The 120,930-nt window shown below is 40.8% G+C and overlaps 3 protein-coding genes across 4 annotated transcripts; all 3 read right to left on the reverse strand.

Annotated features, from left to right (window-relative positions):
- Window positions 1-3,256: 3,256 nt before the first annotated feature.
- dbpa (D site albumin promoter binding protein a) lies at window positions 3,257-40,205 on the reverse strand. Its single transcript, XM_026155803.1, has 5 exons — window positions 39,348-40,205; window positions 32,800-33,068; window positions 31,067-31,265; window positions 6,654-6,907; window positions 3,257-4,453 (listed from the first exon to the last, which is right to left on the reverse strand). The coding sequence occupies exons 1-5, from the start codon at window positions 39,541-39,543 to the stop codon at window positions 4,238-4,240; spliced, it is 1,134 nt and encodes a 377-aa protein (XP_026011588.1). The 5' UTR covers window positions 39,544-40,205; the 3' UTR covers window positions 3,257-4,237.
- Window positions 40,206-46,207: 6,002 nt separating this feature from the next.
- Window positions 46,208-59,574, reverse strand: LOC113014811 (uncharacterized). The gene is made up of 3 exons (XM_026156558.1): window positions 58,919-59,574; window positions 58,433-58,538; window positions 46,208-50,773 (listed from the first exon to the last, which is right to left on the reverse strand). Exon 3 carries the CDS (start codon window positions 50,380-50,382, stop codon window positions 46,237-46,239), a length of 4,146 nt encoding a protein of 1,381 aa, XP_026012343.1. The 5' UTR covers window positions 50,383-50,773; window positions 58,433-58,538; window positions 58,919-59,574; the 3' UTR covers window positions 46,208-46,236.
- A 2,617-nt stretch (window positions 59,575-62,191) lies between these two features.
- On the reverse strand, window positions 62,192-113,250 carry shisa7b (shisa family member 7). Of its 2 annotated transcripts, XM_026155901.1 has the most exons (10): window positions 112,847-113,250; window positions 112,390-112,468; window positions 88,926-92,006; window positions 85,468-85,707; window positions 84,709-84,825; window positions 83,582-83,724; window positions 80,211-80,279; window positions 76,541-76,762; window positions 67,935-68,316; window positions 62,192-67,150 (listed from the first exon to the last, which is right to left on the reverse strand). In XM_026155901.1, the coding sequence occupies exons 3-10, from the start codon at window positions 89,336-89,338 to the stop codon at window positions 66,715-66,717; spliced, it is 2,022 nt and encodes a 673-aa protein (XP_026011686.1). In that variant the 5' UTR covers window positions 89,339-92,006; window positions 112,390-112,468; window positions 112,847-113,250; the 3' UTR covers window positions 62,192-66,714. The 2 variants fall into 2 exon arrangements, with proteins under 2 accessions (XP_026011686.1, XP_026011688.1); XM_026155903.1 differs by lacking the exon at window positions 80,211-80,279.
- Window positions 113,251-120,930: the final 7,680 nt, after the last annotated feature.

Raw genomic sequence — 120,930 nt, forward strand, 5'->3', positions numbered from 1 at the left:
GGGAAAGGAAAACATACAGTACATACTGTATATCAAAGCTAGACCTACAACTCCCATTATACACCTGTGGCTTGATTAAGTCTTTGTGGATGAGGCCAGCAGCAAACAGGCTCATGGGATATGTGAAAGTCGGCCTTGGGAATGAAAATATAGTTATGTCAGGCTAAAATCACCTGAAGAAAAAAAGCTGTTGCATAAAACAACAAAAGAAATATCAAGAACAATCATAATACTTGCAAGTGTGACTGTATAGCAGGTAACAAGAGCTAAGGTTTCAGTGCTCTCTGTAAATTTAAACAGTTCTATATAACAGTCAGCTAAGCCCCTCCCCCATTCAGTCACTGTCCAATCACAGCCTAGCACATGTAGCGAATTCAGCCTGTCAAATTTTTGAGTTCTTAGTATAGTGAAACAAACATTTGAAGAGTTTTTAATTGCCTTTGAGGGATTAAATTAAATATGGAGGAAATTAGCAGATGCTGTGGGGGTTTTTTTTAGACACACTAAAATAGTCCAGACTGGCTGGGCTACTTGAATTTCAAGGGGTGTGTGCTCATATTTGGTCTAAACAGGAGGGAGGAACTAGAAACTAGAGTTCAACACATCCAGGGTTTGTTGCGTTATCTGGCTCAGCAAAACCTAAAGCTTCAGTCGGATATAACAGCCATCACAATAAGGTTATTGACTTCCTGCTCCAGGTTCAGAATGGGCATTTTGCAGGTCATATGATTTTTCATCTGCACAAAATGATCCCTTATGAGTCCTGCCCACTCTGATCAGATGTCATCAGATGATGAGAAAATGGTGATAAAATTCTATAAAAATATTTACGAATAAAACCAGAGTATAATCCTGCTAAAAATCATTAATCTTGGCATTTAGCTCATAAAGAAAGAAAAACATTTTAATTCAAGTTAATTACTTGGTGCTGTTGTCTATTTTTAAGGTGATGGCTGCACATTAGCGTCTCAAACTTTTCACTGGACACATTCCAGTATTACAACAGTAATCTTTTGTATAGTAGGAGGCGAACATTAAATCAGCTAATGTCACAGGCCTACACTTGGGTAAATTTGTATTGTTTTTAGTTTCAGTTAGTTTGACCTATTTTATAGTTAAAACTGTCAGACTGGGATTTTAGGTTTTCTTACCCCTGAAAAAGAAGTTTCCAGAAGTACCAGTTTCATTTCAGCTTCGTTTTAATGTTAACAAGCTGTTAGCTAGGTTGATAATAGCTACAGCTAATTAATCTCCCAGAATTTAAGTTTTTCTGCTTTAATTTTACAGGGAGGAAACATGGTGTTCAGAAATGTATTACATTTAATTAAATGGCATTCGAAACACAGTTTCAGAACTTCTTTTGCTGTGTGCATAGACATTATATAAGACGGATGTAGCTTCCATGTTGGAAAAAGTAGCTAATGCAGAATTATCCAAAATCCTGCATTCTATCTAAAGGCCACTAGATGGCAATAGCTTTGGTCCGATTAAAGTCTACAGGAAAACATCTCTCTAAAGTTTACCACTCAGTTATGGAGAATAAAATGTTTTTGTTTTTTTTAAATTCTGTTAATTTTAATCACAATGTGTTTTTGAAATGACTACATGGGGCACACTCATTGGCTACTGGCTTGTGACTGACCGGCAGTTTTAGACTGCAATCGGCATCTTGTCATCACACCTGGTTACAAAGCACCAAGATGGCGAAAACACTCATCAGGAGGCTTCACACAACAGTATATATTGATGATATCTGAGTAGCTACGTTACTCTTTTATACCGTCTATGACTGTGGAGGAAAAATAGTGTTTTTAACCCTATTTTGGGTGGTAGTCACCAGTCTTTTGAAGCAGTTCTTTTTGGATTGGACTGGAGTTTCTACCACTTACAGTTATGGACCTCTCATATGTATTTAGATGGTGGTGTCAAAATAACTCTATGAAACCAGAAGGTTTTATGCAAAACCCCCTCGGTTAAACTTTACTGTAGAATGCAAAGTGTGACAGGCGTAGCAACAGGGGAGCGAGGCTTAGCCAACTACAGTTAGTCTGTGGAGTTTCTATCCCATGCTGGTGACTTAGTAACAAAAACGGGCTAAAACGGAATCATAACAATAAATTCATACAGCAAATGTAAAATACAACCAAAAAAATAAAAATAATAATAACAAACCAATCCACAAATCCTGTGATCGGATCAAAGATTTTTTTAGTGTTTCTTATTTTTTAATATGCATATTTAATACCTCAGACAACACCTGAGAAAAAACTGACAAAATGATTCCAATGAGTTTTCTCTGAAATATATTCAATTATGTATATTACAACTATAATCACATAATTCAAGCATATATCATATACACATATATATCTAGTGAGAGAATAGTTTAATAGTCAATAGTACAGTTGTATGGTACAGTAGCAGTAGGGTGCATTTCTCTTTCTCATTGGGTAAAGTTTGAAGGAGAGGTATAGACAAGTATGTGTGTGAAAATCTAAATATATGATTCATCAATACAATATGCAACAAAAAGAGAGAAAAAATAAAGAATAAGGAATAAAGACAAAGAAAGGGTATAGGCAGTTCAGTACTGTGTTTGAGAAGGTGTGTGTGTGTGTGTGTGTGTGTGTGTGTGTGTGTGTGTGTGTGTGTGTGTGTGTGTGTGTGTGTGTGTGTGTGTGTGTGTCAGGTCGAGGATCAGATTAGATCAGCACCATAAAAGTCCTTAACAACATCAACAACAACAACAATAAGGGTTAAAACCTTGGTGAGGACTGTGTGTGTGTGTGTGTGTGTGTGTGTGTGTGTGTGTGTGTGTGTGTGTGTGTGTGTGTGTGTGGCTGAAGGTTTCAGTCACTGTTCGATCTGGGCAGATCAACCTTAAACCAGTTAGTATTCAATTTTTGCACCTAGACATGATTGATGAGTAAAGAAACCGAAAGCAATCATGTTGCGCGATGGTTAAAAGTGTTTGTCAGTGTGTGTGCGTTTACATGTGAGCAAGACACATTCACCGAAATAAAACGCAAACCCGCCAGCGAAAATCTCTCCTTTTACTTATCCTCGCACATCTGCTCATATCCAGCTGTTCGGATGGCTAATTATTATTTCCTCCTTCAGCTTCAAAAAGAAAAATAAAAGCCCCTCGATTTATGTCAGAATCAGACACGGAATCAAATAGAAGATAAAAACTGAAGTGCTTGAACGAGCTCACAGAGAAAACAAACACAAAGATTTTCTTTAAACTATACAATTTTTTTTGTTGTTTTGCCTTCTTCCTGCCTCCGCCCACCCTCCTCCTCCCCCCTTCAGCGCCGAAAACAGTCTAAAATACCTCGCCTTGTCTCACGCTGTGTGAAATACCTGATTCGACCGTGATACATTCTCTGTTACACCTCTTCCTCTGACTAACCAGCTCTGTAAATTTGAAAATAGATTATTTGTTGTTTAGCAATAAACAGCTGGGAGGAAAAGCGCTTTATGTGGCCCCGTGACTGTCCAGCTAACAGCCCCTCCCGCCCCATATATAAAATATACAAAAGATTATCTCCAAAATCCTCCTCCTAAATACCTCTGCTAATAGAAAAATATACAATAATCCTATGTCAAAATCTCTTTGCGTTATTGACGAAAGCCCTGCTCTTCTTCCTCCCCCCGTCCTCCTCTTTGCTGGACTAGTCTTGCTTTCCTGCCCAGTTCAAAAATATACATGTTTTCTTTTTTTCCTATTTATAGAAAACAAAAAATTACACATCTGACCTCTTCTGGCTTGTGTCCATGCCTTGAGCTTAAAAAGTGAGATTTCACTGGCATATTGTGAATTCAACACCCTGTTTGAACTGGCCAGAGCGGCGGATGGAAACGCACTACCTGCAAAAACGCCATGCGGCACCGGGCGTAAGCACAGCACCAAGGGTAAAGCTGCCAAGGTGTCACGAGGTGGTGATACAGTACGGTGTGTGGATTCAGCAAAGCAGCATTTACAGAGTCAAACTCGGAAAATAAACTGTGTCGCCGCTGTGCTTTCCTGTCATGACATCCTGAAGCACAGCGCGCGCGCTAAAAGACGCTTGTGGCGTTTGCGCCCGGTGTCGCACGGTGCTTACTGCAGATCTACGTCAGCCTCCCCCCACCCCCGACTCGCCACTTCAACTAAAGTGCTGCTGTTGCTGGGTTGCCTTGTACCCTTGTCTCATCTCCGATGCCCCTCCCGCCTTTTCCGCCTCCGTCCGTCTCCTCACAAGTCTCCGTGCCGGCTCTCGTACTTGTTGATGATGTTCCTGCAGCGGCCCAGCTCTTTCCTCATGTCAGCCACCTCCTGGCGAAGGGCGGCGTTCTCTCGCTCCAGGAAGGCCGCGCGCACTGAGATCTGGTTCTCCTTCAGTCGCCGGGCGTCCCGCGAGCGCTTCGCCGCCTCGTTGTTTTTCACTCGCCGGCTCCAGTATTTCTCATCCTGTCGGCGGCGGCGGTGTGGTATGTTGGGGTGTGTGGGGAGGAAGGTGGAGGGAGGAGAGAAGAAGAAAAAAAAACAAAAAAACAAAAGAAGAGGAGAGAGTGGGATGAGAAGGTTCAGTCATTTGATGAGGGTGTCAAAAATGGGAGAAAGGAACAAAAGGTGGAAACAGCTGAATAGTCACAGGTACAAAATAACAAAACTATGACTGCCATTTTTATAACGTCACCATGATGACACTCAGTTATGAGCAGCAGACTGTGGTTGGATTCAAAAGCATAAAACATCCCAAACACAGGTGTGACGTATACCACATAAAAAGTGCTATACTTCTTATCCTAAAGCTTGTAGCTGCACTAGATAAATTAAAATGTTTCAGGGGTTAGCATTTACTGCTTCTCAGCAGTAAATGTTTGCTATGGCAGCTTAGAGAAGATGAACATTCATTAAACAGATTTACAGAGTGAAGAAAGTAGTTTAGGATAGCTGTGGTTTATATACACACACATATATATATATATATGAAATACTCCTTTAAACTGCAGTTAGAATTACCAACAACAGCTTTTCTGTGCTTTTTATTGCCTGCAGGTCACGGTGTAAGATAAGCTACTCTAACTCTTAATTTCTTATATTAAAACACCTTTTCACACATAGACGCATAGACATCTAGCAATATACTGATCTGCATACACAAAAGACCAATAATATTCATCTTGCAATGACTACAAAAGGAATCAGTTTGACGGAAAACACCAGTAAGTGCTTGTGAAAACATTATCAATAACTTTTTATGAGGCATGTCATTCCTAATGCAGCTCTCTTCTGACCTGCCGAGCGCCTCAGCCGAATGAATAAATACGCCGCGGACATGACCTCCGGCCCCACAAAAGCCTGCAACGTTACTTTGGGGACTTTTTGCCAGGAAAGGAATTTGTTGGCCAATGAAAGTCTCACAAGAAGAAGACTGGAAGCAGCCCTGATGTTGTGTTAAACTTTGGGACCCATAGAGCAAAATAGGAGGTCAATCTGAGAATACAACCTCGTAGAGATATCTATCTGAAAGATTTATGCCGGGAAGCAAGCCCACATGCTTCACTGCCTTCATGGAGAGCTTTAATAAGGATCTTTAACATCTGGTTAAAGTTAGCATCATTCCACAATTAAACACAGCTATTATTGTATCCCTCTGCAACATTTTTAAAGAGATCTTGGGAATATTGCTGCTTTCTGATTTGTGTAAATATAAACACTAATTAGATCCTGGATTATTTCATAACTTTTAATCCAAGCCAGACTTTCCTGCTCATGAGAGCAGATAAATCTTAACCGTAGAGCGGAATATTAAAGCTCGTTTATGAGAAGCCGTTCTCAACTTCATCTTTAACTCTGGCCGGAGATCATTTTTCCAACCTTCCTATATATGATTTATAAAACCGGCAACGGCTGAACAGAGCAAGGTGAGCGCCTCCATCTCTCCATAAATTATAAACGCCTCGGGAGCTGCAGCTGCTCCGCACTGAACTATGAAAGCACGAGCCATTGATCAGAGACTTTCCTAGTGTGCAATGAGCTGAGTACAAAATATTTCAGGATTCCCGTCAGGAGGCATCAATACCAGTGGGCGTCACGCTCCCTTCGTTTTTTTTTTCCACTCCGCACAGGAGCTGTCAGAGCCGTGGCCTTTTGTTATGATGAAGTTTAGAGTTTAAAATGAAACAACGTGGCTGTGGCTTCTATTTAAGACAGATACTAAAGGAAAATGTGACCTTCTGCTGAGTTATATGTGAATCTTTATGCAGGTTTTATCTTTAGGTACCTTTACAACACCTGAGATTTACTAGTGGGCCTTATTTTTAATTTTTATTTTATTTTATTTTAAGTATTTAATTTGATTTTACTCATTTCATCTTATAAAATAATTTATCTCAAACTCTATTTTTGAATACAATTAAAATTGCGTTCTTGTGCTGCAAAAACAATTTTGAAATTGCAAGTAGATTTTTAAAAAGTAGACTCTACAACTAAATTTAAAACGGGAAACTGATCCATTATGGATATATATATATATTTTACTAGCCATTAAATTAGAAACACAGCAAGCAGCGGAGCATTTTCTTTCCCCAAATAGCTTTAAAAATCCTTTCCTGTAGTGAATTTGGACATAAAGGAAACAAAAGGATTGTGGGAGATGTAGTACCTTCTGCTCGTCGGGAACCAGCATCTTGCGGGCCTTCTTGATCATCGGCTGAGGTTTCAGCTCGTCCTCCGTGAAGCGGTGCCGCCGTGGGTCAAATGCCTCCTGGCCTGGCACGCTGGACAACGCTAGGTCCGCCGGGTCAGGGTCAAAGTTCACCATGATGTCGCTGTTGCCATTGGTGCCGGCTGGAGGTCCAGGGGGGGCCGGAGGGCAGGTAGAAGGGGGTGACGGGTCCTGAGGCACTGCCTGACCACCTGGAAGCGAAAGAAAATGTTGGTTATCTCAGATCAAATGATTAGCTTGTCAGCTAAGATACCCATCTATAATCAATCTTCCAGTTATCAGCTGAAGCCCATCACAGTTTCTACAGGATGAGAAGTGGAGTACCTGGACAGATTAGTGAGTTAGTGAGCTTCTAGTTGCAGGAACATGTTATATATAATATACATGAATCCACACGGTTCCTTACAAAATAAATCAAGTTTCAGTAATGTCAGCTATATTCTGGCATCCCTTAAAAATTGTCTTAATCATCATACTGGAAATAAAAAGCTCATGAGAATTAAAGTACAACATTTGCCATCAGAACTCTTTCTCACATGTAAATTTGCTCGTGCCACCCGGAAAACTGACATGAAAATCACTTTTTTTGTGTGTAACATATAAAACAGAGGGTCGCACACTGAGATTAAGATGAGTCACAGCACCAGGATCATTAAACAGCTACTGACAGCGGACTGTGACATTAGCCTGCAGGCTGTTCTCGCCACGTTAAAGTGTGGACAGGACACAGATACACAAACATGACATGAGCACTGATGATGTTTTCATGGTAGCGTTTATCACAATGTAAACTTCCAGATGAAGCAGACTATTTGAGTTCTTCAGAGATGCTTTTTCTCTGAACTTCCTTTTTTGTGTCTCAGATATTTATATTAGATCTTATTACATAACTAAAAATCATACTGCCTCTTAATTTGTTATCGGTTATTAGAATCCCTGCCAGTGCAACATTTTTATGGTGCCATTCGTTAATTGTTCATGTGTTACTTTTGCCAGTTTAATTAAATTTTTTTGTTGGCAATATGTGACACTTGTTGTGTGAATAAACTAAAAAAGAGGCAAGAAGGGAGCAGAGAGAAAGAATACGAGCGCTTGTTAATTGTCTTTCCAGTGAACAATAATCTGCACTACAGTCCAAAATCAGCAGCTTAATTACTCGTTTAGCTGTCCAATCATCAGCATCTAGTTTTATCTGCAGATTAGAGCCCATCTGCCCTGACCGAGGACGGTCGCACGCCACAGAGATGCGAACTGAAGATGACGACATGAAACAATCCCCACCAATCAGGACACTGGAAAAACACTCTGTTAAATTGTATTATATTTAAAGGAGTAACAATGTAATTACATTTAGATTCATTTACACACTTACATTTGTTCTCGATGGTCACAGTGAATTTATTAGTTTTAGCTGATGTACAAACATGACTACACTCTGAATACAGCCTGACATGTCTGCCCTATGAAACACCAGGAGACAGACTTTTCAACTTTAAACTGTTTTTAACCAGCATTTTTTATTGCTTTATATTTATTTACTGACATTTTGGATGATGGTACCTTTTATTTTATTTTATGTTTTTATTATCCTTATACATTTATTTTATTTATTGATGTGTTTTTAGTTTATTATTTCCAGTACGCTCTGATTGTTCTCAATTTATTTCACTCTACTTCTTTTCTACTTGTAGAGCTGATATTTCACTGTCATTTATTTGATGTTATGTCCTTTGAATTTATTTTAAAGAGCTTATTATTGTATATTTTTGGTTATGTTTTAATATCGTTTGTTTTGTCTTATATTCAGCTTTTATCCATCTGAACTGCAATGACTTCTGCAAACTTTGACTTATAGTGTAGATCAAACTTTCTGAACTCAGAATATTTTAATAATTTATTGTTTTTATGGGATGAAAAATAAACAGCCCCGGGGATGGACATGGATAAGATTTTATTGACACCGACGCTGCTATCAGCTCTGCCTGTGGGTGATTTCTGACCACTCTGCATGCAAAAAGGTAACAGCCTCTCCAAGTCTATGTATGATCTTCATTTTAATAACTAAACAAGAAACAGATGCATCTAAAAATGCTCATTTTTACAATATGTCAGTGACGTGTTACTTCATCATGATCCATCACAGTTCACAGGTTATTGTAATGTGCCTGTACGAGGGGGGGGGGGGGGGATCTTTTCTTGCCTTCTGGGCTGTTTTGCACAAACTAATGAAAGTTCAAATCCAGTGACAATGACAAATGACTTTTGAGAAGCAGCTTTACACTAACAGTGACATCAAAGTCAAATGTATCTCACTTCACTAAAATTGGACCAATATCCTGAGAGGAGTAGCGACTCTTTCATTGGACGGACAGATGCATCGGTCCTTCAGCTAGATAAAACTGAATCAGCGTCACTGAATTCTAAATATCTAAATCTGAAGGTGAGACAGAAGCTTTAGAGAGCTCTGCCTACAAGCAAATAAAATCAAGATAAAATTTTATTTAAATTCAATAATTGAGGTTTTGATGTCCAGTGTTGTGCTAAACATGACAGGACCTCTGGTAGGACTGAATATACAAAGATATGCACTTATAACTCTTTTAGGCGATGAAAATATCTAATTCAAGTATGTTCAAGATCATAAAAAAAAGGTTTTGGGAAAAAGCAGCAAAGCACGGGGAGACATTTTTGTCTCAGTGTTTAAATCCCACTCAGGTCAAACCCCTCCAGCTTTAGTGTTTGCTGTTGGACTCTAGAGGCCGCTGGCTGCAGAGTCACATGTGCTGCACACTCTGCCTCTCATCCTTTATCCAGAGAGCAGCAGAGAGCCAGGAATGATTCCCACTGAGATAAGTAGGATTATCCCATACACAGTGGACAATATATTCAAATGCTTTTCCCCATTAAACCTGAACATATCACCGTTTCTTCTACACCTTTAACAACGCGCTTAATTCTTCACATTCGACTTCAAATTTCGACGACAAGAAGCATCTTGTCTCTCCGTAGTGATGCCAAGTCACCACCAAGTGTCACCATCGAGCCAGGAACGTGTCATACTCGATTTACGACATGCAGAAGAGAGGAGCTTTTTTCTTTAACCCTTTGCAGTGTCTGATATTTAAAAGAACATCCTAGTGCTGGCTAAAGATTTAGAATGATTATGCATGAGCCACACATTTAGACAAATGTGGTTAGAAAGGAAAGAAAAAAACTATTTGAAGAGAGCAGATGATTCAGAGATGGTGCTGCAGTGGACTTTTTTCCCCCTGTGTTGACTCCAGCTGGCTTTACTCAAACGCCACTTTTACATGAGCTACCAAAGCACTAAAAGGGGGTTCAAATAATTAAGAATGAACACAATTATTTAAATGTTGGGAAGTGGAAGTGTGGCAGAGTGGGGGAGGGGGCAAAATCTGTGGAAGCGATTCCTGGATGCGGATATTAAACTGTGTGGCAGTGAAGCTTTTTCCCTGCAGCTATATTTCTGAATGTAACACTATAATAGAAGAGCGGCTCTATTTTCAGCCGGCTGCTTCATTTCTTTCCCGTTTCTGATTGAAAAAACATATTCCCCCCCGCAAATGTTTCTTCCTTGGAATAGAGGCATAAAAATGCTAGTTGAGCAATCATCCGCCACTACTCAGACCTCCACTGTGGCGACATTTGTAAGACGCTTTTTTGGAGCTCCAGGCTCGGCGCCACAGATTATAAATAACTTCAAAGCTGGTGACCAAAATCAACCAAAACAGCCGTGGAAAGATTTCAGACACTTGAGCAAATGAAGCAGAGAAGAGATAGGAGGCAGGAAGAGTGAGGAGAGATTGTGAAGATTTAGCATTAATAGAATGACATAATTTTGTCATATGACAGAAAACCTCTAAAAGCCCTCAGCTGTCGCAGCCTTTGTGCTTCTGAAGCATTTCTTTCCCTTTTTTTGAAACGTGGGAAAGACATGTCGGTCAGAGCGGCAGGACTGACACTGATTTTCTACTCAAACTGCTGCTGTGAGCAGTCCCTCATGTTTTCATGTCAGCCACAATACCACAACCAAATCCTCCACGGGCTCTGGGAAGTCAGGCTTTATGACAGGCAGGAGGCGGGACATGTGAGGTAAGCGAAGGGTCAAATCGCCACACCGTGTTCTCCCAATAAAATCCAGCTGAAAACACTTGACTACACGCTGAGCGTGGCGAGTGGGAGGCTGTGGGTATGTAAACTTTCTGAATGGTGGCTTTTTTCAGGTTTCAACTTGCGCTGAACTCGGAGATTAAAAAAAAAAAGTCTTACGACTGTTTACATCCAATCATGACTCCACGATGTCGATCTGACATTCGCCTCCACTTTTACACAACTTGTTGCCAAAACATCCCACAGTTGTTGTTTGTTTGGTTCTTTTTTTTTTGTTTTATCTGAAATGAGAGGCTGGATTTACATAAGCGTCCGGTGTGACACGCATGCATCACTATGCTCTGCCCTCTGCAGCTGTTATTCTTCAGAGCTGCTATTCTTTGTTCCGAGCCTGAGTGGAAAAGATGACTTTTTTGTGTATTTGGTTATTTTGGTTTTCCAGTGCCCAATAGCAATCAAACCAAGGTTTGTATACAAAAGTCACATGGGCCCACAGACCCAGTGGTTTGTTTACTGGATCGAGGGTAGGCGACATGTCACCCTGCAGAGTTTGACACTTTGGCAGAGGAGACAAAATGCGACTTGAGCTCCAAACTGAATTTCACCCATATCTGCGCCGTTATCTAATGACACCACTGTCATCTCCTAAATACATGAATGACAGAACTGACCTGCACAAGCTGCAAATAAATCCCTGCAAACATTCATGATCTTAGTGTAGAATCTGAAGGCATAAACAACGGATGGAAAAATCCAGATGGAAACTTACAGTTATAAAACTGTTTACTAATTTCTCATTGTTGAAACATCTTTAGTTGTAAAAGTGAGGGTCAGAAAGTAGACGAAGAAAGTAAATAAAGCATGGAATAAGCAAACAGAATCTTATAAAAGATACAGCTTTGAATCCATATAAGTAATTATTAATGTATCTGTTGACAGTAATACCTCTGTGGAGGAAAACACAGCTATAGTAACGCAATATTTGTTTTTAGTGAAATGGGACACATGCTAACAAATTCTGTGCACAAAGTGTGTGGCTGTGTAAACTTTCTCTTAAAGTGTTTCACGAAAAAGAAATTTAATGCAAAAGATCCCAGTCTTCCTCCTACTGTGGCCTTCGCTGGAAATCAAAAGCATGGCCTCTACCTTTGTGATTTGTTAATCAAACTTGAATCACAGGCACCATCAGTAAACATATTCAAATTGGATTTCTCAATCAAAGCAGCATTTGAGGCGTTTCTGTCTCTATTTGGAACCCGTAGATTTAAAAATGAGCCCAACACAAAACTGATGACAGGTAAAGTGAATAGAACTGATCATATTGTTAAAATGCATTCCTTTGACTTGGTTCCTTTGACTTGTACCATCCACAGTGGATCCTTCCACACTCAAACTCACAAAAACTGCTCAGGAACCGCTGGATCAACAAAACAAAGAGCCCAAAGTGTCACCAGTCCTCCAAACTAACCAGATCCCTCTGCAACTGAACACCGTAGGACAGCGGTCCCCAACCCCCGGGCCTCGGACCGGTACCGGTCCGTGAGTCGTTTGGTACCGGGCCCCGAGAGTTGAGGCTCAGGTGTGAAATGTATGGTTTTCAGGGTTTTTATCGGTTTTCAGCGTTATTTTGTTATCGTTTTTTATCGTTAACTCGGTTTTCCTGGGTCTTTTCACGTGTGTTATGAATAAATCTTATTTTTTTGGTACCGGTACTAGTTTTATTTTGTTGTATTTATCTGTATAAACTGGTCCGTGGCGCAAAAAAGGCTGGGGACCGCTGCTGTAGGAAGAGCGAGAAAAGGTCTGATCCACGGAGGCTCCTCACCCAAAGGACCCAAAGGATACACTACCTATATCTGATGCCAGACAAAAGTAGCCACACCTGGGCCTCAACAGGTCAACAAACATCTACAAAAGGAGTGTGGTTTTAACATGGTGATTTGCTCTGCATAGACCTTACTGTTCATTATTTTGACAAGGCATTCTTTATGTCTGTTTTTAAGCTCATATCCATCCAACTGTTTTCTCCAAATATCCAATTTAGGATTGGAGTCGAACCCAGGACCTTCTTGCTGTGAGGGTCTCCATGCTACACCAAACTCATATTTTCTTATTTGCAGTTTGGCCACAGGAAATGGCATTTAAAAAATGATAATTATTTTTCTATTTGGATTTTTTCCAAAATAACAGCAACAACTTAAAAAATGCCCAATAAAATATTAAAATACAGAAAAGATTTGAATTACAGTGAAAACATCCCTTCGCTATAAGCTGTACGGTTCTTCTTGCACAGTTGCAAACCCTCATCATTTCTAAATGCAATGCACCATACTGTATATTCCAATCTCTTCTATCCTCTGATCCATCTGTTTGCCCAGGAAGCAGTGAGACCATCAAATAAAGTGCTGTTGGCTTGATCTGTGTCTCTGGCAGCTGGACGGAGCTGATCCTGGATAAGTCTGCCCAAAGCCCCGTCCTAATAACAACCATTTTGGGCAAAAAGTTGAAACTGCTCCAAGAACACGACTCCCGCTGCTGCTGGGTAAACACTTGCCAAGCGAGGATTCGTCTGGCTTCATTTCCTGTCTGAGAGCAGGAGCCATTTGGAGGAAGCAGCCACTGACTCGCGGATTCCCTCTCTGCTTTCATTAATTTAGCTGAGATTATGCGTTTTCCTCTCTCTGCATGTCACTGCCTGTCAATCTGTCATCCTCCAGCTCCGGACAAGGAGTTCAACTGAAGTGGTTTTGGATTGAAGCAAGTTGTACCCAAAAGATTTGCTAAAGCTCCACAAATATCACATTTAAATCCGACGTTTCTACCTGAGCACCAACAAGAAAGTTATTACATTAACTCCGACACAGTCAAGACTTTTCAAGGTCTCTGAAGGTCCCATTTCATGAAATTCAAGGTTTAAGATTAGCCCTTTCATTTCTTATTCATGTTGTCGTCAAATCAAGAAAAATGCCTCGTTTTAAAACAGCTTCTCCATCGTGTGAAAGCTCCATCACAGGAATCGCCTCAGGACGTGAAGAGCTGATCCTCGGATGGAGCGTACCGAGGCATACTGATGAATCTGGGTGATGTATTTTAACTTTAAAAACATCAAAAACATTTTGGTCCTCTTCTAAGATAGCTAAGATGGGGGTTTTTTTTATTTTCACAGTCAAACAGAATTTTCAACATCAATGATCTTAAAAAAATTGAGGAAAAGTGTTTTAGATTCTGTCCTTGAGCTGCTTGGATGTTCAGAAATCGTACCGGGAGGAATCAGCTGTCGTGGGCAGAGACGCCCACAGCAGCAGAAAATAGACAGGTTGAGGTTTGAGAGTCAGGTGAGCAACGCTTCCTCTTGACTAATCTCTTGTTTGATCTAACTTTACTTTCACCGGGTCCACCTACACGTAAAGTGGAATGCAACAAACTAAGAGCTGCTCTGTGTGGAAGAGGCATTTTGGGAAATGTAGGAAAGCTTAACAGGCGGAACAAAATCTGTTAGTACGGCACAAAATCCTCCTCGTGCACGCATCGTCGACAGCGGCGGCGGCAACTTCTGCTCTCTGACGCAGAACTTTTTCCCTTTCAATCTTCTCCTGTTTCAGCAGCTTCTTGTGTAATAAAGGGAAACAAAGCAATTACCAGGAGAATAGTAATTATGCTAATTATACAAGGATGGAGGTAACAATTAACATCTATTGCAATCACTGTAATTGAGTCGATTTTTGTGTACGCTTTCATCGGTTTTTCATCCTCGGCGAGTTTTCATTACAGTGAAATACGGCATTGTAGTTAAACTGCAATCACAAGCTCTGCTAACTCTGACTCGCATGTGTCCTGTGCACAGATTTTGCTTTAGCTGTTACTCTGCTGTTACTTTTAGCTTTATATGACAAAGACACATTGCTAAAGTTTTTTTTGTAGTCGTTATTGTTGGTTTTCCCAGCACCGAAGTGATCCTACATGGCATTTTATTGCTGCAACCCAGTCGCCCTCTCTTGTGTGTCTCAGTTTTCATGACTTGTTCTCAAACTGCACAATAGAACAGGCTAAATGCAAATGACTTCTGAAATGACACAGGATATATTAGCTTAATTACCAACACGGTCATGGTGCTTACATACACACTCTATGCAATGCGGCAAATTCACGGCATGTGATGCAAATTCATGTTAATACGAGTCAAAATATTTCAACTTTAGTCAAAAATTTGCCTCATGCTGTGTCGCAAAACACATCAGCTGGGACTCTACTGATGCAACCGACAATCAGAAACAGAGGAGGAGCTCTCCAACACTGTTCGAGGGCGGCCAGTGCTGCTAGTTAAACTCTGCCTATATACAGAGAGAGGAAAAACTGGAGACGGCTCGGAGTGAAACTGTAGAACTTCTTAAGTTCAGAGACTATGTTACTGTAACTTGACTCCAGCTATCAGTTGCACTCCTCTTCATCAGACTGGCTGTTAGGTGCAAAGCTTAATTTATGCTTCTCTTTTCAATTTGATTCAATTAGATTTTTATAGCATCACAACAACAACGCAACAAGGCGCTTTATATTTCAAGGTAAAGACCGTAGAATATCACCAAAAAATCCCCAACAATGAGAAAATCCCCTGAGAGCAAGCACTGAATCTTTGCAGGTACAGGCAAGTGAACACAACATCCAGACCTTGTGCAGGGAGATAAAAATAAAGTCACAGTTTCAAATGAATTCATAGCAGTGACATTGAGCATTGGAACTATTTTTCCAACCCTTTAAACCTGATTTTTCCTCAACAGCCACTTTTGACAGTTTCAGTCTCTTCTGTAGATTACCCCAGCTGCATATTTATGAGCTTTTTTCTCTTATTCTGTTCTGACTTTGGGGACAAATATTTGTAAAATATTGTGATGGCATAGGCCAGACTGGTTATATTTGCTACACATACACTGTATGTACACAGATAAGAGGGAACCAGCCTCAGCGGAGAATTATATATAGAAACCAACCAGTAGAAAAGTCTGCAAACATACATAGATGGCCACTTAGCTGCAGCAAACAGAGAGGAGTGATGTACACGATTTCCACAGGCAGTAATAAAACGCCGATACTTTCTCTCTTATTTGGTTTGTTGTTGTTGTTTTTTGGGAGTTTTTTCAGTGAAAGACTCGTGTTCGCACGCACAGTTATGATAGAGTTTACTAGTTTTACTGTAACCTCTATTTGTTCGTTTTTGTTACTATATCAGATGAACCTTTCCTGTTATTGCACACCAGCTGTTTTTCACATCAGTTATGAAAAACAACTTAGAATAATTCAGAGCAGATACACCAGTGAAAGAAATTTATCACAAACAACACTGAGCCATTAAACTCCACATTGAGGGTGCAGTTAGATGGTTGGTGGTCTCATTTAATGTTAGCGTTCGTCCTGTTTCTGCTTGGTTTAACTTTATTGTTTGTACAGGAACGACGTGTTCTTCTGCTCCTTTCCTTTTACTCAGCAAGTTATGATAACAATCGAAGAGTCCAGCCAGTAAAAGGTGTGGTAGCAGATGTAAAAGCAGTAGTGGAAACAAACTATGAGATACAGCAAGTGTGTTCCTCCAGTTGGGAGCAGTAATGAGATAAAGGTGCAGAGCAGCGATTCATTTCCTGTTTGGTTTGCTTCTGTCACAGATGACACGGACATGAACTGTGAGCTCTGCCAGCAGCTGTTTTTAACTCAAGAGCATTAGCTGGCAACGCAATACAGATGAGGAAGTGCGTTACATAAAGCGGGATCCCCTCCCTGCAATGTAAACGCTGAGGCAACTATTCACACTCCTCATCGCTGCTGCTGTCTGCTGCCAAGTTTAACTTTTGCCCATCTGGGTTAAACACATCAGGGAATCTATACAACTAACTGCAAGGTTTATCTTTCACGTAATTTACAGATATGGCTGCTTGACACTCACACAGGGCTGCAGCTAACTTACTTTAATAATAGGACGTATTTGCCTGGTCGATAAATTTACAATAGCAAAAACAATGGCTACTAAAACACAAGTTTGAATATTAATCAGAGTTCAAGGAGAAATAAAACTTCACATTTATGTAAAAGCACAGACGGGATATAAAAGACGGACGTGCTCCCAGTGACAGCGACCCACTGATTAGTAAAGACCTGTTTTGAAGCCTCAAGCTGAGCAGTTTCATCCTCACTTAGACTAAGGTGATCACAGGGTAGCAGCTTGTTGATTACAAGACCTTTTCATTTAGCATAAAACGTCTATTTTATGCTAAATGAAACCATCATTCATAAAATAATCATCTTGTTGCATTAAATAAGAGCTACACTAGCAACTGAGGCTAACAAAAGCCATCCAGAGTTTTCTGTGGTCACACAGGAAGTGAGATAATGCAGGCTTAAGGCACTTCCCTTAGCTTCCGTTTACAGACCCAAAAGTTACTTCCATCTTTAATGGAAGTCAATGCTTAAAATTGAATTAATTTATCCAAATTATAAATTTTGTGCTAGAGCCGGATATGAATTTAATTTAACCTCCTAAGACCCGAACTCTTCCACAGCAGCATTTGTTATTTCTCTTTGATATTTGGGCATATTGGGGCCCGATGAATGCAAAAACAAAGAATTACCAGATTATTTTTTTTACATTATTTTAGTTTTTAAGAAAAATAAGAGCCACATATGAGGATATTTGTTTAAAATTTTGATAGAACAGTAGCAGTATTATGTCCTCGTAAGTGGATATCAGGCCCTTGTAGAGCAAAATTGAATATTTTGGTCTAAATAACCCAAAATGTGATGTCCACATATGTGGACGCCAGGTCCTAGGAGGTTAAATCAGTAAATTACTGTAATAATCAATAATCAGTTTTGATAGTTAAATAACTTTTCTCACTTTTTGTTGGTTCCACTTTCTAAAGAGTCAGAATTGAGTAGTTATCAAATTAAAATTCGGCAGGCTTTGGACACTCGCATGTTTTTTATGATAATGTTAATGAAAATTTTGATGCACTCTTTTCAATTATAGTTTGGAATTAATTTTTTTATAATTTTTTTAAATTTGTAGTCTTATAATTTGCACTTTCATTTTCATGTTTCATGTTTGTATTTTTAAAAAAGATTTCAAAACTACAAATTAAATTAAATTAATTGCAGGTAAAAGAAATAAACAGACCTAGGCGTTTTAACTTGGAGCGATTTTTGCGAGTGTCCCATGATTCAGATCTTATTTTTGTCTCCACTCACTGATTCTTGTGCATCTGGCTTTTGTCTCCGTGTCTCACTTCACTGTCAACTTCTGAACTCACACCGACGCCCACATACACACCCAGACAGGCTCGGACTCGCCGCTGCACGCACAAACAAACAGAGCCGACCACGTGCACGTTCACGAGGGCGAAGAAACGCAACACACACCTAAACACACATGCCAGAGACAATTGAGTCCAGGTGACACACCCCGGGAGTCTTGTTCCTATTGTCAACACACTGGCTGGGAGTTATGTCACAGCAGTTTGGATATAACGGTGACCTCCTCTTCTGCTCTCTTTCCAAATCACTGCTCGTGCTCTGCCAATGGTCAGATCTGATTATGGCACACTGAGCACAGGACATGACTAGACATGTAGAAAGACCCCCATGTGGCACGGGATTTTGCAGGTTCCCCGTAACCCTGAAGAGCGGCTGTTGATTGAAAACAGCATCTGCCGTCATGCTTCGTGCTTGAGATGAAGAGAGGTTTTCTGTGCCAGAGTTTCCTTTAAAGACACATGCACAAAAAGGCTTGCCATAAATATTATGCAAACTACAACAGGACTCAAATCCACTGAAGTGAACATAAATGTGCTTTGTACAGCTGTGCCACAAAGAAAATAAATCAAAACATATTAATGCTGGGACATGCGGCTCTGTATGAGGAGACCCACGATATTCTTTTGACGACAGGAGAATAGAGAACAGCAGAGAATAAAAATGTTTTCCATGTGGCTGTGCAGATACTGACTGTCCTCTCTAAGGCTTTTCATTGTTCGTAATATACTGACTTCTAATTGGCGTGGAGGAAGTATGCACAGTAGGCATCCCTGCATTGTAGTTGCTTGGCAGAAAAGCTACCATAACAAACTGAAGAGAACCCAGACTTTCAAAAGGAGCCTTGTGGTCAATGTTTGAAGGTAAATTCAGCCGCTCGAGCACCCACGAATGAGAACAATGTAACCCTGGTGTGATCAGCTGATTGACAAATCTTGTTGCTGCTATGAAACATTAAAAGTGTTGAGGATTTTTATTCTATTTCTGATTTTACTAAATTATATCACACAGCAGCTGTCACCTGACAAAGTGCATGTCAGAATAACAATGTCTGACAAACTAAAATAGGACATTAGCTCACTTCTGAACTAACTGCTCCCTTGCACAAATTTGCTCTAATTTATGAGCAGTTCATATAATAGTATGGTTCATTTACCGCTAGCAAGCGTGCAGAGCGCTCCTCTGCCTACGCAGAAGTTTCAATGTGTCCGAAGCAGACTATTTGCAACAATCCATGTCAGATCTGAGCCTCTTTCACATGCTTGATGTGATTCTCATGCGATGTCCAGCTTTATCAGAACATCATAATAAATCATTAAGTGTTCGGACCTCAAAGCTCAGTAAAAATAAACACGGAGAACACCAACAACAGCGACCAGGATCACTGGAAGTTTCCGACTTGTTGGGCCGCCACTACTCAAACCAAACGGCATACAATTCAGGCAGCACTCCAGTTCACACTGGAGCTGGACACATGCAGTATGAAAGTGATCAGATCAGACATAACCAGTGCTAGCCAGATGTTCAGATGGAAAAGAGCAGATTGTGAACAAAGGTGCGTGACTAACAAAACGTTTTCTCGTGGCTCAGTCCTTCTCCCTCCTAAGCTCAGATAGTAAAGAATAATAACACTGTTTAAGAAAAGCTTGCATGTGCAGTATGTGATTAGCCTCTTCATCTCATTGAGGGGAAAGAGGAGGCGGATGGTTGTCACCGGTGTGTGCAGCTTTTACCCACAGAAGAGGACGACCGAGAAAAAAAGGGGTCGTGTGTTTTTAAAGGTCATTCGCACTTTGGTGAACGCACAAACAGAGGATTTGGAATCAGAGCCAAACTCGTTTTGATGGAAGGGTTTGTTTCTTGGTTTCTTTGGAGTGCTAAATTCTTATCGTCTAGATGGGGAAACATTATCTGGGCATTGTAATGAGACAGAAATGTGACTCTATCATCTTTAGCCTTTTTAAAAAATCATACATGCACTGCTTCATGAATCTGCGTTAGCTCTGCTGCCCTTAAACTCTCTCTTTCCAAACCTCCTCATCTCTGCTTTGCTTTGTCCTCAGTGTTTATTCGTTCTGTAATCTTCACTGTTTCCTCTCCCACCGCTCTCCTCATACCTCTCTCTTTCCTCCTCCAACCCCTCCCTTCCCTTCCCTTCTTTCTCTTTCTCCCTCTACAGCTCTCCTGCCTCTCTCGCTCTGATGCTTTCTGCAGCGGCACGTGACGTGGCGGCCGCACATGGCCTGAGCGTGTGAGAGACTGAGAGAGAGAGAGCGAGAGAGAGAGAGAGAGATTTCAAAACATGCAAAGCAACTGTCCTGACTGAGTGCTCGCTCTCCCCCTCCAGCACTCCTCACTCGCTCTCTCTCCCTCTCTCTGTGCAGAGTCAGTGTCTGGTTTTAACCCTTCTGTCGCCAGGATTAATCACAATCCTGAATGTTAAACCGCCTGATGCCTCAGCCTGGTGTTATCCTGCATTCTCTCTCTCGTTCCTTCTTTTTTAAAGGCACAGGAGCCCATTTCTTTCACTCTTTACCCGGCTCATATTCTATTCAAATTCATAATTTATCATCTAGAATTAGACATTTCATTTGACTGGTGATGATTTCTGAGGGGTTTATCTTGGATTCTGCCAGTCTAGATGCTGGTATTTGGTTTCAGCTTGAAGTTAGACAGCTCTCTAGTTAAAAGCAGATTACAACTCTTATTTATATATATATTGTTCTGAAGGCCAGGGATGACCTAATCAGTGCTTAGCTTGTCTCTCTGAGGGAAAGTGAATGCAGAAATATGTGCTGCAGTGGCTGGACTGCAGACTGTTAGCAACATATTCAGATTGGCTATAAGAACTATAGATAAAATGCACTTACATTTATTTCAAAATGCAAAATGCTGTAAAATAATTGTTCTTATTCAAGCTGTTGACCAATCATTGCAAATAAATAAAAAGTCGCATGTAAATCTGCTTAAGCTAGACTGATGTTGTTGCTAAAAAGACAGCGATTTTATATGATATTGTCTTGAGATCTTGACTCTATAAAAGTTTTGATTTTGGAAACACTACTCTACTGAAACCACCCCATCTCAAGCACCACTTCCTTCCCTTTCAGAACTTTTAACATGAGTTACTGCATCGAGTTACAAAAAACTGCAGCACAGCGGTAATTTAGAAATAATGGCTTCATCACATAAGCTGATTTCTCTCATGTAAAATGCGCCACTCAGGTTGAATCTCATCAGCGTGGTTGTTTTAAGTTTGACAAAAAATAATATCCATCCAGTCAATTTCTCCAAGCTTATAAGGAGAGAGTGCAGCTTACTGGTGCCATCCTCCACAACAATCCCAGTTTCTCATGTGGCCCCTTGGGAAAGTTAATTCCCCACCCCTGATCCAGCTTCTACTGCTTATGCCTGACTAACACCTACAGCTTTTCAAGAGGACACAAGTTTTTCCAGCCTTGTTAATAGACATAATCACTCCAGTGTGTCCTTTGCCTTTCCCGGGGTCTTCTCCTTACTCTGAAGGTATTTTACACCAAATGCATTTCACCTCTTGCTACTTTTGCAAATATAGCCAGTGTTTCTGGTCCATTTCACATCTGCCAAATACTCTGCTCTGACAGCCAATGGGATTGCTGTTTCCTTCCATAGCACGATCAATAGCTGGAATTATGTAACAGAAGCATTCATCAGAGGGACAGCTCAGGTTGAGTAGTTTGGACACACAGTTAGAGAGGCGAGGCTGAGATGGTCTGAGCATGTGCAGAGGAGGGATAGCACATACACTGGAATACATTAGACAAAGGACAGTGGATATGGAACTGCCAGGATGGAGGAAACCGGGAACTCCTCAGAGGAGCATCATGAATGTGGTGAAAGAGGATGTGTGGCAGAGGAGGATGTCTGGGATAGAGTGAGATTGAGGAAGATGATACACGATGGAAACCCTAAAAGGAACGACTACAGGAAGAAGAAGACATTTTCAGAACTTACACCAAAGTCTGACAGTTTTCCTTTTTTTCTTCAAGAATCAAACATCACTCTGCACACAAACATGGACAACAAGCTTATCCTCGATTTCTGACTGCCAGTGGATTCAACATAGTCGACAGTCTATGGTAGAATCTCAACTGATTCAACTAAATTATTTGGGAAAATCAAATAGTTTTCAATTGGTACAGATCTGTATGCGCGTCCAGTCACCTTTCAGAGGAAGATAATTTCCTTATTCCCTCAGTCACTACCAACAGCCAAATGTAGGGAACCAAATCAGGTGGGATAGTCACCTTCACACCCAGCTCGCTCTTCATAGCCGACTGCAGCTGCAGTCCAGTGCTCCTCCATGTCTCACCACCTTATTGTGCTGGAGAAGGTGTCAGGCCACCTTGCACTTGACAGAGCAACACTGAGCATGTGAAATGGTGAGGGGCTGTACTAAATGTAATTCTACTTATGTCTATTGATTAGAAAAACAGGACTGAATACTCAGGTTGTTGGCAAGCACCTAAGACCACCCACCCATGGGCCCCAGAGGGTCTGATCCTGAGAGCAGAGGCCAAAACTGGCTTCAGAGCAGTGATTCTCAATTTCCTGGACCAAAAGTACAAAAACACCCTACTTTTTTTAAAATCAGCCATCAACAGCACAAAAGAGCCCCAGTTTTATTTTACAAAAATCACAGTTTGGCATGATAACATCAGCTGAACCTTCCATTTAATTTCCAAAGAAAAATCATATTCCCTCAACTTAGTTCCACTCCATATTTTTCAAAGTCATTCACTCCCACCTACAGTGGAAAAGGAAAAAAAAACACTCCGACTGTCAACAGCGCCACAAATATCCAGCATCGGCTCTACGTTCAACAACATCACATGGTCCTCATCAGAGGACGGTGTTTGTTCAACTGTCGACGCCTTCAGCTGCAGCGCTTTGAGGAATTTTCAGAAGTGCATGTGTTGGCTTAAAGCCGCCGAGCTTTAATGTGAACAGATCCAAACTCCATCTGCTGATGAAGACTCGGCGATGAGGTTAAAAGCTAAAGAAAAGCCTTCAGCTAGGATTCATCATCCATCCATTAACTATACCTGCTTATCTTTTAGAAGAGAGCTTCTCTCTGATCCACCACTCTCTGTATAGTGGTGCCTTATTTCAGTATTAAAAACACCCTGAAATAGGTACCACACTGACTTGTGAGGCCATGCACGTTGTGGCTTTTACCTCCCAAGCCAGACAGTGATTGAGCAGTGCCTCATTTGGGTTAATTTTACGTTATTACGCACAGTAAGAGAAATTTGAAGGCAACTACCCATCTAATAAATAGAGTTCTACTGTGTTTCCACATAAGGATGAAGCATAATTAAATGTAGACTCCTCAAACTTCAAGTCTAGTCCACAAATAAATCAAATCAAATCAAAGATGCCAGTTTAGGTGCTAGCTTATTTGCCTGTTTAAGTTTCTTTAGATGCATTAAAGCCATATTCCCATGTTTGCTTTTATCTGCACTTCCCACTCAAGCTTCACCACTTCTGCTTTCAGTGTTGCTCTCCTCATGCGTCCGTCTGTCTGTCTGTCAGCAGGATTTAAAAACTGAACAGATTCCCATGAAGTCTGGTTGACAGATCAGCCTCAGGCAAAAGAACATCTGATTAGATGTGGGTGGTTATTCTGATTTTCATCTTCACATTTCTTCCCAAGCGTCTCGTGTTATCCTTCCTCCACGTGTGTTAAACTGTCTGTTGTGACAAGTTGACATCAGCGAGTCAGATGTTTATTTGTCAAAATTCTCAAAAGCAAAAAAGTTCATTACAAAACACCTTAGCTGAGAAAACATGTGCGCTAGACGCTTTCGCGTTGCAGTTCAACAAGTTCATGCATCTTCAGAGTGAACTGACCTGGAAGTGTTGAAGTAAAGCTGCAGCCTGATTTAAAATACAAGCAAAGGTGAGTCATGATTATTTACTTGAAGCTATGAGGCAAAGGACAGCTCTTTAAACAGAAAAAAAGGCGGAGCAGCACTGCAGCATGATAAGTACCCTGGTGGTCTGTCTTTCACTTCTTATAGTTTTTTTCTAATAATTGCACTGAAATGAGAATTTCCTGCTTTTGTGAAGCATCATCCATGAGTGGAAATCAGAATCACACTGCAGGCATTAAATCAAGGTTGAAGTAGACCTATTCTCTGAGCCGCCACATAAAATATACATCTCCATCCATATCTCAGTTTCTCTGAGTCTGATTCGTTTCATAAACCTAAGCTAGTGAGGTACCCGTGCAGAGGACATTTGCAGACGTCCTGTAAACATGCAGGTAGTTATTAAGGTTTTGAACAGCAGACGGCTACAGGAATGCACTTGCTGATTGGGTGATTTTCTCAGCCAAACATGCCAAACAGGAAAACTGTGGGTTGTTGCATTCATCCAAACAGCATGAGTGAGTGATTGAAGTCATTTATCACAGGAGACAGAAGACAATAAATAAATACAACCAGCGCCCCCACCTTCCTGAGAACCCACCATATTTCATTTTCTATGTAACACTATGATTTCTACATAATGAGGAGAACTCTATTTTCTTTTGCTTTCATTTTAAACACTGAAACAAACCAATTGGACAAAAATACTGTTTCCACCACAAACATAATAAAGCCTTAAAGGACACGATCAAAGGCTTTCCTCCTTCAGCAGCTGAACTGTGAGGCGTCCCCAGAGGACCATGTGCACAGCAAACTATGGTGATTTCTTGCAACTACACAAAATCAAGTGGAAGTCAGTTAAACCTAACAATCACAGTTTTATTCAGAAGAATTTGTTCTTTTCTTTCGTTCTTTTTTTGGGGAAGGAAGATGGCGATAGACATCAAAATGCTGTTTGGTCTTGCTCCGAGGCTCAGCTGAGGCTCAGCGGACGGTTTTCGGGCTAAGATCTCGAATCAAAAAATGAGCCTGCGAGATTTGAGGCTGATTTTAGGGAGGAGATGAAATAAACAACATTGCATTCTGGAGCTTAATTGTGTCCACGTCCCACAGTTTCCTGATCACAGGTGCAGTTTTATTTGTGCCACAAAGAACCCCAGTATGAATATTTCGGATTTACAGCATTTTAAAGAGGAAACAGGTGAAAAATGTCACCAGAGCTGCTTGTAAAACCCCAGCTGTATCCATATTTTTGTGTTTTCCCCTCCCTCTGAACTGTTCTCCTTTTTGCCCAGAATGAATTAAAATCAAAGTAAAACATGTGCATGTGGATGAGATTATTATTTCCAGTCTATTTTCCATCTATTTCTCTTGCTGATTCTCTCTCCCCCTCTCTTTGCAGCTCTGTAGTAATACTTCAGCTCCACAACAACCTCAGGGATTTCTGGATGGATGCATCATCCTCAACCCAGTCACGTGTTTATAATTCAGAATAAAAAGCACGAGCGCGCGCGCACACACACACACACACACACACACACACACACACACACACACACACACACACACACACACACACACACACACACAAATAGATGAAAGCATATTCACATTAAAGCCCACATAGTTGCATGCAAATGCCAAAACAGACGGCATTCTCATATGCATGTGTGAAGCTCAGCATACTGTACATACACACACCAAAAGGTGGAAAGACTAAAGGCATGCATGTACACACACACACACACACTAATGGTGTGTATTCATAGACTCGCACAGAAGCACTCAGGGCAGATATGAAGATTTGCAGCAGTGGTTTTCTCTCCTCTGTAGCTGCAGCTCTATCCTGGCTGAACCTTGTGAATCTCTTTCTCTGTATCTCATTTTCCAATTGTTCTCTCTCACAGTATCTGCAGCTTGTTTGCACAGAGAAACATCTCCTGTCTTATTGTTTATGACTCAGAATGAAAGAACAAACACAATGTCCCAGGCAGATTTCTGAGAATCTGATCCTGCTGGGCACCTCATCGCTCTGTTTTCCCCTCTTTCCTGTATCCAAACCCTCTTTCTGCATACTCAGAGCATTCGATTCTAGTATAAATAAAACACGGGGGGAAGCTACGCAACCTTCCCTCAAAATGATCTGATCATGGCGGCATTTTCTAAACAAAAGGGAACGTGAGGAGCAGCACCCGATATGAGCAAATTCAAACCTCGCAACGCCCACAGGTGGGTCCAATGTTTTCAGATTCACTGTTCAGACCTGCAGAATATTATTTTTAAATTCTCTGGGAGCTGACATTATGTGTCAGGCTGAATTCTGAGTGCATGGTAATAAAAGTGATGCAAAGCTTCAATGAGCAGCTGCAACAAGCTGATAGAAAATATATGAGATACTGTCATAAAGTGTGTGGGAGAACGATTTCATTTCCTCCCAAATATATATACTGTGTTTTCCATCCTTTTTGTTCACTCCAGTTAACTCTCTGCACTTTGTATCAAATACAAAAGCAATCAGCGAGTGTATTCACAGAAGAACATGAAGAGGGTTAAACAGGCATGTTTGGACAGCTTCAAATCTCATTATGTGTTAAGGTAATTTCATTTTTATCCTATGTAGTTGTGCATGTGCATCAGTAGTTAGCTAGGTTTTTTAAGGCTGGGCTATTTAAAAAATAGCCACTGTGCTTGGCTAGTTTGTGCTTGGCTAGTTTGTAAAGCCCCATCCATTTAGAATTTGAGCTCCAACCACCTTGGTTTTTGAGTGTATTTGGACAAGAGAGTGGAGTGAAAAGATAACAGCTAATGCTAACAGTGTGCTGGGCAGATCGTTCAGGAGAGTAAGACAAGGATTATAAAGCTAGAGGTCACGATTTTGAAATTCCATCATGGTGGCTTAGCTTTTCATGAGCTCCACAAGGTTAATTTTCTGCTGCTGTAACTAATAAAAGCAGTGTTGCATCTGTGTGGGTAAAATGTAGCAACTTCCTGTAAAATGAATGAAATTGTCCAGATAAATATGAATGTTAAATAAAGTCTCTGTGTTATCCACCAGTCAAGAACACAGCATCTTTGTCCTGTGTTTGTGTGTGCTGCTCCCACACCAGACACAACTAGCAAGTAAGTGGACTCAACATTGTCACATAGTGACGCATTTTCTTTCACTTGAAATTTGCTTGTAGTTTTCTCTGGATTAAAAGAAACCAAGCCATGAAAAAGCTACAAAATTACAAACTAATCAACTGCTTTGGTCCAAAGCAAACAAACTGTTGGTGTGAAAATACCCTTAAGCACCCCAAAAGCTGTATAATCTGTCTGATTATTGCATTTGAAATTCACCAAAAGGCACGAACACCACAAATGTGGTTGAGAGAACCATTTCAATGATCCAAGAACGTCTTATTTAAACCCTTAACAAAGTTCAAATTTGTGACTGAGAAAAAAAATACCTGTACAAGAATGAAGGAGGAAATCTTACATACACAGCTACATTTTAAAGCAGGCTGTAAACAGGTTTGTTTCTGCTGACATTTTAAAATGGGAGTCTATGGGGACTGACTCGCTTTTACAGTCAGCCTCAAGTGGACAAAAGAGGAACTGCAGTTATTTGCACATCTGAATCTTTAGCTCTGAAAAGTTGTGATTTTAAACATAAACACTGGTTCAGAGGATTATGTGTAATGTGAAGGAGATGAACCTGCAAATAATAACCATGCGTTTCAGCTACAAAACATTTTAGCATCTTTGAGCTCATTGTTTTGGTATAATTATTACATCATCGTTACTGTGGTTACAGCTAATATTAGAGCTGTTTTCATCCACTGTAGGCAGAGACAAAAACAAAAATTTAGCTGCAAGCTGTGAACAACTGGCTTTTGAAAACAGTGGAGTTAAGCAGATAAAGAGGCAGATATTTCCCCCAGGAGCTGTAGACCACAGAGGAGCTAAAAGAAGAGTGAGTAGTGGACTTACATTAATATGGTGTACAGAAATGCATCTTCAAATGAAAGCTAATGCTGCTCTGTATCACCTGGATGTACAAATAAACAACTGTTTGGTGATATGTCATATTCATACCCATCTACAAAGCTTATAGATTATGGAGCAAGAGCAAAGAAAGAGACTATGCTGGCATATGGTATAAACGCATTGAGTTAAAGCCTTAAGTCTTCTTGATACAGCAGACACATGAGAGATTGTTATATGACTGTGCTTGGCCTTTGCAGAAGAGCATTTATGCATATTTTTAGGTACAGATATGGCAAACCGTCCAATCCACAGGGTGCTGTATGCAAAGACGAAGACAAACACTTTTTGCCTTCATTTATGATCTCACAGATTAGACCCAGCTTCGCTCTTTGTCTAACCGGTGACATTTTGACGACAAGACGAAGCTTCACAAATGAGTAAAAAAATGCTAAAATAATTGTAGCATAGATAACACAAACAAAATTAGGCTCTCTTGTTCCGTCTCCACACATCTTAACATGCTCATACAATCATTACCGTATAATGGCTGAACGTTTACAAAGAATGTGGCAGTCTGTTGTCAATAAATCACCACAAAATTAGCTGTGATGAATCACTGGATGGCTCGCGGGACAAAAAAACATGACGGTCAGCGTTAGAAAGAATGGCTTTGTGGTTTCAATTAGTCAAAACTGGAAGTTGTCAGGCTTGTGAAATCTCAAAAAGGAAAGCGAAAAAAAGAAAAAGACAGATGGACAGAAAGGTTGTTCTGATGTTCTGGCAGTTCTGGTTCACATCAAATGCAGCAGAGAGAGGAAACAATAAATTATGAATATATAACGGATGATAACAGCCTGGTGGAGAGAACCGAGGAGGGCCAGAGAACAGGGTGTCAGCCATTCATCGCGCTGAGATATAATTAGAGAGAATCCTGATCTGGTTATTGTTAGAGGCACCGAACGCTTGAGTTGTGCGAGTTAATATAATGCATTGTGGGCCTCGATGCTCATTAGTGCCAGATCACATCGAGGCCTCTTGCACATACAGCTTCATATATGTCTGAAGGCATTAGTTGCAGCACAAATGCTGCCTTCTCACATGAAGATGTTTTAAACTCACTGCAGAAAAAGAAAAGCTTGCTCATTTTTAAGATTGTTATGAATCTTTTTAATGATTAACAATCTTAAAAATATATTTTTTTAAATATTTCCCCTTATAACCTCATTCTTACGGAGCCCCGCAGGGGACATGGGAGAAAAAAAATTAAGACGGACTTTTGCGAGATCTCGCAAAACAAACTCGGGATCTCGCAAAAGTTTTGGCTGCATTCTTCGGACGCCGGCTCGAAGCCGACCGGGAGGTCGAGGCACGATGTGCCAGGAAAGCGTTGTTCCTCCCGGCTGTAGTAGGTCTCGACCTACCGTTAGCTTCGAGCTAACAGGAGGTCGAAGGCCGAAGAATGCGGCTAAAACTTTTGCGAGATCTCGCAAAACTTTTGCGAGATCTCGCAAAAGTTTTGCGAGATCCCGTGTTTGTTTTGCGAGATCCTGAGTTTGTTTTGCGAGATCTCGCAAAAGTCCGTCTTAATTTTTTTTTTCTCCCATGTCCCCTGCGGGGCTCCATACATTCTGGTTAGTAGTATTTTGACTGGTAGTTTAAGTAAATAACCTCTGGACAACATATTAATTTGTGAAAATTGGTAAAAAAAAAAAAAAAAAAAATATGACTTTCTTAGTCATGAAAATCATCCATCCAGAGGTAATGAAAGTCTCCCTTTTTCTGACCAGGAGGGCAAAATTCAGCTAACCATTATACATGGTAAACAATATCTGACAAGCTAAATAGACTAAAAAATAAAATAAAATAAAATAAAATAAAAGAGCTAAATGGATTAACAAGCAGCTTGCCAAAAATTGCAATACCTCTAGTGGCCACTTGAGGCAGGCTCCAAAGCAAGCCAGTCCTCATGGACACCCACGATAAAAAGTCCTGCTTTACAACAGAAGTAAAAATGTTTGCAGCCAGGTGGAAAATGCTTTTAGTGTCTGTGGATGGTGTTTGGCCTTCATAACAACTGTACAAGGGTTGAAATTTTGAAATTTCAACCTTTAAGTTTTTTCCAGACTTAACATTAGGAACAGGGTTGACCCTTAACTGCAGCTCTGAACAGTTTGTCATGCCTTTTGAAGCATTTTAATGCAATTATCTTCAAAATTACATGACTTGATATCTGGTTAATTTTTCACAACAGCTGATTCAAGAAGTCTGCTCTCTAGCTGTGGCTCATTAGATAATAGTATGTTATTAGTATGTTATTTAATTAGTAACATAATTAGTAACTTAATTATATCTAATTAGTAGCTTTAAATTTTGGTGATTTTACTCCCATTGACACCTTTGTTGTGATTTGGCGCTATATAAATAAAATTGAATTGAATTGAATTGAACATCGAGCACCTAGCCATGCAATCTGCCTTTATAAACATTTGTGAAAGAAAGAGCCGAGCTCACTGGATTTGAACTAGTACTGTAAGACTCCACTGTTACAACAAGTCAGTTTGTGAACATTTCTTTCCTTCTAGATTATAAATGATCAACTCGTACTGCTATTATTGCAAAGTGGAAGCATTTAGAAGCACAACAACTCAGCCATGAAGTGGCAGACCTCAAAGTTACAGAGCTACTGAGTGCTGAGATAGCTGAGATAGTGCTGAACTAGCAGGCAGCATTATATTAATTTCCCATAATGCCCATTTTAATGGGTCAAAAATGTATAAAACTGCTCAGCAGCAACATCACATTCAATAAAACTGTGTTATAGATGAGCCTGTAAATAACTTTGTAGCTCATTTTTCAATAATGTCACAGAAACTACTTTCCAAGGACCAACTGAGAACCTTCAAATGTCTATTTTATGCCTGACCACAACAAACAAAACCACAAAATATTCAGTTTACCATCACACTATAAAAAATAAATAACATACAATTCTCACACAAGAATTAACTAAATGTAAGGACTGTTTTAAAATTCCCAATCACTCACCATGTAGACACTCAGGTCCTCCCATCATGCTTTGCTGCTGTTGAGGTGGTGGCGGCTGTGGTTGTGGTTGGACGGTCTCCAGTCCAAGCAGTGAAGAAGAAGAGGATGAGGAGGACATGGAGGAGGAAGAGGAGGAGCAGGGCGGAGGAGAGGTGGGAGGACACTGAGAACTCTGGTTAGGCACCGCAGACTGGGAGCTCTGGGAGGAGAACACAAACAAAAGCAGAAATTGTAATCAGAAGAAATTTGGCTTAAAGCGGGAGGAGCTAAAACAGCTTGTGTCAAATAGAAGATGAACAGAGGTGCTACACAAATACACAGGATAAGATGAATGTGAAATGAAAGTATGTGATATGAAAGTACTATTTTCAATGATGAATCATGCAGTGCTGCTCCAGCAGTGTCCAGGAATGGTTCTTTTGAAATCTCATTAGTGCTTTAAGGATTTCTTCAAATTAAAATAGTTCATTAGCTTATAACAGAGCAATGGCAGTATAAGGTTAGCTTAAAGTCCAAAGATTAATCTCACAGTGTAGTGCATGGCCCTATGATCGTGACTTATTCACAATTCAGAAGAAACAATGGGACTGATAGACATTAGCCAGCAAACTAAGCAGCTAGCAAGCTGTGCAGAGAAAGGTTAAAGGTGCGCTTACATCATGCCAGCATGATTTCAACTTTAAAATCATGCTTCATATTTGAAATATTCATTAATTATCTGAATTACAAAGTGCGTCCAAACGCTCACAGCAGGATCTTTTCCTACTTTTACATTGCATTTCAATATTTTTTACATTCCTTGCTAGTCTGTTGGACTGTTTCTATGTTATTCCAGTAGAGTTCTAATATATTACAAGGTTTAAGAAAAATGCTCTACAGATGCCACAGAAAGCAGAGATGATGTCGCTCTTTACATGATGTATTTTATTTCGCTCATTCCTCCTTTGGATGCAGCCGCAGGCTGTGAGCAGCTGCAGCTGCTAGTGAATCCGTGGCTATAATATGGTTACTGCTCAGACTATTGCAAATGCAAATAAGAAGAGGTGGATGGCAATGCATGCAGAGCCTGCACTGCAAGTGAACACTGCGAGTAGCTAAAAAATAAATAAACGGGAAAGCGTACGTAGTTTTAAAAAAACATAACCGTTGAAATCTCCAAAAAACATCTGAATTGCAGTTAATTGACTTCCAGTGATCGTAGTGAAGGTCGTTTCAGTTTATCAACACAAGTCTCTGCAGTTCCCACCAGAATGATTTGCAGAACGCCAAAGATGTTTTTCAGGTAAAAAAAAATATATGATAAGAGTAGTGAGAGACTGAACTGCTCCATTTGCCACCTTGGCTGCTGACAACAAATTAACACTGAAGGGTTACAGCGAGCTAAGAATGTTTATCTTGAAACTGAAGCCGCATTGTAACAAGAGCATTTCCACCTTATTAAAAAATCCTGGAAACACTCCTGCACTGCAAGCATTGAAGAATCAGCTGGCTCCTTTTGTGACAATGAAGACTAAACGATGACTGGCCAGATAACTGGTAAACTAGCACAGTTTAGCATTAGCTCACTCATCTGAGGTTTTCTCTTGAGGAAATGATGATGTTCCTGCAACTGTTTCATTAACATCTGTGCTGAATAAACATTAAATTGTCTTCTTCCACTATAACGTCTTTTGGTTTGGCAAAATTGAGGTATGATTCATAAACCTGTGGTTTTTGATCTCCATCTATTTTACCTGCGAGGGGATCTGGGCAGTAGCAGAGCTGGGCCCATTGCTGTGCATCCCCATCCCATTCTCAGTCAGGAACTCCTCCAAGTCCATGTACTGCAGCTGGAACAGGCCTCCATCACACGGCAGGGTCCTCTCCCACAGCAGCGGGCCCAGGAAGGCTGACTGTGAGTTGGGTCGCAGTGCGCCAGAGCCCGGGGTTCCTCCCACCCCATTTGCTCCACCGGCACTGACACCCAGAGAGTCTTCATCGGAGTCCAGAGGCTTGTCTTTGTCTGAAGAGAGAAGAGAGTGAGATATCTTCCATTAAGCTGCTAACATTAGTTCTGTTGTTTCGTCTGCTCTGACTAAAGTATGCAATGAAACTCATTCATCCTTCTTTTTCAAGTGTTTGCAACGATAACTCATATTCGTTCAGCATCAGACAACAAACATTTTCAGTGTTTTCTTTCAAAAATGGCTCAAACTACAAAACCCTAAAGTTCTCATCCACATATTTATGTAGTTTAATTGCAGTCCTTTGGTGGAATCTGTATCACAAAGAACTCTATATATTAGACACCTAAAAACCTATCTGTGCATGTGCTATTTTGCAGATGCACAGATAGGTTTGTGCATCTGCACAAACTTATCATGTTCTTCCCATGATGACTCAGCAATGGCAATAGAGCTCAGGACCCCTAAGCATCGTTTTTACTAGTGCAGCTGTGAAGGTTCATAACCTAAAACACTGCTTTCAGTTCCTTAATGTAAGCAAGCAAGAATCTGGGAAACTACTGGTTTTTCCTTTGGGGGACTCTGACAGATTTTCTGGATTTCCACTGTCGCTAGCAGATGTTCAGGCCACATCTTCTATTTCTATCTGCCAGACATTGTTTGTGAATGCAGATGAATCTTTAGAAAAACACTGAATCGTCATCATGCATTGGTTATTCAATGCAATTCAGTAATTACCAGCCCTCTTTTGTTCGCCACATAGACCTTTTAAATGCATACAACCAAAGCCTGCTCAAATATGTCTGGTCAATCGGACTACAAAAAGTCTCCGAACAAAACCCAGGAAACTTCCCAGAACACAAAACACAATCGAGGTTAACCTCCTGCCAGCCACTGTATCACTGACAAACCACTGAGGGGTAGGGTTAGGCTGTACTTCAGCTACGTGTTTTTAAAGACTAATTTCAGAAACTAGACAACATTATCTTCCATGCATTTAACGTCTTTTATATGATTTCCATCTGAGAGGTAAAAGAGGTGAAAACAAATCCATACAGATGGACCACTGGGAGCCTGAACTTAACCCTAATCAAGTCACTGGTGATCGAATGGATGTTAAGAGGTTAATCAAACACAAGTGACAGCAAAAGTAAGCAGAAAACCAACCAAAACTGCAAAATGCAAAAATCCCTAACACCACCCACAGTTTCCTGGTTTAAAGACCCGTCTCTCTCTCTACCATAAGTGGTATCATCCAGTTCAGAGCAACAATGTCACGTGCTCCAGCTGGCAGCTTCTGAGGAAACATCAGAATGGTTTCTTTAAGATAAGAATCGCTTATCCTGAGCTGAACACTGCATCCTAAACAGTTTAACATGGATACAGGTAGTATTAAGGGGTGTCCACACAGGAAGAGACTAGCATGGATGTATCACTGAATGTCAATGTCTGGGAGCGAAAGATAAAGTTGATATGACTGGCTGAAAAACACATGATAGCGTCACCTACACCCCTGGTGACCTGCCGTCAGCTACAAAGCAATGGCTTCATGCTTATTTCAAAAGAATCCTTTGAGAATTTGAAGTAACATCTGATCGATATACAGCCTGAGGTTGGTTTCTTGTGCAATTCAGCTCACTGCGGCTCAAAGAGGATCAGACTGACATGACTTTTGCTTCACAAAGCATGAAAATAATTTTAAAAAGAGAAGCCACACAAGCCAACAAAGATCCAACAAAGGCTTGTGCCACTGCCTGGCACACATGTCCTTATCACCCTATAAAGCACTTAGCCACAATCATTAAAAGGCACCTATAAATAAATTGAGCGACCTTGCACTCTGACCTCATCGTGAAAGTCCGATGGAAAGATTAACCATCAATAAACCATCACCAGAAAAAAAGGGATTGTTAAAAGAACAGGAAATAAAGGGAAGCACTTCATGGAAATATAGACAATGATAGCTTTGTACTCTGCCCCTTTGGTTATATTGTTCAAAAGGATTACATTGCCAAAAGCCCATATTGAGGAAGTGGCACGCTGAAGAATAAAGCCCCATAAAACAGCACTAAAAGAGCATATTTAACAGGGCTGGAATGACACAGAGACAGACAGTGAGTTGTGAAGAAAAGTGAGAGGCTGGAAAGAGTATCAGTGAGGCTGGAAACTTATATTTAAACGGATTAAAGTATATAAAGACGTGAGAGATCACAGCAGTGGATGGACAGATAGGTACTCAGAAGGTGGGAGGAGTAGAAAATAATCTGTCTCTGGCAGTATCTTAATCATCTGGCTGCCAGTGTAGTAAGTTTAGCTACAACCAGAGCACAAAACTCACAATCTTTGCTTTCTGGAGACTGTTTGGTTCTGTAGTTTAAGATGCTTCAAAGCTAATGTTCGTGATTTTAAAATAAAAAGAGCAAAAAAAGAGAGATGCAAAATAAACTTAAGAAGAAGATAAGATAAGATAAGATAAGATAAGATAAGATAAGATAAGATAAGATAAGATAAGATAGAACTTTATTAATCCCTCGGGTGGGTTCCTCTGGGAAATTCGACTTCCAAAAAAAGCACAGCAACGACCGAAGTTACAGTTACAGAACTGTTATATATATATATACACACACACACACACACACACACACACACACACACACACACACACACACACACACACACACACATATATAAATACAGAGACAAATATAAATAAAATATACAAAGGGGATAAATAGAATAAATAGGAATAAAAAATAAAAATACAAGTGAATTGCACATTTCAAGTATTGAGTCTATTGCACTGTTGACTATTTACAAAAAGTATTGCACAAGGTATTGTACAGTGAGGTGCAGAGGCACTGCAGCTTAGTTGTTCCCCCCTCCTTTGTCCTCCTGTTTCCCCTCCCTCTCCCCTCCAGAGAGGAGTTAAACAGTCTGATGGCGTGTGGGACAAAGGAGTTTTTAAGTCTGTTAGTTCTTGTCTTGGGGAGAAGCAACCTGTCACTGAACAGACTCTTCTGATTGTTTATGGCCGTGTGCAGAGGATGCCCAGCATTGTCCATAATGTCCATCAGTTTCTTTAGTGTCCTTTTCTCTGCCACTGTCACCAGAGTGTCCAGCTTCATGCCGACCACAGAGCTAGCCTTCCTGATCAGTTTCTCCAGCCTATTTGTCCAAGAAGACAAATAAGTGAAGTATCCCAGAAACAACATTCAGGTGGAACATTTGCAGCCTGATTTATGGCTATTCCTTACGTTTGGTGGTGCAATCACCATAGCAACAACAACCAATCACTAACAAGGCAAGCTAAGCGAGTTTTCATCGGCCTGCCTGTTGTGAAATTTGTTCGTAGATAGCGGGCTGATTATTCACCACAATGATCGATTTCTCCAACGTGTTGATGCCAAACTGCAAAAGCAGCCACCTCACGCTCTCTGTATATTTACTTGACCTGATTTGACTAGTCTGTGTGTGTTAGCCCTGTGATAGTCTGGTGACTTGTCCACTGTGTACCCTGCCTCACGCCCTGTGACAGCTGGGATAGGCTGCATGCCAGCACAACTCTGAAGTGGATAAGCAGTTAAGAAAATGAGATGAATGGATGGATGATGTGACTGGTAGCAGTGGTGTCGGTAATTGCAAAGTTGAACTTTTCTCAACTTTTCAGGGCGACCAACGTGAAGGAAAGAACTCACAATTCTATTTGGCGGTACATATTGTCATTCAAAATAAATGAGAATCCGGCCTAAATGCCTCCAGGTCACTTAAATTTTTCCAGGAAAAGCAGCTCCTTTACAGTTAGTTGATTTTGCAACTGATCTAAAGCCGACGGAGAAGCAAATTGGAATGTCCTTTTTCCAAATCTAATCCAAGCTTTAGGGACAGACAAAAGAAAAAAAGTCTTGGGATCAAATTCAATGACTTCTTATACTTTTTTGACAGATATAGGTCAGTAAGTGAGATTGGAGCAGGCCGAGAGCTTCCTAATAAGAAATAAAAGGGCAAAGCAACCATCCAACCTGAGCATACAATATGCAACAATGCATAAGCTTTAAGGTTTGCAGTGACTATCAGGCATTGTGACAGACAGTATCTAGCACATGAAAGCATTGCAAAAACACATAAAGGTGGTAGCAGCAGATCTTTTTCTTGCATTAAAATAAACATGGTATACTCTCAAGTATATACTCAGTTCAGCTGAGTCAAACTAGCCACAGTGTCGAGCAGACACTTCTAAGATATCACAGGAGCTTAAGTGAAGTAATTCAAGTGCAAAGGAAAATGAAAAGATAATCTAAAAGCAACAGAGGGCAAAGTCATTAAAAGACATGGGGAAATCCCTTTTCTGTAAAGCAGCGTGAGGAGGACCAGAGGGCGAATGGATGGGAGGAATAAGTGGAAGTGACACAGCTTAATCAAAGTGACACTTTGAACTCAAGTGGACAAGTCATTAAAATCTGACAGACTGCGAACTGACCCGCAGCACAGCAGAGAGGAGAGGAAACGTGGCAGTGGAGGCTTGGAAGAAGAGATGATCCATGCAAATAGGAGTGAAATGTGCAAAAAGAAGAGAGAGAGAGAGATTTACAAGGGGAGGAAGAGGAGAGGGATGCAAATAAATGGCTTTGGAAAAAAAAATAAGTCTGGGTGATGAGAGTAAAAGATGAAGACAGAGAGGAAGGGAGACAAAAACCTGAGAAAATATAAATCAGCGGAGGGACCGCTGTGTGAAGCGAGTGGAAGACGAGAAGAGAGCAAGACAGGAAAGTGTGAGAGGGAAAACTCAAAGACATGCAATACAGAGAGCGAGAGAGGGAGGGAGATGTGCTAGATAGAGTGGGTGTTTGTGAAGGCGTCAAACAAAGCTAGCCGGGGGGGGGGCAAGGCAAAGGGCTGCATTGTGGAAGGGGAACAGCAGCTAAATCAGGGGCAAAAACATCTTCTTTATGCCCCTGAATGCCTCTCCTCTCATTAGGAGGATACTGTACTGAGCTGCTTTCTGACTCCATGGAGAGACTGTCAACTGTGTTCACCATCATCTCCTCCTCCTCTTCCTGCTCCACAGAAAGGAGCTGTAGTGGCACCAAAAAGCCACCAGGGGCCAACAACATGCAGGGAGCCACTGGACAGTGCCATTCCTTTGCCCCCCGACCCCTCTCTGTGAATGTGTGTGTTCAGTTGTATCCACACTCATGAGGCACTGACTCTTGACAACCTTCTGTTCTTGTGAGGACATGTTTTTTATCTCTTCGTGTTAAATAAATGTGTTTTAATTGAGGTTTAACTTAATTTACTGGTACTCAGCGGAAGAGAATCAATGCAAATCGCTGCCTCGCAAGTGTGCGTATGCGTGTGACAGCAGCTGACTGGGAGTTATAATATCCCCACAGCAAGAGAGAGGAAGGAGAAGCAGGCTGGTTAATATTTGTTGTGGCAGCTGGAGGATGGGAAATAACTCAATCCCACTCAGTAACCTTTATTTAAACAAACCAAACGACTGCTGCTTCTGCTGCTTTGGCTGGATTTTTGATGGCATCCACTCCAGATTGTGTTTCTTTTTTTACACCCTCTTCTTCCCTCCTCCTCTTCCTCCTCCTCCTCCTCATCTAGATCATTTCACTTCACCACCACCAAATGCAAAAGGGAAGCGTTTAATATAAAAATGCAGCAGGCCAGAAGGAGGAAAGCTTGCAAAGAAAACAATGTCCATGTGAGTGTGTGTTGGATAAGCAGGGCCTCCTCTGTGTTTTACAATCACACCTACCCACTCAGTCACATGCACACACACACGTTCACACACTCATGAATAATCCCTGTGACATTTCTGCAAAGAATATAAGCTACTGTTTATTGTTTGTTTTTCAAATCAGAGCTGCAGCCCTTTATTTCTTTCAATATCTCTTAATTATCTTCTTCTTCTTTTTTAATCCTCATGACAGCAGCTGGTAATGTGTCCAAAACCCTAATATAATCAGCTTAAAATCAAGCAGCCATTTTTCCACATATGAAAATGTTGGGAACAAAGGCCAAATCTGGCTTTTTCAGTTGAGTAAAGGGATTGAAAACGTGGCCCAATAAGTCCTTAATCACAAATTTACAGATAAATTTTGCAAATGTGTGCGAAAAGCTTTGTAAATAAAGTTTATCTTTACTCTCCTTTAGTACACTTAATGTGGACATTTCCTATATGCATCACACATACATAATACAGGCCTATACTGCGCTTGCAATACAATGAAATTGGCCTCTGTACGGCTGAGGTATTTCCCTAGTGGCCCTTTAAGGAGTTTGTTCCTATTGGATCCCTTACTCACACGGGTACACGTGCCCACACTCACCTTTCATCTCGCAACAGTCCTTGGGGCCTCTCTGGTCTGCCTTGATTGGCACCTGAAGCAGAGACTTCAGGTTGGTCATAGAGGTCAGGTGTCCACCTTGGGGGCCGCTTCCAGCCGGGTTGCTGGCCCCAAACTGAGGGCTTGTGGCCCCGGCAGGGAGATCCGGTGGTAGGAGCTGGGTGAGAGGCCTTGACATAACTTCTCGGGGGGAATAAGAGGAGGAGGAGGAGGACAGGAGGAGGTGAGGGTAGGAGGAAGTGGAGTGGGGCAACCTGCAAGAGACCGTAAGATCAAAATAATCCACTTAGTGATGCTAATTGACGGGCGCGCCTTCAAAAGGTGCGCGGACAGGTGACGCGTGTGCGCTCAGGGTGTCCACCTGATTGTCGCCAGTCCCATGCAAGAAAATGTGCGAAAGAAAAAAAACGAAACAAAAAAGAAAAAAGAGGGAGGATTTATATCCAAAATGGCACCATGTTGACCGAGTCTAATTCATCCTCCAGGAGTAGCTGTCAGTCGGTTAGTTGGTCGGTCGATCGCTCGGTGAGTCCAGAGGGAGCTATAAACAATATTAAGAGAGCAGAAATAAAGGCAGTAGAAACAGCGGAGTACAGTCGAGTCGCGGCGGTGGGAAGTCTCCAAGACAGAAAAGAGCGAAGAACAAAAAGAGGGGCGAAAAAATGACAAGATGACGGAAATAAAGAGATCCCCCGGAAAAAATAATAATATCCAGTAGTATGAGAGACGGATAGATGGGGCTGATGGCTCTTATTTTCCTCTCTCTCCCTCTCTCTCCCTCTCTGCCAGTCAGCTGGAACCAACACGGGCCGCTCGTGTGACGTCACCGCTCACGGGGGAAAGGCGCTTGGGGGCGTGGATCGTTTGCATACAGCGGCAACGCCCACACAGCCCAATTGACCACGCCTCTCCCTCCCGTGTACTCAGAGTCTCGGCGCTGCATTTATGACTAGTTTAAAATTTGGTAAATGTGAACTTCAAATTATTTTGCTCTTTCTCCTTTGTTTTTTTTTCAGGGAAACTGAACAAAACGTTTAATCTCATGACAAAAAATAAGTCCTGTACCCGATGTTGACATTCCCATGTATAATAGAGGTCCTTCTGGTCGTCCAAAAACAAAAAACTATTGGGACTGCAGTCAAGAAATTAAATGAATGTCTATGACTGACAGTTAATGTGGTTACTAATTAAGAAATGTTGAAAATGTTTCTGATTAAACGATCACACAATGTTAAAAATGTTAAAAAGCAAGGATGCAGCTCAAGGATAAATTATATTATTTTGCTATCAGCTTACAATACATGCTAGATTCAAGCTGAACAAAATAAACCAAAAAAAAGGGAAAAACGCAAAACAATTAAGTTAAAGTGCAAACATAAAACATGAAGGCCTAACAATGTAAATGCATAAAATAAAACAAAAGCTAAAACGATGGCAGCTAGAAAATATAATATAAAATAAACTTTTATGGAAGAAAATATGTTACATTTCATAAAAGTATGAAAACAACAGATAAAAAATATGGTAAATGTTATTAAAAGATTAAGCAAAATAACATTTATTTAATAAAAAGAATAAGAAAATAATGTTATAAAAATGTAAAATTACAAGATTACTAAAACGCTACCGCTTCTCGTGAATGCAACACACATTGACACCAAAACGTGACGCCTCCATGAAGTTTCAGCCAATAGCGGCCGCATGTGATAATTCCTGGATGGCCCGTGAACACGCCTCGCCCCGCCCCTCTTCTCTCACGCTGTCACTTAAACAGCGAAAGCAGAGCCCGCCGCGTGTGTGTGTGTACTAAAATGAGATGCAGCTCCTGAAACGTCAGGATGTTTACCTTTTCCACTTCCTTATCTGAGCAATAAGGGAAAATACGATTACTTTTACCTCGAGTTCAAACGCGAACAAACACAAACGGTCTTACCATTTCCTCCACACTAAAAACATATACACGCTATTCTTTTTAACAAAAGAGACACTTAAATAAAGGCCCGCTCTATTATACTGGCAGTACACCGAAACCATTAATTTATAACTGTTTCCTTGAATATTGTGAGTATGTTTTAACTCATACATAAACTGTTTGCTGCGAGGCTTCAAAATAATAGAATAAAAGTCATTGAATTGTCTCAAATCTGATAAAACCACCCGAGGAGCAGCGCCTCGTCTGTTTTCTCCCTGTTGGATGTCCCTATCTGACTCTCGCGCTCTCAACAACAAGCACATGGACCCGGCACGCGCCGACTGTTGCCTACCGGCGACTGTGCAGCGCTGCTATTGGCTGAATCTAGGTCACTCGCTGCGGCTCTCAGCGCTCTATTGGCTAAAAATAGGTCACAGTCTCCGCCCACAGATTTCCCCATGCCATGGCCGCGTGAGAGCACGGTTGGAGGGAAGGAGGGGGGTGTTTATGTTTCACTTCTGAAGGATCCATTAAAGATCATATTTACCTTTTCATCGTAAATGTTCCGAAGGCACAGACAAACTAAGGCAAAGTAAACAAAAAATACAGCAAGGACTTCATAAAACAAAGACAACGTTAATAAAACGGATAAACAGCAAATAAACAATAAATGATCCAAAAGCTCTTAATTTTGTTTACACTTTAAAACCATTTTTAGCATTTCAGTGATTTTTTACTACAATGAAGTATTTTTGCTGATTATTAATTATTAATATTTCTGTCATATTTTGAGTGTTTTGTTTTGTATGCTTTTTAGTTACATGTTTGAACTTTTTTCCTATGTTACCAGACAGATAAAGTTGAGTTCTAAATCTACATCAGTGGATTTCATACCAGTCTGTATGAAATTCTTAATTTTTCTTATTCTTCGATCATCTGTCTCTATCTCACCCCACCCCTATAGTTCTCCTCTGTCACACCAGCACATCTGCATGTCCTCCACTAGATCCATGAACCTCCTCTGTGGTCTTTGTCAACACCTTGTTGTCCAGTATTTCCACTATCTCTCCTCTGCACATGTCCGAACCATCTCAGACTCACTTCACTAACTTTGTCTCCAAACCTCTAAAGCTAACTTGTTCTTAACTCCACTTAAGATACCACCTGCAACTTGGCTTCCTGTCTTTAGTGTGAAAGAAGCAAAAACATTTTTATTATCATCTTCTTTTTTTATCCAGGCAAAAGTCAAGTTAGCAGACACGTAACAATTAAAAAAAACCATATGTGTGATTTTGGCCTTTAGAAAAGAACCCAAGTGTTTTGGCAAGCATTAAATCATTATAATAAACTACATAAAAAGCGGGCTATAATAATACTATTATTGCTATTAAAGAGCTCTTTTCGATGTGAAACATACCTCAAAATACTGGTGTACTTTATTTTGTCTTCCAAAACAAAGTCATTTCTGTTTAAATGTTAGCCATACGCTAGCATTGCAAACCAAACTAGCAGAAGTCATTATTACAACATCCTGTAAATGAACGAAAAATGCAACTGGTTTAAAACGTGACTTCTGCTGCTGTCATTCATGGTTCCTGGAAGCGCCTACACATCTTATGTTATGATGATATAGTGATGTTACACATACATGACAGGAATGTGTGAATAGTAAGAAGCCAAAATAATCTGCCTCACACACAGACACACACAGAGCAGCTGAGTGCGTGCACGCTGGCACGGATCAGCAAAAAGTGTGAAACAACAGCTTGACTCCACTAATGTGTGATCTGAGTTTCATGAGGCGTTTCGAATCAAAATTATTTTCCTCTCATCCCTTCCTCCAACACTTGGGACTCAGCCATGTTTTAAAGGATATTTAAATGCTGCCATCTAGTGACTGGTTGTTGGTATTGCAACAACTTAAAAAAAAAACACCCCACTTCCCACTGGTGTTTTTTTAAGGGTTTACACCTAATAATTCATTCTAAGATTTTGTGACGTGCAGAGGATTTGAGAGCGGGAAGATCAGCTGAGTGTGCATGAAAGAGCACACCTGTCTGCGTGAGTCGGGTGCTCAGCTTGTGCCAGGCTGTTTTCATAGTGTTTTCTCACAGGCAGCATGAGAGAGATACCACTTCACGGTCCCTGCAGGAAGAAAGTGTGGATAAAAATATCCTTAATCCGCTAATTGTCTAAAACAAACTTTGAGGGGATGGAAGTTTTTTTTGTCTTTGTGCGAGAAACATGATGGACGCCCACTTAAGTCCTATGCTGGACCTTGAGCGTGGGGTTAGGGTTATAGCTGAGAAGTTTAATGGCAACTGTGACATATTTACTGCTGGAAAAACAAACTTTAACAGCATGTTTTAAGTTGTGGAATATTACTCTAAAAGAAAAAAGAAGAGGAAAGTTATTTTAGATATATTCACTGTCAGTTATGTAATTTCACTATTGCACATATGAAGTTAATTTAAGATAAAATGCCATACCACAAAGCTTAAATAATCTCTGTTTCTTGAACAACCACAGCTACTAGATCTCAATCCAGCAGTACCTTTGGGATGTATTGGAACTGCAAATTCTCATTGTAGATGTGCAGCTGTGCGATGCTATCATGTTACTGTGGACAAAAAATCTCTTGAATGTTTCCTTGATGAATCTATGCTATGAAGAATTAAGGCAGTTCTGAAGGCAAAACAAGGGTCCAGCCCAGTACAGTAAAAGTGCAACTAATGAAGTGACTGCAGAGTGTATGTTTTCAGTTGTGGACTTCATGGTTCAAAGATGTGACTAATTAAAACACCATTGTCATGTTTTGGGGGAAACCATGGCAGTGAATGTCTTCTCATGTAACTAACAGTTTCCTCAATGCTATCTACATCTCTCCAACTTCATTTGGATTCAACTGCAGGTAAACTTGTTGAAAGATGTTGAAAGCTCAGTTTTATCAGTACAATGTTGTCATGTGAGGGAGATCAGTTAATCATGTAAAATGATGCACTTTCCTTTATGCTCCATTTACTATCAAATAACCAACATTTCAGGAACATTTAAAATATACATCCTATAACATGTCACTTAACTAAAAAGAGATGAGTGCATGAAACAGAAGATTCAAGACAACAATCAATGTTTCAGTTTTTTTTGTTTTTTTTTTTTTTTTATTCGATTTGAGGGTTTTCAACAACTCACTTTTAGGCAATGAAAAGGATAGTAATTTAGTAATAATATTACATGTTTTAGTTTTACAGGTAAAAGAAAACACATATCTGGACAGGACCTAAGTAATGAACTATGTGTACACGCTTCTGTTACAAAAATGGGGCATCAAGTGTGGCAATGAGGGAGTAGGTAAAAGGGGGCTCAAGGAGGAGGGGGGAGGATATCACATCGATACATATACTCATCCCGCTGTTTTACAAAGTCAGACCCTGACTCGTTCCCTCCCACCCAAACATTAGCAACAATGATAAAAGAAATGATACTCGGTGTAAGAAAAAAAAAAAATCAATATATAATAAAATATAATACGAATTGTACAGTACACTTCGGTTATTTCTCTTCTTCCTTTTCAAATCCTGAACACACTAACAGCTCCTGTTCTCACTCTCTGTTCACGCTTCTTCAAAAACATCATAAAGTAGTGTACATTAAAAACAAGATCAACACTTTGTTTGTCCCAACTGTCTCCCTTCAGTCTCTTTAGACAAACAAACCCTTTATTGTCCCAAGAAGCTCATTAAAAATGACAATAGTGTCACATCAGGATTTCTTTTTTCCATTAAAGATAAATTTATCTTGAGGGCAAATTTCATCTCAGTATAAAAAGAGAGTTCTTCCACAGGGGCAACAAATAAACACAGACCAAGAGACAGACACGCTACTGTTTACCGGTGAATAATGTGAACGCAAACTAGAACTAAAAAAATAGAGATGCACCGATATTTGGAGGGATATCAGTACACAAGAAGGCATTTACTGATATTTGTGTGTTGTGTTGCGTTACTTTTGTGCTGGCTGAGTGTGATGAAGAACAGAAGACTTTAACGGAACTTTATGCAAATCTCTGTTGGAAAAACAATTTGAAACTTTCCAAAATGTAATAAATAAAAAAGTGATTGTATATCTAAAAGATTTTATATCTAAAAGCCACTTATTAAAGTTATTAAAGTGGCTTTTAGTACTTTCCTCTATCGCCACAAGATGGTGCAGTGAGTCCATGTAACCTGGCAACTCATTACAAACATCCACCCATCCCTCCACTTGAGAAAATATCAAAAGTTAACTGAAAACACCAACCGATAAAACTGTGCCCCCTGGTGGTCAAACCTGGCAGAACATAATTACAGGGGAAAAAATAAAAATAAACTTTTGTTTCATAGTTGAGCTGTGTAATAAATAAAAATAAACACTAAAATATATATAGGTATAAATCTGCATTTCTTTTGGTCAAATTGTTTAATATCGGTGCATCCCTACTACCGGAGATACATCCCCTCTACAAAAGGCATCCAATCCACATTTATGCCCAAACACTGATGACCGGGGATTTAAAAAAAAAAAAAAAAAAAAAAAAAAAAAAAACAAACCAACAGAAACATGATGGACAGGAAGCCGAATCTGTTTTTAATAACAGATGCTACTAAAGTCATGTGGTCTTGAGTTCCTTCACCTTTGGGGAAGAGGAAACAGCCTGTGATGGTGGTTCTGATTTTGGGCCTTTTGAAGTCCACTTTAATTTATCGACCACCGTTGCTGTGGTAAGTTAGGATTGTACACAGGAGGAAGGCTCGAGGTTATTACTGTAGTTACACTAAACCCCATACTTCCACCTTTTTTTTTTTCTTTTTTGTTAAAAACTTGCTAGCTCTTGCTTTCTTCTTGGATTATTTAAAAAAAATAAACATCAAAAACAATCTAATCTAAAAAAAAAAAAAAAAAAAAAAAAAAAAAAATTGTTTACTGACTGTAGTCAGTCAGAACCGTTGATCTCTCAGGCTGGACCAGACCTGGGACTGGCAGCTGGACTGGTGAATGTTCATCATCTGACGATGGAGATCTCATCAGTCCCCAGCTCCCACCCCCACTGCTGGTGGTCGCCCGGCAGCAGAACTTGTGGCGGGCGAGTAGCCGCGGGTTCCAAAAACTGTGTCGGCATTTGTGGCATTGGAATGCAGCTTGTTTAAGATGCTGGCCCCTGTGTTTCAAGGCTTTGTATAACGAACTGGTGCGCCTCTCACACACCTGGCACCGCAGACGGGCATGGCGGCCTGAGTTCCTAGGTGGGTGCCTAATGGCGTGATGGACCAGCAGAGAACCCTGCTTGGCATACATGGTGCTTGGGCAGATGGGGCAGGGGAAGCGTTTGATGGGGACGTCCATCGATGTAAGCCCCGTGACCCTGACGGCGCCACCGCACCATGACTTCACCTTCATTACACTGCCCTTTATCCTCAACTGTGCCAGGAGCTTTTTTTTGTTGAGCTGAGCCTGTAGTCTGCCCCTCTTCTTTCTCAGAATCATCAGCTTCCTGCGCGTGTCTTTACTCAGGGGCACGCCCACCAGCTTTCCGTCCCTCATGATGCTGTGGATCACTACTCGCCGTTTTTTCTTCCGGTGCTTTCTTGTCTGCCCATGACGCTTTTGGTAGTTTTTTGGGCGGTAGTAAAAAGGGTGCGGGTGTTGCTGCTGTTGTTGTTGTTGCTGTTGCTGTTGTGGTGGGGGTGGCGGAGGAGGAGGAGGTGGTGGTGGTGGTGGTGGTGGCGGCGGTTGTTGTTGTGGGTTTGGTTGTTGTCCGGATGTCCCCTGTGGCATGTGGGAGGAAGCAGCGTAGTTGGGAGCTGAATTAGAATCGTAGAAGAGCGGGGAGTATCCAGAGGGTTGGTTCTGATTCACGCGCTGACCGTTGCGGTCAATGCCATGCTGAGACAGCTTGTGCCGCACTAAGCTGTTAGAATAAGCAAAGGCTTTGCCACACACTTCACAGCGAAAAGACTTCTCCAGCCCCACCCTGCCGCCATGGACAGTCTGCTGATGTGCTGTCAGGTGGAAATAGTGACGGAAGGATTTCCAGCAAACTGTGCAGGTGTAAAGCCTCTGTGATGGCGTGCCAGACGTTGGAGACTTTTCTCCTTGAGAGCAGGAGGAGAAGAAGTCAGAGTTCCCTGTGTTGGCGACTTGGCTGATGGCGGCAGCAGCACCTTTTATTCTCCTCCCCTGGTTGTCGATTTCTCCTCTTCTGTGCAGCTTCCCGTGTCTCACGAGGCTCTGAGCGTAGGCGAACATCTTCCCGCAAAGATTGCACTTGTAGTTCTTTTGACCCGAGTGTACAGTCAGATGCTTGGTGAGGTGGAAAGGCTCACGGAACATCTTGCCACAGACGTCACACGCGTGAGGCTTTTCCCCTGTGTGGACACGGTTGTGGCGCCTCAGAGTCTCCGCCCTCCTGAAGCGTTTGCCACATATCTGACATCCGTACGGCCTTTCCGATCCGTCGCCTGGCGGTGCTGGGCTCCTCCTCCTCCTGACGATGGTATTGGGATCCCTTTTCTCTCTGGGCTTCCGCGGCCTCCTGGGCTTTGTGTGCGGCTGGCTGGGGTGGGTCAGCGGCATGGTGGAACCATTCAGGGTGGAGGTGGATGACGGTCCACCTAGGTTACCAAACCCCAACCCCCCCAATAGGCCTCCAATGATATCCCTCCTCTCTCCTTCCCGGCTTTCTGTGTTTATATCGCACGAGGCGGCGGCTGCAGCAGCGATGGCTGACATTGCACTGCTGGTGACCTCATCTTCTGAATCATCCAATAGGGAAGATAGTGGAAGGTGCGGCTGTTGTTGCTGTTGATGGTGGTGATGTTGCTGACTTTGTGGGTGGGGGTGAAGAGTTGGGGCTAAAGGGGCCTTCCGGAGGGTCTGGTTGGTCATTTCATTGGCTAATGTGCTTTCTGGGGGATACAGAGATGAAGGCTGGGATCGTCTGTAGTCGTCGACACCGCTGCTGTTGTAGGACGACTGGCTCTGGTAGCGATTTCTGGAATAATCTGTTGCATATTTGTCACTGGCCATCGCTGCCCCATCACTTGAAATCCCTACGCTGTCACTTCTACTTTCCATTTTACTGCTGCTAGGGTTGGAAGATGCACTCCCTGCACTGCTGGCCCTGTTTTTTGAACTGCGTGGAGGTTTGCCACAAGCACCTGAAGCGGCATGGTTCAGGAGAGAGGTGCTCTCACGAAAACAACGCCCACATGCCGGGCAGCGGAAAGGTTTCTCGTCGTGGATCTTCTCATGTCTCGTAAGTGACTCTCGACGGTTGAAGGACTTTTGGCAGATGCTGCAGACAAAAGGCCGGTTTTCTGAATGGGTGACACTGTGCTGGATGAGGTGACCTCTCTTTTTAAATCTCTTCCCACACTCGCCGCAACAGAATATCCTCTCCGGGCTGGGAGAGTTACAGTCTGACTTCCTGCTTTGGCTTTCTGGTGTCAACCCATGGCTGCGGAGATGCCTTCGTAGGCTCGAAAGGTGGGTGAAGGTTTTACCACACTCACCACAGTGGTAAAGGGGTTCTGGTTCTGTCTGGCCTGATGAGATGCTGTTATGATTTTCTTGGGATTTTGACAGCTGTTGGTTTCCGTTGGCAACGAGCACAGAGGTGGGATTTGAGGAGGTGGGAACAGATGAGGAGGAGGACACAGTGGAGGATGACTGTTGCTGCTGCGAGGACGGTGAGAGGAGAGAGGAATGCTGCGGTTCACTTCCGATTCCACTTAGCCTGACGCCCCCAGACCCTCCTCCTCCTACGAGGCCCGATGAGGAGCTCTGACTGTGCCCACTCGAGCTGCTGTTGTGGCAGTTGCTAACACTACTGCTGCTGTGACTGTGGCTGCTACTGTCCGTTTTCCTCTGGGGCAGATAACCCGCCATTGCCTTCTTTCTCCTGCTACCCCCACTCGATCCTGACGTAGACGAGCTGTCTACAGACTTTGCTCCATCATCTTTAGAGAGGGACAGGTGCAGGGGCAGCGGGAGGGGGAGGCCAGCCTCTTGCTGCATTAGCGATGCTATCTGGTTAGAGGAGAGGACAGGAATGCCTTGGAAATCAAAACCGCCCAGTGGGGCCGGCTGCGGGGCTGGGTGAAGAGGGTGCGGGTGGTGAGTGTGGCTGTGTGGATGAGATAAGGCGTGTGGGGTGAGTTGCTGCTGTTGCTGCTGAGGCTGTGGAGCTGTGTGGCTGTGGGAGGAGTGGAGTGCAGGAGGGGCAGCCAGTGCTGAGTTTGACTCTGAGGCGCCTTGCCCGAGGCCCAAACCTAGGTGGTTGTGAGTGCCCTGCTGGACGAGGAACTGCTCTAGGCTGCTGCTGGTGGGAACACCAGACAGGAAGTACTGATTAGCAGCAAGCATGCAGCTGAACTGCTGGTGGAGACTGCGAGGATCGGACTGGCCAACTAAGGGGACCGCAGTGCTACCAGAGGGGTTGTTGGAGCCGGAAGCAGAGGTGGAGGGTGAGGGTGAGGAGGAAGAAGGGCCAGAAGAGGGCTGGGGCACAGAGAGACCTGGATGGAGCGGGGGAGGCGGGGGTGCAGGTGTGACAACCCCCCCAATGACTCCTGCGCTTCCTCCACTGCTGCTCCCACCAAAGTCGAAACGTCCCATCCCAGAGTGGAGCTGCTCCTGAGCCAGCGCTGCCTCAGCAGGGTGAAAAGGCCGCAGAAACTGGGGGTACCCCGACGAGGAGCTCCCGCTGCCACTGCTGCTACTGCTGCTCATCTTACTCGACTTCCTGGAGCTGTGAGACGACGTGGACGACTGGCTCTGGTGGGAGATGGATGGAGGAGGAGCACTCATTTTGGCAAACAATGATGAGGAGTCTGCAAAAGCATTGCTCCGTGAGGTTTGGAGGGACCCAAGGCCGAGGCCCGACAAGAGGCTTCCAGATGTGTCACCACAGGGTTGGTGTTGTTGTTGCAGCTGCTGCTGGTGCTGCAGCTGCACTTGCTGTTGGTGGCTCAGTTGTCGTTCTAATCCAAGGCCTTTGAACTGGTGGGCTTGGTGTCCACTTAGCATTTCTAAAATGTCCATGGGGTACTTGCTGAACTGAAACATCTCCCAATGCAGCTGTGACAATGCACTCAGGGGTGGCACAACCCGTTTGCAGCTGCTGGAAACAGCAGTGAGCCCTTATCAAACCTGCGGCGGTCTGATTTTCACAAGTAGTCCTGCTAACGTCCAACAGGCCACGATAATCCACCGAGAGCCTGATTTTCCTTACATGAATGTGTCGCTAAAGAGCGAAGCGTCAAATGCTTCTTTAAAAAAAAAAAAGAAAAAAAGTCATAAATATACTAAACTATAATAAAAAAGAAAACAGAGTCTGTAGTGTTTCTTTAGAATGTTCCATAGCAGTCCCATAAAGTGGAGTGTGTCCGTTATTTCTGTGCAGGCTGAACCATTGTTTCACTGGCCTTCCATCCAGTCAAGGAGATCTTCGAGGAGCCTGAACAAAAACAATCAAAAAGAATAATGTCAGTAATTCTGTATAAATTAAACAATAACAACATATTGTTTTTCCTGCCCTCAGTGCCTCTCCCTTAGCAATTACAGTGTGGAACTTGATACAGCTAGGACAAACAAATTTTCGCAGGTATCAGTCTCTTGCTTCAGAACTGATTATTTGCACTCATGTTACCCTGATGATAGTTTTTTGGCAGTGAAGAGATGACCTGTTTGTTTCTGTAGCTCTAGTTTTTAGTGTTTTTAGAAAAGCAGACTGATTTTACTGTGTAAAAACCAGGTCACTGGCTTCCTGTTTTATCCACTCAAGAGGATCAAAGCAGCTGTTCTACAATTATTTTTGCACAACTCTGGAAATCTTGGAAAGCGTACTGCATTCAATGTTTATTCAACCAGGTAAACTTTTCTTCAGCTGGTTTTCTAATCTCATCAAGCTCGAACCCAGTGAACCTAAAGCTCCGCAGCTGCTGTAACTTTGAGTTTCTCAGGAGATGATTTCCTTTAAATCCTTGTTGTGGCCAAGCTGTGAAACCAGATTGTAATTTGTTTCTGTTGTAGTGTGAGAAAGCAGTTCCAATCACAGTGTTTAGTTAAAAAAAAAAAAAAAAAAAAAATCATTACTGGCAGGCAGAAAAGCGATAAGCCAAACATGGAAATCCAGAGAAATAAATGTAAGCAGGATAGAAATCATCAATCCTCAATGGTTCCTGTCTGTGTTGCAGATAAACATTACAGTCAAATAATCAGCATTACAACTGAAATCGGAGAGGAAATGAACAAGAAGCCATTTTGATTACTGACCATTCCAATTATTTATTAATCAAGAACTCAAAGCCTTTGTCTGGTTGAAGCAGAGTCTTCTCTATTTGAGCTAAATATAAAAATAAAAATATGGCACATTTGGAGAGATCACGTAGACAAAGAGTCACATCATTCCCTATTCAAACTTTAAGACCTAAACATTTTCACAGAACAAGAGCAAATTACCAGAAGTAAATGTGTTTACATGTTCCAAAATATCACTTGTGGGTCAACAGGAGCTGATTATGAGCATTTTCTTTCAGAAATCAATTCTTATGTGACTTGCTGCTTCAATTCCTGTTGATGTACTTTTAAAAGTTTCTCAGTCTTGCATCTCTTTTCCTGCCTCAGCATTGTTAACTTCTACTTCCTCTCTCTTCTGTTTGTGACAGTGTAAGTATGTGTGTTAAGAGAAAATGTAATACAAAAACCCTTAAAACCGTAATATGAATTAATAATTCTGCCTAGACACAGTAATATTTACTTCAATCAAATATTAGGACATATTCCAGTTATGTGTGTCAGCCTGCAATTTTTTTTAAAATAAAATTTAATACTATAAGAGGAACCGTACCATTTCGCAATTTAGAGACACCAGTAAGGGTGACAAATTCCCTGAATTGTCACCCTTACTGGGACTCACTGGGAATTCAGAGATGGCTCCTGTCCACCTCTTGCTGGATAAAATGACTTCCAACACATACAAATGCACACACACAAAACGCCCATCTCTCTCTCTCTCTCTCTGTATGGAGTGACGTGATACTGATGTGATACTGTAAACTCTTAAGGAATGCAATACGTCACAACATACACAACATAGTACTGTACAATTCAGACTAGACCTGCTCCATTATAACAAAAATTGCAATCCTAATTATTTTGTGACATTATTTAGTGTGATTTCTGTCTTGTTAAAGCGGATTTCCTCTCACATTAAATACAACTCAAAATGAAAACATATACAAAAAGATATGAAGGTAGTGGAAGACAGTGTTGTCCGATAGGTTATGCTCAGGCTAGTGAGCATTTTTGATTGTGAAATCTGTCTGGCAAGGACGACTGCCAGTCCTTGTAGGCCCAGAGCTGTGGGATGTTTGTGGGTTCAAACAGGGAGTGAAGAGAGGCCCAGGCACCACTGAACTCTAGACATTTGCATGGAAGCCACAGGGATAGAAACAGAGAGCCGAAGTCAATAATCTAACAACATTTCCAGAAGCAGACTGGATTAGAGACCCTTGGAGACAAAGGCATCTGCAAAGAAGAGTCAAAGATCCTTCCACAGCCTCACCTTCAGAAAGCTTTTACAACTTTCACTTCTTCTAGATGGATTTAGTTTCCATCATATCTTAGTTCACTCTGATCTAAACTGTGAGTGAGTTTGAGGTTTTAGGGTGGGCACTGATGCAAAAAGGGGGATGGGGGCTTGATTTACAACAAGGGAGAAGGAGAGATAGACTGAAAATGAACCAAGCAAGCACTTGTCTGATATTTGAATTTTGCATGTGCAACATGACAGCCTAAAAGAAGCACTTGACTTGAAGTAAATTACAGCAAATAAATCAATAACCTACTGATATGCTTTCCTTTAAAAAGGAGAAAACATATTTTAGCTCCATAAAAACAAAGGAAGAGGACAAAGTGCACTCGCTCATATTCATTTATCTCAAAAAAACACAAATGAAAATATTTGAGGCTGTATCGTTTGAAACACCAGTTTTCTTCATTCTTCAACTTAATACTGCCAAAAACATCAGCAAAATGACACTCCTGTCATAATCTAACAATAATGACACCCTCTTTAATTTAACTAATGATGCTTCTCGCGTTCACTGCATGCAACAACCCGCCATCATTTCAACCTCTCCAAAACATCAGCCTAAATAATTCAAGTCGCTACTTCTCCTGTGTCAGCATCGCATTTTCTGTCCGATACTTCGTTTTGTTTTGGGGGGGTTTTAAAACTAGGGTCAAATCTGCTTTTATTTCTGACCTTTTTCTAGCTCTGCAGTGAGCGCTCGATGTGAATGAGACTCCCCTGAAACAGAAACCACAGAAGCCAAACGTCTTTATATGCGCTGTCACATCTGTGTACAGTCAGATATAAAACCAGGAAGGATTTTGTATGTTGTCTGTACAGACAAAGCATAATGATCATGCATTCAGTTTAGCTGCATGCAAATTGTGAAATTAAGAAAACAGTCATTAACAGTCTAACAGTCTAAGCCAAAAACAAAAAAAAAAAAAAAAAAAAAAAAAAAGAAGCACCGACGTAGGTCTGCTCGATTATAGCAAAACTCAATCAAATACCGGGGGGGGTTCTCACAGCTAAGGAACACATAACAAAGCCAATTCCAATCCCATGCCAGTTCACATAAAGCCTAGAATGCACAACAAATACGATGAAATTCAAAAACATGCTCAATGTATTTACAACAGTGGAAAATATCACACAAAGCATAATTTCCAAATGCTCTGTGTCTCCAGCCAGGCTACAAACAATAATGAGACTTATTAGTAAAATAAATCTAATTTTGGTCCTTAAAATGTTTTTGGTAGCGATCACTCTCCCAAAGGGAGGCTCTTTGTTAAACCCTAATCTTGCCTCCCCACCCAAACAGAAACTGGGCCGATGGTCTTTGGGTTTCTGTGTTCAGCACAATATATGAAGATTACCCAGCTGCAAGCTATGCAAATGATAGCAATGTAAAAAACTACAGCAATTCAACCCTGGGTTGCAGGCAAGAGTATACAGTTGTTTTGGTCTTTACCATCATTTCAGTTAGAGGTGGGAATCACCATACATCCCACGATACGATATTATTGCAATTTAAAAAAAAAAAATACTTTGCGATATTCAGATTCTGTACATAAAGGTAAACTTTATCAATATTCATTTTATCTAATATCAAAGTCTCACACTCAGTCTCTCATTTCAGTCAGTTTTATTGTTGACAAACTGAACGGTTTGTATTACAGTCTAGTCCAACTTAACTGAATGCAACCATCTGGTACAATTATAGCTATTCTGAACTATGCAATTTATGAAAACTATGCAGCCCATTCAACAACTGAAGAATTTGAAAGTAAATTAAAACAAAATATAATTTTACATTAAATAAAAAAGTTTAAAACTTAAAATAAAACATGTTTATTGCTGCCAAAAAAAGTTAAACACATTTGGACAGTGAAGGATTCTTGCTCAGAAAAAGGATCAACATGCTCTGAAGTCAGAGTTCCAGTCCACAAAAACTTTTTTTGTAACAAAATATCGATTTCTGCTGTCCCTGTATCGATACATTATTAGCAAACAAAATATCACGATACTACACAGTATCGATTTTTTCCCCCCACCCCTAATTTCAGTGATATATCATTGCAGGAGCTCAGATTCAGAGCTGCAACAATTTGAAAAGATGAGAGTATCCAGTTAAAATTAAATACATAAATAAAATAGCAAATCCAGCAAGCGTTGCTTGTCAGTATAAATTGTGATAAAACTGTTGTAACAACAGTTGGTGTGCAGCACAACCAATGCAGTGTCCATAATCCAGGCATAAGTGTGTGCCATTTCTTTTTGAAGACTGTAATTGGGTGGCTAAAAGTGTCGGCATGCATTTCAGCCACTTGTACGCTCAATTTGATTTTTACTGTCACCCCACTCAGTATCCAGCCAGAGGCAAGGGTCGGAGTTGAGAATGTTCCTGGTAACTAATTTACTAGTCATATAAATGACAGAAACAAGGGACAGATGTCTAAGTGAGCTGCAACCACAATGGTGTCGTAAATAAAATAATACGTTTAACCAACTAGTATTTTGGACACCAACTAGCAACAGCAGCAATGTTTAAATGTCACACTGACCATTAACAAAACAAAATCCTGTTTTATCCATTTATGGAAAATAACAGGCACTTGGGGCAGGGATAGCTCAGTAGGTAGAGTGGTGGCCCCATGATCGGAAGGTCGAGGGTTCGAATCCACTGAACGGCTACCCTGAGGTACCGTCCCTACACACTGCTCCCCAAAATAAATAGGAAAAGCTAGTTTACTTACTTTAAATAAAGATTTCTAAATCCACATTAGCTTATAGTGTTCATTAGTCAATTTATATTTTGTTCAAAATAAAAACAAACCTCTGGTTAATAGGAGCAGAGAATATACCATTTTCTTTCACATTTTAACTATGCACACAGGTGGTTTGATGAAGGCCTTTTACATTCATAAGGACAAATTCTTACTGAATGTAAGAACTTGAGCAACATGCTTTAGTGGCTCCACTCAATCAGTTATGTTACACTAAAATATTTAAAAAAACTGCCTGTATCTGGGGTGAATACTATGAAGCAAGCTCAACGTAGTCAGGATTTCTCTGTTATTTGGTTCAACAACAGCTAAAACCCAGGTCAGAGATAACAGGTATCCCACTGGTGGTTATCAGATTTGTATGTCAACACAGGCTTTCCAGGCTCTGTGCACTTGTGGTGGACGCTCATTTCACTCTTATTCTGCACAAAACTCAGAGGAACATACAATAGAGAGCTATAAACAATGTAAAGCATAAAATGCCATAATGGTGCTGCAAAAAAAAATAAAAAATAAAAAATGCAACAGCAACCACAACACCAGAAAATCTTAAAATTTGTGAACTGGTAAAGTTAAATATTTATCTCCAGAAAAGTAAAACAGATTTGGCGGAACATTAGGATTAAAAAAAAAAAAAAAATCATATTTACATGTTTTCTGCTTCACTGGGTCAATACATGCAAATTCCCGTGACAATGCAAAGTAGACTGCACTGCTTCGTCTATCATCAGGTGGCATTACTAAGGAAGAGCTCAACTGAGTGCATTTATTACCAATAATGTCTGCTGAAGGAAAGCATTTAGAAAATGTCTTCTGGAAAATATCATCACAAACATCTCACAGCAGGAGCTGTCATTAAAAGGTTAATTTTGTCATCCAGCAGCCCCAAAACCACAATACTTATAATGCGGTAAGAAACAGCAGTAATAGCAGCAATTTAAGCCATTTCTAATGTTTAAAATTTAATGGTTTTGTTTTGTTTGTTTTTTTACTTCTTAAGTTTTGTCTCCCTTTATACCCAATTAAACAAAAATTCAAGCAAATAGATTAACATTAGATATTGAACAAAAATATGCATCCAAAGTACACTTCTGTTAGGAGGTAAAAGGAAAGATGGTGGATAGAAAAAAAGAAGCATTAAAAAAAAAAAAAAAAAAAAATCCAGGTCCAGTTATTCATAATGGATATAAACAAGTAATAAAAAGCATTATTACAGTGGGTGTTTCTTTCCACGAGCATCAGTTGTTTAAAGGACACTAGGAGCTGCTACTGCCTTATTTTTATATATATATATATATATATATATATATATATATATATATATATATATATTAGGGCTGCCACAAACGATTATTTTGATAGTCGACTAGTCACCGATTATTTTTGCGATTAGTCGACTAATCAGATCATCATCCATTGGAGGTACAGCGTACAGCTTATTGCACCAGCAGCATCTGGTCTTATACAACTAGCTTACAGCTTGAAGTGTTTGTGCTAACTAAAAATAAAGACAAGATGGTAGTTTATTAATTTTTAATGAAATTTGCAGATTGTTTCGGTGAAGTTTAATAAACTCCTTGCTTTCTAAAATATAACAGGACACCGGAGTATATTCTCCAGCTTCTGATAATCAGCTGTCTGCTTGACAGTTTTAGCTGTGCAAAAACTATAACTTTAATCTCAGCCAAACCGATTTACTCAGGAACAAATAAAATACTAAAGAAAGCCAAACAATAACATTTTTAAGTTATCTAAGTGACTTATATATATATATGTTTAACCTGACTAGCGAAAGATGGCGGTGGGTTTGAAAACGATTTGCCGGGAGTCCGGTGTTCTCACGGCTCTAGTTAGCCTTGCCCCCGCCTAGCTAACGAGCTAGTGGGTAACAGACGTCTCCGAAAACGTCGGAGCGCTTTTGAAAATACGTGGTGTCTTGATAAACTGAGCAGATATTTGAGGTTTACACAGCTACATTCTCGCCTGAAAATATGTTAAAGGTTTATTTTGTGACCCAGAAAGAATAATAAGAGTAAAGTTAAAACTAACTAGCTGCCGCCATTGTTGACAACTGCGCTGGGCTGCGCTATGAATTCTGGGACACAGCTTCTTCTTCTTCGGGGTTTAATGGCAGCTGGCATCCTTGTACATGCAGTGCTGCCATCTTCTGTTTCAGTCCGTTATTACACTCTTAAATCCTACTACTCATTCCTGTGTCCTTTGTGATCTTACAAAGCTTCAAACGATGCGTCGACTATTAAATTAGTCGTCGACGATTTTAATAGTCGACATAATCGTGACTAGTCGACTAATCGTGGCAGCCCTAATATATATATCTCTCTCTATCTATATATCTCTATCTATATATATCTATATATCTATATCTATATATTTTTTTTTTTTTTAACTTTTTCATTATGGAGAAATTTGCAACGTTAAGTACCAGGGAGGCTAGCATCCTAATATTTTTATGAAACCTATTTTATTAAATGTCATGGCAGCAAACATTTTGTTTTTAAGATTTAAATCCAGTTATAGGAAATAAATCGCTGCAGAAACGCGTAATTATTCTAAGTTGCAAACCGAGCACCAGAATTTGCACCAAAAAAAGCATGCAAAGATTATTCAGATTTTTTGCAGAGTTTAAATTACTTTGATCTCCTTTAACGTATCAATTTTTAATGTAGCTGACACAAGAATAAGACTATAGAGCCTTAATTGAGAGCGGGGTGACTGCATGCTGCTTGCATCTTACCGGCTGATCCACAGGTCTGTATCTGGAGCACCCTGCTGGCTGGACCACGGCGCTGAATGAGGGGGGAGGACAGTCCGGGGAAAACCGGTGACTTCAGGTCCACAATCTGGAATAGATGAACCGATGACCGAGTGGGTCAGACTGATGGAAATAATCGTTTCCAGCCACTCGCCAGACTCTGCTAACATCCGTCAATCCCTCAGCTAGCTAACTAGTGATCCTGCTCTAATCGTTAAAAAACAACAACATTGTCTCGCTGTTTTACTCGCATTTTAACATATACATAGTTAAATTGATTTTTTAATTACGATAGTTTTAATTATTAAAAAACACTACTTAAAGTAGGTTAAGGTGATGCTAAATGAGGTCCCCTGGTTGTCTAGCCAACAACTAGCAATGCTAAAGCTTAGCTCGGACCGTTAGCTCGGCAGCTAGCTCGTTAGGCGACACAGTCCTGCTGAGAACGGCTTTTGTTTTTGTTTTTACCTCGTAGCATGCGACGTCTGGGTGCGAAAAAACAGACTCAGAACCAAGGAAGTAAAAATGTGAACACACGAAGGTGGCTGTGCACCGCGAGAACGGGGTCCCTAAAGCCTGTCAGCGGGGCCTTTTTCTTCATCCAGGGAAAAGCGGAGTGAGAGGCCTGGCTCTCCATCGGCCCGGGAGGGCTGCTTTTCTCTCGCTAACAAAAACTGTTTCCGCTGGCCTGCCCCGATAAGTCCATTGTCTGTGTGACAGTAGAGTCATGCAGCTGGAGTGGCTCACTGCTCCTCTTCCCTCACACGGAGCCTTTGTTTTGTTCCCGTCGTGTTATTCCCTCTTTTCTCCCCGGCTGGTTGCTCTCCGCCCCGTGTCAGCTTTAGGTGTCCCCCCCCTCTGTAGACGACGGCTCCTCGGATGCTCCTGGCCTTAAAATGGTTGTTTCCTGTCTGCATAATGGTTCCGGGTAGAGCCAGGCGCAGGTTTTAGTCTGTCCGGCCGCGACCACATCCAGCACACCACCGCCACCACGCTCACATCCACCTCTTGCCCAAAATCCGTATCCTATCCAGCATGATGCTCAAGAATAAATAAAGCGCGCGCGTGTGTATGTGAGCGCGAGAGCGTTCGTGTACGTGCGCGTGCATGCATACGCTTTACACTCCATTAAAAAAACTGCCTTCAAACACCGTAAGCCATCAAGTCCCTTGCGTGTCACTGTGTGTGTGAATGTGTGTGTTTTCACACCAAGTGTGTGAAATGTTAATTAGTCAATTAAAGATATCATTAGGGTGCATGCTGCATAACATTACAACATGTGTGTGTGTGCGCGCGTCATGGAAGTGCTGCTGTGTGCCTGGTGCCTCATTTGCATTCAATTAAAGTTATTATTATAGTGTATTATTCTTGCCTATTGCCTGTGTGGGTGTGTTTGACTGTGTGTTTACTCTGCTGCGCTGCTCGTGTTGTGGGCATATGGATTTGTTTGCACACTCACATTGTGGGCAAGGGTGTAGGTTTGATTTAGAAAGCAGCTGAAGGAAGTCAAACGCTACTCGCCTTATTAAATATTCAGAAAACTTTCCTGAGGTTTCTTGCGAATCATCATCTGTAAAAGGGGCGTGATTATCAACATTTTGTTTTTGTCACCTGGTTGCTATTGTATTTGTTTGTTTATGGTGAAACCATGTTGTAAAAGTGTTTTTGGCATGAAAAAAAGAAGGCGTAGCAAGTTAAAGCTTCAGCTTACATCTTTTCAGTCAGTAATCCGCCCCCCCCGTTTAATTCAGTTCTTGGTGTGTGATTACATCAGGAATCGGCTCTGAGACACTTTTTTTTGGACTGGCGATGGACAGGTCTGGTCAGATGAGGTCAGACAGCAGTCTTCATGGACTATGATGTTCACAGATTATGATTACAACCAATTTACACAATGTGGCAACACTGTAAAGAAGAATGGGTAATATTCCTCCAAAACGATGTGACAGACTCATAAATCCAAGCAAAAAAAATTATTGCTGCTGAAGGTGGTTCTACAAGCTCTTGAATTGTGGGGTGAGCATAGTTTTTCACACAGCTGCAGAGAGTCCTGTGAAAACGTTCTAACTCACATGACTATATTTATGAAGTACATTTTTATATTTTAGTCTGTTTCCAGATTAATTCCTTATTTATAAATCAAATGCATTATTGCATAGTTGTAATATTCATATTAATACTTAAAGAAATGCTTTATTACCTTTTCTGTGACCCTTGTGGTCCTCTACAGAAAGGATCTCTAAACGCCAGTCACTATTGAATAGATTCACAAGTCAGCAGTTTTATATGGTAGTGCCCATTTACACCATATTTTTCATCACTTTTGCACAATAGGAAGGGGTTAATGCTTTGTACAACTGTATATAAATACATATACTGTTATTCATGGGTCAGTCATTTCAAACTTAGACTGTGCATCCAAACTTTGTTTAAATTCTGTCAGTGTAAACACTGCATACATGTTTAAAAGTGCAGTACATTGTGGCCTCTAGATGCACGGTTGGAAACCACAGTCAAATAAATACCCATCATAAAATCCCCCTTTGCATGTGAATAGGAGAACCAGTGTTAGTGGGTGAAACTGCTGAAGGCAGTCCATAGATTCAGTGTTTGCTTTACTTTAGACACAAAGGACACTGTATGGAAAAGGTTTTGTAAGTGTGCTGGTATATTAGCGTTCATTGTCACTTTATTAAAACTTAATAAAATAAACACATAATTGTGAATATTTTATTTATACTTGTAGAGCCTCTTGAATTCTACGCAGTAGACCTTTAATGAAGACTGGATGAGATCATTTAAGGTTTTTATATTCCATATAAAAGAGAAAATGTACTGTGTCCAAACTATTATATAGAACTTGTTTGGCTCTTTTTTTTCTTAATTTCACACTGTGAGTTATATTCAGAATGTTAAAATGTGGCTTTAATAGAGAGCCCCTCAATGTAGGTTGAAAGAAGACATGCCATAGAAACAAGGGTGTAGGTTTGATTTAGGTAGAAGAGAAGATATGCAATAGCCTGTGTCAGCTATATATCAGTTATAGATGGCCCTTGAAAAATGTAACCAAAATGTACTTTCTGAAGTTTTCCTTAACAATTTAAATGTATGTAGATAGTTGATGTAAAATCGATCTGTAACTTTTAGCAGAGTTCAAATGCATTTTTGTGGAGTTTTTTTCTTAACCCTGAACATCTCATGTCGATGTCTCCATACTTAGGAATTTATGAAGGGTCAATAATTCTGGAAAAAAAGGGGAAATTTTCATTCCAACTTCATTTATTCAGAGGGCCTGTGACTCTGGGAGAAAAAAAAGGGGAAAAAATGAAATCTACTAAAAAAAAAAATTGTAAAAAGCAGAGGGAGTCAGGATCAACATTAAATATATTAATAAAAAGTTCTAAACATAAAAATGTGACCTAAATATTAAAAAAGTAATATTTAATCACACCACACAGAAAAACAAAGTTTAGTGGTATTTAATTTTATTGTTATTATCAATTAAACAGTATGATTTCTACAAACGCAAGAATCGATCACCAATAACAAAAGGGTTGCACATCTGTGAGACCTTTGTCTGGATATTCTTGGAAATAGACATGTAAGGGGATGTAATAAATAAATGTATTATACAATTTGAGGTATGCAGAGTAGCTTCGAGAATACAAATATGCCCAAGCCTGCCAACACCCCCCCAGTGGTTAAAACACACACACACACACACACACACACACACACACACACACACACACACACACACACACACACACACACACACACACACACAGTTTGATCAGAGGACCAATTAACTGAACATGGATTATAACATCTGCATCAGACTTTTGAAGGTATGAGGAAAAATGAGCGAGACATTAAAAATATAACTGAATTCCCACGTCATTTACATCCACCCTCCCTTCTTATTTTTATGCCTCGTGCTCTTTTATGGTTCTAAAATCAGCCAAATCAGGTCACTTTACATTCTGCTCCACATCGGCAACAACTGCTCTCCACAGAAAAACAACCTTTAAATGCAATTAACGTTCTCCTCTTTCGGCCGTATTGCAACCTAAAAAAAGCTGCTTTTTATACCTTCTGTGCCTTTAAAATTTTCTCAGATGAAAACATTTCTTTTAAAAGACAAACAGCTTTTGTGGACATATATTAAAGGTACTTTTTGTAATTACCCTTGGGAGAATTCGATTGAGATTTTCAGTCAGGTCAGATACTGAAAATGTTCATCTAGTGGGCGACGTCACGGTGGTTACGTCTGATAATTTTGGACCTATTTGTTGATCAAGACAAGGCAGTCGAACTGTTGGTTGGTCATAAATAAAAATGTGCTGTTTTTGACAAATAAAGGTAAGACTATTTGCACCCCATTCCAGCTTCACTTGATGCACCCAAACAGTGCATGTTTTATATATAAAGTCACAGTGGTTGTTTCTTCACATTTCTTTTTCATAGTTTTGTTTATTTTGGAACATTTTAAAGAATTTTTAAACATCAAAGTTTACAAAAAGTACCTTTAAACTCAAATTTCAGTGACACAAACTTAAACACCAATAAATTAAAGCACTCAGCTTCTATTAAAACACCAAAACCTGACACAATATAAGCCTTCAGTAAGTTACATTTTCAAATGTCTGAAAAGTCCTCACTTTGATGAACATAGCTCGACAAGAAAAGCTAACTGAATGATGTCCCTTTAAAAAAATGAATTTTTAAAAGAACGACAGGCTTTCAAAATGTCATTACAGCTTGATATGAACACGCAGTGACTCGAGTGCTGAAGACGTACTCCGAGTTTGGTCCAAACAAAAAGAAGAAAAATAAATAATAATGAGGTTCAGCATTCCTAAGAAGAATAAGAAGACACAGAAAGTTACACGCACGGGCACACAAACTAAAACAGACGCATGTACATGTACGCACATACACGCCGTGACATCATAAGTCAGCACTATGACATCACCAACACTGGCTTCTGACACCGTCATGCGTTTCTTCTTTTCTCTATGATTGCATCAGCTCTTTTTTGTTCTTGTGTATACAAAGGGTTTTTCTTCTTCTATTCTTTTTTTTTTTAATTCCACTAGAAAGTTTTTAATACTGAAAATCCAGGATTATACATTAAAACTCACAGAGATTAAAAAAATAAATACATGTTTAAGTAGAAGAGAAAGAAAGAAAGCTCATGATGATAGCGTTCATAGTGTCATTGAGGGGGAACTTCTACATAAACCATTAACACGTGAGCACATGTATTAAAACACTAAAACTGGCTGGCAGGAAGCTTCACGCAGTAATCAATCATGTCTGTCTTTATCGAAATACAACCCGAGAGTGGAACCTTAAACAAGGGCTCTCTTGAAACCCCAGAAAGGGTATATCCAGCCAGCGTGGCCAGAAGGTCCATCTCACAGCCAGAAAACCAAAAAAATGTACAAAATATGACATCATTATGGTCAACGCTTCTCCCGCAGCTTTTTAAAATGGTTATGTGTCTTTACATGGTACACAAAAGTTCTTTTGCTTTGCACAATTTCCTTGCATTTAAATTTTTTTTCTCTCTAAGCAAGAAGAATAAAAATAAAAATATCTGTGAAAAATATGCACGAGCATGCCTCCCGACTCACAGGAAAAAATGAAAATGAGAAGCAGAGACTGTACAGAGCATAGACACACAAAGATAATTCATTTTAGCCCTTGGTGTGAAGTGTCCATTGTCCCCCCCCACCGCCTAAAACCCATTTGCCACCCTTCCCCTTCGTACGAGGTGAGCAGCTGAACTTGCAGGAAAACGTGTGGTGCTGTAGACGTACAGGAGGGTTGGTTTAATACCAATCGGCGGCAGAAACAAAGCCCTCGACCCCTCTACAAGCTTGCCATGAAAAGTTTTGAACAGTTCAGGGTTTCCGCCAGAGAAGTTGTCGACCCCAGCCACCATTTAACATTGCTGATGTTGCACCTATAGCAGAAACATTTTGGCCATTTTGTTGAGCGATAACAAAACAACCCTGTTTCTGGGTCCAAATGTAAAATTAATGGTGTTAAAATGGGATTTTTGGTTTTTGAAAATGATTGCAGCTCCATCTGAAATCTTAATAACTGCCATCCAAAATCACTTTACCAAAAATCAGAAACTATTAAAATTTTTTCCTCCAAAGCTAGCTATCCTAGCCATGAGCTAACGGTGTCTCAGACACAAAATATTTAGCGTGCCGACTAAGATTTCAGTGTAAGCAGTCAACTTAGGCTCAGGACTTTTTACATTTTTCATAACCTTGTGTCATGGATGAGGCTCAGATGTTATCTTAGGTGAAGTGCGTTCCATTTTTATTACCTTCTTCCGGTCAATGAAATCATAGGAAACAAAAGATGGACTTGGCTTCTTGGTCTGATTCAATGAAGACATCGGTCTCAGCGAGAAACCTCAACTTGGACTTTATATTAGTTTGTTTTAGACTAAACATAGCTCTATATGGCAAATGGCACCAGTTATATGTCAACTAGCTTAGCTTCACTTGACAAGATCAACTAACCTAATTCTAACTCCAGCTTAGTAAACCTTCTTTTCCATGATTGCTGGAATGTTAAACTTTACTGGGAGAACGAGCGCACAGATCCTTTTATTCAAGCTTGGAATTTGGAATTTTTTAACTCTCAAAGTTTCCTCAATGACTCTTTTCTTTTGGGACCCAGAAATGCCCAATGATGTCAGACTTAATATGCAGTTAGCTCTCACTTTATATCTCTGGATACAAATTGAGTGTTTTTTCCCACTTTACTGTGCTATACCACCCACAGAGCCCACAATATGGTTATAGTTGTTCACTTATGGCTAGGAATCATGTAGCTTACTGTCATTTGTAAATAGTAGATGTCCACCAAAGCTAATGCTTTAAGTTTAACATTGTTTTCTATTTTCTTTTTTAAATTATTGTACTATTAGCTGATCTGAAAAATGGGTAACAATAAAAACAGGATAATAAGATACATTAGCTAACGTTACAAATGTAGCTTTTGTTTATAAAAGTGTGGGAGGTGGTCAATTAAAAAGCTGCTAAGTCTATGGTAGACTGGCGGAAACCCTACAGTTGCTGAAGAATGTTTGGTCAGTCAGTCAATGTATGAGATTGGCTCAGTTCAAAACTTTCTTAGCCTACGAATTACACAATGTTTCATAGATGATATACACCCACTAGATTTCACTGTACAAGAGCATAGTCAGCTAAAATCATACTGCAAAGTGGACTTCACTTGTAAAGCCCGGTCACACCAGAAACACAGGCGAACATCTGGATTCAAAATGTTTTAGAAGTAGCAACTTGAGACATTCACAATAGCTCCTCAACCTTCTTTATTTTTATCCTTCCCTTTATCATTAACTGGCACTTAGTTCTTGGGAGTTTTCGTGAAATGCTGGTGTGACTGGGCCTTTATGGCAGCGCTTTGACTTGCTTTTCGTCTCTAAACGGCTCATTTTATTTATTTATCTTTAGCTTGAGTGAATCGAGCTATAAAGAAATCAAATGAGAGTTAACTGCTGCATTATTTCAGCAGTTTTACTTTTGATAGCTAAAGGATAAATATGTTTTCAACTAAGTATACACAAAATCCTACAGGGCTCAGTTATGCTAATATTATTATTATTATTAGTAGTAGTAATAGTATCAGGTTAATTTCATACAAAAGCAACTTGTTTGGTTTTAAATACTTGTATAAATACACTGACAAGCAAACCCGTCTGCCTCTGCCTTGGCGCTCTGACATCCACAGTGGATTCAAAGATGGATGAATTTCTGTCGGAGCACTCGAGGACTCAGAGGACAGCGCAACAAAACTCAAGGACAATTCAACAAATTTGACTCAGTGGATATCCTTCAATAAAAGTCACAGCGAATACCCAGCAGCCTTTAACTGCTTTTTTCTTTTCTTTTTTTTTTTTTTGCTCTTTACTTGGGCATTTGTCTTCTCTTCACAAAGAATAGGTGAAATTTCTCTTTTCCAATACACAAGTGACAAAGAGAGAATCAATTGGCTTTACTCACTAATGTTGCCATCCACCACTTTTTATTTTATGAAGGGGGCTGTGTGCAGCTGAGAGCAGCCCTGTGAGGGAGCCAGCTGATATCAAACCACTTGCTTGTTTCTTTGCCATTTCCTGCTCATATCTTCACACTAAAAACCTCGCTGCTTCCCTCTCTTCATCTGGTCTTCAGCTTCTTTTCATCTGCACCTCTTCTCCACCACTCTTCCTCTCACACTGTCACCTCATTCTTACTCCCAGTCCGGAGTCCCTGGCCTCCACCTCCTCCGGGGATGAAGTGCAGCTGTTCAATCGTGTTCTGCCTCTTGCTGGCGAAAGCCATACGTCGGGCGTTGGGGTGGCCTCCACCTGTCCCGCCGTGGGAGTCCCAGCCACCGTGCATGCCCATGCCGGACATGGTCGTGGTGCTGCGGTCGTGCTCGTGGCCTGATGTGGGGTGGGAGTTCATCTTGATCATGTGGTGGCGGTCCATGGATGGCGTGACACAAATGTTCTGCTGTGACTGAGCCTTCTGGTGGTGGCTGAGCCGGCCCATGGTGGGAACCATCCCGGTTCCTCCCCCTCGCTCACTCGTTCCCGGCAGCAGACCCATCGTCATCAGCCGGTCCTCCAGACGGTCAGGGGAGACCAGGAGCCGCTCATGGGACCTGGAAACACAGACTTCTTGTCAGTGTCATAAAAGTATTACAATATTTGAATATTAATTTTACTGGAAGCTTTATGATTTGAAAATGGTATAGAGTACTTTCCTGGGTAATTGGAATTGAATTCAAAGTTCTAGTATCACGACAACTCTAAGGGGGACCATCTTAAATTGTGGAAATTTGAAGTATAATGCACTTTTTCAGCTCCATGTTTTTATTTATTAGAGTAGCTTTGCATGATGATAATGGTTAGTCTATGGGTATTCATGGAAATGGCAGAAAGGCACAGCTGGAATTCATTTTATTTAAGAGTACCGACAACGAGACAGCCTGTTAGGAAAAGCACTAAAATCAAAGCTGTGTTTTGAAGGATGGATGAGCTACACTGTGTCAAGCTCAAACTTTAAAGATTACTTTTAGGACGTATACGATTTTAACTAGTTAAATAAGGTATAATATGGGACCTCTAATATATCCCAAACAGAATTTTTGTTACCTAAATTTGATAGCGTGAACCCTCACTTTGCCAGACTCTTTAAACTTTGATGAAACTGTCCCACTCTTGATACTGATTAAATATTACACCCTGATTCCCTTTGTTCTTGTGTTTTCTTAATGGGATTTGACTCATCTCACCTCCATCTTCTCATGTCATCTCATATCTCTATGATCCCTTCTTTTCTCTTGTCTTCCTCTTCTCTGATCTGACTCCTTTGTCTTTAGTATTTCATCTGCTGCTTCTCTTTGTCCTATCTGATCACACCTCACCTCTTATCCCCGATCTCACCTGCGGAGCGTCTGTGATGTAGAGCTCCTGCTGGTGCTCATCATGGCTTTGTAGTACTGGTGTTGCTGGTTCTTGGACAGGCGGGACAGAGTGTTGCCTTCCCCAAATGCCAGCAGCTGGTCCTGGGAACGGACACGGCGTGGTGGCCTATCGAAGCTGGAGCTGGTGTAATGTGTCTGGGAGGGGAGCGGGTATGGGTTGGGGGTGGAGGGCGGCATGTGGAGGTGGGGCCGAGAGCCATGGAGTGGTAGCGTGCCTCTGGATCCCAGCGTGTAGTCCCCTCCAAAGGGCAGGTGGTGCTGAGAGGAGTAGAAGGAGGGCGGAGCGTTGTTGGAGCGGCGCTTGGAGTTGTAGTAGCTGGAATACTCATCAAGTTCTTTCTCTGATTCACAAAAACACAAAGAGAAATGTGTAATATGTAAAAAGCTATTTTGTATGTTGATGATTAACACAGAATGATAATTATTGATGATTATATACAGCTGATTGTTTGGTTTGATAGGAAAGGTGTAATCACTGTAGTCATTCTCAGGTAAGTCTCTGGAATTAACATAAAGATACATTGTTACAAATTTAAAGTTTGATTACTGAACAAAACTTTCACAGAATCAGAAGTTGTTGCCTTTATGGGACTGGAGATAACATGGACAACACATTACTCCACAAGCTTGCTGTGAAAAAAGAGGGGGACCACAATTTGCTCATGTTGTAATAATCAAGGTAGAGGCCATGAACTCATCAGGAAAGGGTCTCTCTTTTATACAACACCCCCTGCAAGTCTTAAGAAAAAATACAGGTTTAGGTTTGAAATGCCTTCATGTATAATCTAAGCTTGCTGGCTACATTTGCAGTATCATGCATCTTTTACTACTGTACACATATATGAGGTATCCCATTAGTTTTGCATCCAGGGTCCATTGTCATCACTCACTGTAAAAACTCAACCGGCCGAGAAAACAGAAAGTATAAGGGAAAACTAAAGGAATCCACCCAGCTTTTAGAAATGATGAAGCCTTTCAGATGAGAGGTGAAACCTCTTCAAAAAGCCTTTGACTGAACACTTAAGATTACTATGACCTGGATGACTGAGACAAAGGACAAAGCACAAATATGCTAGGAGGAAGTGATAATTAAATATGTCACTGGAGGTGGATGCTGGTGTGGTGGAGGTGTTGAAAGAGCATGCAGGGCAGCACCGACTCCATCAGGTCTGAAAGAGAGATGGGAAATGTGGCAGCTTAAACTGAGAGGCTGTGTTTGATATATGACGTGCGAGTGAGCCGTATGTATGTGCGGCTCAATCTCAATCTATGTGCAGTTCAAAACCCCATTTGTATTGAATCCGCTTCAAAAGTTTAGTGATGTCCGGAAAAATGTATATAGCATCAAATCAAAACAGTCTACTCCTGACGCTTTATATTGTCAGGTAAATAGGCTACAAAAATAGAGAGAAACCCCCAACAATCAGATGGCACGCTATGAAAAAGCACTGGGTGACAGTGGGAAGGAAAAACTCTTAACAGGAAGAAACCTATGGCAGAAGCAGGCTCAGAGAGGGGAAGATACAAGATTCAAGTACAGATTTCACACCGTTATGGTGTCCCTAATGACTCAGTTCAAACATCGTGCTAATTCCAATACAATATTTTTAAGCCTTTGTTTAAAAAGGTTAAAAAACTGCATTTACATTCATGTTTACTACAGCAATGACATTTAAATTGTTAATGAGGGCATCCGTCAGTAGAACAGCTACCTAATGGCCTCTTTGCCATCTATTTTCCCATAGATCTTTGAATGCCTCCTTAAATAATGTCTCTGTTTTAATGTCCGACTGTGCACATGTGACAATGGTGCAAGTAACTGTCCTGTGAATTCACAAGTGTGCAAGTGGGCGTCATGTGTCATGACTCCTACATGCTCCATCCTCATGAAAACAGTATTTCTAGTCACGAGAGGCAGCAAACGATCCCCTGCTGTCTGCTACATGTGAGAAAGGACAACTGCAGATCCCAAAAATGTGGCTCGGTGGTACTGTTAGTTACTCATGTGTGAATATGGCTTCAGTTAAAATAAGGAAGACAAGAGATTTAGAGAAAACACATCTTGAGAGGTCCATTTAGTAGCTGGAGAGCAGCAGTAATAAAATATTATGATCTTCATCAACATCAAGAGATGTTGAAATTAAAATCGTTTACTAAAAATTTTAATGCTTCTTGTCCGTGCAGGAAAAAAGTATCAAAGACCTGCTCATGAAGATCATGCAAAGAGCTCAAATTCACTGACATAATAAAGCTATAAAGCTACTAAATGGTCTTGTGAGACTGTGAGAATCAGATAAAGAGTGGAGCAATAAAAAGGGAGAAGCAGGTGAAAATGAAAGAAAATATAATATCAGAAAGGGCGAACAAATTAGAGCAAGAAATGTCTTGTGTAGCAAGAAACTGACCTTAAATGTCTTGAAAGAGAAGAAAGAAGAATCCAAGAGAGAAAGGAGGAAATGAAAAAGTGAGAAAGACATTTTGTCACAGGAGGACAAAGACAGAAGGCACAAATGGATAATGCAAAAGGAGAGATACGCTGTATATTGCATGAGGCATAAAAGAATAAAGGTAGAAGACAAGCTCAAGGCCAAAGACAGAGAGGACGTGAGGTGAAAATAGGCTTTAAAGGCGGCGAAAGAAGATGTTTCACAGCATAAATGATGTGAAAACAAAGAAGTCGAGGGACAACGTAAAGACAGAAGAAAGGAATGACGGAGAGGGAAGCAGTTAGTCAGTTTCACTAACAGTGAGAAGCAGTGCTTCTGTGCGTAGCCCGAGCCCACTTTAATCTTCAAAGCATTTCCATGGAAGCAGCTCCCCAAGAGCCAATTTAAAGCTGACCTTTAACCAGCCACCTCTCTCTACCTCTGCATTCCCTCTTTCCTTTTCTTTGCTCTCCCTCTCAGGTCTCTTCCCCTCCTTCTGTTTGCCTCTTTGTCTTCACTATTCTCCACACTTTTCTTTTTTTCAGTCTAGTTGTTGTTGCTTTTTCACCTTCTCCTCGCTGTTCAGGCTTTTCTCTCTGCTTCTCTTTCCTCTCTCTGTCCTCAACCTCTCCCTCCTCTCAGTCTTTCTCCTCACTCTCCCTCACGCTCTCTGTTTACTCCCCTCCAATAAGGCTAAATTATCTCAAGGTTTCTCCCTGGCTGCCCTCCTTAGACAAAGAAGCCTTTATCAGTGTCCTTTCTGCAGCGCCGTCTGGGGAACGGCATCAAAAGGATCACGTTTCAGAGAAAGGCTGACGGGAGGCCATATTCCCTCTTTATGTGTCACAATGACAACTTTTTATTCTCCATTTGAAGGAGTGTTTCACCAAAACTGACATTCAGGGTGGTTTTCTTTGAAAAAGCAGGAATCTAATAATCAGACAAGTAGAAGTGAATGAATGATTCAGCCTGAATCTGCTTAACAAAGGGTTTTACATTCCTCTGTGAAAGCGATCAGTGTCTGGGAAATAAAATCATCCAGCACAGACAAAGTGACTGCTTCATGTTTAAAGTGCTCGCTGCCATCACTGCAAGTCTGGTGTAGTCAGATCCTACAGTCCTTAGTAGATTCAGTAGTATAATGTCAAACGTGAGCTACAGCTTAAGGCAAGTTATCTTTGGGATGTCTGAAACTTAAGAGCAACATTGACTGAAGTTAAACGTAGCCACAATGACTGGCTGCGACATCGTGATGTAAAGCTTCTAGCTGAGCATTTTGAAATCAAACCTGGTAAAAGACAACGGACCAAAAGAAACACTGCACGCTCATATGACTTGAAATTTGAAAGGTAGAGTGTTTCCGGTTTTTCCTGTACATTTCTCATTGCACTTCCTTTCAAAGCCAGAGGAGTCGCCCCCTGCTGGCCATTAGAAAAAAAGCAGATTTTGGGCACTTCAGCATTTGGGGTGAAGTTAGTCTAAAAAAATAGCTCCTACCTCCTTTTCTTCTTTCTTGTCATTAGTGGAAAACATCAGGTGAAGAAAAGGTAAATGTGATTTTAGAAGGACCTGAACCTCAGAGTACTAAATCAGCATATTACCCCACTTTTTCCAGCTGATTGAAGTGAAAGTTCATTCACGATAATCCTGAATGGAGAACAGACATTACCAATGCAGCCTGGACCTTAAATGCACTTTGATTAATTAACATAACTCATACTCTGGATTTAGAGAGTTTATATAAATCCACTTTCTTCACATGAGGCATAAATAAAGAGGTTACTACAGAAGTTTTGAGTTCAGCTCTGGCATGAACTGGAAAACTATAAGTAACATTTCTACAATCTGCATCAGTTTATGTGTCAGATGGTGTGTTGGTATGAACGTTGGGATGGAAATAGCCCGAGTCCTTTCATAAAGGATGCTCCAGTCCACTGCTAAACGCGGTAACACAGGAAGCACTGGCGCACCTTTCCTCAGTATTTGGAGAATCTGACCAGCTCTACACGGATGCTTCCGGGTCGCTTCTCTCAGTTAGGAAACACTGCCATGAAAAATCGTCTTTGACTGCATCATTTTTGGGGGATTTTGTTCATGTTTACGTTTAAGTCATTTCCTGCTGTTACTGTTACTTCCTGTCTCTGTTAGTGATCCCTCTTCTGCAACTGTCTGCTTCTCCCGCAACACTTCCACCTCTGTTGAATCTGCCACACCTGTTTACGATTAGCTAAGCTGTGTGTGTGTGCGCGTGTATATGCAACCTGTGGAGCTTCTTCTGTTCATGTAGTCAGTTCATGTAACTCCATGTAGTCAGCTTTTCAGCATTACATTAGTGTATCATAGTGTTTTTCCTTTTTCTTTTCTCATGTGGGTATGGGCTGAGACGTTTTCACACACAGCCAGCTGATCTGTGTAGGTTATCAGTAACTAATTTGCTCATTGGAAGTTTGAATTTCACTTCTTTGATTGTCATTGTGAGTTTGAAATTTCCTCCATAAAACACACCAACCCTGTATATTTCCTGGTTCCAGCTATTCTGTTAAATTCAATTTGTTTATACAGCACCAGTTAACAACAGCTACCCATAAGTGCGTTATATTTTAAATAAAAGATCCTACGTTATCAGAGGAAGAAGTCAATCAGACAAATCTCTGAGTAGATTCAGACTCAGGGAGGGGCAGCCATCTACCACGATTGGTTAGAGTGTGAAAAAAGGACAAAACAAAATCAGCAAGTTTCACTTAAAATTAAAAATATGCAGTTTTTCTAAACTCCTGCACGTATTCCCTCGCATCGTCTCTCAGTCATGGAGCAGAGAGAGAAAACAGAGCCACCTGCACACAAACCTCAGCAAACACTCTGTCAAAGTTAAGTGCATGCTACAGCTCTACTGCAAATGTTTTCCTTGGTTTTTTCTTCATTATCTAGAGGTGATTTCTAATTATCAAACAAAATGCAGTGCTCATTCATGCTGCAGGAACACGGCCGCCTGCAATATAAATTAATGTGCTCAGTCATTTGAGGAAGTGCAATTATATGAAGGAGGGACAACAAAAGAGAGAGAAAAAACATGGTGACCAAACAGAAGAAGAAAAAGGAGAAAATAAAGAGGTGAATTATGGGAATGGCATCTGCTTCTCTCTGGGATTTTTCGAAATTTCCTTAAAAAGGCTGCAGGACATCGACCGAGATGCTCATTCATGAATATGAAGGTTTCTGTTCTCTGATGTGAGGAAGCCTTTTTATCTGTTGAGGTGTTTCCTTATTTTGATTGAATTGAAATAGTAAAGAATCTCATCTGGACTCTTCTTCCACCTCATTAATGCTTCCATGTTCACGAAGCGCCACACCGCTTACACACGCACACATATGACCCCCCACGTAGTAACAATCCATCACTCAGCCTGCAGAGGCGACTCCCCTCCCCCTGCAGTCTTGGGCAATCACAGGGCGAGAGAGGCGACCAGCCACTGCCTCTCCAACGTCTTTTCTTCTCCGTCGAAGGCAGCCAGGCCCCTGCGGACCAGCCAGCCAACGCCCCTCCCCCTGCCTCCACATCTCTTTTTCCTTCAAATCCCTTCTTCCTTTCTTTCACTGCCTCTCTCTCCTTTCTTCTCAGTCTGCTCACTCGAGCTCACAGCATCTCCATCTTCCTTACCATCTCTTTTCCCCCATTAATGCTGCATCCTTATTCACCCAGCCAGCCTTCCCCTGATTTTCCTCTTCTGGTTAACAAACCTGCTTCTCTACCCTCACCCTGCCTCATGTTACCATGCTGCCTTCCCATCTCCTTCAACTTCATTTATCTTTCCTCTCCTCCTCCCTTCCTTCTTTCTTCTTTATTATCCTCTTTTCCCCCACTGTTTCCTCAATTCTCCCTCATCTCATCATCCATCTAACTCCATCTTCTTCTCCATGTCTTTGGCTGTTTAGCAGAAGCAGTTTACACATTCAGACAACACACTGAGATGATTATTTGTCACAAACTCAGGTGGCCATGCCTGGTACCATCATTTAGGTTCCCTGCAGAATCAGCAGCCTGAAATTTTACTAACCAGGCCACAAAAATGCAAACACAGTCATGGCCAGTTTATATGAATAAAACCTGCTCACAGTTTAGTTGGCAGAGACATGATTTGGGATTTGGATGACCAAAAATCAAACAGTAACGTAACCAACTATTTCTATCGACCTCAGTTATGAGTTCATCCGTATAGCAAACCAGCTGAACTGAACCCTCCCTAGCAAATACTTTCTTCATGCAGTCAGTATTTTCACATTAAAGGGAACTTATAAAGAAAGTGAAGTCGTGAATATGGGAAAGAGTAAAGCTGACGGTGCAGTAACACCATTTCACTCGCGTCTGTAACTAAAAACAGATCTGCGAGGACTAAAATGTATTTACAGCCACTTTAATGAGAATCAGCGCAATCAGTCTCAGTTTTTCCTCAACAGGTTAATAATACGACATCAGTGATCAGGACTCTCTGACAGCGAGCGGCAAAGAGGAGGAGGCGACACGACTGAAACAGTCAATCCAGGTTGAGTGAAACATAACATTTTCAAGTAAACACCCGTGCAATTAGTTTAATCAAAATCAAACCCCTGTTCAGCTGTTCAGTAACTTTAAACGTCAAGAAAAGCCAATTTTCACCTACTTCGTCTGCCCCCAGGTTGATCAGCATAGCAGCAGCACAGTATAATCAAGAGGAAACAAACACAAAAGTGTGTGTCACTGTTATGCAGAGACCCCAGATGACGGGCAGTTTGTGTTTGACACCAAAAAGTTTTAAAGGGATGCAGAAGAAGTCAATCTTTAGGCAGGAGTATGTGCAAAAACATGGTAATTAACAGCAAAAGAAAAAAAAAATCAATCAAGGAAACTAAAATAAAACTAAAGAAAATACTAAAATACTACAGAAATCACTCTCTCACGTTCCCCTGCTTCTGCCCCAGTCACTCTCTGCTCTGGACCTAATCAAACATGTCTTCACTCCCACTGGTTACCAGCTGAGTCCCAGGAACACTGAGGACTCATCAGAGGCAAAACAATTAAACGAATTAAGTCTGGTTGAATTCAGCTACCAAAATACACCAAAAACAGAAACACACGTGATCAGTGATGACACACTCCACTGACAATATCTGGGAATTGGGCACAGTGAAAAGGGGGAAGGCGTGACAGCTCCACTGTCACACTGACAAACTGCTTGTTTAGCTTTCTACTTTAAATTTGGTGCATTTCTTTTAAACTTTGCTGCAGGCTGACAACAGCCGTCCTCTCTCTGCCTGTGATACCTGCAGGGTTGAGTTTAAAGGAGAGCATATTTTAGATTTAAATGTCAGTTTAAAGACATTTGCATTAATAGAATATATGTTTTATTGCAATTTCTCCAGGAATTGCACACTTCTAGTTTACTGGCAACCTGCCCAGTGTGTACAACACTTGTTGCTCAATGTTAGCTGGGACAGACTCCAGCCATTCTGTAATCTTATTTGGACAAGCTGCTAAGAACATGGATGGATTTTACACTAAAAGATGGAGGAATTCTCCTGCAGGCAGGGTCAAATGAAAGATGCCATAAAGTGAATAAAAGTGTAGCGATCGAAGTTTTGAGAGTCCATCATCGGCTTACTAGTCCTCACTTTATGACAAACAGATGCAGATAATGTTTTTGTGTATGCTCTGTCCTCATCGTAGGTGCTGTGAAGATTAATCAGCAGTTTTCTGAACACAGAAAACTGTTATCTTCTGTGTTTTGCGAGGCCGGTGTTACAGCCCCTTCTTTGCCTTCTGGCCAAACTTGGTCTTTTTTGAAACTTCCAAATCAATCTGCTATAGTTGCTCTTTTTTGTGATTCACAACTACGTCCTATAAAGTCTCAAAGTATAAACTTTTAATTTATCTTTGTATGACTACATTTGCTTTTTTTCATAATAAAAAGTAATGATTTCTTTGAAAATTTGTAGTGTAATCATCAACACTTAAGAACCAATCAGACACAGCTGAGGCCTTGTGTGCGTTGTTTCACTTGAAAGCTCCCAGTGGTCCTGAACGCTCAATCAGTCCCACTTCATCCCTCACTCCGGTTTCCCTTTTTCCTCCTTTTCCATCCCTTTATCTCCCCCAGCGACTCACCCAGCCTCTTCAGCGAGCTGTAGCGGTTGATCTCAGGTTTCATGTTTGCATCGTAGGACGGTGGCAGCTGAGCCAGGTTGTGGAAGGAGTGCGAAAAAGACGGGTGGCTGCTGTTGTGTCTCAAGACGCTGCCGCCGCCGCCTCCCGCACCTTTGCTGCTACCAGAAATCAGGGTGGGCCCGGAAGTGAGCTGGGGGGTGTTGTTCATGCGGGATCCACGCTCTTGAGAGAGAGAAAGACAGAAAGAGGTGGAAAAAGGAAAGAAGAGATAGATGGAGAAGTGAGGAGGAGATGAGGGGGAGAAAGGAGAATGAAGGAGAGAGAAGGTTTGGAGGATGAAAGGAATGATGTGTAAGTGTAAAAGAACAAAGAGAAGGAAAAGAAGAAGTGAAAGAGAGAACAAGAGAAGATTATACAAGCTGGTTAACTATCAGTAAACAGGAAGTGTCTCTGAGCTCCATGGAGACCATCTATTAATACAACTCTGTGCTGTTCATCTGAGGCTCAATAAGACGAACGTATCAGCCACATGTAAATACACAGAAATACACTGATAGCTTCAGGAATCTACACACTCAAGCACACGCACATATTCACATTTATGCAAAGTGCAAAAGCAGCACAGCGATCAATAGACATAAAAAATGATTTGTCTTATGTAAGGTTTGCGGTATGGGGGAGGGGCAGGGGTGTCTGTTTTGCGGCACGTATACTCATATCCATTACATCATAAGGTGTACAAGTACATTCATAGTTTCCAAACAGCAAACAAACAGCAGTGGAAATGACCCAACATGTAGGTGCGCACAGGTCACCTGACATGTGTCGGATCTGTACATTCAAACAGAGGACAGAGGGACACATCTGCAGTGGACAAACACATGCCAGCCATCGCTGGATTAGCATTACAGAGGAATCTGAGAAGCTCGATTGACTGCTAAATGTCAGCAGAGGATGTTTGAAAGGTTAGAAATGTGAGGAAAAACTATGAAGCAGCGATTAAAGCTTGCGTAACTGTGGCATTTGCTGCTGCTTCCTGTCTTAGACGCAGATATAATCAATGGTGAGTCCATTCGGGGCGGTAACAGCTATGGGCTGCGATCTTGTTAAGATAACTGCAGGACATATACTGGTCATTGACCATTGACAGTAATGGGCAATAATGGCCAATGTTGTCTCTGTTAAGTGCCACCCAGGGAACACACGCCACATCGACTTCTGTACCGTGAATTCTACATACACTCACACATACACACACACGGTGGGGAAAAAGCAATGCTAGCTCTGAGCTCTGAGATCATATGGCTGTAAAGCAGGAGCTGAGCAGCAGGATGCAGGCTGTGGAGGAAATAAAAGGTAGAAAGCATCAAATGTCCTACCAATTGCTCTGTGTTTTTGTGCCACCATGCTAAATTAGCCTGGTAATTTCCATGAGTGAGAGGTAATTGATTTTTTTTTTTTTTTTTTGAACACCTACGATGGCTGACAGAGGTTTGGTAATGGTGTCCGGGAAAAATGAACTTTGCTCAGTGTGAGCCGAGTATGTGACTCAGAGAGTTGAGGGGTTTGTGATTGTGTTGTACCAGGAGGCTGGTAACTTTAACACAGGAGGGAACCAGACAAGTGATGCAAAGGAGGTTCTAAAGTCTAAAATCTCACCTTTAGAATCAAAAATATTGAGTACAAACCGGCACAACTGAAGTAAAATCATCAAAATTCTTGGGACTGAAAGTTCAAATATATCAAAGACTTGAAGTGAAGGGCATCTCCTTTATCCAACAGCCTACAGTTTATTTTTATTTTGTTAATTTTAGGTTTGTACTTCCTAATTTGTGCCTGTGTGTCTGGTTGTTTCCTGGTCCAAGACGATTCCCCATAATTTGCATTAACAAGTAATGCCCCCTTAGACCGGGGGTTGTCAAAATGCAGTTCACGGGGGAGCAGTGAGGCACGTGAACGTAACAAATACACTAAATCTGTACATTTTATTCATCCACTTGATGATATAACAGTGCAGAAGCAAACCAAGGGAACATTTCTCTTTAGTCATCACAGCTGACTAAACCTTCCTAACACTGAAAAGCACAGCTGGTGTCAACAAATGTCACCTCACTAATGGTTTAAAACTATAAACCGGCACAGAAAACAATAATTACCCACATAAGCTATTACTCCAAACCTAAAGGCGCGTGCATTTTCTTGTGCGGCCCTCAATCACATACCTAAAATGTCACATAGTTTTATAAATCACACAGCGCTGCACAAAATGGCTGAATTTAGATTAAATACAGCAAACGCTAAATTATATATTTAATAGTTTCTTTGTAAGGAAAGACATAAAAAGCAAAAACCGTGTTGTTTAGGTTTTTTTTGACTGTGTCGGGTTTTTGCATAAGGTAGGAAATGTCTTGGGGTTTACCTACCTTATGATTGGCAGGTTTAGCTTAATGGTTAATCACAGTCATCATCAAAACCCCAAGATGTGTAAACCGGCTCATTTATAGACCAATTTACTCCTAAAAATATGTTTTATTTTGTCTATTGACGGTTTTGATTTAGAAAGTGATGAAGACAAACACATTTCTAACTGCACCTTTAACTCCTCCAATAAAATCTGCCTTTATCTGATATTCAGATTTCTACTCTTGAAATCTATGCAATAAAACTCATGCATATTTAGATACACCAATAGAGACATTAGTGTCTTTTGCATATGCTGCTTTTCAATTTTTCTGTGCTCTCTGTGTTTCTAGGACCAGAAAACTTTATCTTTAATGTAAGTCACTGACTAGTTTTATGTAATAATACAAAATGTTTACACTTTTTGCCCCGTAGTGTCTCTCCTTAGATGAATTAAGTTGAAAATGATGATGTAATTGTACTTGCTGGTTAATATTTGCTGTCCTCTCAGCCGGTTTTACTCTTTGCTGTTGCCTTCTTGTGTAATCCGCTGCATGAGGGGCACATGTAGGTGTAATAGCTTGCAAAAACTGGCACTGAAACAACTTAAAAAGTTAAATGGAAATCATGCTCATCTCCATCAACACCATCATATTTCCATGGCAACCTTATCCTGTATCCTGTCAGAGTCATGTTAGAGGCATAAAATCAGCCTTCGCAGATAATTATCTGACTTGCAGTAGGAGTTCATGTGTTTCCTGGGTGCAGCACAATGACCTTTGGTGGAGATGAATCACTCGCGCTAGCATTGCTTTTCTGTTTTCTTCGTGTAAAGCCTGCGAAAACAGACTCGGGTTAAAGCGGTGACCTCCTTCGAAGTTTGGTATCACACTTGCACATCACTGCTGCACAGAGAGAGGAGGAAGGACGAACAAGCACATCTGGAAGCAGGCTTGTGGGGGGGAGTGAGTGAATAGGGAAGACGGGCTTGCATTAAGCAAAGGGCAGGCCAGACAAGTTTAAGCTCACACTCTTATGAAAGATCTGTCAGATTCAACACAACCGTGTGACGGGGGAAATCACTGGAAACGTACAGCACGCTGTGATTTCGAGCACAAATCTGCGCGTAGCCACAGGGTGGGGTTGACAATGGCACAGCTGTTTTAAGAGCGCAGCACAACAGGCCGTCATACTGACATCGAGACAGACAGACAGTGGTGGAGGTGAGGCCGCGAGTCCGGCTCACTGGGCTGCTAACCACGAGGCTTACCGATGGTAGCAGAGTGTTTGGGGCTGGAAGCAGACCCCTGCTGGTTAAAATGATGGTGCAAGTTCCCAGCTGCAAAGAGAGCAGAGCCGACAAACTGATGGGACAGCCACTCGAGAGACACGGGAGGCATGTCGAGTAAGCATTTGTGTCAGTAAAGAGACAGAGAGAGAGAGAGACAGTGGGTGAGACAGGACAGTGAGAGGGGAGGACAGAAAAGAGACAGACTCAGTCCCTCCAGGAATGAGCTGACTTTTGCATTTCTTATTTAAATGACAAAGGTTGTCGCAATTAACTGAATCGAACTGGCAACCCCCAGATTAAATCTTTTATGCAACACTGGCAAAAGTGAGGTCATTTGGTTTTTACTTTGCATTGTGAAGCAGCACGCGAATATCCTTAAACGGTCATCTCAGGTGTAGAAGCCACACCCACCTGCTATTAAAGTCTCTTTGCAAGTGGCAGCCAATGAGAATAAAGGTTTTTCAAATGTTACAAATAACAATTATTTTGAACTGTGACTCATACAAAGCACCTCTAGCAGAGTCTAGAGTTGGAAACATGCACAGTGGGTCCTTTTAAAGCAAAGTTCCAACTCTTTAAAGTGCAGATTTTCACCGTCTTTCCCTTTTTATGATTGCAAGCTGAGCTTTAGAGTAACCGTTGGACACAAGAGACTGAAAAGACACTGCCGTTTTCTAGCAATTCAAAAGCTGAATTGTTATTCAACAATAAAAAAAAAAGATTTCTCAGCTCCTGTCTGTAAACTACACAAAAAAATCTAGTTTCATCAATTCTGCAGTTGCTAAAATGTGAAGCTTTGGTACTACAAGGCGCTCTTACCATTTTTACCTCAAGAGAATCAAGAGCAGCTAAATAAATAATTTAAAAAATCCACTATATTTGGCACATTTTTCATCTTTTCTTGGCTGGAATTTGCAATTTTCCAACCTTATTTGCAGAGTCAGAGAACAATCGAATTCCTAGAGAGGCTGAAAGAAGAGAGAGCTGGTTTAGTGAAAGACGAGACAGAGCGACAGAGAGATAAAGCAGAGGTAAAGAGAGAAATGTGTGTGTGTTTCATTTCTGTGATTTTCCTGTGTGAGAAAACAGAAACATTCATGTCCTTCTGATAATCACCAGAGAGGAAAAACTTTGTGAAATCACACAAACGCTGCGTTTAATTCTATGATCGTGTTGACTTTAGTGTTCTAGTGTTTGCAGCATTTTTCCTCAGCAGATTCAACACAAAGCTCCTCTGTGTGTGGGCAACATAAGCATCTAAATAGGAGTGGAGGTTTTTCTTATATTAAAGCTTAAATCATGAGATTCAACCTGAACATTTCATACAAAATATAAAACACATCCCCCTGTGGTAGCACTATTTAGAAAAAAGTGACAGTCAACATAAAGGAACCTTTAAAAGACACTTTTTAAAACACTGATGAGCCAAAACATTGGGACCACCAGTCTATTAACCTGTTAGTACTTTCTGTGTGCCTAAACCAGCTTAAGGTGCTCATTTCTCCCATACCTGACATAATACCCTGCAAAGCTGGCTGTTCGTGCAGACTGAAACAATTATTCAGGGTGAGAATTTGACTCTATCCCAGGCTACTTAGTCTAACCATATGTGTTATTTAAGCACCATATCTTGTTTCTCCTGAGTGATAAAAAGAATTCACTTTCATGATATGTTTGTGTCTCATTTTGGCTGTAAATTACAATCAATAGAAGAGTGAAGGGAGGGTGGAGAGAGTGTGCATACATAACTTACAGCTTTTTTAGGATATAATTATTAAAGTTATCTGTGATACTAGTAGGTATATGGAAACTCCCTTAAGGTTGAAATCTGTTTGTCTTGTTATACAGATGAGCTGCACAGTCTGTGTTTCAGGATAAGCTAACATTATGAAGTTGCAACAATCGGAGTACCTGCTGCAGCAGAAGCAGGTTTCCATCCCGTGCTTTGCAGAGAAAAGAGTGCTGGCATGCTGTGGTATAAAGGTGACCGTGACTGAGTCACTGCTCAAATTAATAGCAGGCCAAAGTCCCCCAAATGCTACACTCACCCTGCGGAAAACACTGGCTGGAGACGGCACAACCAAAAGGATTGTAACTGTGTCCAATGATCTTGTCATCTTCACAAAGTCTTAAATTATTTATAAAAGGGAGTGAGTGTGTTTGCAATTGAATGTCAGTTAAGCTGTTTATGATAAACCACAGTTAACTTTGGTAAAATGTTAAAAATCACAAATCTGTTGCTGAGCTACATACACGGAAAACCTAATTTAAGAAAACTTCATATTAACTACTTACAGTCAGAGTCCAGCCAGAAGCTCATACATATTAAATAGAAACTCAGATGGTCCTCCACAAATAGTGACATAGTTGATTGCAAAATGACATAACCTTTCTTTTATATAGAAACATAAGCAGAGAACAACTAAATGGCAGCCAGTGAATCAGATCCTTGATTGCAAACAGATGTGTCGGAGACAAGTTTGCAACATTTCTGCAGTCTGTCTGAGTTTGAACATTACACCAATTATTTGCAGACCTTCTCCAGTCTGTCTGTCAGTGACTGCATTCAGTCCGAGTTGGACCTCGATTGTTTGGAGACAAACTGACGCTCACCAGGTGGCTTCTACAATTGCAAAACAATTGAAAGTGGAAAGTAACCAACTTGATTGCAACAACAACTAGCTGCAATCATTTGTAGACTGGGAAAAAAAACCAAGTGCAATCACTGGACAACCAAGATTTTCCTGGTTGCAAGGAGTTTGGTGTCCTATTGAGCGAGTGGTTAGACCAGGAAGTATCCTCATCCTCCCAATGGGCAAATTTAAGCAAAGTTATTTCCTTCATCTGTGAGTGGTCAAAATGTTTCAACTCATCTGTGTGCAGGTCATGTTTGTGCAGAAATATAGAAAGCTGAATGAGAATTAACCTTTAAAAAAATAAAACACATCTCTAAACATTTTATTTTTCAGATTTAAAAACTGTTAAATTCAATGCATACTTTTATGTTTTAATTCAGATGAATACATTTTTGCAAGATCACTTGAGTAATAAAGAGCAGAAGGTGAATCCAGACAGGAAGCCAACCCTTTAAAAGTCTGAATCCATGTTGTTTCATTTCAAAAGACCCTCTGAGATTACTGATGTTAAACAATAATCTCAGGGGGCTTTTTTAAATGAAACAACATCTGGCAACAATTCACTCACAACAAATGTATTCCACCTGAAGTAAGAAGTGTGTTGCTGATATTTGAAACAAGAGCAGCGACAATTACCACCTTTTCCACTGGGGACGAGACAAGCTGGCCTCATTCGAATGCTCGTTTAACCTGAATATAATAATCGTCACTCACTGCGGTTGTCTTTGATCTGCAGGATGGGGGTGTACAGGTTTTTGGATGTGCGTCCGTCTGAGGTGGTCGTCAGCACTGTGCTGTTGTTCCTCTCGCCCTGCTGCACGGGGCTCGACTGGTGACGCAAGATATCCACCAGTGATCTGACGCAGCAGCGGGAGGACGGAGGGAGAGAAGCACGAGGGCAGAAAGACAAGAGGAACAACAGATGTGAGGAGAATAGTGAGAAAAGATCATGTGGAGGAAACATTTTCTCAGTCAGTTATACTTCAGAGCACTTTCCAAATGTGTCCAAAGCAATCCTATCATTGAAAATAATGCAGTTACGTTTCACTTTGATCTGTTTGTAAATCTTCTAAAACCTCAGTCTCACATGTCTTAAAAGTTTTCATGTTCCGCTGCAAACTGAGACGTTTTAACACCTCACCTCTGGCTGAAGATCATTATTATTATTATTATTATTAATATTAATATAATCGCATGTGTAATATATAATCATTTACCAAGATAGCAACAACTAGATTAAAAGGAGACATGAATAATTGGTTTCATAGACACAATTTCTGTAACTGAAAGCTGAAATGAGTCTTAAACTTGCATTGTTTCCAATGGCCAGCAGGGGGAGACTCCCTCTGCTTTTCCAGGTTCATTGAAGTCTATGAAAAAAAGAGCCCACCGGTCACCTGATTTATGACCTCAGTAAACACCTTCCTGACTAGTTTAGGGGCTCAGTCACTAGTTTCTTGTTTAATACAACAAGCGTATTTTATAAGTTATAGTATGGCTTACTTAAAGTACCTTTTAGGGCAGAAATGACTTGTGATTGACAAGTTGGCCATATGCACCTCTACAGGTGACTAAGATGATTCTCTTCAAACTAGGACTTCACCCATCTTTATATGCAGACATTTCACAGATATTTATTGATCATAAGCATACGTTTTGCATTTGAATTTTTAGAAAGACATTTCAATTTAACTTTTTTCTCTGAATGGTCTTTTCTTAGCAGCGTTTAATGCCTGGCAGAATCTGGCTTCACCGTCTGTGCTCCTCGTGGATAGCATCGGGTTTCGTGTCTTTGCTGTACGTCTAAACTGAGAAGCCAAGCAGCCGTCCAGCAGTCTCACCTGGGCATGTTGATGTCTCGGTTTCGGGGTCGACGAGCCACCTTGCTGAAGGCAATCCTGACGCCCACGGCCACCACCACAGTGAAGGAGATCACACCTCCGATCACATAGGCCGTGCTGTTTATAGAAAAGAAATTACATCAGGGCACTCAGCAGGAAAAACTACACGCTTTTCAGCTTCTTTTTCATTTTATAGTAAATTTTCAGTACGATTCATGTCTCTAGCCTTAATTGGAAATAATATTGTACTTCAAGTACAATTAGGGGCGCATCAATAGAAATTCATAGGTGATACTATTTTTCCTCATTGTTGCAGGATCAAACAAGAACTCTGTTTCATTGTTAAAAGTTTTTAGCTCCTCTTCAAGCAATTTTTTAACACACAGCACAAACTTTTTATTTTTACAAATAGCGTTTACAGAAAGTGTTACAAATTTTTAGAAAGATTTTAGTGCTTATGCAATTACTTCAACTTGTTTTTACCCTTGATTTCTTAAAAATGTGCTCAAAATGAAAAATCCAAAAGAATACCAACTCTATACCCCTGAAATTCATCTGTAAATAATAAATATGCAAACACATTATTTTTTAAAAACATTTAATGCAAATATTACTCATTAAATTAACTTGTTTCTGTCAAGATCGGGAGGTTATTTTGACAAATTATGCTGCTCTTTATTTATCTTTGCTTTCGAGATGATTCTAATATATTGTACTTTTCCTCTGATGGCTCTGTGACTGACACATCCAGACTCTGACCTGCTGCTCTGCTGCGGAAACGTCTCAAAGTCGGGGTCTGTTTTCACCGCGGGCACAGTGACGGGGACCTGCGGGTCAGCCCAGTCGGGGGACTTGTAGTTGGTGCAGGAATCCTGATCTAGCTGGTTCCTCTGGTGCTCGCAGCAGAACCGGTAGTGGCAGGTGCCGCAGCAGTAGATGTAACTGCCCTGGGAGCAGTTGAACGAGTTGTCAAATTGCCCCATCACATCATAGTAACCCCTGCGGAGTAAAGTTGGTAAAAACGTACCATTAATGCCGTCGTGTACCGCGCCTCTGCTGCTTAAGGTTCTTCTTTGACCCTGAAAGTTCACAGGATGTGAGCGTTTGGCATGCATCATAATTTTGATTTCTGCCAATACAATCTTCTCCCACATCTTTACCTCCTGACGCTACATTAAAGTACATTAAAGACAGAACTCTTAAAAAAAAAAAGAATGGTTATTTTCACTAAAACACTGGTGAAAAAATAATAACAGAATAGAGTGAATGTCCACAAACTGGTAGAGGTGTGATGCCTAGTGCTGTGATCTGGAGCTTGAAATATTAGTGAAATCTGAAAGCCATTTGTAAATTTACTGCCAGTCCTGAGCCTCTTTTAAGTGTTTGTGATACTCCATATCTCAGGAATGCAATACCCAGCAAACAACTGAGTGAGCTGCCTTTGTGTTGCATATGTGTAGTATACTGTTTATATGACATTACTGCTCCTCAGTGTTAAAATCATGCTTATTCGACAGTTTCTGCAGACTTTATCCACTATATGATCTTATGTTTAGCTGCCTGCTGTGCTGTCTGACCAGAGGTTTATGTCACTGTTTTAAACTCTAGATTTAGGACAACTGTCAAGGGTCATGCTGGGTCCATTTAATGGATCAACTGGTCAAATACTGGACATTTTTTTCAAAACTGTGATCAAGCTTATTTTAATTCTACTCAGGTATATTTGCAGTTGCAGTATAATCCTGCAGTTGCTGTATTGTGTAGTTGAAGTTTTACGTAGGTGCATCCCAGGCTAGGCCCTAGCCTCAGGCTTTGGGGCCCCATTATACAGTGCCATCGCCAAAGCTCTGTAGCATTTATGCCTGCATGTAGGGTGCTATTGTCGCCACTCAGACAAAACCTCCACATCAGTGCTGATGTAGGAGGAGAAAAAGTCAAAAGCTGAAGCAAAGAAATCACATTTTTGTCCAAAGTCTCCTTTTTTCAAACTGTGATGGTACCGGCACAAACCGTGTGAGGTTACAAAAACTGAGAGGTGCACAACTGAGCACAACACCACCAAAGCAGAGGATGTGACATCACTGTTGTCTTGCCTTGTCATTTGCTGGGAGGAGAGTGGCAACATAACAGTCACATTAGGGTTATGTGGCTCTACATTAGGTGTGGATGCAGCAGTGGGAGGTTTTTGTTACTGCTTTTGAACTGGCTTTGAAGCCTTTCATGGACTTCCCCTGACTGAGATATTACCTTTATTGTTGCAGGACCTCTCTGAGCACTCCGAGCTAAAACTCGTCGTCTCAAAGGCGATAAATGTTTTAGGTAAATCCTGCATTTGTTCTGCGGAGAGCTTTTTGGGCTCGCAGAGTAGCGCAAAGGAAAACGTAGAACGGAGCTCTGTCTTCACTGCAGCGCTTCGTGCTGCTTTCTTGTGCCTGAATGTAGCTGCTGTTGATAGTCGTAGCGTGTGGCTCGCCAACACACATCTGACTTAGAGCTGATTATACGTTGCTTAGCAACAGCAAGACGCCTCTCAGTGAAAAATATGAGCTTCTGTGAGATGAAGATCCGAGCTGAAGGAGGGGAATCATGATGTGCCTCGCTTTTATGGCATCCAGAGTGATCAAGCCATCACATTGATGGATGTAAATTAGGGCGATAAAAAGATCCGCAGGCCTTCGACGACAAGCAAAACTTCAGCACAGCGGAAGATATAAAACAAGGAAAATCGTGATATTTCAACTACATTTTTATTAAAAGCCATTTACGTTCATGTAATCTGATGTTTCTGTCTAGAATTTACTTTTTTTAATTCACATTTTGTATGTCAACTTAACCCCAGAACTAAAAATGCCTGAACAGCTGCTAAGAATTTAATTTCTGACCCGATTGTGGAATATGAGTTATGTCAGCTGTAGAAGAATTGGATGCTTCTCTTGGTACCATGACAAAACACATGTTGATGCTTTAACAGCTCACTCTGCTGACCTGCTATTCCTAATGGAGTATAGTTTTTCAAAACAGATTAAAATAGTTTGGATTAGAGCTACACTGATCCAAGCTTTTGTGCTCTGATACATTATCGAGACCTTGGCTTCAGCCCCACAGATTGGCCACACTGTTGCATCCACAATTTTCAACTCTGGAACAGTTACAAAAATGTATCTAATATAAAATGTATATAGATATTTGGAATGATTTTAGCTGACAAAAATGTGTTTCCATGTCCAAAGATTTCATTTTAGGTTACCTTAATAATTTAGCACTTATCCTCCTTTCCTGCTCAAACAATAAAAGATGTTTTTACGTGTCCTGTAATTCTAGTTAGCTCATACTGATGTCTCATCCAGTAACATTTCTTTGACATAATTATAGACTGTATATAAAGGATGGATGTGGGCATTGTGATATGACTCAGTGGTTGGTGAAGTCCCGTACTGAAGCTTTGAGTTCAGTTTTTTGACCGTCAGTGTCTGCTTTCAAATAAAGACATTACAGTCAAGGGATAATTCTGACTAAGGACACTGCATGCTCATACAGCACACATGGGCTCAACCCCATTCCGTTCCTATTTGATTAGAGAGAGTGTAAAATGTGAATGCAGCTTCCTAGTCTGAAAAATAAAGCCAACATAGACGTATAAAAGTCACTAAGATTTTTCAAATTTGGAACCATTCTACTAAAACTTATGGAGTTTAGCACAATTCAGCACAACATTCATCATGTTTCAGCTGAGTAGTTCAAAATGTGGCCGTATACTTTTTCCAAATTATTAAGAACTCCTGAGAAAACTGTTACCTGACTCATAAAGCACAGCCTTCTTTACTGTTCAAGTGACTCTAACATGGGACAATAATTTAAATGGCCATGCAATAAAAAAAACACTTAAAGCTAGAAAATGAGATTATAAACTCATTTACTAACTAGTTAAAAATCAAGCGAGTAATTTTTCCATAGATTTTTACAACAGCTAACTTCTCTCTGCAGTTACAAGAGTCTCCCCCTGCTGGAGCTAAGACAATGCAGGTTTAAAGCGCCGCCATTGCATCGGCTTTCTGTTTAAAACGCCTCGACTTTGTTCATCTTTAATATTCATTTTATGGATATTAGTTAAAAGTTCTCACAACTAAAAGAGCCCACATACAGAAACATGTTCCATTAGCTTTTAAGACTTAACAAAAACAGTGATAAACACTACACAGAATTTCTGACAACATTACTTGCACAGGTCCACATCCACCAGCTGTCTCGGGGCTGGAGCCACCTGGGCCGCACCGAGGGGAGGCTTCAGTGCTGCCGTTACGTTCCTTGGCAACATGGACTGAGGGAGGGGCTTTGGTGGCAGCTCAGCCATGACCGGTGGATCATCCCCGTCCTCCACCTCTGCCGCTTTTGGCGGCACTTTGGGTCCGGCAGGCAGCCGTGGGAGTGGCGGCTTGTAGCCCGTCAGGAGGAACAAGGTGGTACTCGTTTTACCAGAAGCGGCAGAGCCGCCCCTGCCGGTCAGAGTCCTGATATCACCATCGACAGCGCGTCGCCGAGTGGTGATGGTTACAGTGGAAACAGCGAGGCAGGAGAAAAGCAAGAGGATAAGGGATAAGCAAAGCATCCCCTTTAATATTTTAGACGTCATTGTTTTATCACAAAGTTCTCGAGCCAAAAAAGTCACAAACAGCTTCAAATGTCAGCGAGATCCTCCAAAAAAACCCTCCATTACGAAAAGTTTTATCTGCAGTCTGATGAACTAATCCCTTGGGTTGGATTTCAGCAGATTCACGTTGTTCGAGCAGTGTTTCATGAATGCGTTTGGCGTGTCACTCCGTCATCTGAATGTAAACATTTCCGTCTGAATACAAATCCTTCCCATAAGCAGCGTTTGTAAACATTGAGGTCTTTTAGAGTTTTTTAGGCCCTATGCGATGCGTCTGTACAATGGCTGTAGACCTAAAGTAATCTAACTTAAAATTGATTAGAAATAGAGAATAATGTGGGTTTGTTTTATGGCAGCAGGTATTAAATGTTTAATTTTGGTCTGTCGGTCGACAAAGTGCCGTTTTACAGTCCGTTGGCCTAAAATCTTCAAAACAGGCAGTATTGAGACGTTTTCTGTAAACAAAATGAGTATGAAAAACTGTAAACTCGTCGTATAATGACTCGTCCAGAAGAAGAGTCCTATGTCTCTGAATGCAGGGTGTTCTGGGAGCTGTTTATGGCACAAAAGTCATGTAAGAAACTGCAATGAAAACTGTGGTCTGTAAACATTTAGTGCTGAATGTAAACTTTGTATTCAATGAGCTCTCACAGACGCTGGGTGTATTCTTCTCGGAGTTTGGCACTTCTGTTGTCCTGGGTGGAGAACTAATGTGTGAAAATTATACATGGAAATGAAATCAAATTAAACATCGAGCTCCGTGTGTCTCGTGTCTGTAAACAACAGTGCTGGCAGCTTTAGAGATCTCAGCTCTGTTTGGTGAACAAGCTGCGAGGAAGTCCGTGTAAATTTGGCACAAGCTGTTACTTAAACTTCTCTTACGCCACGCTCACAGTTTGCCCAATAAACCAAATCTCCCTTTCAAAGAATTTAGAGGAAGAGGAGCAGTAAAGGTCAGTATGCTTGAAATTTTGGTTTCGAACAATGGAACGGTGAATTTATGAGTCGTGGGCTGTGAGCGCAACTAATAAAGGTACTATCACTGACGGCATTAAGCAGCATCAAATCTATAAGAAAGAAGTCCTTCCAGCAGCTACCGGAGGACAGACATCAGTTCATTAAGCGAGCGTGTCAAGGCATTCACAAAAGAGTGATCGATGGCGAGGATCTGGTGGATGAATTACAGGAAGAGACGACAGAACAAAGCGAGGATCTATGTGCGTTTGATACCCTCGCGCGAGTGTCTTTGCTCTGAATTTAGCTTGGCCCAGCAGAAGAGGACGAAGGAGGGCTTGGGCCCGGTTCTAGCAGGGCAGCGAGGTTCTGCCCACAGAACAGACATGAAACTGTCCGGATTCATCCGTCAAGACAGAGGAACGCAGGGTGATGATGGGAACTCGACACGACCACTGCCACGCTTGACACCACAGGCTGTGCGATCTAAAAACACGCAGGTAGAAAAAACTTACAAAGCCGCTCTTTCATCCAAAGGAATGAAATTTCTGGTCACTAGCATTTTCTTCATCGACTCCCTGAATGTGTGTGTGCGTGCACCGACGTGACTGAGGATCACTTTGTTGTAGAGACCTTCAACATCGTGAGCTCTGTAAATGTATTCGTATGGCTGGTGTTCAGTATGGCTTTAGGTTATGTTCTTTTTTGTTATTTTTAAATATCTTTACAAATTTGATTTCCTTCCACAAAAAATGAAAGTACAGTGAAAGGTTTTAAATTGCATGTTTTTAATAGAATAAAAGGAAGAACGCAAAAAAGGTGTAAGAGGTCACTGGGAGTAGATAAAGGGGGCTTTTTAGGTTGTTCGGCGCGGCGTAATCAAGAGCCACGTGTGGAAGAAACAGAAGACGACAAAAGGGCGAGAGGCCTCTCTCGTAGAAGCGACTGGAAGAAGGAGATAGGCAAAGTGTCAACAGTGTTTCACAGCGCAGACTGAAACGACGGCGTACCTCCGAGCCTTTGAGATAGCAGCAGCGGTGGCGGTGGTGTTGCCTCTGTTTATCTGTTTGACGTGGCTCGTGTTGCCTGTCAGTCAAACGCCGTCAGAGTTATCACAGCTTACCACACGCCTCCTCTGCTATGCATAACCATGAGCAGACCGACAGCTGGAGGATTTGTCTATAAAGCACTTTGAACCAATAATGCACTGATCGCCGCCCCAGTGAGAAAAATCACGAAGTTCTAACATTAAAAGCAGCAAACATCGACCAAACGGAATGGATATATAAACTTTTACAGACGTTATCTTGAAATTCAATGTGGTTTTAATGGGACGTTGGATGTTTTAATGTATTTGTGGGTGATGTATCCAAAGCTGGGTGACTAAATAAACTCTTTATATGAAGAGTTGTAGATTTTTTTGCTTCTTCTCTTGACACAGTCGGTTTGGCACCTGGTTTTGGTTGTGATTGGAACAAAAGAGCAGTCAGAAATCGTGATTCCAACCACATAAAAATAAAAAGAGTGGAAAAGGAGCAGGAAGTGTTCAGAGCCTCGGCTCTGAAAACAGCTGAGAAAGTCCTCCAGGAAAACCTCCACTTGGCACAGGGACGGTCCGGATCAGATCCTTTACTCTGTTTCTTCAAGTCTTCCCGTCTCTCACAGGTTCGCGTCCACTTCTTCACCGGCTTTCACACTGCAACATAAGAACAGGAAACACAGGGTGTTGTAAGACGTTTTGCTGAGCTGGCTGTTATTGGTGCAGCGTCTCCACAGAGATATACTCAACTTATGGTGGGGGATGGGCATGCTGTGAAAGGATGATTTCAGAATTAAACCAAGTTGTTTGTGCTTAATAAATAAATGGCCAAGCTAATCAAGTTGCATTCCACGTTCATAGACTGCAGCTGGCAGTCCTCGCTCTGCTCTGCAGCCTTGCCACATGAACCAGCGCTCCACCCGCTGCAAGTTCTGGTTAGGATGACCTTCACTGCAAAACAAGAACTACTTCTGCAGTCTGACCACAGCAGCACAGCAGCAACGTGGCAGCAGGTTAACTTAACACAGCAAGAGAGAGGCACTTCATCTATGTATTTATTAGTGGCTGAACTAATATTACTATATTATTAACTATATTAGTAATATTAGGGTTTGGTGGCATGTTTAAAATGTGTCTGTTTCCAACCAGAATTTGCTGTTATACTTGTGAGGTGTGTGCACCGAGCAAAGCATTTTTTCTTTTTGGTTGTGCTAGCTTGTCTCCTCTGCTTTGCTCTCTGTTTCACCATGTGCATAAGCTCCTCCCCCTACACAGAGCGAAAGACAACACTGGGAACAGGAGGAAAAAAGCTTTTAGCCCCCCCCCCCCAAAAAAAGCCTGCCAACATGCTGTATCAAAGTATGGTACGGCAGCTGCACTAAGGCGGACAGAGCGAGACTTCAGCGTGTAGTCAAGGCAGCACAGAAGATCATCGGCTGCTCTCTTCCCTCCCTGATGGGCATTTATTCTTCCCGCTGCCTCAGCAGAGCAGCAAACATCATCAAAGACAGCTCCCACCCTGGTTTTAACCTGTTCAGCCTGCTTCCCTCAGGGAAGCGCTACAGGTGCATCAACACAAAGACCCACAGACTCAAGAACAGTTTCTTCCCAAAGGCCATAACCACCCTTAACTCATACACTTACCGATAACACAGTCCCATCCCTCCATTTTCCCATTTCCCCCTATAAACCACCACTGTGCAATACCATGTTCTATGTGCAATAACCCGAACTGTATATACATCACACTATTTATTTACATATTTACTTTTTTACATCAGATTGTATATTTTTACATTTCACATATTTTGTTTCTGTTAATACTGCTCATATGTATATAGTGCTGCAGAACTGTTGGAGATGCTCTGTATCTCACTGAACAACTGTATAGTGACAATAAAGGCATTCTATTCTATTCTATTCTATTCTATATTGTCAAAACAAGGCCACAGCTCATTTAAAATGACCACTCCTGGTCTGAAATGTTTACACGATGGAGGGGTTAATGCTGCACACCTTTTTCTTCTGTTCACAAGGAGATTTTGAGACTGGCTTTGTTACTTCCTGTGTCAAGAAACAAAACCCTAGAATTTAAGTTGAGATTGAATTTAGGCAGGAAATCCGTTATTAGGGCAACTGCGAAACAAGCCAGGAGGCTGGTGGTAATTTCCTATACTTCTCTTGCATTGAGTACAGCTTCTTGACACTGAAACTGTGCTCAGCTGAAGGAGCTACAGCACACAAACATACACAAAAAACATCAGCTGACAGAGGAGATGGGAGCAGCTGTGATGTGACTTTGATAAAAAAGAGAGCAGACGACATGACAGATGCCATATGGACTCATTTGACAGAAGGACAGAGGAAAGACAGACCACAGATGTGTGTCTGTGTGTTTGTGTGTGTGTGTTCTGTTTGCAAAATGAGGCCTCCAGTGTTGGGAGTGGGAGGCATGCATAAGAGCGCTCTCAGGAAAAAAAAAAATCTAACGCACCCTCATTTTCTTGCTCTTAATTAATGCTTGCAGTTTACACTTAAATCTGCTCTGACTGACATTTATTTCCTGTGACATCACAAAGTCTACAGTCATCTTGTTTAAAAAAACATGCAAGTTTCATAAAAAACATGGCATTATAATGCAGTGACAAACTAATGTAAAGCAACAAACAAACAGATATTATTTAGGTTATTCAATGCATCAGCTATTCTTCATATGCACATGTAACAAATCTCTGATCTGGGAATCGGGGATCATTATATTATCCTACTTCATATAACTGTCAGAGCAGGAGCAGAGAGCAGAAATGAAGATGGAGAATTAAATGTCTCTACGGGGCTGTGGATGAGGAGCTTAATGGCCAAATTGTCCCTGAGAAGTATTTTCTTAGGTTTTATTTTAAGTTATCAAAGTGTTTAAAGTATTTAAATCAACTAAAGCCTAAATGTGTTTTACTTTCAGAAGAAGAACAAGAAGAAGAAGAACAAGAAGAAGAACAAGAACAAGAACAAGAAGAAGAACAAGAAGAAGAAGAAGAAGAAGAACAAGAAGAAGAACAAGAAGAAGAACAAGAAAGAAAGAAAGAAAGAAAGAAAGAAAGAAAGAAAGAAAGAAAGAAAGAAAGAAAGAAAGAAAGAAAGAAAGAAAGAAAGAAAGAAAGAAAGAAAGAAAGAAAGAAAGAGTATTAAGGGTTTTTCTTCACTGGGTCAGTGTCTGGCTGCACTGGATGCAACTCAGGGGTTAGAAGAAGAATGGAGTCACTCAATGATGCAACAACATTTTCTATTACAGGAAGGGAGCAAAATATTGAAAAAAAAACTGATAGAACAAACAAAACAAGAGTTAAAATAGAAAATTTCATCCAGTTTTATTTTCTCCTTGAAAGCAAAGGCAGCTTTTATTCTAATCAGTTCATTCATTTATAACCCAGTGTGCTGCTATCTACAGTTATTCCACTAGGAAAGGATCTAAATATATTTTGGATCTCAGTGTTTACGTGAATGGACAGCAAATATTAGTCTTCATAATCCACAGAAAAAATAATAACAGATCAGGTATTGTTTTCTTAATTTATACACGTGCGTGTATCCATCTGTAATAAAGAAAAATCACTCTGGGGTCACACCAGGAACAATTCCAGCATATTAATAACTATTTGCTGTGGCGAACTCTTGTTTATAATGCAGCTTAGAATACAAACCTTAACTTCTGTAATTAGAAGCCCCAAATTACTCTGGCACCTCCAAAATCAAAATCCTGGCACTTCACCTGACATATGCCACTACATGCCTCACAATGAAAACGTACACTGCTGTGCAGCACGGTTAAATGAGAGAGGAAAATATCTAGCTGACTAGTCCAAAAGTGTGAACACTTAAAATTGGGTTAAAAAAAATCGGTGTATAATAGAAAAGAGGTCTTGCTAACTACTAAAACATCTTTATTTCAATAGTTAGCTGCTGACTAACCAGGACGCCAACTTTTAATTTGTAGAGTCAAGTAGTAGAATCGATTCCCTCCCTTCTGGAGAAGCTTCATTAATGATTTGCCTTTTACAGTTAGATAACTGACTCTGAGACTATATTTGTAATAGGCTACTTTGTGATCTTCCCTGTAATAAGTCTCCATTGAGGAACAAGTCAGATGTTCTGACTGCCAGTTAAAAATCCAAATGAACAGTTTTTGAGGAAGACCGACTCCACATTAATTTGCAGGATGAACAATCCAATAGAGAAACAGGCAAAAGTGCAGTAAACACTTCAGAAGGTTGCACACGAGGAAACATGAAAGCTGGCTGCAAAGCTTGAGTAACAAAAAAGAGCAAAGAAAGGAGAACATCTGCAGGTGTGAATACTGAGGACACTAATCCAACCCACGGAAGTGTAAGAAAAACAAGACTTCAGAATAAAACAGGAAGCAGAACTGAATAATCAGTTCTCCAAACATTAAAGAAATGTTCTTCCACACGTCTATTACCTCCTTTAGCAGAGGATACACTGGAGCATCGTTCATGAGATGGAAAGGAGATAATTAAATTCCATAATAACAGCACACCCTCTGACCAGAAAGAACAAATAAAAAAGTGGGACAAATCATGTACATGCTACTTATAGATGCATTTGCACTTCATGCCATAACCTGCAGATATGTTTTAGACTTCACTAACAGGCTGTTAAACCCTCAGCTGAACTCGGCTGAAATCAAACCTGCCTTTTATTGAGATGTCACGTTGTGTGAAGAGGATAGATTTAAGTTCCACATGTGAGTTTAACAAAGTGTGTTTAAGGTTTAAGGTGTATAATTCAGTTTCCATTAGTAATAGCCATTCATGGATTACAGCTGTTAAGACCATCATGATTTAATTTTTACTTTGGGTCAGCTTGGAGAAACGATGGATGGAGGGAATTTTAGTTCAGTCACTGAAATCCTAAACATGGAAGAGAAAAAGAATTACACTGGATCACATCTCTGGAAGGAAAAAATTAGAAAATACAATTTATTTTACTGTCCTCCTTCACACCCTTCCATCACCTCATGACATTTGATCACGTTTTGATGCTCAATCATCCAGGTAAGAAAATCCCAGAAAGTTGATTCTGACTTGGATGAGTGACAAAATGTTTCTTCTACTGAAAACACAACGTCTGAGATAAAGTGGTTAGAAAAAAGGAGTCAAGCCAGGATTGTACCACTGCAAGCCTGAGTGACATAAACATCATGATCAGACTGCTCGGGTGTCGTGGACCTGACATGTAGTTACAATTGTGGAGCACGTGGGTTCCAGAGTAGGGTATGCCACAGGGTTCAGACGGGTTTGCGGGAAATAACTAAACACAAAAGTCCTGACCTAACTCGTTTTTAGGTTACTCTCTTAATTCAAACTCTGTGAAAATACCTCCATTGTTTTATTTCTACATCTGACTGTTGCTTCTTTCTGGAGCAAAGAAAAATGAGATCAGCAGCAGGACAAGAATCAGTCCCCAGAGAAACAACAATACCTACAGCCAACAAAAGCTCCAAAGGCAAAACAAGCAACAGTGAAAAAAGAAGAAGAGGAAAAACAGAATTAATTATTAAATATAAAAGGTTGAAGAGAAGAGTATAAGAGAACAGAATGTTCCAGGGTTAGGGTTAGAGCTGACAGGAACTATTTCTTGAGTCACAGTAACCTCAATAACGCGGTCCTCTCTGCTGGAAAGTTCTGGGCGCTCTGCTGCCCTGACAGCCTGGCTTCACATCAGCGTGCCTCGACCCTCCGGGGGCTTTTCCGACTCGCTTCCTCAGATGTTGTAATTAAGAAGCCTCCGCTGACAAATAGTTTGACTTCCACTGGCTTTCTAGGCAGTAAGAGTATTAATTCAATAATAAAAAAATCAAAATCTGTGAAAACGTGCACAGAAATAAAGATGTCCAGACTTCATGGATTAACATGGCGGGGTTAACACTGCGCTCTTCTCTGGGAAGTCAAAGTGAGGGGATTTTAAATTCATTGCGAGCGTGTTTATCAAAGGATATGCTGCTTGTTATTGTGCTTGTTATCTGTGATTAAGGGTCAAATTTGCAGTGAAAGAGCGGTCAGGAATATAATGCAACATAAGGAAATGGCTCCAAAATGTCCTGTGTGCCCTGTTTAAACCTCCTAATGAAACATTTCCTACAATACACGGCAGATAAACGATTCCAAACAGGAAATCAGAGCGGCATTAAGGCAGCCAAACACACACGCTATTAAAAAATTAGGACCTTTGTTCCATCTTCCAGCCACGCGGCGACCTCTCTGCCCACCGTGTCTTCCTATCTTCCTGCATGTGCCCGAGCTGCTCTTGTTCTACCTGCCTCTGTGTGCGAATCTGTCCATCTGCATAGACCCCTGCTGGTCTCCCTGCTTTTCCTGTCCTCCTGCTGATCTCGGCCATTCGTCTTGCTGTGTGTGGTGCACACATGTATGGATTTGTCCTGCTGCCTGTATACCTGCAGCGCTGCCTCCCTGCCAAGAGTGCGCGCCAGAATACTAACATAGTGGATGGTGTAGTACAGCTGTGTCCCATTTACATCCTGCACACTAAAATATGCAGTATGTATAATTTATATAACCGTTTCTATGTGGATGCAGTGCACTGTTTAGCAGCAGTGGGTGATATGACAGGAAGCAGGGAGGAACATCACCTGCAGCTTAAGCTTTAAATTCCTATCAGGATGCCGGTTTGGTAAATTATCCCCCAAATTTTTATCTTTTAAGATCTGAAATAAACTGAAGCTGCGATATAAACGTTATTAGATAGAATGTGATTCTCTAACGAGGGACTCCATCCCTATTGTATTGTGCTAGCAGGGAATGATTTCTGATTCTCAAAGGCAATGTTTTTAATTAATCTTGCTGTTTTAAGCGCCCTTCAGTAGCTCCTTTATTTCCTTCATGCAGTGAATTATGGGAAACTATTGTACATCGATATTAGACTCATAAATACAAGAGAAAAGTACCGTCAAGTGTAACTGGTTTGGCATTAATATGAAGTAGTGAATTTTACCTTCGACTTAGAATTTAGTTTTAGTAAAGTACTATAATAATCTATCAGAATCTTTAATATTCTACTCTAATCTTTTCCAATAGATTAGATGAAACGTTATTAATCCCTCAGGTGGGTTCCTCTGGGAAATTCAGTAATTTCAATGAACATTATCTACAGTAATTTATGCCAACTGCTGTAATCCTGAGGAAAATGTACTTCAAAATGCAGTTATTTTAAGCACCCTGTGTTACAAAACCTAAATGTATGAGTAATGCCTCCCTGAGTGATGCAAACATTCAGAGGCGTGGTGCCAGTCTGTCGACTCTCGGCCATATTGTGCTTCATTTACCATGAACCAGATAACCTATAGTTCAGTAGGCACATATGGAGCACTTAATCCCCGGTCACAGGGAGATATGAGGTCTCCAGCCCTCACAGGAGAACAAAGTCATTCTCAAACAGCCAAAATTTATTTTAAAAAATGAATCCAGGCATTTGTATTTTCCTTTTGAATCTTTACAGGATGCATTCAGACATGGACAATTGTTGAAAGTGATCATATCAGAGCTACAGTAAGATATCAGTTGGATGTTTTCTGGACAAAAATCAGGAAATGAGATGACATTTAACCTGCTGATGTTAAACTTTGGTGCCACATCGATTTCGTGCTGGCTAAATGTGCAGAATAGAGCAAAGACATGCAAGCACCACACTTTATATTGATGGTTCATCTGCTCAGCAACAGAAAAACAACCCAAACAAAACAAACCTGACAGTATTTGCTACTGGCTGTCATTTTAAACACTGATATTAGCCACTTGGCCCAAACTCTGTCATGAGCATCACTTTGCCAAAGGATACTGTGAGCTGTTTTAGATACCTGCAGCTTTCTGTGTGTTCTGACTGCAGAAACCAGCCCTGTAGGAGAACATTTACCTCCTGAGCAGCCCTGAACAAAAAAGGGAGCAGGGAGCTGAGTTAAACCAATCTCAAGTTTGAAGCAAGTAATAAGAACAAATTAATAGGACAGAAGAATAGATGTAGATAGATAGCATCCCTACAGCCTGAAACCATCAGCTATAAACATAATCGGAGGTTATGATATGTAACCAATGTTCCCTCAGTTGTTGTTCTAACTTAGAACAGACGTCTTAATCAAAGCTGTTGTAAAATATCACTTCATCCAAAGTCAAACAATCCAAGAGCCATCTTGAAACAACTGAATTCCCTCATTTTGGTACTTATGTTATAGGATGAGCTAAACGAGCATGTCAGTGGGGACTGGGGCATCCATCTGGTGGCTCACACACTGCACACAGGCTCCAAGAACCAATTACAAGGGCTGTTCCATTCCTGCCCTGATTTCCTGCAGTGGCAAAAAATTAGCAAAAACCCAGGCAAGAAAATAGACTCATGAATAGAAGCCATACAAACTCTACAAAAACGAGCCACGGTTTGCAAGCAGGACCCGCCTGCTGTGAGGCAACACTGATAACCACTGAGCCACCACGCTGAGATCGATCAGATAAAAAAAAAATCAGATCCAAGAACACGGAAAACATGGAAAACTTGCATCCAGAAACAGAAATCAATAGATTGAAAGTTGTGGGAATTTCATGATCTACTGTGAGACAGCGATAGTTATAAGCATATCATTTTGTGTTATGTATCAACACACACAAATACTTAAGCACTGATGGCTGCCTCCAGCTTACAGTATGTGTGTATATGTCCCTGTATGTCTGTCCCGCTGCTTCATGCCTGCCTGACTTCCTCCTTTACAGAAACACACAAGCTTTAAAGACACAGACGCTCCCTGACAGGCAACGAGTTAGTGCAGCAGACCCCCGCTCCACCTCCCCATAACACACACATGTGCACACACTCCATCTCTCCTCTTCATCCCTCCATCCATTCACTCCCTCCCTCTCCGACAGAGCGTGGGCTGAAGCATCTCTCTCAGAATAGCACTGCAGCATTGAAAAGAGAGAAAGCAAGAAAAAGAAAAAAACAAGAGGACAAGAAGAAGAAGAAGAAAAATAACGACTTTTGTTCCTGTTATTATCTGGATCGTCTTTTTTGTGTGTTTTCTGCAACGGTTTCAGTCAGTTCCGCTGACTTGCGTCCGTATCAACCATGTCGGTCGGCTGTCATCTCTCAGGAGTTTTTTTTATAAATATATATACATGATTCCTTTTTCTCATTCACTGTCTTCCTCCTCCACCTCCTCCTCCCTCCTCTTCTCCCATCCATCTTCACTAGTTTCAAATCATTCTCGTTCCCTTTTTTACACCATCTCCCTTTAACTCCTCTGCCCCCCCCCATTCTTCTCCCTTTCCTCCCACCATTCACTACACTTCCGTCTCTCTGAAGCCTGATGGGAAAAGTTCCAGTGCATGAGGGCATGCAGCAGAAACAGGAGCAATATGGCTCAGTATCGCAATGTGGGCCGGGGCGAAGCTGGCAGAGCCGTCGCTGCAGTGAACTCGGGCCATAAAGGTCAGTGCACTGCCCTTGTGATGCAGCAGTGGAATAAAACTGGTTTAAAAATAAAATCCATTAATGTAGCCTAGTTTTCAGATGATAACACGGAGTCGGGAGTATTATGAGAGACTCATGCTTCCATTAACTCTCATCGCAATGAAACAACATAATGTTATAATGATTTATTTCAGAGCTGAGTAATCTGGTGTTTGGTGGGCTGATCCACTACAACACAGTTTAACAAAGCATATTTAGACCTGCAAAATACAAACAGAGCACACTCGGGTCGATAACTGTGAGATTTAGTTTCATTTTACAGGCAGCACATAGCTTTAATGAAACTTTATTTAACTTCTCGCATTTGACTCCAGGAATCAGCTTCAAACACTCCCCACACAGCTGCTGTTTATGAGGGGCATCCTATCAGAAGACAGCTGGCTTAAAGGGGAGGAGCTAAAACTTAGAGTTTTAGAGAATGAACTGAAGGAAGGAACCATTTTGAACTGTAAAAGAACACGCTATTAGCACTATTAGCACACGCTATTACAATCAGGAAATGTATTGCTTATTACAAACTACAGCTCACAGCTTCATTTCCAAGAAGAAAACATGCCTGTACGGATGATGTGAAAATTGCCTTTGTCACTTTTGTTTTTTGCCTGAAACTTCAGCCTTTGTAGTGCGACTGTTAGCCCAGCTGCACTGTTATCCAATTCTTTTTCAAAACTACCGTGACTAAAGCGCTGCATTTAGAGAGTCCTTGAGTTCGGAAACACCCGACCAAAGGCTGTGATGATCATGACTCAGTTTCCAAATGCATCTTCGTTGTGGGCGTGTTATACATTCAAGTATCCTAAAACTTCTCTATGACCGGATCAACTCCCCCTCAGACAAGAGCAGCCAAACATTTAAACGTCACTTTACAAACTAGCAATGGAAAAGTCTCATCGGGCGTATCAGAACTTTACTTTTCATTATTCTATATTTTTTAAGAGGAAAAATCCAATCTATATTGATTGCATTTCTCATACGTGCTGTATACAAATTAACGTTCTTGAGCAACAAACTTCAACAGAACTGCATTGAATTAAAAGCTAATCACTAAATCCACCCCTGCTCTGAACAGGAACTTGTGACTGACAGTTCCTACAGCTAAACAATCAGCTGCCTAATAGATACTTACAATCATTAAGCCATTTATATATAATTAAGTCGCCTCTGTGTGTGGGCTTATGCTGCTATAATGACTAGCACACCTGGCACAGAGAGATGAACTACTGTGTTTCTCTCTGTCTTATGGACATTTGCGTTTCCATATTTACATGCAAAACACTGTCAGCGCTGACTCTAGGGACGTGTTTCCAACTTTTAAATATTTTATTCTCCTCACCGTTGTTACAAAGAGAAGTGTTTCTCTCTTTCTGTGCCGCAGCATGTAAGAGGAGTAAAAAACATAAACAACAGGAAATGCATTGAGTCCATTTAGGTAAGGGGACATGGACTTATTGTGATAACTATATGTGGAACAATCAATCAAGCCTACATGTGTGTCAGTCACTCCACAAAGATACATTTTAGCATTAGGAAAACCTGATCTATGAATCATAAAGTCTAAATGATTTCCTTTGTCTCACTTTAAGTGATATTTGGTGAAATTCATTCATTTCTAAAGTTCTGCACAGGAACACAAATCCTGTTCATTCACTGTGGTCCATCTGGCCTATTTTCACAGAGTCGCTGTATATCTTCGTGTCCCAGTTCCTCGGGACACACACCATGAAAATGCCACATCCTAACATAAAGGGACTAGCTCACAGTGTTTGGGAGTTTCTGAGGCACTCCATCCAGGATAAACGATTTTCATCAGGGCCTGAGACGCTGATAAAGACTTGATACGTGTTGGTTTGTCTTGCTTGCTGAATTGCTTGAGGTATACATTTATTTTTTACATGTTTTAAATTCGTAGCTGGTGTTAGAGCACCTGTTGGATAAGCCTTTAGAGCCATATAGCATTTCCCTTTTCTCTTTTTTTGCACAGTATTTGGATTAATTCCAACAGAACCTTGAAAAATGCATTGCATGCTTATCAAGCGAAGGTCCTGCAAGACACAAAATCAATGCAGCAGAGATAAAATCCTGCCTTTTTGAGTAGTTAATGCTGAATAAACCAAATGAGATGTAGATGGAAATAATATTCCTGTTGTTTTCTTGATTAACTGATTCATTGTTTAGTCTTTGACGAAGAACATTTTAGACATTTTTACTTTTATTTATTCTATTTTGCTTTACTGAATTTATTGAGCTATTTTACTTTAATGACACACTTAATTTTACTACATTCAGATTTTTGATTGGAATTTATCCTATTTCAAAAATCATCTTATTTTTATTATTGTTCTGATTTTTACATTCCAATATGTTTCATTTAGATTAGCCCAGTATTGTTTGATCTGTATATTTGTTAGGTGGTTGCTAGATGTAAGGTATTTGTAATAAGTTATTTCTTCCAGGACCTTGATGTCAGCTTTTCAGTTCATACATGTTCTTATTAGTTTCCTAGAATATTCGCTTCACCTTCCTTTTAGCTTCTAGCTTTCAGGGATCAACCTCCTCAAGCACGACTTGACTTGTCTTTCAGATCCTTTCTGGACTCCTCCTGTCCTTAAGAGTTACTTTTTCCAGTAGGAACTCTTAACTCCCAATGAGTACACACCCGCATAGAGTACCAAGACTATTTGTACCATCATACACACAGTCACCATTTGGTTTGGTGTGATGGGCATGGCTGCCCTGGTAGTCAATCTACCACGGGCTTTCATAACACCATTTCTGTACAAGGCTGAAATGATCTATTCAGCCCTCTTTGTCTTTGCTTTGGCCCGAGGTCTCCTCAAGCATCCAGGGTAGCAACACTGTAGTACAAGTTGTTATTACTGTGTTCCTCTTCCCTTTGGATTTTTGGCAGTTTCTCCATTTTTAAGAACTATTCTATTCTATCAACCTCCACAGCCTATCCACGCCTGGTATGTATCCTGAGTCCCTCAGATTTTGGTATAGCTTTATTATGGTACCGGTGTTGTAGACACCTAGGTACTTGGCCAAAGACACGCTCATGGTCTGGTTTATTGTTGCCACTAGCAGTGACAGGCTTCACTCACATACTATATCATGCACAATTCAAGTTTTAAAGTTTTTATTTTGTAAAACTGAAATTGGCTACGATGGTTTTACAAGGTGTTATAGATGCTTGAAGGCTGCAAATGGGTCATTTTAGCCCAATGGTAGGTGGTTGCTAGGCAACATGATAAAATCATGATATCTGATAGCGATAAGAACTTTCAGAGGCATAAGACGTACCTGTTGTTGCTCATCTATAAGTACCTTTTGATTTTAAAGCCACCTTATAGGAAAAAATAGAAGAATGTTGCTTGATAATATTAATTTTAAGGATATATAATTAATTATAATATTTAAATATAATTATAAGGGATATTAAACTGTTGTTACTATTATTATTATTATTATTATTATTATTATTAATAATAATAATAATAATAATAATAATAATAATAATAATAATAATAATAATAATAATAATAATAAAAGTATAACAGTTATTATTATGGGATGCCGTATGCAAAAGTTCTTTTTTACATGATGCACTCAGTTTATTGCACCATATGCTCTGCTCATAACTGTGAAGCAGACAGTGACAGCCACTGTGAATGAGGAGAATAGTGAGACATCTCACAGATATCTCTCAGATTTATCCGCTTGTTACTCCCAAAGCTGCAGACCTGCGAAACCGCTCTGAATATTTTCCTCAAAAGATTATCGAGCATAATTAGTCAGTTGGATCTCGCCGATCTCCATTCCTGCGCCATGGGAACAGAGGTGCAGTTTTTGCTGCGACGGTTTCAGAAGGCGTAAATTAAACATAATGTTTTGCTGTCACGTACATGCAGCAGTGGGATGTTTGCCACGCACGCCCATCTGCTGAAGGTGATGGATAGGACTTGGTGAAAAAAAGAAATGAATGATTTTTTTTTAAAAATGGCCGCACGGAGCTGCACCTCCCTCACAGCCAACTGAAAGGTGTCGGCGCAGCGACTGGCTTTTTCAGTTCTCATTTAGCCCGTCGTACACAACTCGAGGCCTGAGTGCGATGACTAACCTCTTGGTAAATAATTTCAGTTTGAGCAGCTCAAACAGTGACACTGGCAAGCAGCTCTGACAAAACAAGTCAACAGACACTCTGCAACAACAATCACTTCTGCCAAGAGTCTCAGACCCGATGTTGTGGGAAGATACCAGAGAAAGTCAATACATGGATACAATTTGAGAGTTTCTCTGTGTGGAAGGCACTGTGGTTAACCCCCAAGCAACCGAGCGAAATTAGCTATTGGAGCCAATTATGCCCATATTGTATCAAAAAGAGATAAAGTAGAGGTAAAATGAGATGGGGATTCAAGACCTTATATTCTGGATTAACTGGAGGGTTTTCAAGGAGTTTTTAGGAATTTGTTTTTTACATGATGAATTACAACAGTCCACTGTAGGAGTAATAAATGCATGGACTAGTTCTTCAGTATCACCGAATCTTTTAACGGCTCCTTTTGCTTGTATTATACACACACTGATTCCTTTACCTATGATTTATTAATTTTGGTTTTCAATAATTTTTTTTGACAACCACAAATTATACAAACAAGACAATCGTCATGTGTTACTTTTTACAAACAAGGTATGTTTGAATTACAGTATGTTCACATCATGTTAACACCAAAATATAGATTCCCTGGTCACTCTGTAATACTTTTATTAACAGCAAATTAAAATGAATATACAGTGCTGTTTAAATCAGTTAAAAAACATTTTATGGATATTTGATGTTTTAAATATTGTGCATAAACACAAAAGCTTTTTCTGCAGAGTACTTTCAGCTTGTAATCCATAGATCACTGCAAAACTTAATCTAGTGATCTGAAGTGCAACTACAATAACATCAAAGCCTATAAACAAATATATTTTAAATAACTCTTCATTATCGTGGGCATAGCTCCTGTAAAAAACAAAGAGAGGCTGTTAAAGCTTAATAAGTTAAGAAAATTATTTAGTATTGGATCCATTAGGGCTGTGCGATATGACCAAAATCTCATATCCCGATATAAAACATCTATCGTCCGATAACGATATAAAACACAAAAAATTTAATATTTTCTGTAAATTCTGTGAATCTTGGGTAGGTGAAGTGTTTCTAGCTGGGCGTCGTGTACCTGGAGTCGAGTGTTTTAACCGATGCATGAAACGATACATTTTTAGACATAAGTTGTAACGGCCGCCGTTTTCTTTGTGAGTATTGATTACACGGCGTGTTCTGGGGAAAAGCCTGTTCTAACGTTTATTTTTTAGCACCTGATGACTCTTTTTTTGCTTCTCATCCGTCAATAATACTTTTTCACATGATTCCGTTTATTTTGAAAAGTCTCAACAGGATCTTGAGCTTTATTGTGAAAGGTTTATGTGGAAAATAAACAAGTGAACATGCGATGGTTTTACCGTCGTTGTTGCTAACGACAACCCATAAAAAACAGGCGCTTGTCCGTCCGTAGTGTGGTTATATTAAATATAAGAGAAAGAGAGAACTTTAAGAAATGAATATAGTCACTACAGTGACCATCAAAACGATAAAAAAAAATTGCCGTAAACAGTTTATTTTGCGACACCACAAAACAATCGATAGCGTAAAATGATTTTATACGTTTTTATATCGCCATCCGATATATATCGTTATATCGAACAGCCCTAGTATCCATGTTTTTTTCATTTTCCTGTCACTGTCTGCAAAATAAGACATTTTTCCAGGAAATGCATTTACACGTCGATTACAGAGGACATCAGAAACCTCATTAAATCTAGCAAGGAAGTCTCTTTGTTGACAACAACTGCTTAATTTAGAACAAAGTCATATTCTCCCACACAAAAACACAAACTGTATTAGATGGTAAATATCATGGAGATCTTCTCAGTTCTTTTGATGTAGGGGAATATTAAATGAACCACACACAGTCAAATAGAAATGGATAATATGACCTAAAATCTCCACTTTATAATAATGAAGTCACACTTTTTCATAACTCCATCCTGACTGTGTGTCTGATATGTCTACACTAGCCAATTATAACTGTGGCAGCCTCAAAATGTTGGGAAAGGATTGTGGGCATAACCTTGGATGTCTTCTAACTTTCACTCTGAGTGCTCATTTTACTCATTAGTATAGCTGATATCACAGCACAGACATTATCTTTAATGCGTAAGGTGATTTTGTCAGACTCCGCTCTGCCCACTGAAGCTTTGCATATTCCCGTCGATTACTGTCAAACCACCAGAGTGCACCAGCTCTACTTTTCAAGCATACCCTCTCCAACAACAACAGCTGGGTGGTATAGTTTTATTTCCCAGCCTGTAATGGGCTCGGGAAATCTGTTAAAGTCGCTCACACCTTTGGCCATTATCAGCAACCCAGCTTTTAACTGACTACGGGTTTTTATTTGAGGAAATGTGATATTTCATTTAGTGGAAGATTGATAATGTCAGTGATTCACTGAATCTGATTTACAGTCCAGCCACTAGCATCTCACCACGATCTATTATGTTGGAGGCGGTTACTCTAATTCACAGAAACCTTGAGCCACTCATGCAAGGACAATATGCCAGATGAAAATAAGGTGCACACACTCTGAAGCTCTGCAGCTTTCATCCATTAGTCATCTCATCTAAAAATATTAGAAAAAAAAACAGAAAGTCACTTAAATCCATCAAAGTGTGAATAACAGGCTTTGTTCTACTTTGCCATTGCATAAGGGATGTGAATGACTCCAAATAACCTCCACAGACACTGAGTCTGCTCCACTGTCGGTCCCAGCTGATACGGGATCAGCCAGCACTGAGCCCAACCAGGACAGACACATGTCAGCATTCACACTGTTAATTAAGACGTCTGCTTTGCACCATTTTTTCAGATAAAACTAATGAAGAGTATTGTATGAAATATACAATAGCCAAGAATGATACAGTTAAATATCACTCAGCTTAAAACTAAAAATATGTGTTTAAACTAGCGCTGTCAGCGTTAATCTCGTTAAAATGACGTTAACGCCATAACCGCATTAAAGCAGCAAGTCTCCGTTAGCGAGGGGCTGCTAACGCGCTAACCGCGCCAAAGCGTTGACGCCATGCAGCCCCACAGCACTAGTTTAAACTAATTTTAGCTAACTGAAATAAAAATAATCTAGACTAACTAAAATGTTATTGTGTAACATTCAAATTTTAGTCTTTTGTCTTATAAATAAAACAATAAAACCTAAACTAAATGAGCATACCTCCTCTTAAAATGAACTGAAACTAAAGGGAAAATACAAATAAATCTAATAAGAAAAGTCAAAATTTTAAAATGTATAATAAATCTTTGGGTTTAAATAGCACATGTTTTGGTATGAGTGTGCTCAACTTGAGATCATCCTTTTAAAAATACACCTACAGGTGTTGGATCCGGTCGAGTCACTGCAGAGCACAAAAGAACTTGTTCCTTCCTGAAGGTTGCTGCAAGCTCAGAATACCATCAGTCATTTGTGCCCACGTCTCCAGTGATGACGTGAACACCTGAGACTGCACACAAGCTGCCGGTGAAATTCCCCAACATCCGGGGTTGGGCTCAAGGTCAACCATCCCCCTCTGAGGAGGGGGCCACTGAAGGCATGACCACCATCAACCAGATTAATCACCGCTGACTCATGAAACAACCATGATTAATGGCGAAGCTGCAGACGATCCACCTCCTCCACCGCACTTGGAATGTGCTGCCGGACCCAACGTGCACTAGCACGCTGAAGTCAACAGCCATGCGACAAAGGACAGCAACTTAGAGCCTTTTATGACATTAAACTCTGCAACTCTGCCCAAAATAAACCACATTTTACGAACACCCTCCCTCTGATAGTCTCAAACTCTTATATCATCCCTCTGTGATGTGTAACTATTTTGTCATCAGGCTGCTATCCCCACGTTCTCCCCAGCTTCCACTTCAATCTGTGATTCCCTGCTTTTCCCAGAATGCCCTTCAACAGCTCGCAGAGAGTGGGCGGGAGCATGTTGGTTTCACTCAGAGGCAGGTAGGCGTGTATAGGTACACATGCAGCTTGAAAGCTGTGGGGTTATTCACATCTATATCTGCAGCCCCTTCCTCAGACGTGTCCTGTAGCTACACTGCATTCAGCTCCACCGAGGCCACTGTGGGTGTACACAGTGAGCTCTCATGGGGTTTTTACCCCCTGTTAATACAACATGTTGGTGTAAAAGAGCTGATTGCAAGGAAGCAGAAACAGAAACGAGTCTATATATGCGTCACTTATCCTGGTTTAATAATTCAACTTCTGTTCAATAGTTTTCTGAAAAATATATTCAAACACCTCAGAAACAAGACAGGTTGCTAGAAACATCTGAATTTAAAGATAAGGGTTTTTCTGTTAATGAGAAATTTTGGCACCCTCAAAAGAACAATCACCTGGACTATAATAAAAAATATTATTATTCCAAGAAGAATAATCCTTTCAGTGTGGTCTTCCCAGGATCTCCTTCCAGCTGAACAGAAACACCTCAGGAGCTGTCCAAGAGGCATCTTAATCAGATGCTGAACCACCTCAGCTGGCTTCTTTTGATGCAGAGGAGTAGCGACTGTACTCTGAGCCCCTCGTGCTATCTCTAACACAGAGCCCAGACATCGTTCAGAGAAAGCCGATTTCTGCTGCTCGTATCCATGAATTCATTCTTTCAGTCACTACCCACAGTGTGTGGTCGAAGGTGAGGTTAGCACAAACCAGTAAATCAACCAGTACACTCAGCTCTCCGTTTACTACGGCAGACCTGTACCCATTAATCTGTTGATCTACCGCTTCTCTTTTCCCCAGCGAGACACTGAGGCATGTTCTCCTACTTTCATCCCTCTGTACCACTTACTGGACAAGCAGCGGGACAGTTTATCCAACAGACTGATTCCATGCTGCTGCCAAATGGACAGATACAGGAAATCTTTTACACCACACGCTATCACCTCAATATGACAATAAGTCTAAGAAAAAATGAAGCAGGTATTTCACCCCTCATTGCTGAAAGTGTCTAAATTTCATTATATCGCTGCTACGATCTCATGAATATCGCCTTGTTAGCGTTAGTGATTGGTTGTAGCTACGATAACTGCTCCAGTAAAACTACATTTTTATTTCTTTATTCATTTTTAAAAGTGTCTTATTAAGTGGATTTCAGTGATACTGGGTGAAAACTTATATACCAACCCTCAGCTGCACTTTTCCAGTTTATATTCGGTACTATAATATTTAAGGTGCCACCCAAGATAAGTGGAGCCTCTGTTGCAGAGACATTGACTGACTTTAAATCCCATGAACAAATGCTAGTTTGTGCCTCATTGGCAGACTATGGATGCATATGATTGGTTGTTTTGTATTTTTTCTACTGTATAGACGTTAACATTGAGCAAAAAAAATCCCATTTTTGATTATGGGGATTTTGATTATGAGCCACAACGTGGCAACAATCCAAATTAGACGAAGAAGAAGAAGGTGTACTTTATTGGTCCCCGTGGGGAAAATCCCTCTCTGCATTTAACCCATTCACTCAGTGAAGCAGTGGGCAGCCATTGGGCGCCCGGGGAGCAGTGTGTAGGGACGGTACCTTGCTCAGGGGTACCTCAGGGTAGCTGTTCAGGGGAATCGAACCCCCGACCTTCCGATCATGACTTACTATGAGCAACATTATTTGCTTCTGCAGAAACAACCTTCAGACTCAACCTCGTTTTAGCAAAAACACATTTTATTAGCAATCCAGTGCAAGAAAAAAAAAACTACTCTGCCTGCAATCCTAAACTGAAACAGCGACGTCTCCGGTTGGTGGAGGTTGCAGTTACCATGGAAATGTATAAACCTGCAAATGTCAGGTTGCTTAGTGAAAGAACTTCAGAAACTGTGAGCAGTAACTGTACCATAACTAAGGCAATGCTTTATTACACATTCAAACAATACAAGCTAAATATATATAGAAGTATTCACTTTGATCAGGTTGGAAATTGGCTGCTGTGGAATCTGGGATTGGCATTATGGGATGAGTAGTTCCTTCACTGTTTTAAGCCATTATGTACTCAGTCTTGTGCCTCTGCCCTGTTTTTCCTTTATTTTTTCATCCAAATTAATTTTTTTTTTTACTGTAATCTTGTAGCTGTTTGGCTTGGTTGAAGATTTGAAACTCGTTCATTCGCACATTACACCTCAGAGATCACAGCGGAAAAAACACAACATTTTTACATGTAGAATTTGATGCTAATTAAACTAAAGCATATTCTTTCTTCAAGATCCACATACTTTTAACTTCTCACACATGTTCACTCCTGTGTAATAAAGCTAGCATCATCATCGCTTGATGGACAGCTGTGCATTTTAATGAAAACCTGAAGCAATTACCGACTTCACAGCAAGTTTCACACTTTGTTAATCCATTAAGTTAGCCACATTGGACACGTTTTCTAGGCCAGTTCAGGCCCTCAGGCCACACCTTTGACTTGGATGGTAAGTCAGAGTGGATGGTAGCATTATAGCATGGTGGCCTCATAACAAGATGGCCCTAAATGATAATTAATGATTCCAAAAATAGTGGCATTTGATATGCAGATGTGTCATTGTTTACAATTATACTGTAATGACAGAACAAAGAGGTTAGAAATGCAGGGTGCACTGCCAGAAGCCTTTTTCTTTCTGTTTTATATATGTAAAGTGTTTTCAGGCTGGATTTAATTTGAAGTTTCAATTAGTCACTCTGCTGCTGGTGAAGTATCACACCACTATTTTTATGTGGCCCAACAGGCCAAATCTAAGTGCGTAAATAATGGAGGTAGGGGAAGCTCTTCTCTAATGTACCCTCGGTTTCAGTAACCCGGTGAGGCAGGTGTAGGTGTGCAGCTCTAAAAAATCCTGGTTAAAACACATCCTCAACCACACACATGGCCCTGCAACCATATATATGCAAGGTGATATCATCCACAAACATGCACCTACACAGACACCTACACGGATGCATACCCATCGCAAATTCACACAGGCACACACTAAGTTAGGTGAATGCTACTCAACACCTGTGCAGCGCAGAGAAGGGCAGTTAGTTTGCAGGATTTCTGCAATATTTTATCCAGTCATGCGTGTGCGTGTGTGTTCGAGCCCTCTTTCCCCCCTTATAATGTGGTCGCAGATGCAGACAAAAAGCACACAATTATCTCTCTTTTTATGCAGCTAGTGTCTCCATGTATGGCTGATGCTGCAGCTGCATTCAGGGCATCACAGTAAGACATAAAATGGGAGGGTTTTGTTGCATTATGCTGAGGCGTTCCTGCATTGTATGCATGAATGGCTGCAGACGAGCCTCATGATAAAAACCTGTTCGCCTGTCTACCACACTGCAGTACCGACACAATAAAGAGGGCAAATACCTGATTTTTCTTTTACGCAGGGGCTCCACGGAGAGGAGGATGCTGATCCTATAGATGCGGCACCCGTCACCATTTTCCCCTTTGAAGAGAGAGGAAAAAACAACAGTGTGCACAGCAACGTGTAAATTGAAGTAAAATGCAGTTTTGTCCCCATCAGTAAATAAACACAGGCTCTCCAATGAAGCGCAAAGATTGCAATGCCACACATGCGCCCTAGTAGGGAAAATGTGGCACTGCTGATGCCTTTTAAGTTAATTTCAATCGTATTTTACAACAATAAAAAAACAAAAACAAATTGTGGGTTAAAGATGTCTTAATGTAAACTCCGACACTCGCAAACCCAAAATGTGACTACAGCTTTGAAGTTACGCATGATTAAAAGCATCGCATGCCACTCCGGTTCACAATTTTCATGCCTCTCAAAGCAGCAGTGCTCAGAATGAAATAGATTTTTTACCTGCTTCCTTCTTTGTCGCCTCCGCTGGGATCCCTATTGTGATTCGCGGATAGTGAATGGAAATGTGTCACCTACATGTTTCATTGTAATTCCCAGGTCTGGAAAAAGGAAATTGATTAGCCGCAGTGAAGCTTTGCTCGGTTGTTTTTTCGCCTCCTCCAGTATAAGAATGAAAATAAAACCAACACAAAGATAATAAAAATAAAAATCAGTAAGAGGAGGCGTTTATAAAATAATCGTTCAAGTGTCGTCGCGTTATTTCAGCCTGCTCTTTGTGGTGGATGTGTGCGCTCTCCCCAGTGATGCTCCAAGGCTCCACGTACGCCCGGCGCTGATGCTGCTTCGGCGTCTCTGCCTCTCTGACAAAAACTGCTCTCACAGAGGTCCGCTGCTCTCTGCGCCCAACTCATTGATTGGACAATATGGCACTAGCCCACGTTCGCCTTTCTAAAGTACTGCAAATGATCGACCAATCCTGTAGCGGATGCCTACATCTGATTGGCTGTGTCCTGTTCGAAATCGTCGGTAAGTTCCTGGAACACGCGCACCTGTGACTACTTAGTTAATGTAAATATTAATGCGCTGGTCGTTAATGTAGCAACATATTAATGTTCTGAGTTCTTATACTCTTTTTTCTTTGGCTGACTGGGTTCCAAAAGGTAAATTCCACCACCCGCTGCTGTTTACAGTTAATGTAACCATTGATGTAGCTTAACTTAAAGGCTTTACTGGAAACATGACTTTGTGTCATAGGCTTGTTAATATCTGACTCACATGGTAGCACAGGTTTAATTTATTCTAAGTTAGAATGGAACACTTGTAAATCTATTAAGACTTACAGCAACTGTAGGTAATAATGCAATAACCAACAGTGTAGCAACACATTAAAATATAGAGTTCTTATTAATACAAACACTGTAAACCAATAACATCCTTACCCGAAGCATGGATGTCTTGTGTTTTTAATCTGACTAAACGTATTTATGCACACAGGTCTAATCATTGCTTGCACAAGCCTTAATTATTAACCGTTAGCTCCTAAGTGCTAACAGGGCTAATAGAATTTACTGTTTTTTAGTTGCTTGGTCTGCTGTGCCAACGGTCAAGTGATCGATTGGAGAATGAGGGGCTTGCGCACAATTACATTTCTAAGTTAGGGGAAATAATCAGTGAATCTTATGAGTTCCTACTAAAAGCACATTAACTAAAGCCCAGACCATTGTAGCAGCATATTAATGCGCTGACTTCTAATGGTGTGACTGGTTGAAATGAGGTTCCAAAGCACTGATGAACTTTCAGCCCTTCTAACAGTTAACATTAACTATAACGATCATAGCATATGTGCGTTTGTAGAGCGTAGCACTGCAGGCATATCACAACTCACCTGTATGAAAACAGAGCATGAATATTCATTTAATGTTTTATGTATTCACACAAGAAAGGCAGTGACCAGAGACCACAGAAAGCGAATGACATTCCAGGACGTAATTAACTGCTGGCAGTGGGAAGCTGGGAACTCGAGATAAGCTTTTCTCAACTTCCAGCTGAGTGACTGAAGCAACTACCAATGAGAGTGAAGAATGCCTCACACTGCCATATGACATTATGTTATATCTAAAGTACTGCAAGTTGGAAAGTTACCTGGTAACTGTAGCACACTTTAAAACTGAGGTCTCTCGTTTCCTTTAGCATATTTGGTTGCAGGTCATATGTCAATCACAGGTAGGGATAGGAATAGGTTCTTGTAAAGAACCAGCTGCCAGTAATCCAATTCCTTTGAATTGTTAGTCTGCCTGCCGATTGATTCCACTTGTGGTTGCAATTGGCTGATTTTAGTTCATGTGCTGGAGGAGGAAAATAGTGGCGCAGTCTGGATATGGACATTACTTTTGTTTTTATTGTGCAACAGGATAAAAGCACAATGGTAAAGTGCAAACTGGATCCAGAACAAAAACAACAGCTTTATGATGCTAACACAACTTCAGCTCTTTGCAAGCATCTGCACAGACAGCGTGCTAATGCTAAGCTAGCCACGAGCCAAGTGATATTAAAGCTGAGTGAATGCTGACCAAAACCCAGCAGTCAGACCCTGAACTTCAACAGGTAACAAAAGCAGCGATGAGCAGTCAGGCTGCAGCTTCCGTTTCTACCTGTTCATGTTTCTATTGTAGAATCACCGTGACGATCGCCTCAAAGTCTCTGTGCTGGTTTTCTATCTGTGCTCCGTGCTGTCGACTTTGTGTTCAAACCTAAATGCCAAGAGAAAGATCATATGTGTCTCCTCTAGGATGGGGATTTGTGTGTCATGTGGGAGTGTAGTCTATAGGTTTATATTGTTAAATAGTAATTACAAGACAATTTGTTTCAGGTCATTTTACAAAAAAAACATGAAAGTAATGTAATAAGCAGAGGTGTGGACTCGAGTCACATGACTTGGACTCGAGTCAGACTCGAGTCATTAATTTTATGACTTTAGACTTGACTTGAAAAAATGTTCTAAGACTTGTGACTTGACTTGGACTTTTACACCAATGACTTGGGACTTGAATTGGACTTGAACCGGTTTACTTGAAAAGACTTGATATTTTACCCCAAATATAAAATTTAACATGCATATTATATAGAGATTGAAAATGTGACATCATTCACGGGTAGAACCGCAAAGGATTCTGGGAACTCGTGGCAAGCGGTACTAGCGCACGCAGGCTTTCAATTAAAATCAGTTATACAGCGATAAAAAGAAACACAAAAATGTCAAGAAGCTGTTGTATTATTAACTGCAATAGCCGGTCGCATGACAGCCACGGGAAGCCGACGGGTAAAGAGATCGGTTGTTATCGGATTACGTCGTTGAAGAGAAATTGTTCAAGCCATGTTTCCGAAGTAACAAAGACGCGACGGATGGCCTGGATTGCAGCCATTCAAAGATCAAATATAACGTCCCAGAACACTCCAGCTCACAGGTTAGTCTGCTCCAAGCATTTACACGAAGGTCAGTCTGCTGTTGTAGTTAATGCGTCATTTTTCTTAACATAATTGGTGATATAGGTTACAAGCAAGTCTGGCGCTGAACAGAAATGGTCGCGCTATGCTCCTTTATTTATTGTGCATAAATAGTGAATTGTCCTGACACAATATTGCGTTTCGCCTCTGTTATTATGGTACATTGACAAAAACATTTACTTTTATTCACAGGATAAAACAGGTTTTTTGTATCACTAATTGCCCAGTACGATTACAGCATACAGTATTGTTGTCACTGCTACATTTCTGTGATGGGTACCAGAAATTATTTCCACTACTAATTAATTACCGTTGAGCTCAAAGGTTATATTAATAAACGGTTAACGAATGTGTATTTATGACGACAATTTGTGAGACTGGTAAACTTATGATACGTACGATGGTCTTTACTTTCTACACGGTGCATTTCAAGGTCCTGTACCCATCCGTCGGTAAACTGTACCTGGGCTTGTTGCAGTGACCTGAAGTTACTAAACTTCATGATCGTATGCGCTCACTCCAAGAACCGTATGATTATAAATATGCATATAAATATGCTACGATGAGATAGCTGACTTCATCTAACTAGCAAATGTTTTCCAGGCTACGTTGGTGATACAGTTTTTTTTAATGTGTATGATATTTTTGTCATGCGATTTTAAAGCTGGTCCTACAACCGCATCCAAGAATAACATGCAGCTTATCTCAGAACTGTCGGTGAAAATTATTCTTGGAGCTAGGTTTAATTGAGCTGCATTTTAAAGAGGTGCAATTTCACAATTTGTGTATATTTTCTAAGTTCACTATTTTGTCATGTGTTGAGAAAAACACAGATTTTAAAATTACATGGTCTAATATTTACATTTAGCATATAACTGCAACATTATTTTTTCGTTTTTTTCTTTTTTTAAAGACTCGAAAGGACTTGAAATTCAAAGTTTCAGACTTGTGACTTGACTCGGACTTTTACACCAGTGACTTGAGACTCGACTCTGACTTGCCTGACATTACTTGAGACTTGACTTGAGACTTGAGGATAAAGACTTCAAATCAAATCAAATCACTTTTTATTGTCACATCACATGTGCAGGCACACTGGCACAGCACATGCGAGTGAAATTCTTGTGTGCGAGCCCCACAAGCAACAGAGATGTGCAAACACAACAACACAAACGAGCAAAATACAAGAATGGCCAACCTGAAACTAATAAATATATGTACAATATATAATAGTGTATGCATTTCTGGATGTGTATACTAAATATTTTCCTACGTGTGTGTGTGTGTGTGTGTGTGTGTGTGTGTGTGTGTGTGTATACACATTTTTACAAATTAAATAGTAAAAAAATAAAATAAAATAATAATAATAATAATAATAAAATATATAAAATATACAGAGTTGAATATGTGCAAAACAAGTGGCATTTATATACAGTATGGAGTGCATAATGTTAAAGTTCCAGTAGTGAAGCTGACGTGTCTATGACGTGTTCAGCAGTCTGATGGCCTGATGGAAAAAGCTGTCTCTCAGTCTGCTGGTACGGGACCGGATGCTGCAGAACCTCCTTCCTGATGGAAGCAGTCTGAACAGTTTATGGCTGGGGTGACTGGAGTCCTTGATGATCCTCCCCGCTTTCCTCAGGCACCGCTTCCTGTAGATGTCTTGGAGGGAGGGAAGCTCACCTCCAATTATCCGTTCAGAGCACCGCACTACTCGCTGGAGAGCTTTGCAGTTGTAGGCGGTGCTGTTGCCATACCAGGTGGTGATGCATCCAGTGAGGATGCTCTCAATGGCACAGTGATAGAAGGTCCTGAGGATGCGGGGGCTCATGCCGAATCTTTTCAGTCTCCTGAGAAAGAAGAGGCGCTGCTGCGCCTTCTTCACTGTTTTGTTTGTGTGTACTGACCACGTAAGATCCTCAGCCAGATGTACTCCAAGGAACCGGAAGCTGCTCACTCTCTCCACAGCAGCGCCGTTGATGGTGATGGGGGTGTGTACTTCTCTGCACCTCCGGAAGTCCACTATCAACTCCTTTGTCTTTGCGACGTTGAGGGTGAGATGGTTGTCTTGACACCAGTGGGTCAGGGCGCTGACCTCCTCCCTGTAAGCTGTCTCATCACCGTTGGTGATAAGACTTGAGACTTACTTGAGACTTGCAAAACAATGACTTGGTCCCACCTCTGGTAATAAGTAATGTAACGAGTTACTGTCTCCTGGAATTACTTAAGTAATCTACTGTATTACTTATAGGAACGTATGTTTGTGTAATTATAATACATCAGTTTCCTTGAGTAACGACCCCAACACTCATTGCAACAAAGAGAGGAAATACCTCTAACATGCAAAAACATGGAATTAATTTGCAGGAATGTAATATCTCTGATATGCTGCTTGCTGATGATGGCGACTCAAAGCAGATTCAATGAGAATCAGTAAGAGAATTGATAAGGAATCAAATCGCTAAGTGATATTAATAATCGTTAAATTCCCATCCCTAATTACAGGTATTCTTCATTCCAACTGTAGTCACTTTAAGAACTCCCTCCCACCTTATGTCACAGTGGTTATTGCTTCCAGGAAGTGATTCACTTAGCAGATCACTACGACTTTCCATGCACTAGATGCTTAGGCATCCCTTTAACATATTTACTACCAACTCATTATTCAGCATTGTTATTGGCAGTTGTATCATCATTCATGTTGAAGGTAAGCAAAGTTGATTTCAGGTCCCGCCCACTTCTCATTGAGAGCAATGTCGACTAGAGACCAACCATCAGCTTCAAAGCAATGTGCAATGAGTGTGCAAATAACCTAAAATTAAGTTAATTAGATCTACCTGAATACAAATGTGCATAAAATGTAAATACTATCAAGCACTTACATCTGTAAAATACGGTGGAATAATACACTTATAAAACATCATCATATTTTTAAAGGACTGCCCTTCACATTAAACGAGTTTTCACTGCAACTATAAGAAATAGTCTGTATGAAAAGCACCAGCACCAAGTATTTAAAGTAATTCTACTCTCAGAATACCCATGGCTGTCTGCACGCTTTGAATGTGGAGGTTAGAGGTAAGTGAGGTCACAGGTTTTTATAATGTGAGTGAAGTGAGCCTTTTAAAGAAAATAAATTGTGCAGCCCTGTGATGTGCAATTATTATTCATAGTTTACCTGGCCCTGCACTCCCCATTGTAATTCATAATCATCTATTATGGTAATTGACTTTACGAGATTAATACCAGACTAATAAAGGTGCCTGAACTTGCTTCTGTGAATAAATACGTGCTTGATATGAGTTTAGCTGGGGTTACCCTCCCCATTCCTCCCTGCTAAGAGCTGTTCAATGGCTGCTTGATGAATGGGAGGAAAGAGGGAGGATGGAGGGTGCAGAAGCGCCAAGTGATAATGTGGTGTCATCAGTTACCTTGACAACTGCAGCCTCTACATCAAACGTGTTAATTATGAATTTTTTGCCAGGAAATTAGCAGAGGCTTGTTCCCTGTTCTTGGCCTGGCCTGTGCAGCTCGGGGTTTTTTGCCTCCATCACTCACTGCTGACTCCAACAACAAGGGTGAAATATAATATGCAAATCTCCACAGCAACTCTGCCTCAAGCCCAGGCTTATATTGCTCTGCAATAAATAGGTAGTGCTCGTGGAAACGCTGCAGGCAGCATGCACTTAACCCTGCAGCATCCATGGAGAGTTGAAATTTCAGTAGCATGCAGCAGGCGGGTCAGTTTTGTAACTTGCACACGGGCATGTTAGCGGAAAATAACTGATTAAATAAGTGACCCAGCAGGTCAGCGGGCAGTAAATAAGCAGAGTCCTGTCAGTGCTGCAGCCGGTTCAACGCTGTGATTTCATGGCTATGTGGAAGCTCATTCATAAGGCTCACATTTAGATATTTATCTTACAAACTATTACTATTTGTTAATGTTATGGGTTTAGGCCGTAAAATTGCATGCAAAATTCTAATAAGGTTTAAAAGCTAAAATGAAGATAAAATGTGATTATTCTTCTGTTTCTTAGGATGTCACATATCAGATTTGATAACATTGATTACTGGATGATAAACATCATGTAATACACAAGAGACTTTGTTAAAGGCTCTTATAAATCATTACAACTGCTTTTTATACAAAAAGGAGACTTGACCCTCTCACTGCTACATGAGTACGACTGAATCAGTCAAGCTTTCAGGCTCTATCTTGCTGGAATAGCAAACTTATGTATATCAGGCTCACACTTAATCTACATTTGATTTCATTTCTGATGGTTTTAGGTTTTTCCTCATTTTTTAAATGAGGTTTTTACTTATTTTATTGGTCTTAATTTTATCTTTTTTTGCTGGTTGTTGCTTTTTGATATTATTTTACTGAATTTCTATTTCTCTCAAGAAATTGACTTTTGAGACATATGACTCTATGCATATGTCTATTAATTTAATTTACACAGTCTACAAAGTGTTTGCAGCTTTGTGCAGAACATTATTCTTCCACAGTTTTGCTCACTTGCTTTCATCATTTGCATCCAATCACATTTACCAGACACTTTAATTGCACCTTCCTAGCACCAGGTTGGACCCTTTTTGCCTTCAGAGATTTTGTTCCATATTAACACACATGGCTGCACATGTGTGATGCAAATCTCCTTTTCAAGCACATCCCAAAAGGTTTTTTTGGCTTGAGATCTGGGGGCCATTTGAGTACCGTGTCATGTTCAAGCAACCATTTGGAGATGATTTGAGCTTCTTGTCATGTCGCGTTATCCTGTTGGAAGCAGCCATTAAAACACGGGTACACTGTGATCTTAAATGAATGGACATGGTCAGCAGCTATACTCAGGTAGGCTATGGCGTTTAAACAATGCTCAGCTGATACTTAGGGGTTCAGTGTGCACCAAGAAAATTTCCCCCACACCATTACACCACCAGCAGCAGCCTGAACCCCTGATAGAAAGATCCACGAGTTCATGTTGTTTATGCCAAATTCTGAGCTGAACATTGAAGTATTACAGCCAAAAAACTCCTCAGACTCTCTATTCACATCTGATGAGTCCTTGCAAATTGTGGCC

This window comes from Astatotilapia calliptera, chromosome 22 (assembly GCF_900246225.1).
Source record: "Astatotilapia calliptera chromosome 22, fAstCal1.2, whole genome shotgun sequence".
Classification (NCBI taxonomy): Eukaryota; Metazoa; Chordata; class Actinopteri; order Cichliformes; family Cichlidae; genus Astatotilapia; species Astatotilapia calliptera.

Excerpts from the sequence above, each read along its gene's own strand:
- dbpa (XM_026155803.1), bottom strand. The coding sequence starts at position 39,543 with ATGTCAAGGCCTCTCACCCAGCTCCTACCACCGGATCTCCCTGCCGGG. Across the intron at positions 31,266-32,799 it reads CTGCCCAGATCCCCTCGCAG|AGCTCCCAGTCTGCGGTGCC; the intron begins GTAAAATAGATG and ends TTCTCCTCCCAG. Across the intron at positions 4,454-6,653 it reads TGGTTCCCGACGAGCAGAAG|GATGAGAAATACTGGAGCCG; the intron begins GTACTACATCTC and ends CGCCGCCGACAG.
- LOC113014811 (XM_026156558.1), bottom strand. The coding sequence starts at position 50,382 with ATGTTTCAGTTCAGCAAGTACCCCATGGACATTTTAGAAATGCTAAGT.
- shisa7b (XM_026155901.1), bottom strand. The coding sequence starts at position 89,338 with ATGACGTCTAAAATATTAAAGGGGATGCTTTGCTTATCCCTTATCCTC. Across the intron at positions 85,708-88,925 it reads GTGGATGTGGACCTGTGCAA|GGGTTACTATGATGTGATGG; the intron begins GTAATGTTGTCA and ends TTTACTCCGCAG. Across the intron at positions 84,826-85,467 it reads TTTCCGCAGCAGAGCAGCAG|CACGGCCTATGTGATCGGAG; the intron begins GTCAGAGTCTGG and ends TTCTATAAACAG.